Here is a 143,753-nt window from a genome sequence, read left to right as displayed (position 1 = left end):
ATGTGAGACATGGAGAATGTTTTAAACAAATTTCCAAACGCAAAAGACGTTAATTTAATTTTTCAGGGTACAATTGAAACACAAAAATGCAAAATAGGGTCAAATTGACAAATTTTCAACGTCAGGGTATGATTGAAAAGGGGCTAAAAGGTCGGGTTTTTTTAAGACATTAGACCATTATATTATGATGTATAATGATTGGAATTGGATTTGCATGATTTAAACAACGAATTGGCAAATTCTAGATTTGTATGAAATTGATTCGTTTAGCAATTTGTTAAAGTGTTGCATCTGAGTTAATTGGGATATTATGTATTTATACTACAATAGATAATCATCTAATGAGTTAGGATTTGAAAGTGAGAGTTGGATTTGATCTATATTATAAAATCTCTACGAGCGGAATTGAAACTTTTATGAAAGTTAAACGCTATGATTGCAAAAAGTTTTCAAATGATATACATGCTGATCTAATATTTTTTATATTATGTTTTATTGTTTTTAAATCAGTAGTAACATACTTTGTTTCATCGATTGTTGGTTTTGAATCGTTTAGCTAGTTTAGGGAATTTTCGGAAAAATTATCAAATTTGACTATTTGAGTGCTTTGGCTTAATTTTGGATTTGATATTAAATTGTTTTAATTGTTATATGAGATATACCTACTTATCTATTTAAGTTTTTTTTACATTATGTGATGTTTTAAGCTGTGCGTTTTAGTTAATTATCGCAACTAACTAGTTTTGCGCTTGAGTTTTTAAGCTATGAGTGCCCTTATTTCTAAAATGGTAAAATTGGTTTTTTAAAGAATTTTCGGATATAAAATGGAGTGTTTTACTTTGGTTGGATGTTTTGGGTCGGGATAGACTTGTGTCGCCCGACATGTGAGGTCGATCTTGATAATTATGGTATCTTGTTGACTCACTACTTTGAGATTGTAAACATTGGTTTACATTATATTTAAGTTATTGAAATGATTTTCTAATAACGTTTTAAAGATGGGAACGCAATTTGGTTTGTTATTTTCATGACTCTGGTTATGCTATGATTAATTGTTAGTCTAGTTTGGTTGTGGTTAATTTATTGGTTTATGATAGTTCTACATGGTGTCTAGTATCCTTATAGTTAGGGGTTGAATTGATTTTAACTTATGGAAATATTCTAATTAGAATAATTTTCTAATTTTTTCATATAATTTTTTCTAATTTATATAATTTTTTCTACTTTCGTTTATTTCTGAGACCCGTCGACTGCTCGTGCTTCAGAGTCAAATCAGGTTTAGTTATTTGCCAGGTTATCACATGGATTCACGAGCATTGAGTTTGTTGTGCTATTGATTTCCTCGGAGGTTTATTTTTGGTTTAAAATGAAGATGTCAAACTTATTTAAAACTCTTAAACCGCAGTAGTAATAGTTATGTCTTTATTATTTTAGACTGTTGTTGTCAGATCAGTTTGACTATTGTTTATGTATATGTTGGCATGTATTACTTATTTTTTAGATTATTTATATAATTGGCATGTTGTTGAAGTCTTGGGTTTGAGTCGAGCATTTGGTTATATTATTGTTTATATAAACTGCTAGACTTAGGTTGGAGTCTCGGTTGCCCCTGAGCATTGCTTATTTTGCAGATTTATATGTTTATATGATTATCCGCGAGGCTAGCTACGGGTTTTGGTACTACCACACCCATACCCTGGCGCCAGTCACAAACTCTGATTTTGGGTCGTGACATAAGAAGAGTGATTAACTATAGTGCAAGCACTAGCACTATTCATAACATGTTTGAAAGAGTCAAGTAGAGATATGTTATGATATAACATGATTGAGATATGGAATATGTTCCTCGATGGATGAGAAAACACGAGGTAAGTGCCAATGCATGATTTGGAAGTGGTAACAGAAGTTATTGTGATAGAAGTGAAAAAGCACTACTTGTATGATACAAAGAGTAAGTTACCTACGAATCAAAAGTTAAGGAAAGCTGGATTTATGATTATAGGGATCCTACAACCTAACTGTAAAATGAACAGTTAGTGTATTGTGAGATCAGAGTAGCGTAGTACAAGAGTGAAAGTTTCCAGGAATTAAATGCATATTGCACTACTGTGCTAGTGACCATTAAGTAAGATATTCATACTTGGAATAGTTAAGTGTTATATGTAAAGTCTTGAACCTTAGAAGTCTATTGGCACAATTAAGTAAGTCTAGGATGAAGTGGGAATACTCAATTTGAGTATATGATGAATATAGATCAGCAAAGGAAAAATTGCAATTTCAGTACTGAAACATGACAATACACTATGTGAATCAGACATTTACAGTCAGAGTGTCAACATAAAATGTTTTGTCTCAGTACCACAAAGAGGTACTATGGCGTCATGGAAATGTATCGATAGAATGATAAAGATAAAGATATGACAAGGAGGGTAGTAAAGTGTCCAAAGGATCAGTCAATCAAATTGGTATATCAGTGATTATACGGATTTTGGAAAATATTTCCAGATCTAGAATGGAAATGAGAAGAGATGTTAAAGGACTATAAGTCCATACCAAGAGTGGTATTAAAGTTTGAACGAGAAGTTCAACATTGAAATTAGTTTACATGTTTGTTTATAGAGTCGTCTATAAACAACTGTTGTTTAAGTCTATTGTTTATACGATAAGATTAAAGTTAGGAATTCGATGTCTGATATTGTGTTGACATTAGAATTCTAACTAGATACGATGAGTGTCGATTTAACAAGTTAGAACACCAGGGTATTTGACTAGTCAGATAGCATGAGCAAACCTTCAGGGGATATCGGTTCTATGAGTTTACTTTGTGGTTGTTACTTTTGATATTTATATTTAAAGTGTTTTAAATAACAAAATCGCACTAGTATAATTGTACCAAGAAGGATCCATTGAAACGTGCTATATATTGGGAAATTATAGGACTGTGTGATCACCGGTGTTAATAAACTAAAATCATATAAATGTTGAAGTTAGGTCGTATGGAGATGGCTTGCAAAGCGGCCTAGACCTAACGGATAGTCCTGAGGCGGTAGTAATTCAGTTTACTGTAATACCTTGTGTTTTTCCGTCATGGTTTCGTTGTGTTTCTGACTTGGTTTCGGGTTGTTAATGGTGGACTTAGCAAGCGTGAAACATTGATTGGGGTTTGAGTTGTATCTTGTATGTGTCGCATGTGTCGTGTGAGATTTTGATAGCAATTTGATTTGTATCTGGTTTATAATCGATGATGTGCACGTGTGCCTTCTGAATCTGACATGTTTTGATAAAACATCCATATCTTCCAATTGCATCGTTGGATCGGGCTCATTTTTGGATATGCTGTGCAAGAGAACACATTGACCGTTGGATCAAAATTGGAGGCGAGTTGGAGGGCGCGTTGGGCCATCGCGCCTCGCAACGGCCCCTATGGTTTTTGTGCCTTTTGAGAAGGCACGACAGCAGGTGCTTTGGGCCATCGCGTCTCGCAATGCGCCTGTCGCGTTTTTTCACTTCGGGGCCTATAAATAGACCCTTTTTTAAATCATATCATCCCCTCTTATTTTATAAACCCTAGGCACTAAAAAACTCTCTGAAATAATAATGCCCTCGCTGTCTCTCACATCTTTTGACTTCGGTAAGTGATTCTTCCACCTCTTCTCGTATGTAATCGTTAATTCTTCGTTTGTTACGACTCGTGAATATTCAATCCTTGGTTCAGCGAATTTGGGTGTTGGAGGGGCTGACCTAACCTAATTCCATTGTTTCTTTAACTGATTCATAGTTCTTATCACGGTATGTGTCGTTTCTTCCGATTAATCGTGTTTATCACATTCTAAATTCGTTGATGTATTGTTGTTGTGATTTTACCTACTTTTTTCTTCATGTTGAATCTGAATTGCACGTTAGGGTGATTTGAATACGTGTTGTAATTGAGTTATACTCTAGATTTACAATATAATTGAATGGATTGAATGCTAGGTTGTTTGGTATGCTTTTGTTAAGTGTTATTCACTATTTTGATGTGTTATTGAAGGGCTGGAAATCTTTATTTGGGGCCGATGTAGGTTGTTTGAAATATATGGGTTGTTATTGGCTTATCGAATGGATTGTATATTGTGTAATTGGCTTATAACGCGTGTATTCAACCTGTTTTGATTTGTTTGTTGTTCAAGACTTAAGTGGTTGCGCATAAACATTTTGGAGGTGTTTTGGATGTTTGTAATATGTTGGCATTGTTTAAGAATCGTTGACGGTGTTCCATGTTGTTTGTATTCAAGTTGGCAAAATTGTGCCGCGTAAATGGTTAAGTTAACTTTTCTATTTCAGATCTGAATTGAATGACTCATATGTGTATTTAGACCTCTTATGGATCATTTGATGCGCTTTGGCACATGTGTGTCTACTATGAGTGGTTTTGCCAAGCGTTGGCAAAAGGGTTAAGCATGTTGTATAAATGGTTTACTTGGTTGTTAAGCTATGATTGAATTCCATGGTTTTCACATGAACGGTGTTTTGATTTAAAGTTCAGATTATACTTCAGTTTTACTCTGGCATATCTTTGGATTGGATTAGACTTGGGTCGCCCGACATGTGAGATTAAGCTTGAAGGCTAATTCACTACTCTGGGATTTTCCCTTGATTTTAAGGTTTTCAAGTTATATAAGCTATTTGGATTATATTTTCAAAAGGGGACTCAATTATGCTTAACTTATTATTTAACTCTGGTATTACTTTGGCTATGGATTGTATACGTCTGAATGTTATGCCTTGGTGTCACGACCCAAATTACTGAGCCGCGACCGGCGCTAGGGAATGGGAGTGGTAGCTCCGAAACCCGTAGCAAGCCTAAAAATCGTTATTAATTTTTCGCAATTAAAAACATATTATTTTATATAAAACGTTTTCAGAAAGCTCGTTTAAACATTTTATTAATAAATATCAAAATCTCATATTACTTTCTGAAAACCATTAAAACATGATTCGTCATAGCTAGGGTCTTACAGTGCGATATCCCATATCCAGCCCTGCCCTGCTTCTAGTCACAGTCACTACCAATTCCACATATGGTAATTGGTTGACGAAATCAAACGGTTAAAAACATAACTGTTAGAAACAACTTCTTATATCAGAATTCACATTTCAAATACCGTTTGAAAATAAACGTAAATCTCATATAGACACCTACGGACTACTGCAGCTCTAAAGGACAACGTACTTTGTGTAAGTCAAACGACTTCCAACACAAAGGAGATGGTCTATCCGATCCGACTCCGATCACCTGAAAACAACAATAGTGAGGGGTCAGTATTTGGGGAAATACTGAGTGAGTCTGCATTTTACTAATGGTATTATCATAAGAATATATCATCGCATCTCAAGAAAATAATAATATAAAACATATAAACATGTATTTGATCCGTACGAAACTAATATCCTAACATGCGACACATTTCTCGAATAATCATTATCATTCAACCCAATCGTAAAGATCAATCGCGAGTGTAACTCGCTGGTGGCCCAGCCACTAGATACGGGAACTCCAGACTACACCGTAGCCGAGTACTCACTCGTATCAAAAACCTAATCGTAAATATCAATTGCGAGTCCAACTCGCTGGTGGCCCAGCCACGTAAATTTCATAATCATCATCAGCTCCCAGCTGTGTCAAGTCATTTCTCAAATGCAAACATACTAGACTGACTGGTGATCACACAGCCTATTGACACCCAATAGGTAGCTAGTTTCTTCGGATCGCATACTAGTCTCTCATATATAAACTTGATAAAACATATAACATCTCAATCAATCATATGTAATGCGATGCGTATAAACAATATACGTATATATATGAAAATAACTTTTATACTAATAATACGCGAAAGTAAATTTGCCACTCACAGTGACCGCTTTCCGAAATATAATAGTATAAAGATCCCATGAACTTCCATTCGTCGTTTGATCACATAGCTAATCCAGCTCGTCGGCCTGGTAGCTCGTTGATACTTCAGTTACTTAGTCAAGTTACAGGTACGTTTAATCCATAAACGTAGGCTTAGTATCAAAACCCTAAGTTATAAACTTAGGTTTACTCGATCTTATTCTAAATAAGTCTTTTAACTTTGGTCGTGTTCTAAGACTTAGGCGAGATACTTGTTATATCTCTTATTCATTGATTCCTAATCATAGGTTTCTTTTATCTCGAAACCCTAATCGAATACGTCAAGTTCCATATCTAAATTTATCGTTTTCGGGGTCCTAGCGGGGTGAAAATACCGTATAGGTGCTTCACATAAACTATGCGCCCGCATAGTCTTGCTACGCGCCCGCGCATTATAGTTGCGCGCCCGCGCAAAGTCCTTACGCGCCCGCGTAACATTCTTACGCGCCCGGGTAAGACAGTTACGCGCCCGCGTAACATTGTTACGCGCCCGCGTAACTTTGTTACGCGCCCGCGTAACTTTGTTACGCGCCCGCGTAACTTTGTTACGCGCCCGCGTAACTTTGTTACGCGCCCACGTAACACTCGCCCTCGGCCATTCCGACGTGCTTCCGGCGTGAAAACGCTCCAAACGTGTTAATAACACTTAATCTAAGTTCAAAACACTATTCAAAACCATTAAAACGATTAAATCGTTCCGTGGCCTAAAACTTTAACTCGATATAACTCCAAATATATCCAATTAAACGGTAAAACGACAAGCTTACCGTGATTCGCCTCTGGAATACGATCAATTCGAGCTAATAAACGTCGGAAACGGACGAGAAACGGAGATCGAGCGGCGGATCGTTCAAAACCAACGAGAAAGATGAAAGGAGAAGGAAATGATTTTGGTTTCTGAATCCTTCATCTGGAAGGAGATCATATATATATAATTGGCCAAATGTCACTTTTAGTCCTTGAACTCTTTAACTTAAACCAATTCTCTATTAAACTTTCTAACTCAATTACTTACGTATTATTTATATCCAAATAAATAATACTAAACCCAAAATTATTATTTTCCGTCACTTATCCTCTAATTGTTATTCTCGAGGCTTAATTGGCTAATTTGCACTTTAGTCCTTGAAACTTTTCAAAAGTTGCAATTTAGCCCAAAACACATCCGCGTCCAAATTTTAAAAGGTCTCCGATTGACCCGAAACTTTTACCACATATACTATAAAACATTTTGCGGACCTTGGCGAAATAATTTCCATTTTAAGTCGTAGTGGCTAAATTACCACTTTAGTCCCTGTACCTTATTTCGAGCTTTTCTTGACATTTTTCCTTCTAATTCTAACTTTAGAATTGAAATTTAATATTAAGTTTCTCGAAAATTATTTCCAATATCGCTACCCTGGCGAAACAGGAATGGACACGTAGTCCAATTAAATGCTTAAATATTTTGGGGTATTACACTTGGCATATACCTTGACTTGTGGTTGAGATTCTAGTCCTATGAGGTGTTTAGTATTCTTAGAGTTGAGGGATGAATTGTTTTTAACTTAAGCTTTGTTTCTACACATGTTGACTGTTCGTGCTTCGAAGTCAGAGCAGGTTTAGGTTGCTTGCTAGGTTATTACGTGGATTAGCAAGCAGTGAGTTTGTAGTGATATTTACCACTTTATTAAGTACCACAATTTATTTTAGTAGTAGAACTGTTTACTAACTGTTTTTAAATGATTATGGATCTAGATTGGAACGAGCAACTCGATAGGAATTATCGAGACTGTGTGCACCGGTAAGTACTCTGGGATCAACAGACAAATATCTTGCTTATGCGGTATATGATGAGTATTTTTTCCCGTCCACTCTGAGATTCGGTGTGATACGTCACACTTACGCTGGGATCATTTCAATACTGTAATTCCATAATCCTATGTATAGTAGTATAAACGGATTAGTTTTAAGGGTTTTAAACTTAATAAATGTAAATAGTATTATGAACTCATCTCAGTATATCTGACCCCGTTGTTTTCCCAATTTTCCAGGTTTATGATTTGAGAGCTTTGGATCGATCTCTGTTTTCTTGTTTTCTTCGAAAGTTCTTTTGTTTTAATAAAGCTAGTCAACTCTTTTATACTATTAGACCGTGGTAGAACTAGTTAGTCATTATGATTATTTTATACTTTGGTTTATCGGGGTGGTCCGACTATTTTATATTGATGTTGGCATGTACAATTTGGATTATATTATTATATATAAGGCATGTTGTTCAATCTCGAATTTTAGCCGAGTATTTATATTAGAATTGTTTATATAAATTGTTAGACTTAGATTGGAGTCTCGGTTTCCCCGAACAGTGTTTTTCTGCAGGTTTATTATATTGTTGGTTTAATTGCGAGGCTTTCTATGGGTTTTGGTACGACCATACTCATACCCTAGCGCCGGTCGCGATCCATGAAATTGGGTCGTGACATTTACGGCCTAGCAACCCTATGTAGAGTTAAGATGGTTGTGACAAATGTTGAGTTCACAGTCCATCCTGTATTAAACAAGAAGGCATGCATTGTAGTTTATATCATAGTATAAACGTTAGAAAAAGAAAGGAATGGAGTTTTATTTGGATCGATTAATTGGTAATATTTTATATATGTCGATGTTTTGTGTATATGCGATATGAATTTTCAACTATAAAATTATAAACTCACTCAAAAATATTTATATTTCTGAACCCCCCCCCCCCCAATGTATATCTAAAATGCTTGACCAGTTGTTATTAGGTACACTGGTTTTATATAAGTAGCATTTTAGCATTGTATTGGAAACAGAGCACGTGCGTCACAAGATATTAAACGCGCTTTGGTTTCTTGAGATATAATCAGGGTTTTACGACCCATTTTTCATATATTGTTGGCATTGTATCCTGACAGGATTAATATATAAAGTGTAATGACAATTGTGCCCTATTGTCTAGAGATACAATCACAGTTTACGACCGAGTTTGCAATACAGGTTTTAAAATGTTTTTGCAACGAGGTTGCGAACCTATTTATGTTTTAAAACGCAAAAATTTTGTAAAGGTTTTTAGGCTTGCTATGAGTTTTGGAGGGATATTAAACTCCCTGGGTCACTAGTGTTATCTTGAATTACATAATGATCACGAAACTTTATTTTGTTACAAAATGGTCACTGAACTATACCTTTTATTACAAAGGGGTGTCACTCATATAAAACGCATCGTTTTCATGCTTAAGTTGTTACAAAAAGAATACTAAACTTTTCATGAATTACAAAAAAGTCATTGAGTTATACTTTTTATTGCAAAAAGGTCACTGAACTATGTACCTTTTTGTAATTAAAGCTTACCATGTAAGCAAAAACGTTGCGTTTTATATGAGTGACACCCCTTTGTAACAAAAGGTATAGTTCAGTGACCATTTTGTAACAAAATCAAGTTTAATGATCATTATGTAATTCGAGGTAACTCTAGTGACCCAGGGAGTTTAATATCCAGTTTTGGAGCAACCACTCCCATTCCCTACATCGGCCCCGGCTCGAGATTTTGGGTTCGGGTCGTGACAATAACATACTACATAAATTACTTAATATACCATTATTGTCTATATCATATATATCCTAGCTGTCATGACCCAAAATTGAGGGCCGCGACTAGCGGTAGGGAATGAGAGTGATAGTTTCGAAACCCGTAACAAGCCTAAAACCACTATAAACTTTTTACTAACAAACAAACATACCATACATAAAACGTTTTTAGAATAACTTTTTAAACGATACGATTACAAGCATCAAGTCATTATATAAAAACGATGCATAGAAAACAGGGTCTTACAATGCGATGGCACATATCAAGCATGGCCCTGTTTTTCATTAAAAAACGGTTAACGCACCACTTTACAAGTCTATCAAACATCAGAGTATAAGCGATACAATAAAAACCGTTTGACCAAAACAATATATACAACTAGGACTCGACTACTGCAACCCTATCGATTGAAACCTTCTTTCTCTGTACTTACTTTAAAACATAGATTTCTGGAAAAGAGTAGAAGTCCGTCAAGTCAAAAGACTATTTACCTGAAAAGGGTTATATCAAAGGGGTCAGTAAAAACTAAGTGAGTCCACGTAGTTTATAAGTGCGTATATATAAAACAATTAAAACAATGCTATATGCCATTCATTCATATACATCCAAATAAATTTCTGATTAAAACCTTAATCCTTGATTTATTTCAAATCCCATCGGAATTGAATCCTTCTTCCGAGCAAAATAATTAACTTATTCCTGAGGGTTCGGTCCCGAGATAGTTCCACCGAGTTAACCAATACCATGGTACAGTCCCGAGATAATTTGACAGAGTTAACTAGTACCATTTCTCAAATCCAATGATTGAGATGAGTCCCGGGTATAGTTCCACCGAGTTAACACATTAGATATAAGTCCTGAGATAGTTCCAACGAGTTAACCTTGTATCTAACAAATGAGAAAGATGTCTTCAAACTTGCATAAACGAAGTAGTGTAGAGCTCTGAACTTAACTAGTGATCACGCAGTTCCTATTGCCGCCAATAAAAAAGCATGTTTCATCGGATCTATACTGGTTTCAAGATAATGATGTATGCATTTCATACAAAATACTTTTGATAAAAAACAATGCTATGTCATTCGTATAAAACATTTTGCATTTATAAAACAATGCACTTTCAATACACCAAAAGCAAACGTATAAACTCACTGATCGCTATCCAAAAACTTCGATCGAACTACACCCGTCACGCTCCCTGAGCTGGCTGCCTTGCTAGATCTAGAAAAGATTCAAAACACAACTCGTGTAAGAATCCTATCTAGAGACAACTCAAGACACAAACACAAACATAGCTCGTCGTTTTATTATCGCGTCTAACTCGATACAACTTCATCCTTTCTTATTAATATAATGATACCACCTCAGTTAGGTTTTTAGGTTTAACAAACAAACCTCATGTCTTTACATCTAACTTCACGTTCAAAATCCTATCTTAAAGCAATACGCTTCTACATCCAATTTTTGTCAAATTGAAGTCCGTAAGCACATACCGACTCGAGACACTTTGTAGCATACCTTAATACATCGAAATAGGTAAAAAAAAACAACCTACCCAGCGCGGGCCTGGCCTTGGCACGTCGTGCCTAATCTTGGCACGTTGTGCCAAGGGGTGTCGTGTCGCGCCCATGGCTGGCGCGACGTGAAGGGGGGAAAACGCCCTAGAAGCCCCTCCTCGCTCCATTCCAACATGCTCACGACATATCCGCGCATATCTAACATCAGAATTACGCATCTAAATATCTAAAACGTATAGAAAACAGTTAAAACGAATCAAATACGTGAAATCAATACGGTTTACTAAAACCCTAATCTTTAACTCCAAAAATTCACCAAATATATCAAATTGGTCATCAAATTGACATGCTCACCTGTAATAACCTGAATTTTTGGCAGAGATAAGATATGAGTTATTATGGCAAAGAAAAGCTATAAAACAAGGAAATTTTCGAAATGTGATCGGAAAATATATCAAAGGGGTCAGTAAAAACTGAGTGAGTTCACATAGTTTACAAGTGCGTATTATATAAAACAATCAAAACAATGCTATATGCCATTCATATACATCCAAATAAAAATTCTGATTGAAACCCTAATCCTCGATTTATATCAAATCCCATCCGAATTGAAAAGGTGTTAAATTTGCAAAGCACACTAAAATTTATATTTTTTTAATTAATATCATCAAAGTATAGTAAAGTTATGTATTTTATAAACACCATAAAAAAAGAGAGCAATTATTTTTATTATTGTTGAAATGTAAAAAAATATTTACATATACAAGAAGTAATATCATATTTGACTAACTTTAATAAAAATTAATTTTACTATTTTTTTCTAATTTCTATCATCATCAACAATTTACCAAAATATTATTAAAATTTAAAATAATTGTATTTTTTAAAAATTATATGTCCTTGTACATAAATTTCTTTTACATGCTTCTAAGCATTCATACTAGACAGAAAATGATTGAAAATTAATTAATTGTATTTTGAGGAGGTTAAATGGAAAAATCTAAAATTTATATGTATAATAGAAAAATATGTTTAGGAATTAAATAGAAAAAAGTAGTTTAGTTAAAGGCTTAAATTATGCGTTCTAGTTATTCTGCACGCGCTTTAAAGCGTTTGGATACTCGTTTTGTCATGTAATACCAAAAGGGTCAGATCGGCAAAAAATTAAAGTTGAGGGTTAAATAGAATAAAATTGAAAATTAAGAGGTTTAATAGGATACGAAAAATGTTTATAGGTCACGGGACCAAAATGGTAAAATATAGGGATTAAAACATATTAAGCCAATTAAAATACTAGTATATTATAAATTTGTACTATATGAAAATCAAAGTTTTGGTTGAATAATGAGATATTTTATAAGTCGGATTATGATAATTAATTTATAAAAAATTGATATGTTATATTGCTTAATTATACTAGCAATTAAATCATTATAAAAAATATTACTGTAGATGTGGATGTTATCTCTCTCTGTATTTTCTTTCTCATAAATTGATAGTAGTATTTGATCAAATTAATAATAAACTTAATTTATGCGGTAAAATGTGAAAAATGAAGGACCAATTTTGCCTAACATCATGATTGTTAAGACTTCCCTACCTAGCTAAGAAGTTTGGAACCAACTTTGATTGGTACATGATTGCTTTGTTTTCAATTTTTTTTAAAATGTTCCTTAGAATATGCCAACACCTAATTTTATTTTATTTTTTTGGATTTTTCCAACACCTAATCTTTAATGTTATCATAATTGATTACTGGTAAGGATTAACTTGTCATTTGCATGTGATATAAACTAAAATAAAGGGCTGGTCATCACACCAGCTTAATGATTTCTAAGTAATTTCCCAGGAACATAATTATTTTCGTTTGCTTGACACTTAATTATTAAAAGCCTATCTGCATCTTAAACCAAAATGAGATCATTTTCTAATAGATTCTAGTTTTTCGAAATAATTAGATGTAAGACAAACCATCCGAACTAGGGACAGTATAACCAAAACGAATGATACAAAAGAACAAAGGAACAAATCAGCTATAGCTCAAATGGTATAAGCGCTAAGCAGCAAACTGCTATGTCGTGGGTTCGATTCCTGCCACAAGCGCTCCCCCCTCTCCAAATTATCAAAAAAAACAACAAAAGATCACTTCACCCCCTCAACTTAACACCGAATATCAAAAAAATTATTATCAAAATAATCGATCAAAAAATCTCATAAGTATATCATTCCGTATTATTTTGATCACTCAGCGAAAATCAAAGTGAGACTTAAAAATTTAGTTCTCTAAATTAAGGTATTTTAATTAAATGAAACTAAAAAATTAGGAGGAACAATGATATTTTATGGTTTAGAAAGAATTTTTTTATTTTCTATTTCTTTTTTTATTTACTCTTAAATCATAAATATTTCTTTTTAATTTTTTTCCTTATTTACGTATCCTAAATTTTAAATTTTAAAACTTAAAAATTTTCATTTTAATTTTTAAATTATAAACTCTAAATTCTATATTTCTAAAATTTAAATTTTAAACCCTAAATATTAAAACCTAATTTTCAAACCTCAAATTAAACTATGAATTTTAAATGCTAAATCATAAACTTTAAATTTTTAACCCAAAATCAGTGTTTAAAAAACTGAACCGATGACCAAACCGATGCAGCTATCAGTTCATAGTCAAACTTGTTCAACATGTTTAATCGTCAGTCAAACCGGTTAATAAATACATTTATATCATATAAGTTTTAATAAAAATTAAAAAAAGGTTAGACATTATGTAAACTCTAAATTAGCGAGAGTGGGACACTCTTTTTATTTCTAGGGCTTTTAACAAAATACCTAAAAAAACAATAATATTTATAAAATTTAACCCCTAAACCAAAACTTGATGTTTATTTTTTTTTATGAATCAAAACTTGATGTTTATAGTCCAGCGTGTTATCAGTTAGCTTTTGTACTCTTGCGCTTTTGATAATTCTATGTGCTCTTCTTATGATGTGGTGAAAACTCAAACCCATCTCTTCATTCACTACGGATTTGCTAGGAGTATTTGATGTAATGTGCTTCATAAGTTATATATGTTTTGAGTCTCACCTTTGTTAAGATATAGGGTATTATAGTCTTCTCTTCTAATTTAGTATAGCCTACATAAATTCTCCTTGTGTTGTTTTAGGGTTTTAAGTATTTCATGCTATTGCTAGCCTCCATCTTCTTGCATCTCTTTTCTATACTAAATCAATGGTATCCGCAATTATCTTTTCTCTAATTAATGTTATCATGGTATCAGAGCCAATTTCTCGCTTCTGCCATTGATTTGATCTCTTTTCTCTAATTAATGTTATCATGTTATTAAGTTATCATGGTTTTAAGGCTTTCATGCTATTGCTAGCCTCCATATTCTTGGCGATTTCTTGTGATTGTGCAGCTGTTGCGACTAGTGATTATTCGTTTGTTTGGTATTGTTGGTGACTTAATTCTGGTTGTCGTCAGTTTGGTTGCTCGCCTTTTCTATTCGTCTTTTGGGTATGTTCTCTCTAATTAATTGATTTAATGTTGTTTGCTGTTGATTTTGTTGATATGGCTGAAACTAGACATGATTCGCTTCAGCGACGGAGACAAGGTAGGGCCAGGCAGTGCCTGGGCCCTACCTCAAAAAAATTATTTTAAAAAAATCAAAAAAATTATTTAGTTATATAAAATATTTAGGTAATTCAGTTAACAAAAAAATTCACAACTCTTAACCATAATATTTTTTGGACCGAACCAGATAAATTATCAAAGCCTTTAATCGAATGTAACTCATATAATTGGATTTAACTGTCCATTTGCTCATCCATAGAGGCGACATATAATAAGTTAGTTAATGTATTTATTTATTGTCTAGATAGCACGTACACTTCATTTAATTAACGTGTCTCGTTTCAAGAACATTTAGAAAATTTGATTTCAGACACGAAACTTTACTTTCTACATCAGAAACTTTAAAATAACATAGTTTTTCCGTGTCCCATTTCCCCATATTTGTTTTCGTGTTACCTATTTCATTGTTTATGATTATGAAATGATTAGTGGACAAATATAAGATCAAACCGTTAGATTTAATAAAATAAAATCAACCTGAATAATAATATCTCTTCAACCGATCAGATTATTAATTTTAACTGAAAACTGATTCAATTGAATTAACTAAATTATTGAAAATGGGAACTAATCTAGCCGAATTAGTCGGTTAATTTGGTTAATTTAGCTAAACCAATAAAAATAAAAAATAAAAATAACTAAAACAAAAATATAAATAATATTTGATCAATTTTTTAATATTATTTTAGTGTATATTTTTTATAATACTATATTTATATTTTTTATAATTAAATTGTGCCCTACCTGAAATCGTGGTCTGGCTTCGTAACTAATTCGCTTCAAGCAGTTAGTGTTCAGTTAGATGGTAAAAATTATGCTTATTGGAGTTATGTGATGAAAATTTTTCTAAAATGTAAACAAAAATGGGGTTATGTTTATGGTGCTTTTGTTAAGGCCGATGATAGTGCAGCTGCTGATTACGTGACTTTGTTAGATAAATGGGACGTGGATAATTCCAAGATCATTACTTGGATTAATAATTATGTTAAGCACTTGATAGGTACCCAGTTAACAAAATATGAGTTAACTAAAGAGGTTTGGGATCACCTAACTAGACTATACACGCAGTCTAACTTTGCAAAGCAATACCAGTTGGAGTCTGATATTCGTGCTCTACAGCAGAAAAGCATGAGTAATCGGGGATTTTATGAAGCTATGACATATTTGTGGGATCAAATGGCTCTCACAGAATCTGCTACGAGCCTTTGGGGCTTATATTGCACGAAGAGAGGGGCAGAGATTGGCACAGTTTTAATGGCTCTTCATGGTGAGTTTGAGGGACTTCGAGGGTCCATTTTGCATCGTTATCCACTGCCTTTTGTTGATTCTATTGTTAGTGAACTTTTGGCATAAGAAATTCGTCTTAAGCCTTCTGTTGTAAAGCAAGTTTCTGCAGTCTCTAATCCATCAGTCTTTGCCATGCCTCCACGACCAAATTTCAATTCTCCATTCATACCTTATGGAACTGTTGCTTGTGATGAATGTGGTTTCTTTAAGCAGAAAGGTCATTGAAAATCACAATCTCCAAAGTTGGGTAAAGGAAAGCAACAGTATGCTCAGTAACAGCCCCATCAGCAGTCTCATCAGTGGTGCTATCGACCACCGGCTCCTCTGATAGACCTCCTATTCTTCCTCGCCCTCACAATGCACTGGCAACCTCTTCTTTAGATCCATTAATGATTGAGCAATTTCAGCAGTTTCTTGCATCTCTGCCACATGTCATGTTAGCTTCATCTCAAATAGGTTTGTAAGCTAGTTCGTCAGATATATCTTCTTTCTCCTGAATTTAGATTCTGGTGCTTTGAATCATATGTCACCTAATTTCTCATCTTTTATTTCTCTAACTCGTAAGGTTCCAATTCCTGTTATGAGTGCAAGTGGTACACCTATGCCCTTGCAAGGTGTTGGTTTGATTATTACACCTTCTATGTCCTTATCCAATGTTTATCATATTTCTAGTCCGACTTTAAATCTTGCGTATGTTGGTCAAATTTGTGATAATGGTTGCTTAGTTTCCTTTTCTTCTTCTGCTTGTTATGTTCACGATCCAAAGTCTTAGAAAGTGATTAGGACCGGCCATAGGGGATGAGAACTTTTTTATCGAAAGAATTAAATAAAGAGGAGCCAAAAGGCCGCTATTGGAGTTCTAATAAGATAATTTCAATATTAGAAATCCATGAAAGAAGTGGAAACGGGATTAAAAGAAGATATAAGGAAAAATTGGAATAAAATACGTTTAAGTCCCAAAATTAGAAAATAATATTTTAATTTCCGGAAAATACAAATTAAATATATTATTGACGGAAATTAGTATTTATAAATATAATATCGATAATTTGGATATCGGTATTTAGTAAAGCCAAATACGGACAAAGAAAGTAAGAAAATAAGCGTTTCAACTCAAATTGAAAATTGAGCGTTTTTTACTAAAATTTATAAAAATAAATTATCGAAAATAAAATAATGATATATCGAGGTGGTATTATTTATTTGGATATGAATAATACAAAATTTATCGAGCAAAAAGATTAAGTGATCGGAGGACGAAATTGGACAAAATATAAGTATGAAATCAAAACGGTTTGAGTTGATTTCTTCAAGGACCAAATTGGACTATTTTCTAATAATATATAAATCAATTGCATTTGATTTAAATCAACAAACATATCATACTCAACTCTCGGTCATCTTCTTCCTTTGATTCAAGTAGCACGCAAAAATTTGAAATAAACATAACTTCTTCATTTTTGCAGCCATGGAACGAGCGGGGAATCCTCTAATGATCCATTTCATCATCTCAGGGTAATAAACTCGTCTCATAGTTTGGGTTTCTGAGCTTCAGTTGTTGTTTTTGGATAATAAATGGTGATGATGATTAAAAGCTAAGAATTGATGGTTTATAACATGTATTGGTTTGTTTATGCTGAGAATGGATTGTTTGATGTGAGATGTGAGAGTTGTGACCGATGATAGGTTTTTGTTAGGGGTATAATGGCTAGTCAGAGGTGTTCATGGACGGACCTGCTAGAACTGCTTCCAGCACACGCTACACCGTGCCAAATACGGCACGATGGAGCTGAGCTTTGGCAGCTCTAGTACGACGCACCAGAGCTGACCCAAAGCAGTCCCACCCCTTGCCAAAATAGGGGAGGGCATCGAGGAAATTAAGGGGACCGAGCCACCCCTTCCCCCGTGGTTCGAATGCATTTTGTTATTGTTTAAACGTAACTCAACGAAACCAGTATCGATTCGAACGTAAAACAGTTTTTGAAATCGATTGTTTGGATTAAGGAAATGATAATGTAAAATGGTTAAGTAAATGATGTTTGGTTTTAATAAACCATTGAAAAATGATAAGGATTTATCGAGATTGAGCTAGACCTATTTAAAATGTTAAATATGTTGTTGATTTTAAAGAATGGTTGTCAAATTGGTAAGTTTGCGATATAAGAAAAGTTATCAAGTTAAAGGAATGTATTAGGAAAACAAATACGTCGACCTAAGTTTGAAACTTAGGATTCTAATATATGGTTTACATTTATAAAACTAAACGTATTTGAATTGTATTTGTAACATATGTATCGACGAACTACAAGATTGACGGTGTTGACTTACAGGGGTTCGGACAACGTAAGATTATCGTGAATATTTGGATAACAGGTTGTGAGTATACTATACTCGCGTATTATTACGCTATATATATGTTAGTAAATATTTTGTATGAAATTCATAAAGTGCATCGCTTATACAATAATTTATCGTGATTTGAAATTGTATCAATTAAATGATTATTCTACTGTGAGATACACGACATATAATTAGTTTATAGCTAAAGGTATATATATATATATATATATATATATATATATATATATATGTATATGTATAAATTGTAATTGTACTGATTAATGCATTGGCAATTAAATATGTATCGATCGATTGTATGAATTGATAAATGAGATGTATATAGATTGATTGTTTTGTGAATAAACAAACTTGCATATTTTATGTTGTCTTGTGATTTTTTTGTATTGTTCGTGAATATGATTTGCCATCCGAGGAAACAACTATTTATTGGGTGTCAATAGGCTGTGTAATCACCAGTGTCAAGTCAGTCTTAGAAAATAAAAATAGACTAACTTGTTTGAATGAGACACGAGCCTGAACTCAGTAGAACTATCTTGGGACCTGTGTCTCGGGAGTTAAACTCGGTGGAACTATCTTGGGACTCACCTCAATTCGTTTGGATATGAGTAACAGTACGGGTTGAACTCGGTGGAACTATCTCGGGACTGTACCACTTAGTATAGGTTGAACTCGGTTGAACTATTTCGGGACCTTATCAAAAAGGACTTGAGAAAGCAGTAATCTCAATAAGAAACCAGGGATGTACCTAGTTCGGGAATTGTGTTAAGACTAAGGTTTTCTCCGGAATCAAATACTTGATGCGTAAAATTGTATTTTGGTTTATGCTTGTTTGAAATGCGATGTTATTTTTATAATACCGCTAGTAATGTATATCTCACTCAGCTTAAACTGGCCCCGTTGATTTAAATGTTTTCACGTACCTAGACTCTGAACTTGACTAGAAGTCCATCTTTTTGACCCGGAAGTTGATTTTGACATGTACATTTCCCGACTTCCATAGTTGTTGCAGTAGTGTAATGCCTGACCGAGTCGTAGCCAATACAACAATGTGACATGATGTTTATTTATACTTTCTGCCTTGTACATATGTATTTGTAGGCTACGTACGTTATGATGTTTTGTACCACGAAAGTGGATGCCCGTGATGTGATCTTAAACACTTGTATGTGTCGGGCTAGTACGTACGGGATACGGAAATGATAAGCCCGTGTATTTTGTATGGATTACTAGTGTTTGCGTAGATGTTTATATGATGGGATATTAAACACTCCAAGTCACTAAACTTACTTGTAGTTACAGAAAGGGTACTAAACTTCATTTTGTTACAAAAAGACACTAAACTATACATTTTGTTACAACGACATGTCACTCATATAAAACGCACCGTTTTGACACTAAAACACACCGTTTTTGCTTATGTGGCAAGCCGGAATTACAAATAGGAATATAACTCAATGACCTTTTTGTAATTCACGATAAGTTTAGTGACCTTTTTGTAAAAAAAAATTGACCGAATCCGCCGTAGTGACCTCCCGTTGTAATAAAAGGTATAACTCAGTGACCTTTTTGTGACAAAATGAAGTCTAGTACTCTTTCTGTAATAACAGATAAGTTCAGTGATCTAGTGTGTTTAATATCCTTATATGATGCTTCTGTTTGTAAGGTCAATGTAAATATGATAATGCGAAAAAGTCTACTTCCATTTATAGAGGAGACATATCAAGCGAAAGTCTGAATAAATTTCTAATTTCTTAATAATAATTTTTTATGTCACCTTTAAATTTTTTTAAACTAATTTTGAATATTAATTGAGTAAGGAACTCATTCACGAAACATACTCTAATATTTAAATCATATTTATATTTTGATAAAATGATCGTTAATATAATTTATTAAATTTCTAAATTATTATTACTTAGCTTTAAATAAAAAATAAAATTAATTAATTTTTTATCATGTTAAGAAATAAAAGTGAAGTAGACTTTCTACTTTTTAAAAGTAAATATTAAGTCACATAAATAAAATTAATTTTACTATTTTTTTTATTAAAATATTAAAATGATATTTTATACCAATATTTTTTTTATTTTTTTAAATAATATAACAACATTGCACTTACAGGTGTAAACAGACGTCGATCCTCATATATGTCAATTTTGAATTTGAGTGTGTTTTATGAACTTACAAGACAAAGCTGGCTACTTTATTTTCTAGAGGAGACATATAAGACAAAAGTCTAAATGGAATTCTAATATTAATTTTATCTAAGTTGCCTTCAAAAAAATTTAAAATTAATTTTGAATATATTTCGAGTAAGGATCTCATTTACGATATATACTCTAATATCTAAATTATATTTATTTTTATGAAGTGATCGTTAATATAATCTAAAAAAATAAAAAATAAAAAATTATAATATTTTTATTAATTTAATTTATATTCTTATTGTTAATTTAAACATTATAAAAAGATAATTAAATTGCATTAACATCTTATATTATTAATTAAAAAAATTATATAATTTTTAAACTATATATATTAAAATATTTTTTTTATTTTATGAAAACAATTATAGGGACTTCATTTCTATAAAATCAAAGTGCAGGGATCTTATTTGTATAAATTAAAAATGCAGGGACCTAAAATTTAAAGTGTAGGGACCTTATTTGTATATATCAAACTACAAAAATGAATTCTACTCTCATTAACGGCACACGCGCTAACAGAAGGTTAACAGAGGGACCTTAGGATGAGGGAAGTTAAAGTGTGGGGATTTAATGATGGGGTATATTAGTGCAGGGACCTTATGTGCAAAAAGAAAAAAGTGCAGGGACACGCAGATGTATTAAGCCTATCCTTTTTTCAGATTTTAATGAGTATATGTGTGTGTCCATTTTGATCATGTATTTATATATATATATATGGGTCTTACAAAATTAATTCATTCGCACAAATTTATATATTTATATATTTTTTTATTTTAATATTTTTTTTGTTTTTTAGTAAAACAAGAAAAAAATTATAAAACGCTCAAACATAAATAATAGAACAGACTATTCACATGCTCTTCATATATGTCGTAATTCACACTTTTACATCTTCTATTTGAAAATCAAATGATGTTTCTATTTTTAATTCCGTTAATGAATCATTTTTTTCATAAATTTTGGTGTAAGTCAATTGAATCAATTAACTAAAATAAATTTTAATTTTAATTTTAATTTTTAAATTTATTTTTAATATAAAAAAAATTATAAATTTATTAAACTTAACAATAGTAAATTCAATTTATTTAATTTAAAAGTGATATTTTCTAATTTTCAATTTACTACTAATTTGAAATTGAATTTCATAGTCATCTACTGATGTATAATAATTAATTATTCAATGTAAACTCAAAACTTTTATTTTTGATGAATATGTAAACTCCAACTTAAATAATAAAATAAATCTATAATAGAATTTAAGAGAAAAAAGTATTTATCATTTTAAATTTTCAATTAAATTATTTAATTATAAAGATTACGAGTCAATTAGTTAAAACTTAAAATACAAATTGTAAAATAGATGATTGTTCGAATTTTATATTGAATGAAAATTTCATATCAAGGCGATAAACAAAAAACAAACAAAAATAATTCACTAAATTAAAATTATTATTTTAAATTTATAAATTGAGTTATAATTTTTTTTTAGAGTTGTAGAATCTAATTACGTTAGTAGTTAATTGTTAAACTTCTATTTTTAAAATTGACCTTAAACCACTGATTCTACTGAGACTCCAAACCGAGATCTCAAAAATGTATTGGAGCGCGTTAGCCACTTGAGTTAGACCTCACTAGCGAATTTTAAAGAAAATTTTCACAATACCTTATTTTTAATCTTGTTTACCGCGTTACCTAAATTCTGGGCCCCTTGTTTAGTTTTTTTAATTCAAAAATATTTTTTTTTATCTTTTCACGTTATGTCTTTTATATAGATTTTTTTTATTTTTTTTGTATTTCTGGTGGTATTCTTTTATAGTGTTTTTATAGTGTTTTTTTTTTACAATGCATGTATTTATAGTGTTTTTATGATTTATTATATGGATTTTTTAGTGTAAAACCGTAAGAACATATATCAATTCGCTGTATGCGAAATTAGTAGCGAAAACACCACAAAACTATCATAAAAACTTAAATCAATTCGTTGTGTACGAAATTAGTAGCATCAAAATAAAAGAACACTTATATGAACAAGAAAACAATTATATTAACAAGAAAATAATAGATTTATAAAAATCTGTGTAAAAACAATCTAAAAAATCACAAAAAATCTAAAAGATGGTGTCGAGGAAATCAACGAAAGAAAGACAACGTCGAGAAAACAAGCGGAAAAATGACAACGTCAAAAATATCATTGAAAAAAAGAAGACGTCTAGAATATCACCGGAAGAAAAAACGACGTCGAAAAAATCAGCAAACAAAGGACGACGAGAAAACCACCGTGACGACAACAAGATAACTACCGAAAGAATGACAATTCTTTTATGCTTGTAGATCTAAAAGGCAGTTTTTTTTAAAGAGAGATTTTAAAAGAGGTAAGTAGAGATTTGAAAGAAAAAGAGAGGGAAAAAGAGATGCGGATATGAAGAAAAAATTATGTTCGAGTAAGTGAGTCCCTAGATGAAAAAAAGGTTATTTTGATATAAAATAAGATAAAATGTAGCTAGGAAAATTATCAAATCACGTTTTGCCTGACCTCTTAGACCCTTCTTTGTTTTTCAGTTCCTTCTTCATTTTCTCAAACTTTTGAATTCCTTCCTTCCAAATTCCTTCCTTGCATTTCCACTCTTTGCCTGTGGCGATTAGGAGGCGAGGTTGTGAATTGAGCTCTTTGTAAGTTTATGCTTTCTACATGTGCGTTTAGAGAGTCTCTGGCTTCTTCCGCAATTTTATATATTTCTAGCATCTTCTTCAGCATGTGGTGGTAGATTTCTGGAAAAACTATCGTCGGAGTTCGTTCATCAACTCCGTCTAGATTAGGGAAGACAATTGGATTGGTTCCCCTAATATGTTGTGTCTGGTATTGTGGTGTTGAATTAGGGGGTTCAAACTTGAACTCCCTGCTATGGTTGAGGTCCCTCCGGTGACATTAACAGCGTCAACTCCGGTGATGTTGAAAGTGGTAAAGGCGTTGGCTCCGGTATTCAGGGCCTGAGGGGGCATGATTTTCAAATCCTTTGAATCTATTGGTTGTTTGTTCTTCAGGTTTGATCCGTCAGAATTCATTCCGTCAATAAATTTGTTAAGTTCAAAAAAGCTCTGTCGATTTTTTGAAGTTATCAAGTTTTTCCCATAGACGTGGCCAATTAATGGAGTCTGCCTTCTCAACTGAGTCTTTGAACTTGAAACAGAGTAGATGTCTTATCAGGCGGTGGTTGTCCGGTTAGCGCTCTGATACTTAAATCAGTCTTTGAGTTTAAGAGAGTTGTAATGAATGTAATTTTGTGGTAGACATAACTCAAGTCCTTTATATAATGAGCATCATGAATACCTTTTAGAGTTAGAATAGGAAGAAGATACTTATTAATTAGATGTATGAATCTGAATAGGAAAAAGATTCAGTTTCAACAAAAGTCCTATTTAGGAATGTCTTCTAAATAGGATTATCTTCATAGAAAGAAATGTGTTTCTCAGTAAGAAAGTGATTCCGCAAGATCTGGTCTTCTAGAATTTTTATATCATTTCTCATGTAATCATAGTTGTTGGCAACGCGCTTTAAATGTGATTTCGAAATTTACCGAATCCTATGAAATTTGGTCTTTCTAGGGATTCGGGCGAATCCTCTTGAATAGTGTTTAGTTACAGCGAGTACTCTATGACTTGGACACAGCTAGCTTCAGACAAATTCTTGGATTCGCTCTAGAGAGCAGATCCTATACGACTCGGTTCATTATCTTATTCTTGAGTTCGATTTCCATCAGTTCATTTTTAAAACAATGAGGACTTATTTGTACCCTAAACGTTTAAGGGTCGTTTTGTATTTTCAGGAAAACTATGAGAATTTTTTTATAGTTTTTACCTTATTTTTATTATAAAAGTAGAACTATTAATGATTATCGAACGAAGGATCACTTTACCCCCTGAACTTGGCACAAAGTATCAAAAACGTCCAAATTAGCAAAACAGGGTCACTTTTACCCTGAACTTGTCAAATTTGGTACAAAAACACCCCTCCCCACTCTCACCTAAGAGAGTGAAATACACTCTCCGGATTTGATGGTGGTTTTGTATTCCAAGGTGGTTATTTAATGTTAAAAAGTTTAAAATGATCCTAATTTTTGTTTAATATTTTAAATTAATACCTAATAATTTAAAAAATACAATTTAGTCCTCTTAATTTTAAAATTTTATATATTAAATTAACCCCATATAATCCATTTTTAACAAAAAAAAAATTTAAAAAATTTTCGTTCTCAGGCCGGTCCGGCGAGGTAGAGGAGCTCCTCCTCGCCGGAAATCAAAAAAAATTTAAGTTTTTTCAAAAAAGTTCAAAAAGGTCCCTGTAGTAATTAGTGTTTAATTATGATTAAGAGTTTAATTAGAGTAAATTATGATATTTATAAACCTCACTCTCCAATTAAGGTGCCACGTCAGCATAGGGAGGTTTTTGAGCCGGTTTTGATAAGTTCGGGGTAAAAGTGATCCGGTTTTGCTAATTTGGACGTTTTTGATACTTTGTGCCAAGTTCAGGGGGTAAAGTGATCCTTTGTTCAATGATTATCTAACCAAGTAATATTACTTTTTAAATGAAAATGAAATTAGATTACTTTAAAAATTAAAATAAAAAATATTATCATGTGCCATGCTGATATACAACTGATTAAATTGAAAATTAGAGTGCAAAGTGCAAACTCTATCAGATATAATAGGTCGAATAATTTTATCATACAAACAAATAAAATCATCTAAGAAAAATAAAAGATACATAATTTTTTACTAGTTTAGACAAAATTGGCTTAATTCCTTAAAAAACCCCCACCTTGCATTTTTTTTTCGTTTATACCCTGACCTTGTAAAAACACCATTTGTACCCAATTTTGAGTTTTTATGTTTCATCTCTACCCAAAAGCATTAAATTGTACTCTTTTCATTTGAAAAAAAGTTTAAAACAATCCTTCATTTTTAACTTATATACTAATTAAATATTAATATTATTAATAATACAAAAACACCATCTTTTTCAAAAAATTTAAAAAAAAAAATTTTTTTTAATTTTTTTAAAAAATATTTCGAGTTTTTTTTTAATTTTTTTTTAAAATATTTCCGACAAAAAATTAAAAATAATAATAATTTTTTATTATTTTATCAAATTAAAAAAAATTAATTAATTATTTGGATGTATTTGATTATTTTTTAAGTTTAAGGATTTATTTGTATATTTTAAAATAGAAAAAAGTATGTTTTAAACTCTTTTCCAAATGGAAAAAGTACAATTTAATGCTCTTGGGTAGAGATAAAACATAAAAATCCAAAATTGGGTACAAATGGTGTTTTTACAAGGTCAGGGTATAAACGAAAAAAAAGTGCAAGGTGGGGGTTTTTTAAGGAATTAAGCCGACAAAATTCTATAGTCATTTAACTAAAATAATAGTATATTTTGTTATTGCTTGAGCAAGTTAGAGTATTAAATGAGCTTCACCACCTGCTAAAAAAATGAAGCCAGAGAATATACAGCCGGGAAGGGTATGGATATGAAGTGTCTAAGGCGTCGGTGAGAAATTTGTCGTCATTCATTAGCGTCGGTGGCAGAGTTTCAAAACCAACCGGGTCACAAAATCAAAATGGGCCATCACCTCGGTTCAACCACCATCCAATAGTATTACTATTTTTTTTAAAGAACTAATTTAATTGTCAAAATTTTAATCATATCGATCGAAACTTGCAAAATTCCAGTCTAATTTTTAACTTTTTTTTTCTTTCGAACCGAACCAATTGTTAAGTTCTCTGATTAATTTGGTATGGTCGATTGATTGACAGATTTTCCGAACACTGATCGATTTTTCCTTATACTCGTATTTTCTATTATACGAAAGAGGTTCGAAATAAAATTAAAAATTAAGTGCTGAAAATTAAATACTGAATTATAAGGGCTAAAATAATAATTGTTGATTTTTTAAATGTTCAATTAAATAAATCTATTTGATAATTGTAATTACTGAAAATTATTATATTGACATATTAAAATTTTGAACATTGATTATTTTAAAAATAAATGATTAGATATAGATTATATGTTATTTAATCTTTTAAAATAAATAATATATAAAAAAACATAACATATATCAGAAATAAATATCATAAAATTTATTTGCATATGTTGATAATTAGTCCTTAAAGATTATAATAATGTCATTTTTTACTTTGAAAATGAGTTTTTAAAATAAAATATTAATTTTTAAAACTTTAAAAAGTTGTTTAAATCTTATAAAAAATATTGTGTGTTACAAACAGAGGTCCAACTAATATATAAGAGCGACAATATTAAATAAATGTCATATAGATTTTTAAAAAATAAAGATAGAGAATAAAATATTTATAATAAAATAATATGATTATTTATAATTTTAAGTGTTGATTGAAGTACATATATTCATTATGATATTCAAGAAAATAAAAAACATTAATACATGTGATATAAAATATTTTTATTGGTAGACAATAATTGAAAATAATAAAAATATAAAAATTATTCTATAATAAAATTAATATTTTATAATTTCATGTGTTCAGTAAAAACAATAAGTCACATATTTTGACTTATAATTTTAAGTGATTCTTGACTTAGTTGAATAAGTTAAGTTAAACATTTTTGAATTATCAAACTAACTTAAAACAATTAAATTTTTAATATATTAATTTAAATAATAATTTGAGTTATCTAACACCTCCTAAATTTTGCTTTTAAGAATAACAGAATTTGTTTTTTTAAAATTGATGTGTTTTAGAAGAAAGAACTATATAGTATGTGTTGCTTAGATAACAAAGAGATGAGAGAAAATAGTTTTTAATAACTTAAATTGAAATGTTTTCATTCTTTTAAAGGTTAATTTCAATAAAATATCTAATATTTGCGAGTTTTGTCAGTTAAATCAAATTTTTTAAAATCGGCTAGTTTAACTTTTAGCGGATATTTGAAACATTTTTTAGCCATTTGTGAATAAAACTGAAATATTTGTCATTTGTGAATGGGCTAAATTAACTGATTTCAAATGATAAGGGATATTTGAAATCTTTTCTTGCGAAATCAATTAAAATTGGTGGATAGCTAGAAAAGGTTTCAAATATCCAAATGGACTAAACTAGCTGTTTTTGAAATATTTGCTTATAACTGATGAAACCCGCAAAAATTTAGTATTTTATTGGCATTAACCCTTTTTCTAATAATATTAAATTTTTCCAAAATGTAATCAAATTATATAAATGCTAACTTAAAGGGATTTTTATAAAAATACCCAAAAACAAAATATTCACAAAATACCCAGTAAGGTTTTGAAATTTTTTGAAGTACAAAAAGATATTTATAAAAAAATAAAATTATACTTAAAAACATTGTAACATATATAAAAAAACAGCAAATAACACTCAAAAAATTTAAACACCCAAAATACTGTTAAAAATATTAAAAATATTGAATAGAAAACAAAAAATACCAAGATAAAAAGTCAATAAAGATCAACAGTTCACTGATCAACAGGCACATAACATGTGTCTACCACGTTGTTGACTATTGTTGCCGAGCTATTGGCCACTGTTGACCGCCACCAGAAAGAAAAAATTTCGATAAAATTTCGGCTACTGGAAATAGTTTAGCAAGACTCTGATGGTGTTTTTCAGGTGTATTTATTTTAATAGTATTTTTGTAAATAAAAATTATAATAAAGTTAAAAGTATAATTTTAAAAATTTACATTACTTTTGTAAATAAATTTAAAGATATGATAAATGGGGTACTTTTGTCTAAAGTAAATATATGATATCTTAAAAATATTAATATACTTTTCATAAAATATTTTTAAAATATTGTAAAATATAAAAAACAAAAGTAATCAAAAATCAAAGGCCAGACCCTCAAAAAAATATGAAACCTTTGCGATTTTTGTCAGTTATGACTAAACCTTTCAAAAATTTGCAAATATAACCCGTTTTGATAAATTATGTTCCTTTTATAGCCATTTTGGTCTTTTTATCGTGATTAAACCTTTTACTATGCACAACATGCAAACAATATTATAAGTTTTAATTTTTTTTTCATTTGTTAATCATCATTTCTCAAGTAATCATATTGCAAAAAGATAATAAAACAATTTAAAACTTATAATATTGTTTAATAGTATGTAAAAAGATATTAAAATACTCGTGGATCGATTCAGAGTCTTCTAGAGAAAACCAATTTTTTTGAATTCCTAATTTCTGGCTAGTAGCAAAATCGAGGGCGCGACTTATATGTGTCACGGGCGTGACATTGTAGTAAAGCGCGACATTGATGATTCACGGGCGCAACTTAAGGTTGCTCAAACCAATTTTTTGAGAAGTTTTGTGATGGGTGCGACCTTAGGGAGTCACGGGCGTGATATATGTAATGGTTGGAAGTCCAATAAACTTATTTGAATACCTCAATGGATGGCGCCACATGTCAGAAGATCGTTGAAGGACTCTGACATATTTAAACATCACGCGCGCGATATGGCAGATTCCGACGCAATTTTTATCATCTTTTTAAATGACTACTCGCAATCTATTGCTTCTATTTCTTATTTATTGTGTATCGATTTACATTGATTGTTTGTTTGTGTTGTTGGTTATCGCTAATTGAATTACCATTAGTATAAGTTTTTGATTAGTTTTGGTAAATCAACATCTTGTGAGTTTGAGTTTAGTTATAGAAAAGCTCATTTGTTATGGGTATTGCTATTCGCCGCCCCTTTTTACTTAGCACCGCACAGGCGAAGGACAATTTTACCCTTTAGCAAAATTTCAAAAAAAAAAGTTCTCTCAACTCATTCGAACACACTCGAACAACTACGTAAAAAAGTCGAGTAAAATGACGGATAACGAGTATAATTCATCGGGAAACGAGTACCGACAGTCGGAAACAAGTTTTCCCGGCTTTTCCGAGGTAAAAATTAGTTATTTTAAAATTTTATTTAAAATTTGTTAGGGGGGACGATTGAATTTCACGTCCTCTCCAGAGGAGGGGACGCCAGAGTTTGCCGTCCTCTCCAGAGGAGAGGACGTGAAATTCAACGTCCTCTCCTCTAGAGGGGACGCCCAACGCCGGCGTCCTCTCCTCTGGAGAGGACGCCGGCGTCCCCTTTTCCGGCCGCGACCGAAACGTCGCGGCCGGAAATTAATTAATGCTAAAAAAAACGTTGAAATTAATTTTTTTAATAATTACAGTAATTTTTTATTCCATATTATTACGACTTTTTATTACATATTATTTCGATTTGTTAAACGTAAGTATTTATGTTTTGCAGGTTGATTTAGAAGATTATGGCGGTGATGGAATTGATTACAGCGATTGGTTTAAGCTAGATCATGGGTTTGATAGTGATGTTGAAGCAATTACTTGGGCTAAGAGTACTGCTATAAAGATTGGATTTGAATTAGTCATTTCGTCACATAAGAACGAGGGGAAAAAGAAGCTTCTACGATGTGCTCGGGGTGAGCGTTACAGAGGTTCATTCACAGATTCTGATTCCTTCGTACGGAAAAATACGAAGACAAAAGCGTGTAAGTGCAAATTTAAAATTATTGTCAAATTAGGAAAGACTGCATGGTTTATACTTACAGATCCTGGTATTTCGAGTACACACAACCATGCTCTAGCTGTGTATCCTGAAGGATACCGTCAGATGAGTGGGCTGAGTGGCGAGGCGAAAGAAATTGTGCGAGATATGAGTGCGGCACAAGCGAAGCCGTGTTCTATCATGGCAGCTTTAAAAGAAAAAATACCATCTGACAACCCTACAATAAAGCAAGTGTATAACTATAGACAGACTTTCAGAAAGTCTAGCTTTGAGGGTAGAGATGTGGTTGGGCAATTTTATCACATGGCTCAGCAAAATGATTATGTACACTGGACTCTTGCTGAGGAGGATACAGGTGTGTTGACCCATATTTTCATGGCTCATCCTGATTCAGTGAGACTAGTTCGTACGTACTACTGGATCATCGGCATGGACTCCACGTACAAGACGAACAAGTACAAGCTGCCTTTTTTTGAGATTATTGGAATGACTCCTTGCAACAAGAACTTCATAATTGCATATGCAATTATGAAGGATGAGACTGAAGGGAGCTACAGATGGGTATTGGAGAGACTGAGGTATTTAATTATAATTATGTTATTTGATATTTTAATGATATTCAAATTCAAATTACTTATTAAATCATCGGGCAATAATGCAGGTGCTTGATTGGGGAACATATTCATCCGAGCGCTATTCTTACTGATCGAGAATTGGGGCTTATGAGACCAGTGTCAGAGGTTTTCCCACGTTCTTCTCATCTACTATGTACGTGGCACATAAATAAGGACGTAGAAGATAGAGTGTACAGAATTAGTGGGAAAAACCAAGAGTTTGCTGAAATTTTCAAGAATAGTACATGGAAGAAAATTATCAGAGCGCCAAGTTTTGATCAATATAACATAGTTGTGGAGCACTTCAGAGATCGGTTTAAAGGTTTTCCAGGGTTGATACAGTACATTGAGGGGACTTGGCTGGGACACAGAGAGAAGTTCGTATCTTGCTGGACGGACTTAGTCCTACATTTTGGAAACACCACCACATGTAGAGTCGAGAGCGCACATGCTCAGCTTAAGCAGTGGCTCAACTCTAGCACCGGTGCTCTGGACACAGTCTGGACGAAGGTCGACAAAGTTATACAGTCGCAGCTGATAGATATCCGGTAACATTCTTCTCGAGTAATATTAGTACTTATACAAACTATGTTGTCATTGTTATTAACATAAATGTTTTAAAATTACTGCAGCAAAACACTTGAGGACTCCAGACGGACTATTGGCGTACATCGACGCGGTTTTCCATTTGACAAGCTCTCATGCAGAGTGTCGCATTACTGTCTGGATTTAATATCGAAAGAACTAAGGCGTATGCGAGAATTGAGTACCGATGTCTACGATCGCTGTGGTTGTGTGGTTAGATCAACACATCAGATCCCCTGTGCATGTGAGCTGCGAGCGGTGGTCGATTCAGGTATCACGCACCACTTTCATTGAATACTAATATTAAAAATATTAATATTGTTATTGAAAGCTAATATGTGTTATTTGTAGGTAACCCGATCAGCCTTGACAGTATACACCCGTTTTGGACGAAACTTGTTATTCTCGGCGATGGGTTGGACACATCTGCGCAACCCGATTTTGCTGGTTTTCAGACTGAGGAACATCAGTATTTTCACGAGGTCGCCGACGAGGTCATGACTAAGGATCCTTCAGTGTTGCGTGATATTTCTCGTATTGTTCGAGAGCGACTTCACCCCGAAGACTTAGGCTACATGGAACCAGAAGTTAAAACAAATGTCAGAGGTCGACCAAAGGGGAGCAAATCAACGAAGCGGGATCCGAGTCGTCATGAGTACAAGGACCGTGTACCTGGTCGTCCTAAATCTTCCAAAGCTCAGAAAAATCGTACATCCGCGTCAGGTAATTATCATCCACTAATATTCGTTATGTACGTCTACTGTAGTAGTATCCTTGTTATTTATAATAATATTTTTTTTATTTCCCGCAGCTGGTTTGCAAAATGCGGAGGTTATTCCAGGATTCCTTTTACCATTCGTTGACGAGCTTGTGGACGTGCGTGGAGACGGCAACTGTGGATTTCGCGTGGTGGCAGACCACATATATGGTGACGAGAAGATGTGGGGAATGACTAGAATGAACATTGCAAACGAAATCTCCGCCCACCCTTATCGATACGAGGGTATTTTCATTGATGGGTTGCAAGCGGCCATTACACGTATTAGCTGGGAAGGCGGAGAGTGTGGCCCTAGCTACTGGATGCAGGTATTTAATTGAATTATATAAATTTATCACAAAGTTATTATATTTTTTTTTAAAAATGATATTTATATTCTGACTTATTAAATGGATGCAGGTATTGGATGACTTGTTCCCTATTGCCACTATCTTCAATGCAGCTGTTATTTACATACAAGGCGGGACGCTACAACAGACGCGGTTCTCTTCGTTTACTGTTCTGCCTTTGCATTCCTCTGAGGTTCACTCACGACCATCCAAGGAGATAGTGATATTGTATATTAGTGGACGCGCACATTTTGTTAGGTTGAATTTGCAGGATAATTTTCCTGTCCCACCAATTCCCACCCTGTGGTTCCAGCACAGGGACCATACTGTTCAGTCTTGGCATACTTTATATGCTAATAGGAGAGAGCAATGGGATAGTTTGATAGGTATGGCAGATTGAGTTGATTGTAAAATGTTTATTCGGTAATTATGCTGATTGTGTGTTTTATTATTATACGTGTAATATTTTTGAACTCCACAGTACGTAATATTTAAAAATGTTCATGAAATTGCATAAAAACAAACACGTACATAATATAAAAAAATTCTCTAGAAACTAACATCTAAAGAAAACAAGTCCATAATCAGAAAAAAGTACTAATAATATAAACATACAACATATACTAACAACACTCAGTCAGCAATGCGCCAAGCGGCAATGATTCTCTCCAAATCCGTGCTGGCCTCCTCCGTCTCAGTCTCCAACTCCGGAATGCCGTCAAACTCGCAGTGCTGTCTATGTTGGCCGGTAATCGTGCTGACTTTTTGGATGAAATGCTCGTACCTCGTGGTCACCAGTGTCATCCACTGTAATACCACAAATAGACAAGTAAATTCAATATGTTAAATATATGTAATATTCACTAAATTATAAAATGAAAACTTACATAATCGTTGTTGCTGCGGGGAGGATGTCGTCGTGGAACATCTCTGCCAGGAAGGACACGGGGGTGCGAATGGCGCTCGAACCAGTCCAGGTAAGCTGGATGGCATCCTCCAGCAATAACGTGGGCTTCCTCAAATCCCATTAACGGCAGCTTGTACATGACCGGAAAAGCGTTCCACATGTCAACCGCAATCGTCACACTCATGTCCACAGAGTACTTGAGTGACTTCCAGGACCTAACAGCCCCTATTGGCCGACAAATTGGCACAGGTACAGTCTGCACATAACCCAGCTGTCGCAGCACCCTAGACGGCATGTACGGCTCGACAATGTCCCGGTACGCTATCCAGCCATAATATGCAGTGTGCTCTACGGTGGCAGCAGGCTCGCCGCCAAAAGGGAGCCATGTGATCTGTTAAAAAATTACAAAACAAAAATTAAAATATAGCGATCGTAATAAAATAAAATTTAACTAATAGATTAACAAATTTACATACCTCCTCAGCAGTCAGCGTGTCCAAACGAGCTCGCAAGGACCGAAGTCGGGTGGCTGAGCAATCAGACGCAATAGCACTCCAGCTAGAAGCTCGAGGAAGATGAGACTCGATCAACAACCGCTCTCGCTGGGGCCGGAAGCATGGAAAGTACTCATAAATCCATGTCTGCAGCAGTGTCAGACAGCCAGTCAAACCGGAGCAGTCTCCTCTCGATGAGATTCCAAGCTGCCGATAGAGATAAGCTAGTGTAGCTGATCCCCAGGAAACTGTACTCGTATCTGTGACTCCTTCCCGCACCTCCCATATGGTTGCAGGTCTAATCCGATGACCACTCTTGTCAGTGAATAGAGTGCAACCTAACGTCAACCAGATCCAGGCTATTGCCTCCACCTCTGCAGTACGGTCACGCCTACATAAGCTGATGATCGACTCAATCAGCACACCTCCCTGGGCAAAATGCTTGCTCGTCTTACTCACCAGATCCTCTGGTGAAATACCTAAAATCTGTACGCAGTAAGCCATCAGCTGAGCCTTGTTCGGCTGACCTGAAAACATAATTTCGCAATTTAAATTAATATCACGCAATAGGTACAGTAAATTTCTAGAAAAAATTGGGCAGCACTTCCCCTAAAAATGAGCATCACCCATTTTTCAGGGAAGTCCTGCAAAGAAATTACAATTGGCAAACCAAAACACAATCCACATTAAACAACTAATTTGTCTAAATATTTTATTAAATAACCTAAAACAATTAACTTATTCTAAATAACATTAAATTTACCTAACATAATAATGACACGTAATTAAAGAATTATTAAATGTAAAAAATATAACAGAATATCGCACCTGAAACCATAGCCCCAGCAACTGGAATCCGAAGAATATGCCACACGTCATGTAATGTGATGGTCATCTCCCCGAATGGCATGTGAAAAGAGTTTGTATCTGGCTGCCATCGCTCCACAAATGCAGAAAGGAGCGGGATATCCAGATGATCAAACATGATAAACGGGAGATGTGATATCTCAGTCCCGTCTATCAGCACCTTAACCTCCTCTGAGGCCGTCTCATACCACTGTCTCAGCTTCTTCAGAGCTCCATGTCTAGTCTGACACTTCAGCACGCCTCTGTCCGCCCCATCCCATAGCCGAGAAGCGACATGCCCGAGAAAACTAGGAATAACAGTGTCATCCTCGGGTCCACCAGGTACTGGACCAGTAACGGTCCACACGTCAACCTCTTCAGGTCGTCTGTTCGACCCTGAAAGTAACAGTAAACATAATTAAATTACATTTAATTTTTTAACAATATTATTAAATTAATTATAATCATTTAATTATATTTACCTGATGACGAGTCGCCAACGAACCGACCACCTGCACCCTTTTTCCGTTTAGAAATGTAAATTTTTTCACTTGGCTCGTCCTCTGGCTCGTCCTCTGGCTCGTCCTCTGGCTCGTCCTCTGAGCTCACAAAATCATCAGACTCTCTAAGATCCTCAACAGAAATGCGGACCTCATCGGGAGAAGTATGCGCTTGTTTCTTCCGTCGAGCCGAGGCAGAAACTTTACGCGTCGTAACGTGACGGGCTCCCGATCCCCCTAATTCTGGGGCCAAAAACGTCTTCCCCATACGCTTTCTGCCCTGCAATTATAATAATTTAAATTATAGAAATAATATATATTAAATTAAATAAATTTGTAAAATTATTTAATTTATTTCAAATAATTATTTATTTTATTGTTTTTTATTTTAAAAAAACAATTAATTAGATTTAAATTTATTTATTTTTTTTAAAAAAATAAATTATATTAAATTCCGGAACGGACGTCCGGCGTCCCCTCCGGAAGAGGGGACGCGGACGCCCACGTCCCCTCCGGAAGGGGGGACGCCGTTTCCGGCGTCCCCTCTTCCGGAGGGGACGCCGTTCGTCCCCTCCGGAAGGGGGGACGCCGAAAACGGCGTCCTCCCTTCCGGAGGGGACGCCAGCGTCCCCTGTCCCCTCCGGAAGGGGGGACGCCGTTTCCGGCGTCCGCCCTTCCGGAGGGGACGAACGGCGTCCCCTCCGGAAGGGGGAACGTGGGAAATCCACGTTCCCTCTTCCGGAGGGAACGTGGGATTTCACGTCCCCTCCGGAAGAGGGGACGCCGGTTTCCGGCGTCCCCTCCTCCGGAGGGGACGTGAAATCCCGTTTTCTATTTTTTTAATTGTTTTTAAAAAAAAAAACCGAAATTAATAAAAAAAAATACTTACCGGAGGTTGTCGATTTCTATCTCGTTCCAAATCCGACATTTTCGTAAAATATGAATTTGTGAAAAGTTGAATGAGTTGAGAGGATTTAGTTTTTTTTTTATGAATTAGTTTTCTATTGAAAATGTGAAAAGGGCAAATATATAATGTGCCTGTGCGGTGCTAAGTAAAAAGGGGCGGCGAATAGCAATCCAGTTTGTTATTAGCTTGTGTAAGTTTAAATATTCACATTAGTGAATTACAAAATCTCAATTTTTAATTAAGTAGCGGATGTAGGATCGGTTTGTGATCTGAATTACTCTAAATATTATGGTCATCTCTCTAGACTCAAACCTTCTTTTTAAAACATTTAACCATATTTTTAATTTATTAAACAAAAATTATTCACCCCTTCTAAGATTGCATTTGAAATTTCATTAATATTATGATAAATTTAGTCGTAGATTTGGCCTTTTTATCAATTTATTGCAGTTTTAGACCAAATTCAGCGTGTGTGTTGTTCATTTCCGATAGTAATCACTATATATTTTTTTCAATTTGTAAAAAAAAATATAAATTCATGACTAAATAGACCATAAAATTAAATGTGGTAATTAACCATCTAAAGAGGGCAAATTGACACTAGAGTCCTTCTAAAAATATGGACATCAGTAGCAAATTTGCGTAAATTAAACAGTCTGAATAGGGGTAAATGAGTAATTGAAATCCAAGGAAGTGGTTAGTGATTGATTCTTGTCTTCCTGGTTAATACTACACTACAAACTGTAGTTTCCCTCTCTCTATTTCTCTCCAACAAATAACAAACTCAACTGACACAAATTAAAAAACTTTGATTTCAGCCATTACAAACCCAGAGATCTAGAGAGACAAATTTCACAAACATAATGAGAGAAGCAATTGAAACTAACAGTGCCTCTTCACTATCACCATCACAGCCACCTCCTCAAGCTTTACTTGAAAGACTTAAGGATTACGGCCAAGAAGACGTTTTTACCCTTTGGGATGAGCTCTCTCTTGAAGAACGTGACTTCCTTGTCAGGGACATTGAGGTGAATTTCATGAACATTGATTTTTTTTATGAATTTTGAGGAAGTTCTGAATTTGTTTGTTGAATTTGCAGAATTTAGATCTCCCCAGGCTAGATCGAATAATTCGATGTTCGCTCCATTCTCAAGGTGACATTAACGTGTAGCTTGCGTGATTCAAATTTTTAATTAATTTATCTCAGGAGCGGACCTAAGAAGAGTTTATGGTGGGCAGTTGCCTGTAAAATTTAAATAGTATAGTTCTCCGCCTTAAAATTTGTAGCACTGCTCAGATTAAAATTTATATTTTGTTAATTTTGCCCATATTGCAAACTTTTAGTACAATCTTGTCCACCTTATAAAAATATTCTGGATCCGCCACTGTGTGTAATTATGATAGTAATCATGCTTATGCAATGATTGCTGCTGATATAATGGTGCTAATGATGTTTGCAGGATTGCCGGTGGCGGCTATAGAGCCGGTGCCGGAGGGAAGCGTGTCAACGCTGGAGGAAAGAACAATGGAAGATAAAGAGAGATGGTGGAAAATGGGATTGAAAGCTATCTCTAATGGAAAATTAGCTGTTTTGCTTTTATCTGGTGGCCAAGTAATTCTTTTTGCTTTTTCTCTACTTTTTTTCATTTAAAGTTAGATGTATTAGTTAATCATGTTTAATTGATTTTGCTCTAAAAAAGCCATTAATTATTTCAACAGTATTATGTACTTATGTAGTTTATTTGTTTATTTCTTTTAACACTCTCCATGGATGGAAGTGAATGAAAAGGGATAATAAAGGAATGTGTTTTTATTTAATATTGGATAATCAAAGATTGAGAATAAATCTTATTATGCTATACTTTTGGGTTTATGCTGTTTTTTTTATTTGAAATGAAAAATAAAGGATAAAAGTTTGTTTGTTTAGCTAGATAGATGTGTTTTATGTAATAATGATTAGCTAATATTAAAAGTAAAACAGGAGTTATGATACTGTTTTTGTTGTTGTATGAAATAATAATTATTGCTTAAAATAAAGATGCTTCATGAAATGTCCTTTCCTTTTGTGTTTATTCTTGTTTAAAGAAAGGTGCACATAAAACACAGCTGAGCATTTCTCTAACTACCTCTATAATCTAATTTCATTTTACTGTTGATCAGTAAATCTTTCAACTTTAATTTTTTAAGTTCAAATGTGCACTAATTTTAAGTTTCCCATCAAGGATAAAGTGGCTACAACTGATAGGATGTCATCAGGATTTGAAGTTGTAACTTTCTGATGAAATGGATGTCAGATCGGGAACAATTTAGTTTTTTACTGTAATAATTGATGGACCAAATTCAGGACCGAGTTCATGATTTCAGAGAAAGCAAAAAAGATTTAATCCTCCAATTCTTTTTTCTCCTCATATAAAAGTAAATTCTTTTATGCTACATAGAATTTCAATAGAATTCTCAAACAGCACTGTTTGTTATATTTGAACTCCTGCACATGATGTGATTTTACTTGATGCATATAAAGTTTTTGCTATTTCAGGTGAATTACAGCCTGTTGGAGTGGGCAAAAACAATAGTTTTGTCCATATGAAAATGATAGTTGTCTGTTCTATTTGCAAAAACTCTTACATAACTGTCAAAGTTGGAAGTTGTATATATCTCTATGAAAAATAAGTTAGCCAAACTGGTTTCCAAGTTTTTGTCAAACTTGATGCGGCAGATGTGTGGCCATATTGTTGAATGTATGGACTTGTTTTTTATTTCAACAAGTTACGGTGGGAGTAGTGGTATAATTAATTTATATACTTTGCTTGGAAGAATGTCAGAAACAGAATGTTGTGCTCCAATTTATATTTATTTCCTTTGTATTTGTACCTTAGAGTTGTTAATTGTGCTATATTCTAGCATAGGCCTATGCTTTGTTGACTCTTTTTGACTTTTTGTTTCTTCAATGAAATATGCAGGGAACAAGGCTGGGAAGTTCAGATCCAAAAGGATGTTTTAGTAAGTCATCTGTTGTTAATATTTGATTTGAAAAAGCATCGTCATTGATTCTTTGTTTTAACCAAATTTTCATTAGTGGAGTTGAGTACTTTGGAAATGTAACCTAAGAATTGGATATACTAATACCAGAATATAGAGTTCTATACTTCACTATGTTACATAGATAAGTGAAATGCGCTGGAGAGTAAACTGCATGTAGCTCATATCTATTGCCTATAGGTGTGAAAGCTGATGGAGAATAATGGCTGATGAGATAGTCATGATGCAAAGCACTTATGGGAAAAATAATATTTAAAACCTGATTTTAAGATGTATTGTTCTTTCCCTTATTATCTGTACCCTTTATATTTTTCTAGTTTAATTAAGTGCTTTGGATCTGAGGATTACCTTTATATGCATTTTCAGGCTATAGTTATAAAAACTTCTGCTATAGCTTATATGCACATAAAATTTGAGCTTATGGCGATAACTTTCATCTAATTTGAATAGACTTTTGTGACTTCTCATTCTCTAATTACATAAATCTGCACCTGTACATTCACCATGTTTGTTTCTTATAACAATGTTTCACATTCTCATTTCAGATATTGGACTTCCATCTGGAAAGTCCCTTTTTCAACTTCAAGCCGAGCGAATTTTATGCGTCCAAAGACTAGCTGCCCAAGCTGCCAGTGAGGGTGGGTTTTCAATTCTCAAGGTTTTTGTTTGTCTACTCATCTGACATACTTTCCTAATAGTTTTCCTCAATAGGATCTGGTGGTACAGCGTCAATACATTGGTACATTATGACCAGTCCATTTACTGATGAGGCCACGCGCAAATATTTTGAGAGCCACAAGTTTTTTGGTCTTGATTCTGATCAAGTAAGAAAGTTTGTTATTCACTCTTTTCTTTTTGAAAGGTTTTCTGTCTCTTAATCCATAAATTACATTTTCTATTGCAGGTTACCTTCTTTCAGCAAGGCACTATACCTAGTGTCTCAAAGGATGGCAGATTTATCATGGAGACTCCATATAAAGTATGGCTTTGTTTAGCGAAAGAGCAGCAACATTCCCTTTGTTTGAGATAGTACAGTGTCCAATAGTTGTTAGTTGTTCTTTTGAAATCAAAATCTTTAAAGGGTTGTCCTTGTTTCACATGTTTTTGATGTTGTATGGACGGAAGGTTTAAGCATTCATATCCTTTGTCTGTTAACAAGGCACATAGACTATAATGTTTAGGCAGCCAATTATTTTTAACTGGGAAATTCTACTTTTCGGAATAGGTCGATGTCATGCCAGATAAAAAATTCATGCATCTATATCCAGTGTTGATGCACAAATGTGTCAAGTCAGTGACAAGTCGAGATGACTTGGAGCTATTAAGATCTTCCCATATATTGGTGACCTCCCTTTTGAACGACAAAAGCATGGTTACTCAACTCAAAGCTGACAATACCTCACTCAGGATGGCCTGAGAGCCATCTAGAAGACCAAATTTGTCAATCGGTTCAAAGTATTCTTAGTTGATTAGCAAGTTATAGACTTTTCTTGGAACAAGCAAGCCTTTTTTAACTTGTTTTCTCTTCTTTTATAAACTTACATGTCATCCTTGAAATCATGATCATGATCACAAATTTGCTTTTGTATTCAGGTAGCTAAATCTCCTGATGGAAATGGAGGAGTATACACAGGTAACTTTTTCAATATCTAGTCCTGCTTCCTACTTGCTAAATTTTGTGTTGTCCCTCACTTCTTGGCTGCTTTTTGCTTTGGTTTAATCCCAATTGTTTTAGCTCTGAAGTATTCAAAATTATTAGAAGATATGGCCACAAGAGGGATTAAATACGTTGATTGCTATGGTGTCGACAACGCATTGGTGAGAGCTTGTTTCCTTCAATTTCATTTCCCCTTATGTACTTCTAGTATTCAAGCTTTAAGAAACTTTAAATTAAACTGTAGTGATTAGGGTCTTGAAAGCAGGTTCGTGTAGCTGATCCGACCTTTTTAGGCTATTTTATTGATAAAGGTGCTGCTTCTGCTGCAAAGGTTGTACGCAAGGTAATTCATTCTTTTTGTTGCTGAATTTATTGGAGAAACATAATAAAAATAGTTGCAATGTTTTTTATCAGAACCTTAAAGTGTTTTTTATTGTAGAAAAATTGAAACAGGCTACTTCTCTAAGGATTCCCATGTATTTTTCATCTATTTACAGTAAAGTTTTTATTTGTATCCTTTTGTTAAAAGGTGCCAATTTTTTTCTATTAGCTGTATAAGGCACAGTGAGAAGCCGCTGAGTTTCTTCCAGTTTTTTTTAGACTTATCTACATTTTCTAACTACTTGTTGTCCTGTGTTTGTCGCTCATTTTGAAGAGTTCTAGAGTTTGACTAACTTTTCTCCTTTGTTTTCTAGTACTCCCCTGTTGAGTGTTCAGTCATGGTTTATTCGTCAGGAGGCTAACATTTTATTGGAAGTCCATTATGGTACTGGAGATCTTATTCAGGACCGACCTATTAAACATAACTTACCTATTTGGAGAGAACGCTGAGTGATTACCTATTTGGAGAGAACGCTGAGTGATTACCTATTTGGAGAGGATGCTGAATGATTACCTTTTTGAATGGAACGCTGAATGAAAAGTTAAACTTCTTATTTTCTGGAATAGCAAAACCTTTAGTTATAAACAGATAGCAGGCTAGTACCTGTGCTTCTACAATCATGCAACCACAGCTATGCAAGTTTGATGATAAACTTGAAAATAAATTCTTATCGTCCAACTTTTCCAAAATCATCCTTAAGATCGTAGGCATCCTTTTTCCTCAATTAACCGCAACACATGCAGACACCCTTTTAAAACATATTAGATCTTAAATGTGTCTGTCCATGAAAGCTGTCTGCACCTGTGTTGTGCTATGTCCGCCAAATACATGGCTTAGAGAAGAGACTATATGCTGGAAGATTATATGTAACACTGAGAATATGCCTCTTGATTCAAATAGATAACATATGCAACTTTAATTAATTAAATTTAAGTTTCTTTTCACATAAATTGGAATAGGATCCGTCAAGCAAATACCAAATGATCATTAATACAGATTACAGACAGTTGGGTTTAATTTGAGAAACAACAATATTTTGTCATCTTTTTGAGCATATTGAATCTGAAATTACTGATTACAGTATAAGAATTCTTGTATAGCTTAACTATTTAAGCATTTGATCACAGGCGTATCCCCAAGAAAAGGTTGGCGTATTTGTGAGGCGAGGTAAAGGAGGACCTCTTACTGTTGTTGAATACAGTGAGTTGGACCAGTCACTAGCTTCAGCAATCAATCAACAAACTGGACGTCTTCGTTTTTGTTGGAGTAATGTATGTCTGTTTCTATGATGCTTAATGGAATACTGTAAATATGCTTATTGCTTTGATATTCTCTGGCTTACTTGCATACAAAAAATTCAAATTTATCTTATGCTTCTGCAGCCTAAAGTATATTGTTTGTCATTCTAGATAAATTTTTCAAAGTTGTTTTTCAGAATTTTCTTAGAAATTCCTGTTTTTGACAATTTCTTTAGATGCATATTGATAAATTTTTGTGTGCATATAAAATGATGTTTTTGCTGTTTTTGCAAATCGTATGAATTGATTTGATGTCTTAAGCAGTCTCTGCAGCTGTGGGAGATTCATATCTTGCAAGTACATTAAAAAATATAATGAATGCGTGTCTTTCTGTTTTAACTTAATATGAAGAGAAGTGAACTGAATAATTGAAAAAAATGGTTTGAAATAGAAATACACAGATAAAACTCGTGTTCTTCTGAGGCACATGTTGTCGAATGGATTTGTTTTCCTCTTCCAACTACCAATTTTATTGAGTTCCTTTCTTACTTTTATAAGTGCTATTCGATTTTGGAACCGCACAACATTTCAGCATCTATATTGCTTGTTTAGGTTTTAGATTTTCTTAAACGCTGTTATGCTGAACTTTTGCTACTGTTTTGGTTTCCAGGTGTGTTTACACATGTTCACTTTGGATTTTCTAAATCAAGTGGTAAATGCTCTTGAGAAAGACAGCATGTTAGTGGCTCTCTCTTTCTAACTGTAGTGTGATTATTGCGTTAGCAACTATCTGACCTGTTTTTCTTTTTGAAGATGTAGCTAAATATAAACATTTATAGATTATTAATTTGAAGCATAAGTTGATGAATAAGTTTTGATGGTGGGATCACATATAGTTCGTATGATCCATTTGTCTTTACTAGCTACAAAAGGCCATGAATGGATGAAAATGTCTAAAATATCAATTGAGGTGGTAATTTTTATTTTTAGATGGATGAGAATCATAGGATATATATAGTAATTTATTTTAAAGTTTACATACAGTAGGAAGTGAGCGAGCCATGCACAATGGTTTGATGTAAATGTTTTAGAGAATTTTGGCATAAATATAGTTGCGAAGGATTATTTGTGTTGCGTTTTCATTTATTGATTTTAAGAGGTATAGCGATTTAATTGTGCTTGGCTTGTTTTAAGAAGTGAAAATGATATTAGTGTGATTGCTACAAATCCTTTAATGTTAATGCATTATGAAGTCTGAGGAGAAATTAGGCTATGAATGCTTAAGCATCTAGCATTCCTACTGTGGAGAGGAATCACTTATCGCATTCATGGTTCAAACACAACCATATGACAATCTGCAAATTACATAAATTTCCTTATTTGAGGATATTCTAAAATAAAGTGTTTGGTCATGTACTTTACTCTGCTTTACATTTTGGATTCCCTCACATTTTAATTGTTGTAAAAATTTAATGTGGACGTGCTTTATGACTGCAGTTACCATCTAGCAGAGAAAAAAATTCCATCAATTCATGGATTTACATCGGGATATAAACTAGAGCAGTTCATATTTGATGCATTTCCATATGCACCTTCAACTGCTCTTTTTGAGGTAGCTTAATCTCCAGCCCCAGCTTCTCGCTTTGAATATTTACTTACCTGTACTTGAAAGTTTCTTCTTCCAATGTGCAGGTGTTACGTGAAGAAGAGTTTGCACCAGTGAAAAATGCCAATGGCTCAAACTTTGACACTCCGGACAGTGCTCGGTTGCTTGTGCTGCGGCTCCATGCTCGTTGGGTCGTTGCTGCTGGCGGTTTTTTAACACATTCAGTGCCCCTATATGCAACTGGTAATTCATGTTTCTTTCTTCTTTTTGTTCTACAATTGGTGAATGCATAGAGTAATAGAAGGATAGGTAAATCTTGAGAGAGAAGAGGTAGTGCGTTGTAACGCGTAGATTGTCAAGCCACTTAAATCATAAATAGTTTAGAGGTTAATACAGTCGCTTGGAGAAAGGCCTTGGAGCCGGACTTGGATTTTTTAAATTATTTTTTCACTTATAAGGCGTCGAGAAGTGCAGAGTGTTATCTAATATGTATAATTTGGCAACTGGTAACAGGTGTGGAAGTATCTCCGGTTTGCTCATATGTTGGAGAAAACTTAGAAGCTATATGCCGAGGTAGAACATTTCATGCACCTTGCGAGATTTCATTTTAGTTGCTTTTGATTCAAAAGATTTAATGAGCATGAGTTCAAATAAAGCCCGTCTAGTGAGTTACTAATTTACGAGTGTTGGTGTATTTTTGTGCTATGAGTTCCCTTGGTGTGCTAATGTCCACGAAATTTCCTTCTTCAAAGCTTAAACGAAGTGTTGTCTTTTCTGTAATATTTTTTTTGCCGGAGTCTTTTTTGTAATACATTGTATTATTTGTTTATTAGTGAATATAATAAACTCTCGCCATTTTGCATATATGCTTAACTTCTTTAATAGCTCCTATTTGCATTCGAGCCCTCAGAAAAAACCGCAGATTTAATACATTATTAAGGGAGAAGGGAGAACTACGATTGAAGAAAAAACCGCAGATTTAACACAAGGTTTAGCATTACAAAGGATACTCTTAGTAGAAGTGGTAATGAATAGTAAAAAGATGATCATAAGATTATTAAAGACAAGACACAAACCTTTTTTTTTTATTCTAAGACACAAACCTTAATATTAAAGACAAGGACGCATACACTGCTTCCAAATTGTAAGACAAAAACCTCAAAGTGACAGGATATACCTAGTCTCAGATCTTGCATACCATATCCTCACCCATTTCAAGATTGGAGTATGTGCAACAATATCTTCTATCCCGAATCTGCCATATGAACTCAAATCAATTCGAGTTTCCGTATAAGCAGTCATAGAGAGCTACTTAGATTACCGGCCACAGTCGATCAAAGTTAATGGTTTATAAACTCTGACCATACTAGGTATTGGAGAATTATTCTGATTGAAGAAAGATAAGTCGCATAGTATTAGACAGTAGATAGGCCATGATAATGATGGATTCCAGCAGCAGCAACAGTCCCTTATCAGGTATGGATAAGCTCGTTCAACGATATGGTAAAACCCCAACCAGAGGCTCCATGTCAGCCAGTTGATGTTGCAAGAACTTGTATACTGATTCAGTTGTCATGGCTGCTATTCTCACAATAACGCCTATTCCCTACATCACCAAAGCACCATAAGCTAGCTTATTATTGTAATATCAAACAATTAGAATTTAAAGCTTACAAGGCTGTTAAAATCTATTTGTTAAATGTTCTTAAAAATACTTATTCTTCACTGACATTAACTATATCTGAAGTCCCAAAGAAAACAGCCTTTACTCTTTAACTCTATTTTTTTATACACCCTACGAGCTTAAGTAGTCTAACAAGAAGTTTCACAGGTATCAGTTAAGATCAAGCCTTCAAGTGTAAAGGTACCAGAAATGAGATTAATTTTGCAACATTACAAGTACATATTCCCATTCAAATTGAATAAATTTAACATGAACTTCCGTGAATTTCTGGGAATTGTTTGACGTAATAATTTCGTGATCCATTATCATATTCATATGGTTGCTGAACTTTATTACCTTATGTTTGCCAGAGAAAGCAATACCAGCATTTAATATATTCAGAAAATAATGCATAAGCATAAACATTTTCTTTGCGAACCATAATACTGAGGACAAGTAACATCATTGTTTTTCTAGTTTAAATTGAAAGAAAATCAAACTACTGGTACCATAAATTCCTAAAAAAACATTATGACTGAACTGGAGGTCTGATTATGTTCGAAATATGAAAATTTTGGTGTATCAATGCTAAAGTAGTAAAAACTAGAAAAGTATACAATAGTCGATTGTTGACAAACAAAATCATATTATCAGTTAAACTCTTGGCACACATTGCAAATGCAAAACAATAAATAAATGATGGTCAAGATTTGCAAGCTATCAGTTAGCAGAAAATTCAAGCTATAATCATATTGAAATCTCAGTATACCAAATGCTGAAAAAAATTATAAATGGATTAACATTCAAGATTCACAAGCTAGTTTGAAATATCAGTTTGCAGCAGTCCTTCAATAGTAGAAGAAATGATTACCTTAGGTCCAAATACACTGCAAGATGCAACGAAAGCCGGCTTGGTGAAAAAAGTACGAGAATCTGATTTTGCATGGCCTCCTAATCCAGAAAAAGGCATGTGCAATTGTTCAGACATCATCTTTTTCACATTTTCCTGAACTTGAATTTGAATACGCTTCAGCTTTGGCCTGCAAGAGATATCATTAATTTTACATTTGCAGCTAACCAATTCTTTCATGACCTTCGCGCATGACTAAACTATGAAACTTACAGAAGAAGATTATAAAATCAGAAAGATGTAGAAATTAAAAAAAAAAGTTATACCCTAAGAGTATAACCATGGCTATAACTTGGTAGTCCCGCATACGTTCAGCAATAGTGCCAGTGTTTCCTTGCTCTAGTAATATCTGTAATAGGATAATTGAGCATTCAAGACAGACAAAGGGTAAGTATATATTGAGAGAGCTAGCAAAGTGATTGCAAGAAAGTGGACTCTTTGCAATTTTGCATTGATAAATGCTTATTTTACGCTTATAAAGTACCTTTGATAACTGTGACAAAGCTAACTATACCCGTGCATTTGTTAGAAAACACAAAACCCAAAAACAATAAGCTTAATAAGGATGCTTTGTCTAAAGAAATACAACGGAAAGGATGAGTAGAAAGAATGTAAATTTACATGATTCAGAAACATCACTCAATTAGCCTAACAAGAAAAAAGCATTATCAAAAGGGTTTTTTGGTAAGGAAAAAACTTGGAAACAAACTTGTCGCTTGCAGCTTCTGCAAAGGCTTCGAAAATTTTGAAAGGACAACTGATGTGTAGAGTTTTAAAAGTCATTAGAAAAATATTATTGACCATATGAAACAAAGACTAAATACTTGCAGAAATGCTGTAATAAAGCATACAAGACAAGGGAGCACATCACTTTAAACTTATCTGGAGTAACACAAATTCTATCCATCCACTAATGACATAACTAGTATCAGTGATAAAAAAAAAAATTATATCTATCTGCATAATACGTAAGCATTTGATTCATTTTGCAGTATGTGTTATAGATTGTTAAGAGCATTTAGCCCATCTGGTTAGAAACTTTAAAAGTTATACTTCCTAACATCATAAAATTTGGAAGGGGTCACAGGTAGAAGGAAAAGAAGTTAGTGTCACAGGACAGAAAATTCTTTCATCGAATAAGTTAAGTTTTAATGCGTTCCTTGAGGAACAATTTTTTTATTTAAGTGCTGGTACATTAACTAAATGGCTTAGGTGTTAATGACATGGGCAAATTAGGTAGACAGCAAAATGTAAATATCTTGTTCAAGGTTCTAAACTAATATTTCGATTAATAAAATAACAAATATTGAAGAAACAATAAAGAAAAAAGCTTTAGAGAGAAATATTACATTATCAAGAAACAAGGGTTGATTGTCATCCAAAAATATGTTGTTGATGCTCTTATAGCATTCAAAGTCCCATTTTTCTCCACTTTCATGGCGGCCACTAGTAATCCAATCGACAAGTACTAAACTGGAGTCTGAGCGTACTCTAAAGATTTGTTTCTGTGAGTATCTTGCAGTTGAAAAACATGTTACCGGATCTGGAATGACAGCCAAAAGAGAATCACTGCCAATTCTTGCCTACTGCACACAATGAAAGTGCCAAACTCAGAAGATCAACCAAAATGTAACTAGAAGAAACATATGTCATCAAAGCCTTGTACTTAAAAAGTAAAACATGGTTCTGAATCCAATCACAAGCAAGATACAGCACAATCTTTCGAACACCAGTTAAGGCACGCCATGGAAACATGATACTGCTGCTACAATAGGCTTTGACGATGTTAAAAGCATTAGTCAATTTTCATGACATGATTTTGCTGATAATCTAATAAAGGACAGACTGTTACCTCCTATATAACACAAGAAAGAAAATGCGGAAACAGAAAAATAGCATTGAACAAGTTTTAGAAGGTTTCTAAAAACAAACAAAAAAACGCCAACACATACAATTGAACAAGTTTTCATGCAGAGTGTTTATCTCATACAACGATCAGTTATCATATTTACAACAACCCAACGGACATTTGCGATAAGGAATCTTTAATTATTACTTATTCTTTCTATCATTATATATTCCAACATAGCAAACGCCTCATTTGTTTGTTACACGAATAACGTGACACAACCGCTGTGTTGTATAATTATCCTTTGATGCAACATAGGTTACCTCAAGAAGCTGTGCAGAACATTTAGACCCCAAAGACTTGTAGACCTAAAAACAAAACTACAAACAATCAATTCAATGAAACAAAGTAAGAATTGAAGCAATTGTCGCATATGAAAAAGAGATGATGACCTTAGTAGAAGCTTGGGTTGTAAGGACAGCAGTGCATCCATCACTGATAATAAATTCACAGGATATACAGTCTCCCTGCACATAACACCAAATCAAATTCAACATGCTTATAAAGAACATAAGAAGGAGAAACAAAGAGACAGAGAGAGAGAGAGAGAGGGCATACAGAGACAATGCCACCACCATAAGTGAGTGTGTAAATCCAAACAGCATCACATTCTGAAGGACCCACCTGAAAATATTACAAAATTAAGTCAAAATAATTGGGTTTGAGGAAAGTTTGGGGGTGCATGAAGGTGACCTTGTTAGGAATGATGAATTTGAGAGGGTACTTGGAGAAACATCTTGTCACTCTTGATTTCCCTCTCACTTTCTCAACTGTTAGCTTCCCAGTTGTTGATGTTGTCTCCATTTCTGGTTTTGCAGTTCCACTTCTCTTCCTCCGTTCTTTGCCCCGCACACTAACAAATAAGGCTAAAGGTACAAACAAACCCTTTGGAATCTTTATAAGAACATATAAGCTTTTTGAGTTATTTTTTGTTCACTTGAGCACGCAAAATTTTTAAGTTGTGGAAAAAACCTTTTGAAAAGAGTATTTAAGCCTTTTTATTTTTATTTTTAGAACAATTAGCTCCTCATTTTTTGTTTATTTCTGAGATTTTTTCAAGCATCGGAGTTTATTTGTACCATTAAAAAATAGCAAATGGAATTAAACTTAAAATATTTATGGTTTTTTTTTGAATAATTTAAAGAGTTTTTTTTTTACATCTTTCGCCAACAAATAAAATAAATATAAGTAATTAAACAATGATCAAATTTCATAAAGTATATTTTAATTACAGTTAAATATTTATATTTCATAAGCCGATAAATTATAAATATAAACGAACTAATTTAACAAGTGAAGAAAACAATAAATAGAGTTTAAATTTTACATACCAATTAATTATAGTTTAAATAGTACATGTGCTGAGAAGCTATGCCTCGCTCAATTGCCATATATTTTTCTTTTCTAATGAAAAAAATAAAATAAAGTCCAAGTTCTATGGTAATTTTATATGAAATATGAATTGGATTTTAATTATAAAAATTAGAGGGATCAATTACTGTTTTTGATTTTACTTTAAGGGGTTAAAAAGTTATTTTACCTTTGTAAATACGACACCAGTAACCACCGTTTCATATTTCCTGCTCTTTCTTTGCTTAATTTCTGTTCTTTTCCGCCTCCAAAACACTCTACTACAACTACTCTGATTCCACTTTCCTCTCCGGCGACGCCAGAATCATCGGAGCAACCGTCCTCCGCCGCCTGCTACTAAAGGTATATCCTCAAACTGCCCTAAAACCCTAATCTGGAAAAGAAAGCACTTTAAGTAGAAAAGAAGCATCATGATTTTATTAGTTAGCTCCTCTATCAATTTTTTAAATTTTCTTTTAGTTTATTATTGTATGTAATTATCGTTAAATTTAATTTCTAATGATACCCTTTTGTTTGTTTAAAATGTTTAAATCATTTTCAGGTCATATAGTTTGCTCTCAACTGATGTTACAAAATGGGTTCGCTATAGATTTATAGGTTTGATTTTATTATTTATTATAGATTAAAGGAACAGTCTTTTTGTCTGAAATGAGCTTGATTTTAAGATTGAGGCATCATTTAACAACTGGGGTTTCGAAAAACCTCGTATTTTCCCCATTAGTGTATTTGAATGGGGGGTTATCGTCTCGGGGATATGCGGAAGCTGCTAAGAAAATTGAGGAGGAGGAGGAAGAGGAGGTAGAAATTGATCAAAGGAGACTCCCGGCCGATTACGATCCCGCTACTTTTGATCCTACTGAGCATCGTAGTCCTCCAACGGAACGTGTTTTCAAGCTTGTTGATGAAATTGCAGGATTAACGTTGGCTGAAGTTGCCGAATTGAGCTCTATTATAATGAAGAAGAGAGGAATGACGGAACTGCCTACTGTTGGCGTTTTGAAAGGTGGTGCTGGCGGACTGGCGGGAATGGGAATGAAGGCACCAGCTGCAGCTGCGAAGGAAGAGAAGAAACCTGAGAAAACTGTTTTCGATTTGAAATTGGAATCGTATGAAGCAACTTCGAAGATTAAGATAATCAAGGAGGTTAGAAGTTTTACTGATTTGGGTCTTAAGGAAGCCAAGGATTTAGTTGAGAAGACACCGGCAGTCATAAAGGGTGGAGTATCAAAGGAAGAAGCTGAGCAAATTATTGAGAAGATGAAAGCCGTTGGAGCCAAAGTTGTAATGGAATGAGTAGAAGTCATTTTGACTCGCATCTGGTAAAATTTTGAAATGTTCTGAATCTCTTTATTGTTTGTAGGCTCTTCAATTTCTCCAACATTTATCCAAGTTTCAGTTAAGGATTATACCTGCCTTTATACTCTTATTGTGACTATCTCTAGGCTTATGAAGTGGATACCTTTATTATAGGCTGTTTTAATATGCTTCAAATGTTAGAAACTTAATAAGAATGGATAAGCTCTCTGCCACTTTTAACTCTTGTATTGTGGTAATGATCTTTTGATTTACGAATTTCATTTTGATTGAAGTTAAGGGAACTATCCCTCTCCTTAAATTGTTTAGGCTCATTTTATCTGGTTGACAATTCTGCAATGTATTAGGAATCAAATTTTTAGGCAGCTAATGTCGACCTCATTAAGTTGTATTATATACTAAAGGATTTTTGCATTGACATTTTAACATGAATGAGAATTTTAGATTACGTGGATTTGCAAAATGAGTTAGAGATGCGGTTGGGGTACATTTCTAGTTGGTTGATTTGTTTGACCCCCTGTCCCTTATATGTGATCTTGAGTGGAATCAGAAGTTTGGAGGAATTGTGCAAGATACCATATAAAAGTTATTCTACTTAATGAAGTTATCGAATGACTTTAAATAATGACAGGCAAGAGTCGATGTGATCTGATGTTGGAAGGCTGAACTAGAACTGTTCATATTCAGAGGTGGTTGTGTGCTTTGCAGCATAACAATGCCGTGATTTATATTGCTTTTTCATATTTTTACATATTTAAGTTGGTAATTAGTTGGCTGAGATTATATTGTATGATGTTATTAAGTTGATGCAGATTTGAGGTAGTGACTGATGATTGTGCACAATAAATGGGTGCTTAAGCATGTCCTTATGCCGAGGCATAAGGCATAGACGAGTTGACATATGGAACCAAGGTATATGGATGCAGTTGAAAACCTTGAATCTCTGCAATCATTTGTGGCAGAATGAGATTGAGTCAAAAAATAGAAGTTCCATGGTAAAATTTGGAGGAAATACAGAATGGAGTTCTGAATCCTTTTTATTATCATCCTCAATATTTTACGTGGAGATCGCGATCCTTATTATTACTGTGATTATATTTACTATTATATATTCTCATCGTCATAGTCGTGTCCTTGTTTTATCTGTCTTTTTCATAGTTGATAAGCTCAAGAAGATCGAGGGCAGCAAATTTTCTTCCTTCCGTTTGCCTAGCTCAGCAAGTTTTTCTTATTATTTGTCTACTTATTTGTCTACCTGAAAATGTTTCGACTATTGTTATGATTGACTTGTGCGTTCAGGCCGGCAATGAATTGGTAGAGCAACATTCTGTCACCTTTTTTTTGCTATTCGAAATTTTTCTGCCTCGAATTTTTGAAGGGCGGGTAAACAAGGCAATAAGTGTGGAGGTCATACTTGAATTTAAACTCGAGATCTAATTGTCCACGATGATTAGGGTTGAGAAAACGGTCAAATTGATTGATTTATCTAAAACTGAATTAATTTATCTATTTAACTGAACCGACAATAATGCCAAGAGATTGTATGAACATTCAAGCTTACAATTCATAGTTTCGTAAATAGTTATCGTTATGAGTTTCTCGAGTTGTAACCTTTCTTCAAGGGATTTTTATAAAAAGTCTAAAAAACAAATAATCTAAAAATTTAATCCCAAAACTATAACTCGAAAGTTTTATCACGTGTCTCACTTTCTACTTTTACTTTTAGGCGTTGGTTTTCTCCTCCAAATTTCGTTCCGAGAATGACAATTTTGATATTTTATATAAGTATATATGGCATAATCTATCCTCAGGTTCCTGTATTTTTTATTTTTTATTTATTTTTTATTTGATGTTTTCAAAAAAAAATTATTTACTTCGTCTTTCTACTATCAAATTTCGCTGTTATTTTGTTCTTTAAAAATAAATCAAGGACGAACTAAATTAAAAATAAAACTTCAAAAATGAGTAAATAAACAACAAATTTATAAAAACAATTAGACGAAAACAGAAATATGATGACTAACTTAAAAAAGTAAATGAGCAACGAACTAAACAAAAAATTAAAAAATACAGCCACCTAAGTATGGTTTCTTTTCATATGGAGTGTGTATCCCATACAACCATTACGCCATGTCATTTTTACAACAAGTCAATGAAAATTTGCGATAGACAATCTTTTAATTATTACTTATTTTTTCAGGTTTAGTTATCAAAAAATATCAAACCTTTACGTCTTGTGTCAGTTATAGCCAAATCTTTTAAAACCAACAGATTTGGCCAATTTTTTCATATTATGTTTTTTTTTTTCAACAATTTGTATCGAACCGGATTTGTTGTCCCCATGTCATTCATCTCACTTCCAACTCAGTAAACTAGCTAACATGGAAACATCACAAACCACTAACCCAACTTAACCAAACCAAATATTAAACCAAATAAAATTAAATCTAACTAATAATTAATTAATTACTAAAATTCACGATTTCAAAAAATTAATATTAATTTATTTAATAACTAATAAATATATAATTAATTTAAAATTTTACTAAATAAATTAAATAAATAAAAAATCATAAAATTTGAATAGACATCGTAAAATTTAATATTTTTTATATTTAAAAACAATTAATATTTTTTAATTAACTAATTAAAATTTATATAAAATCTAATTAGAATTAAATTTTAATAAATTTCTTAGAAAAATTTATTAAAATTAATTTGAAATTATATCTTATTAAAATAAACCTTAATTATCTTAAGACCCAGTGCCATCGAGAGCGACCGTCGGAGGAGGAGCTGCTCCTTCTCATGCTCTTTCTCATGCGAAAAAATATTAAATTTTATGATGTTCTTTTTAATTTTATGATGTTCATTCGAAATTTTTGATTTTTGATTTATTTAATTTATTTAGTAAAAATTTAAAATTAATTATATATCCATTAGTTATTATATGAAATAAATAAATATTAATTTTCTAAAATACATATGATTTTTAGTAATTAATTAATTAATTATTGATTTGATATAATTTAGTTGAATTTGATTTTTTTTGATTTAATATTTGGTTTGGTTAAGTGGAGTTAGTGGTTTGCGATTCTGTCATGTTAATAAATTTGCTGAGTTGGAAGTGATATGAATGATATGGGGACAATAAATCTAATTCGATTTAAAAATGGTTGAAAAAGAAACCGTATATGAAAAATTGATTAAATCTGGTGTTTTTAAAAAGTTTGATTATAATTGGCATAAAATATAAAGGTTTGATATTTTTTAGTAATTTTTTACCTCTTTGTTTTTTTATTAAAAATTTATGTAAAAATTAATATAAGTGTATTCGTATTTGAATATGAGTTAAGAAGATTATAATGTAAATTTTAAAATTAAAAAAAGATAAAAGGATATTGTGGTAAAAAAAAAGGAGGCCGTACCTGGTAATTTAGGGGCTGTATCTAATAGTCCACTTAATTTTTCATATAGCTAATGGTTATCCTCCAGTATGTATCAAACAAATTAAAGTGCAGAATTTTTAAAAAGTATTGAAGATGAACCAAACAATGCTTCTGTCTTCTCCAACACCGATGCAAAAAATATGGAACAACAGCAGAGCAAATGGAAAATCTCGGTGGAATTGCAATTCCACTTGTAATTTCCCACTTGCTAGCAGAATTATTGTTAAAAGTAAGTCAAACTTCACTCTTCTCTTTCTTAGATTTTAATTTTTTTTGCTTTTAATTTTACACTAGGTCGTGTTTTAGTTGGTTTTCTCAGATACCCATTTGGTAGAATTAATGATAGCCCAATGTTTGTTTTTATTCATCAGTTAAACTGAATTTTATCAATAATAATTATATGATTAGATGCCCGCACGGGTTTGGTCCAGTTGTCCATGATCGCGGGTGCAAATTCCGGCTACGTCCTTTCTAATAAATGGAGTGGTTGACTGGAATTAATATTATCAAGTATGTGGGCTTGCGGGCGGTCCACATTCCGGGGTTTGACAGTAACCTGGGCTTATGATTAGATGAATTAGAAATGGTGGAAAAGTGTTATGGATGATGATGTTGGTTATGCATCTACTAAATGCAGTAGCTGCCCTCTTATTAGTTGCTTATAAATGCTGGAAATCATTTGCTTTAGTGATCTATGTTAAATTGAAATTTATCTTAGTTTGTATTTTCGGAAACTCTAAAATTTTATATTACAATATTCTTGTAAACAAATGTCATTTCGCCATTCACTGATTCGTTTTCGTTTTAATGTTTCCGTTTCCGCCTATCATAGGCAGCGGCTTATGCCTTAGACAATGTTTTGAGTCATTGATCTCGGTGTTTTTACATACAAATACGAGACTAGTTATACTATGTTGTCCAACAACTAGGCTGGGAAACATGGTGTGCTCTATTCTCAATCACATTTACTATTTTGTCTTTGTTTTGAAACAAAAGCAATAGATTTTTAAGGTTTTAGGCAAGAAAGAATCATTACTAAGAGTGGAGGAAGTAGCTAAAGGGAAAAATTTCAGCTGTCGGCGGTTTTATTTTCATTGTTATAATTCATGGCATTGGCACCAAATAATAGTAGTTACTTTAGCTAGTTCAAGTGGATAAAAGATGGAGCACGTTGAAGGTCCTAAACCAGAATTTAGCTATTAGTTAAAGGAATTTGCCAGCTATAATCCCGAAGCAGCTGCAGAGAAATGTATTTCTGCCTTCTGGATTTGCACAGGCATCTGTGTTCTTAAATTCTTTTTCTTAAAGGAGATGGAGACTGATAGTACTGCCATCAAGAAAGTGAACAAGTGATTATACAAACTTTTGCACGTTGCAGCTAGCTGCAGTCATGGTAAAGTCATGTCTGCTAGATTACTCCGAGGATACATGTAATTTATATCTTTCCAGTTCTTTGGTGCATGTTTGATTGATTATGGCTAAAGTCCTTAATTGTTGCTGTTACTAAGCCATGAATAATAGGCAAGTATGGATTTCAAATGGAAGTTTATTATTTAATACCTTTGTCATGATAGCTTCCGGGGACTACAATGATAGGATGATTGAGGCTTTTTGGTCCTGAATCTTGATGTTACTATAGCTTTTGTGGCATAGTCTTGAACTAGTTTGCAAAGGGAGGCTTTCAATATCGACACTGGATTTATCAGAAACAATTTCATAATCCCTTCCATCTTGGTGGACCTTGAAACTAAAGAAATTATGCTGGTTTATTTTGGATTTTAAGCATTCTTTAGAGTTTAGTCTTCTTACCTAGAGTGAATGATATCAGAACATGAGCTTCACGAATACAGGATGTTGAATGGGTGGTCTCTAAATCACCGTGGGAAAGGTGAACTTGCAATTTTTACTGCTACTGATGATGCTGACAAGTACTAGGACGTTGGCCACATTTCTACGGGTATAGCAGAGGAGAGGCATGTGTTGCAGACTTTAGAGTTTGTGACGGATAGAAAAAAAAAAGAACAATCTTATTAGTAGATTTTTCATAGATTTATTATATTGTGCCATACATGAAAATCTGAAGTTAGAAGGTCACTGTTATGATCATTTAATTTTGCTAAATGAGTATGTTTTTATAGGAATATCTCTATTGCAGCTCTTTTTTTTCTTTGATTTTTTTTTAAGCAAAAGATCATTGGATTTTGAGCTTTTAGACATGAAATAATTAGCATGAAAGTAGCCAAATAATTTGGTTGCATCAAACATCTAAATCATTGATGATATCTGGTTATTTGTTCTATGAAAGTTTTGTATCTGTTGCCATAAGGGCAAAAGTTGGCTTGGAACTGGTCATGTTCATGTACAATACATGTGGTTTCTTAACTGACAAAAATGGTTCTGCTATTTGATTGCTCCTTGTCTTTTATATTTTATCAACTTTTGATGCTGTCTGCTATTGAAAAATTCCTCATTAAATTTTGGCCTGCAGATTTAGGATATTCGGTTGGCGAAAGTAGTTTGCAAAAGGAATTTTCTTATTTTGGTGAAATAGCTGAAGGTGAGTGTCATGTCCTGCTAACTTTCCTTTTGTTTGTTTTTCTTCTATAAAATTTCGGCTTAAATGCAAATAAAATCATGAACTATAAACGAACTTCTAATTTTCGCAGTTTGAAACATGAAATTTTATCTTTGTACAATTCAAATCACCGATTAGAAATCTGGTCAACCTGTGCTGCTGATATGGAACACCAGAACCCAAAAATGGAAGGCATGGTGAGATGGGTCTACCTTTCATATCAACATTGATTGGTCGAATTATAAAAAGTGAAAAATTGTATTTCAAATGAAGAAAATCAAAAAGCCGTGTTGAAATTGCAAACTATGATTTTATTTGTAATTTTTCATAAAACATCTACGATAATTGGAGTACATTTGAGAGTCTTTGTAACTTCTTCCTTACCATCTACAATAGTCAAGCTCGTAAAGAATGACGGCGCAAAGAAGTCCAAAGCATACGCATTTATCCAGTACACTAGTGAAGATGGTGCAATTCTAGCTCTGGAGAATATGGACCGCAAGGTTCTAGCTTTGTCAAGTTTCTTGTTTTATGAAACTCATTTTGACTTTGCAAAGTCGATTACATCCTAATATTTTATGCTCAGATATTTGATGGCAGATTGATTTATGTTGACCTTGCCAAACCTGGGAGAGGCGGTTTTGGAGGGTACCCAAAGGCCTCTGGACCTCCAAAGAAGCGGCAGCAATTGCCGGAGGAAGATGAGGTCGTAGACTGCTGGTACTGATTGAATTCCACTAGTTAGAAGTGCTATATCAAGGACTGAGGGGTCCCCAGTCTAACAGTTTCGAGATCACAGACAACTATAAGGAGCGTATTGTAATCGACCTCGGAAAAGCTGCATCGCATTGAATTGCTGTGTAATGACAATTTACCATCTTGATCTGTGTAATATGTCATTCTGTGTTCATATGCAGAAGCAATGCTGAGTTTCCTCAGACCCCCCACATGAGATGTATAGATTAATACATTATAGACCGAAATTGAAGTTCAGCTTTAATGACATTCGTATAGGGTACTTTTGGTTGGTCTTTCAGTTTTAAAAAATTAAACCATAATGCATAATTTTTATAAAATTTCAAAGATGAATGTGTCTTCATATGTTCAAATACTTCAAATTTAATATATACTATTATAATTTGGTCTAAAATTTATTTTGTTATTTTAGCATCTGTCAATGCTTTTGATTGTAAAAAATTAAAAAGGAGAAATCACTTATGTTTTGGTAAAATTGAAAACCGAACCGAAATAAATTAAATTTTATCCATGTAATTTGGTTTAATTTTTTTTTTTTTTAAATTGATCGGTCTTAATATTTCCACTATCCAACTAATTGTAATTATCGAATTGATACCTATAATTAGCATAATTCAATGTGGTCACCTGCCAATATTTTTGTTATTACAGGGCCAAAAAAATCTATTTTCTTTAGAAAAAGCACATAAATCTTTTTAGTTATTTTATTCTCACTTTGTCTCTCAACGTTTTTAACCGGTATAAAAAAAACCTTTTAAGTTCTTCAAAAAAACACATAAGCTCTTTTAATTTATATTTTTGTCACTTAGACTGTGACAATTTTAATTATTTCTGTGGGTTTTCAGTGTGGGATCCAGATGGTAAAAAGTTTAATAGGACTTATATGTTCATTTTGAAAATTTAAAGGACTTAGATGTTTATTTTGAAAATTTAAATTTGTTTATACAATCTGCCTATAAGAGAAAAAGGTCAATTTAGGACTCCAATTTTAACATTACACTACGTTTCGATTTAATGATTTTTATAAAAAAATGTGGGATTGCTGAGAAAGATATCCTTCAATTTATTCAAAAATGGGTCTCGATTAATGCAATTTATCTCTGGCCTTATCATCTGGCATTACATTACAATATCTGTCTCCTGTCAATTGGCCTTATATTGAAGTTTGAAATGCATTAAGTACTTTTTGAGGGGCTTAATTTCATAAAAAAATCACGATTTTTAGACAAAAATTTATTTTAATCACGACCTTTAAAATTTGTCATATAAAAATATAATTTTTTTTTTCAAATCTATCATTTTAGTGTATTTTTTTTAACTAAATTCTTCACGGAACCATTAATTAAAGACCTAAATTATAAATCGACACCAAATATTATTATTTTTCAGTTAGAGTATGTAGGATTAGTAATTTGTCGTTAGAAAAAATACACCGAATTTTACTTTGGTGATAGATTTGAAACAAAATGAAAGGTAATACCTTTAAATGCTAACTTTTAAAGGTTATGATTAAAATGAAATTTTGTGTAAAATCGCGATTTTTTATAAAATTAACCCTATTATAAACAATAGAATGTGGACACCTTTTCGGACAACAGAAGTGTTGGAATATGCGGAAATAATATGGAATCGTTCGATGTACTTTTTATCGATTCCATTAATTTGAATAATTAATTATTATATACTAAGTTTTAAGTATTTCACAATAAAAAATACTTATGTTTCACCGCCTAAAATACTATTAATTGTGTCTATTTCGAGAGAAATTTGGTTGTAAATCAAAATTAGTTTTATGTAATCAGTACACACATATAAATATATAACGGGTGTTATGAATAGGTGTAACTTTTAGCTTTTGTTAAAAAAAAAAAAGGGAAAAGGGTCATTTATGCCCCTAACGTTTGCCTTAAGGATCAAGCAAGCCCTCAACATTTAGAAAGATTCAAATATGCCCCAAACGTCTTAAAAAGTGAACAACCAAACCCCTATTTTGACTTATAAATGAAACGTTGGGGGTCTGATTGTTAAAATTGGAGGGTCTGATTGTTCATTTTTCAAGACGTTGGGGGCATATTTGAACCTTTCCGGACGTTGAGGGCTTGCTTGATCCTGGAAGCAAACCTTAAGGGCATAAATGACCCTTTTCCAAAAAAAAAAAGAATAGGTGTAACCTTCTATTAAGTTACCACCTTTCATGAAGTTGTGAATTTTCATTAAATGTTACAACACTTTTTCATGCAAATGCATATATATAATTGGGTTCACGTCAAACCGTCATGGACGACATAACCTATATACCAACATCTCCTACTCGCACATGACGGATTAGACTTCATTGTAAGATTTTCTATTATTTAAAAAATATAATCACAATTTCATACTAATACATATGTCGTTATTTTTTCTATTCTTAAATTTTTACATTTAAAATTTTGTTTTCGACGTTTTAATTTTTTGGGATTTTATCCGAAATTTTTATCTCTCAATTTAGAGATTGATATATAAAAAATTTAATTTATTAGATTTTCTTTGATCCCGCTCACACTCGTTCTAACGAATAATAATTTCACAATTAAATTATTATTTTGCGATAAGTAAATTAGACCCGCTTCGTTCTGTATCATTAATATCTCAACTTATATTAGACATCCTTGAATTTAATTATGGCAAATTAAAACACGTAACATAATTTTAATACCTTAAAAATACAGGGTATTACAGAAATCAGGCCTTAGAGCAAATATTTAAAAATCTGAAAAGTTGCCAATATTTGAGACAAATGGTTCGTGTTTAAATTGTAAAAAATGCTAAAGGTGGTGATATATGGCAGAAATAATCCAAAACGGCGTCACACACTGACGTCGACGAAGCAATCTGGCGAGACACGTTAGATTCCAATGACCCCAAACGCGTCTTAGCCTAAACATTAAAATTATTTAAAATATGGGGAATATTGTTCGAATAAAGTTAAAATTCTGATATATTTGTGCTGACTTTTTCATGTTGAGGTATAAAATTCTATTTTTTTTATTTTAAATAAATTCTTAAATTTCTCTAATTCTTTTCAAGTGAGGTAGGACCCAGGCCCTGCCTGCCCTACCTTACCTCCGCCTCCGCTTATGATCATTTTGAGAATTTTTTAATAATAATTGATGATTTTTAATTTATAAATGTTTGATGGATATTTTGTTTACAGTCTAAAATTTCAATTATCTAAAACTATTGGTACCCGCTATTATGGGTGAGGTGTCAGTTAATCATTGGATTCAACGAAGGTGTCCTTTGTGAACAGTAACGACGTTGAAAGACCGAGCGTAAAAATTGTTTCCATTTTAAGCAGCTTAAGGTGGAATATCCATTTGTTTTTCTCGAGCATATATTTGCCCCATCCTACAAATTCGAGGGTCTTTCTACACCTTTTGCCATAAAAAGAAAAAAAAGGAAATCGAGAAGAAAATATTCACCAGGAAGAAGAAGCAGAAGCACAACAGATTCTTTCTTAAATTAATTATTTGCTTCTCTCGAGAAAAAATGGAAGAAAAGAATGCGCAGAACGACGCCGTAGCTTTATCAGAGCCGCCGAATGATCGGCCGTTTCGTGTTTACGCCGACGGAATCTACGATCTCTTCCACTTCGGCCACGCCCGTTCGCTTGAGCAAGCCAAGAAATCGTAATACCTCTGCTTAATTTTAATAATTGGATGGGTTAGGTTAGTTTGTTTGGATTTGATTTGATTTGTTTGTTTACAGGTTTCCTAATACGTACTTGTTGGTTGGATGCTGCAATGATGAGATAACCCATAAATTCAAGGGTAAAACTGTTATGACCGATGAGGAACGTTACGAGTCTCTTCGTCATTGCAAGTTCAGTATTTTTCTTCTTTTCATTCTCTTGTTCTCTGCAATTTTTAACCAGTACACTCCATTTTTTTGCTTTAAATTAGATTTTTTTTGTCATCAGTAAGTATGATCAGGATTCAAATGTCTTTATTCATGGGTTTATTGCTAAGCTAGGTAGCGCGGACATGGACACGGGGAATCGGGACAATTGGACACAGACACGGCGAAACGGTCTTATTTTAAAATTCATACACTGAAAATAAAGTTTCGTGTCGGAAATGTGTTTCCGCAATAGGACAAATTGATTGAATGAAGTATCTGTGCTACCTAGTTGCGAAGTGTCATATTTTGTAACTATTTGTCATAGTGGGTGGGATGAGTTTGGAAAATTACTAAAAATCATGGTTACTATTTATTTTCTTTTTCTGCTAGCGTTCCATCCCCCCCCCCCCCCCCCCCCCCCCCCCCTCTCATTTGGAAGACGAAAAACTATAAAATGAGAAAGTTCTTTTAATTAGCATGTAGGGGAAAAGAACGCTCTATGGCTTGTTCATTTTATCTTATAATATTAGGACCAGCAAGTACAAATAATCTTTGTCTATTTTGTACTAGAAGTATGAGACAATGCTTGACTCTGTGAATTTTGTAGATGGGTGGATGAAGTGATCCCTGATGCTCCCTGGGTGCTCTCGAAAGAATTCATTGACAAACATAAGATTGACTATGTGGCCCACGACTCACTTCCGTAATGTTCACCTTCTTATACAAACTCCTTTAATCGTTATTCCTAGATTTGTAGACAGTTCAGCTCATTCTTTCCCCTTTGGTTGAGAAAATAAGTCTTGATAGATGACTTTCTGTCGATTTGTAGATTTTTGCTGTTTGAAATTATTGTTCAATTATCAATCCTCTATTTCTAATTTGGGCGACATTTCGGTCACAATTTAAGCTGTAGATTGATGATTTTATCAACTGAACCAACACAGAGTCATTATGATTTCCTGTAAAATTTCTTATTCTAATTGAATTCTGTTTATCCTACTTTGATTTTTGGTATTATGTTTTTAGGCAATTCTTTCATATGGTGGCTTCTAGCATGATAGTAATAATATAAATTGATTTAATTTTTCTTCTCTTGATTGTCTTCTGTTAGTTCCCGAATTATTGATTCAACTCCTTCACTTTCCTGCATTTTTTCCTTTTATTTTTAATTGTATTTTAATAGTCATTTAGGTTCCCCTTGTTGTTTAGTTTGTTATTTTTTTGGTCCTAAAATGCAGTTATGCTGATGCAAGTGGGGCTGGAAACGATGTCTATGAATATGTAAGTTCACTAGTGCATAAGTATTTTATCTCACAAACATTGATATACCTTGGCCTGTTGAAGCCATTTCACTTTCTTGTATACTTGTTTTTGGCATTAGTCACATTTGTTTATGAAAGTTTTCTGACTTATGGTGATAGAAAATAGCCTTTCTTTTTCATGTTTCTCATCCAATTGCTAGTTCATTTTGTAGCCCCTATCGTTTCATCTTTTTTAATTGATGTCATAATGTGTTTGATAGTTTGATCCACCTAATTCATTATTGATATCTTGCAGCTTCAGATGTGGAATTACTCATACTTGTTGTGCTTTTCCTCTTTTAGATTATGTTGATGCAGCAGGGTTACAGCAACTTGAATTTGTATAACAGTATGTAGAGTAGAAAGATATATGGTGAAGCCAGTAATATGGCATATATTATGTCAATAAAGCCTTCACATAACTCTTAAATAGTTTTTTTTTGGATTTCATTAGCTATTGGTTTACAACAGGATGAGGGCTTTCCCCCCCTTTTTTTGAGTTCTTTGAAAGAAAATGGCTTTTGTTGTCACATCTTGAGGACTTGTTGGCTTTGAGGCTGGTAAAATTCTCTGGTCTATGATGGAAGGAGTTCTTGGCTCTCTGATCTGGAGTTAATTTAAATTGGTAGAAGGACTTTTTTATTTGAAGGCTAGCCTTCTCTTAATGAGTATCTAGCCTCAACTTGTTCCCTCTTTGCACTTTTCATATTTGAAATTTATCTGCATTTCATGTGCTCTTCTGCAATTTTCATGACAATTTCTCGATTTTTTTTGGATTTCTGATGATAGGAGCTTTCCTCAATCGCAATCACTTTTCATATGTAGTGGATTTGTTTCTTAATTTCTCCATTAATTTCATTAAACAGTATTTTCAGTTCATTACAATCATTTAACAAGAAGTTGTACAGGTCAAGTCTATTGGAAAATTCAAAGAAACAAAAAGAACTGAAGGGATCTCAACATCAGATATTATAATGAGGATTGTCAAAGATTATAATGAGTATGTAATGCGTAATTTGGCTCGTGGATACTCTAGAAAGGAAATGGGTGTTAGCTATGTGAAGGCATGCTCCTACCTTTCTTTCTATTTTAAAATCAGTTATAATTAATTTTCTATAACATGATCAGCTCACTCCATTTTCTTTATATCCACTAGGAAAAGCGGCTGAGAGCACACATGGGACTTAAGAAGTTGCAGGAGAAAGTGAAAAAGCAGCAAGAGAAAGTAGGGGAAACGGTATGTTAATTGTCGCGATTAACTGATTTAGATTATAAGCAAAATGGTGGCTTGTTGGTTTGGATGGGATCCTTGGTAGCAGGGATATATGCATCCTTAAAATCTAAAATCATTGTGCATGCTGTATGTGCATTATGCCTTATGTTTCCTTTTCTTCATTTTAATTTCTAGGAAAACACAGCGTTATGATGAAGGGATAAATATTGAACTTTATCCAGCACTTATAAGTTAAATCAGTTGCCATTTGCACGTTGGTACATTTTAGACAGTTAAACTAGCAAAATTTGTACAGCTCCATAGCTGTCTTGATCATATCTGTCTCTTATGTTAATGGTCTTATATAGAGGCATCTAATATTGGGCTCTTTTCTGAACAGTTTCTAACATGGTATTTGTTAAAATTAAGTTACCATAATCTGATCCTGCATGAAACCTGATACTATAGGAACAAATGTCAAAACAATCTGAAAGCGATACAATTTTGGGGATAATAGATAAACGTCTTTCTTTTGTAGTCTTGATTGTGGTTTTTGATGCTTCTTGTTCATGTATTATAGGAAGAATCCTTTTTTTATTTTATTTCATATAGCATCCTGTAATTGTTGATGATTCTTGTTTCTTTTAGTTTTTGGTGGATGATTAGTCTTGATGTTGCAGTGCATAGGGATTTTTATTGTTTGATGGAATTTTGATTTGGAAGTTAGAGCCTTATGTTAGGGGGCACTTTGGACGAAGAGTTTCCTATAAAAGAGATCATCTTAAATCATGAGTGTATTTTTGGACTGGAGATTCTAGACTGTTTAGTAGGTCATTGCTACAATATGGAACATGTCTTGGATGATGTTTTACAATTGTTTGAGTTGTTTGGATGATCCTGTGCTATAGGTTTGCTAATAGGGACAACATGGTGGCATAGAAGGTTCCCTATGTGCTTATGCGGCTAACTTAGCGATGAGAATTAACTGATGCAAGTGACTTCTGGAGGAAATATACTTTTTATTAATGTAAAACACCGTAATGAAAGAGCCTCTCATCGTAGCAAGTTCTTATGAACTCTGAATTCATAGTCTTGTGATGGTCTTACTGATGGTATAAAACATTTACAGTTTAGTTCTGCTTAAAATATCTGTTTGTTTGTTTTTTTTTTTTTTTTTTCAATCTTTGGTCCTATTTCATTAGTTTTGTTTATGTTCTCTATGTCGCTAGTCTTGGGCATCTTAGTTTAACTTTCTGGTAAAGAGAGAGAAACCCTCCTTTCACTGTTATATATATGACAGACACATATACTTTTAGTATCGTTTTCAATTTAAATTATAAATTATTAAATAGTGACTACTACTTGGGTTAGTGAACGAAAAAATCTGGCTTTGGCCAAATTTGCAATCTTGCGTTAATTTATATTATTATGATCTTTACGTCATGTATAAGTTATGGTTATTTTCAAGGTTTAGAAATATAAATAGCAGTTTGTATGGAAGCTGCCATTAACTCTATTGGATAAGGAGATTGTCTGCTGTCTTTTGTCAGTTTTTTGCTGGAATATGGACCCGGCTACAGTTCTAATTGGTGAAGAAAATTTAAACCACAATAATATCTCTATAGAAGTTGCTGTAATTGTAGTTTTGGCCTATATATTTTGGTCATTAACCTTATGTTTGACGTAAAGAAACTCCTTTTCAATATAATATTATTTTTTTCTTTTCCTGAAGCTATAGTAGTTTCAAGTTTGTTTTATGTATCATATGTTGGAGTGCTCAGAATTTCACCTTATATTTTTCATATCAAAAACTGAAGTTATACAGAGCAAACTCCATGAGATTTAACAGTGTTGGTGATTGTTAGATAGGCTCTATAAGATAGAATCTTCTATGTGTGGCATTGACATGCTTGTTTTATTATTTATAGTTACTGTTAATTAAAATTAGCAATGAATAATATAAAGAAGTTTTTTGTTAATGTTGAAAGAGAGTATTAGTTAAAACTACTGCTTCAATTAATTCTTCTCTCTGAAAAAAAGTATCACTGTGTTTTCATGGAAGAGTTCCTCATGTTAAGCTGCAATGTGTTGTCTCGGTGTATCTGAATTTTATTTTGCCTTGCTTTCTGATGGTTTGGTTTAGTGGTTAAAAATCGAGTTGCATGTTTAGAAAATATGGTGAACCAATGTAGACAGTAATTCTCGTGGCTGTTTGATTTATTGTAAGCAGGTGCTTGTAGTTATATTTTGTTTTTATAATTGTTATTTTGTTTGCATATCCTGGTATGAGATTCTCATGGCATTACCGTCCTTAAAATACCAAAAAATGCCAATTTGCCTGCATGTAAAATGTTCAATCACAGTTTGATTAGATATACATTGCTCGATCAATTCCAACTTTTATTGTTCTTTTTAATCATCAGAAAATATAGTATAATATAGCTTACTTTGCTACTTTAATATTGCAGATACAAACAGTAGCTACAACAGCTCGTGTGCATCGAAATGAGTGGGTGGAGAATGCTGATCGACTTGTTGCTGGATTTCTCGAGATGTTTGAAGAACGTTGCCATAAAGTGGTTAGACATTTATGTGGTTCAGCAAATCAATATTCTGATTAGCTTTGCTGGTTAATTTGCATTTATTATGTATATATATATGCTGAAATGCTGTATGGTTGGGATTTCTATCAGGGAACAGCCATCAGAGATCGAATTCAGGAGCAACTGAAGAGACAACAATTACTCGGTTTAACTTATGATGAGGACGATGATGACGAATATTACTACGAGGATGGCACCGATGAAGATGATGACGATGAAGAATACATTGATGTAGACAAGTGATAAAGGTTTTTTCTCGTTATCTGATATATTGTTTCGAGTGCGTGTTCATGTGAAAGTAAGCATAATAGTGATTTGGGTTTGTGTGCTATAGGAGACACCTGAACATGAACTTGCAGGATAATGTATATTGATTTGTCAATCAAATTGTGGGAGGATTTTAGTATTAGGACTTGAAAGAGTAATGGTAAGTCTAGGTCTATGCATGTATGGCTTGGTTGGTGATCACTGCTTCAGTCATTCTCATAAATTTTACCCTATAAGTTGAAGTAGCATATGAATTTTGGGAAAATTAATAAAGCTAATTAAAAAAATTTAAAAAAATTTGTGATTAATTCTTTATCTCCTTATTAATTGGTATGGTGGAGAAATTATCAAGTCCTTTTGCTATGTAAATCTTCTATTCTAACAATAATAATATTTAATGGGTAACTACTGAAAAAATTGGCAAAATGCGTATATGAGTTGAACTATCACACCATATAATAGGTTGAATAGAAAAATAACATTAATAAATGTTTACATAAAAATACTATCTTCTCCAATCAAATTAAATTGATCAACAACAACAGAAACCATCCCATTTACTTCTTTATCACTCTCTACAACCACCACATTATTTGACACATTTGTCACTCTATGACCAACTTGATGGTCACCACCAATATAATAAAATGAGTACTGAAAATGATTAATCTTATTTGGAAAAACCAAAACAGATGAAAAATCAGCTACCCATTTATTACTTCCATTTTTATTATTTCCTCCAATTGTTAATCTTCCAACACTTGATTTCAAGCTCATACCATTTACATTATTATGATCAATCACCACTTGATCAATATTACTAAACAACCCTTCAATTTTTACCATAGGAATCATATTCTTAGGGTTTCCATTAAACATATTATTTATTATATTTAACCCAGAAATTTTTCCATTTATAGATTTTAATACTAAATTTCCATCCCCTAAAAATAGTCCATTAGTGACATGAACTTGAATTGGATCTTCCATTACTATACTGTTATAATCTAAGTAACAATTATCTATCCTTGTTAGTGCTGCATTTTGTTTTACTAAAATTCCAATCCCACCCCAATATGTTGCTTTATTATAGCAATGTATGCCTGTTAAAATATTAGCCTGACCTCTTAATACGACACCAATGGCGGCGGAAAATATAGCGACATCTGTAATCGCATTGTCATTTCCAGCGACATCAATGGCCGTCGCTGAAAAGTCTTTCTCATCTTTATCTCCACCAACTGTAGAATGTTGCCCTAAGAAGCAGCTCGATATGAAGGTTTCATGGCCTCTTTGGATTAGAATTCCTTCTGTATTGAAATGGAGAAAGAAGCAGTTATGGATCCGAATTCTTACTGAATCGATTATAAGAAGTCCTCCGCCTTTGAACTTTGAATCGAAAAGGATGTCGCTGAAGGTAATGTCTTCGTAGTATATGCCTACACTTTGATCCTTAATGTCGTCGCTAAAACCATCAGAATGAGTGGAGTCTTTTTTGTCAAGTAGTTTTGAATTTGGTGACCATATTTCTATCAAATGTCTATCGTCAGGAAATGTATCCGATGCTCGTAAAGTTCCTCCTTTTACCTGATCAAAATGACATTGATTTACTATATCTAAATGTAATGCACGTACGCCTACTTAATGTATTACAACTGTTACTCATCCAATAGTCAAATAAAATATGAAAACTTAGCTGTATTTTAAACTTATAATTATGCAATGTTAAATAACTTTTAAACATTAGTTTGAATTCTTTTATGATTTTATTACTTTTTTGAAAGAAAAATATAGGGGCCAATTGAATTTCTTTTTGACAATCAGGAGTGTATTTTTTTTGGATGAATATTAATGGAGTGTTTATCTCATACACCTGCTGCGTCATGTCATTTTTACAACAAGCTAATGAGCATTTTTTATAAGAAATTTTTTAATTATTACTTTTTTTAATTATTAAATATTCCACATAGCTAACATATTATTGATTTATTGTATGAATAATATGACATAATAATTGTGTTGTATATTTTTCCTTTTACTGACATAAATTTTGATCAAACACCAGAGTGGAAACAATATACATTTTAAGAGACGGGTCATTGGAATTTTAGTAATTATTCCTTTCAAAAAATATACTTACTTTTTATAATATTTCATTTTTTTATTTTTTTTATTTTAATGTGATAAATGTTATTAGAAAGTTAAGCAAGAGTTAGCGAGAGGTAGAATTCAAATATTGTTAGATTCTATAAAGTTAGTGAATATATTTTATAATGTATCATAATAAAATGATACATATTTTTTTGGCTTAATAGCAAAAAGAATCTAAATTTTTCAATTTTTGCAATAATATCTAAATTACATGTTTTTGTTGCAATAATAGCCAAATTGCACTTTTTATGTAAAAAAAATTGAGTTTTTTTGCCACTTTTTGTGACTTTTAGTATATAACTAGTATAGCACCCTCGCGATGCTTCGGGATTAATATTTAAACTAAAATAACTAATAAAGGATTTTTAGAAATAAAAATTAATATTTTAATATTTTTATTGAAAAATTAGTATCTTAACTATAGTAGTTAAAAAGAAATAGTAATATTTATAATTCTATAATTAATGCTGGAAATATTATTCCAAAATAAGCAAAAATATTGATATATTGGACGCAATTAAAGAAAATGAAAATGTTGTAAGCGAAAACAAGAATTTTTTTTAATAAGTGACAAAAGAAATTGCTTGTGGAAAGATCTAAATGCACGATTTAACATTTTACTATCCAAAATTTATACCATTTAAGTTACCTTATTGGTATATAAAAAAAAGAGTTATACAAAGGCAAGATGAAGAATTGTTTTTTAATTTTTGGCGTCTGCAATTTTTAAAAAAATGACAATATAGTGTCTCAACAAAAATTTATATCAAAATAGTGTCTAAATTTATTAAATAATTTAAAATTAGTTGTTCCAGCCGGTTTCATTTCGGTAGCAGTAAAAACGTCGGTTAGTTACATATATATTTTTGTCACCTTATACATCATGTCATCTTTTTCTGATATAAACCGGCTGGAACAACTAACTTGTAATTATTTAACAATTTCATTTATCGATTTAATATAAATTTTTGTTACGATACCATGTTGTCATTTTTTTTTAAAAAAAATGATACCGAAAATTTATTGGTCCCCCTTTTTTAATACTGAAACAGTGACTACCTAATAAAAAAATTTAGAAATAATTAAAATATTTAGCAAGATAACAAATGGCATTAAAAGAATTCAGTTAGGGTAAATTTGTCAAGAAAGATATTAATAGGCATAAGACTTTTATTAATCATCAGTTATCTCTATATAATTATTATATATTTATTTTTATATAACTTTCTCACTAAATAATTAAATAATTAATATCAAAATATTTTTTTAAAAGTCTAGGACCAATAAAATACTACGTGGGATTCGAAATAGCATGTCATGTGGGACTCACAAAATTGTGCTTAATTTTCATAGGGGTAGTCACATGTTGACAAAAGATTTCAAATCCACGTACTAAACAAATAACAAAAAGAAATGGCAAGATTGTAATAAAAGATGAAATAAAACAATATGTTGGAACCCAAAAACACTGTTCAATGTACAGTGTTTTTGGGTTCTACTTTATACTATATATATTGATTATACATTAAAAATAATAATAGCTTAATATTTTGATTGAAAACAACAAATTTGTCCACTAATTTGGCTATTATTGCAACTAAAAATGCAATTTGACTATTAATGCAAAAGTTTAAAGATTTAGTTTAAATTGCAACAAGTCGTAAGGTTTGAGTATTTTTTACCATTAAGCCTAAATTTTTTAGGTAGAGAACATTATTAAGGATAATTTCATTTAACTATCAGGTACCTTTAAATACAAAAATCATGCCATACTTTTATGTAGGTGAGCATGATGATGAATCATATGAATCTTAGAGTTTAAGCTTTTTCTACTTATAAAGAATTAATAGACAATTATTGCGCATAATGTGAATGATTTGGGACTTTGTTGAGTGCAGAGAGTATATATATATATATATAAAGTATGAAACTTAAATGCATACTGAATTGGAAATGAGTTTACATTGAAGTTTCTATCTAACCCCCAACAACTATCTGTTTAGCAGTAAATATTTAATTTCACTTATTTTTTTTCAATAGATTCTCTTATGGAGAACCTTTTATAGGGAATTAATTTGTTGGAAAGAGGTAAGTGATTAAGTAAATTCAGACTAAGATTGTGTTTTTTGATAGTTTTTGAAGGACAAAGTTTAATGATGAATTATTAGTAGTACCCTACATGTAAATGCAATACTATATGTTAAAAATCACTCTATTTGTTTTTAATAAATTGTCCATTTGATAAAAATTGCTAATATTTGAAAAGTTTTTTTTTATTCAAAAAAAAAGGTCATTAGTTAATTAATATCTTGATTGATTACATGGAATATGCGAATATAAAGATATAAATTTTTCTTTATAATTAAACTACATACTTAGCGAGTTAGTAGAAAAAGTAAATTTCAAAATATATAGAAAAGGTCAAATATTTAGAAATAAATGTGTCTAGATTATAATAAAAAACTGAAAGAGTATATTTTGTCTATAATGTAATAAATAATTAAAAATTTATTAAATAGAAATATCAGTTAAATAAAATAAAATTAAAAATTAAAAGAACAATTAATATATTTATCTATCAATGAATTATATCTTTCATGGTAGGCAGTAATTCTATTAGATCATATTCTATTTCTTCTCATGTAAGTACCTTCTATCCGATTATCCAAAATTAACTGAATTTAAAAAATAATACAGCTGCAATAACTTCTTCTAAAATTAGTACAGAGGATGTAGTACTAATTAGAGGTGTGCAAAAACCGAACTGGGCCGAAAATAGCTGGTTCGGTTTAAATTTTTAATTTTTTTTAAATATTTTGGTTCAATTTGGTTTTGAGTGTTAGAAAACCGAAAAACCAAAAAAACTAATATATTTAAATTTATTGATATTTTTAAAAAAATGATACTACTTTCTTTTATATTTAAGCGTTAAAGTGTATAAAACATTACAATTTAATTTAAATTTAATTTTTAAAATATATAGTTTTTTTATAAATAAAATTTTAAGAAAATTATTTTATTTTTCTGTTTTGATAAAACCGGACCGACTTTTTTTATCAAAGTTTTAAATTCTTAAAAAACCGATCAGTTTTAATAATCCATTTTTGTATCGAACCGAAAAACAGTATACATACACCTAGTACTAATACTTTGCGATTTGCATGCATGAAAGGTAAAGAAATACAGCATAAAAGAAGACAAAAGTGACACGAACCCACATGCCAAGAACCAAAAAGTGACCTCAAAATCTTCAATATTGTTTCTTTGAAAAATGTTGCGTACGCGTGTCTTTAATTGTGGCTATGTTTCTGGTACAAATGAAATTGGAACAAAGGATCACTACGACACATGATCATCTAATTTAATTTATACTCTTTTAAACAACTAACCCCAAAACTCTTTAATTTTAGATCAAATAACTTATAATTATATTTTTAAAATGTGTAAAATATAAATCGGAGACGAGAAATGCAAAAAAGTAATTAGATATTTCCCTAATTATTGCAATATAATTATTGTAAATCTATTTTTTAAAATAAAAACATAAATTATGGGGTTATTTGATCCAAAAATAAAGAGTTTTGGGATTAATTGTTTAAAAAAATATAAATTGAATTAGATGACTCCGTGTCATAAGTTCAAGGGGCGCATTTCAATGAAATTGTATAGTGGTAATTATGTTCAAAATTGATTACTTGCCGGGATTATGTTGAAAATTATACAATGGAAGTTTTCTAGTTTATGTTGAAAATTTAATATAGGTAGGTAGATTCAAATTCAATAGTATTTTTAGTCTGATCTGCAAATTGGAATTCTGCTTCTTTAAGCAAATTTTGATTCTTTTCCAATAGACTTTATTGCTACTTTACTTTTATTAACACCATTCATCAGGTGAGTTCCTTTTGCCCTTTAAATGCTAGTCTTTTTATGAACTCAATTACGAAAAAAGCCATCATTTTAATTGTCATAAAATGACATAATTTTATATTAAAAAAATTATATATATATACAAAATAAATAGTTAAGAGATTATTTAAATACAAAAGATTTGTGAAGAATCAAGTGGAATAAAAATAAATAATACCTAAAATTGTGGAATGAATTTAGTCTATAGATCAAATTCGATCTTGAACTATTCAAATCAACTATTAAGTCATCAAGTTCTAACAAAGTCTAAATATCTTTATTTTCGGACTAAAAACTTTTCAGATTTACGTAAAAAAAAATAAGTTAAAAAAAATAAAAATAGATGGACTTACGACAATGTTGCCACCACCCTCAGCAGGAAATCTGAGTGGCTTGCTGATCTTGTAGTTTCCACCTTGCAAATCTACGACCACACCACCCAAGTCATTCACACCCGCCACCATTTCTAACCCATTTCCCATTTTAAACGCATCATCTAATGCATTCAACATCGCGTCGCTGCTCTCTTCTCTTCCACTTGGGTCCGCACCATACCCAATCGGATACAACACCCTTCCACTCTTCTAAATTTACAAAAACAAAATAAAAATTAGATTAAATAATCAACTAAATCAATATCGAAATGTTGGTATATTATTTTATCATTAGAGACGGAGAGCGTTTGTGTAGAAAAATAAAAACTATAACCTAGTCAAATGCTGCTTAGCGTTTATATCATTTGAGTTCTAGTATATAGTTAGTTACCTGTTTAGTTTCCGGCACGTCTTGGAGTAATGCTGGCAAATGTTGCTTTTGGAAATTTTGAAGCTTTGCATCCATTTCTCTTAGCTTCATTTGTTGTCTGGTTGAATAACAAAATGTTGGTCGTAGGAGAAGTAGTAAAACAAACCACATTGCTGAAAATAATCTCATTTTTTGATTTAGTTTTTGTTTTTGTTAAAATATTTTTAGAGTTTATAGAGAGGGAGAGATAGAGAGGGAGAGATATTGGGGGAGGAATGGGTTTATGGTTCTTGGGCCACTCTCACTCAACTTATATGGAAATATATGTGTTCCACCTAAAAGCTAACACATTGCTCAACTAAATTTACTAAACAAGAAAATCACTTTTAATTTACTTTACAAATATACTCAAACGTCACGACACTCCCCCATACAAATTTAATTTTTATTTTTTTATTCAATTGCATTTGATTTTTAATTATTTTATCTACTTCAAACTCAATCTTTCTAAATAAATTTGGGGAAGTTGAGAATTCCACATGACTTTAATAATTTATGTATATCAAATTCTAACTCATTAATTTTATTGGTTTGGAAATTAGTGGATTTAACTAGTTCAATCAGACATCAACATACAATCCAACTCCAAAGAGAAAATATTGATTTGTTTTTGGCCAAACCCATTTAGAGGTCCATGTACTTTACATTTTTTTTTTCGAATGTCCTTATAGTTCATTTTTGTATTATCTGATGGCTCTATTTACCTATTTTTTGTTTTTCAGTTTCTTTTTGAGTTTTTTCCAGTATTTTTATGCGATTGAAGGAAATAAAAATTGTAAGTAGATGTACTGAAAAAGAATCTGAAAATTAAAAATAGATAAGTAGAGGATCAGATAATACAAAAATGAAGCATAAGAACCTTCAGAAAAAAGTGTAAAGTGCAGGGACCTCTAAATGGATTAATTTTTTTTTTTTAAAAAAAAACAGAAATTTTCACTAATCAATAATGAAATAGTCAGCCATGATATATCGTAGAATATCTTGAGGGACATATCTCCTTCAAGATTGACTAGTAAAACCACCTCCTACAGCTTCTTTTGTTAAAAAAATGTGCTGGCATAGTCATCTTCCTATTAGCATGAACGAAACTAAGGCGTCAATTATCTGTAAGCAAAGAAAAACAATCACAGACTATTAAACTAACATTTTTACAATAACATATTTTTGTTGTTGAAGGTTTCCACTATAATTTTTAAATCAGAAGTGACTCTAAAGAGAGTAAGATTTTTTTTTCATCGCCAAGGTAACTCCATCTCCGATAGCAACATCCTTGCCCACTGCAATGTCTGCATTCCAATTGTTGATTATTAGATTAATGCAAGAATTACAGCTTCCAAAACCTATTGATTTTAGGCTTAATTACTTAAAAACCACCCACCTTATAACTTTTTTTCATTTATACCATGACCTAGGAAAATTTTCAATTGTACCCTATTTTTTATTTTTATGTTTCATCTCTACGCTAATGAGTTGAATTGACCTATTTTTTTTTTAAAAAAGTTTAAATTAGTCTTTCATTTTAATCTATATTCTAATAAAACGTTAATGTTAATCATTTATGTGTCTTGTTTTTAATATTTTCATCTTTAAATTGATTAAATTATCAAAAAAATTACTCTTGGGGTACAAACGAAACAGAAAAATCGAAAATAGGGTACAATTGAAAATTTTCCTAGGTCGTGGTATAAATGAAAAAAAATTACAAGGTGGGTGGTTTTTAAGTAATTAGGCCTTGATTTTAATGAATATTAGAAATTAGAAATCCAGCGATTGTTGATTCACAAAGAATATTGAATACGAAAAAAACAGAATATTCTCTAACAAATTTTATTAAATCAACATCAGCCTCTACATAGTTGAATGTTTATATATTTATAAAAAAATACTAAAATTTTAACTTTGTACCGAAAAGAAAATCATAACAAAAAGACTAATAGTCTGAAAAAAGGTCCACCTTTTAACCCCTTTTTGTTTGCACCTAACATTGTAAAATCACCGATTAGACCTAAATTCGCACATTCCACTTTTAATTGCACCCTCAAACATCAAAATCCACACCTTTTGATTTCAATTACCCCCTCAAACATCAAATTGACGTCTTTTCAATATTTCATATTTTAACAAATATACTAAGTAGTTCTTTATGATGTAATTAGAAAAAAACCTCTTCCCTAATCAAAATTAAAAATATTTCTTATCTAATTAACAAAATTAGAAAATATAAAAAATTCATTTCCAGCTTAAAATAATCAAACCTTCCGACGAATCTGATCTGATTCTTTCTGTCTTTCATGGGAGGAAGACGAGATGACTGTCTTTCTCCCATGGAAGACGAGAATCAGATCTGGTTCGTCTTCCGACAAACCAAATTTGATTCTATTTTTTGAAACGACACGACGTTTTTATTATATATATATATATATATATTTAATAACTTAATCAAATTTAATTAATTAGAGGGCGGAATGGAGGCAATAGTTCAAAGAAATATGACAGTTTTTAGTTTTTTAATAAAATTTAAAATATTAATAATTTATATAGAAATTAATTAAGATTTAATATAATACGAAGGTGGAGAATTTTTTTTAATTATTTAATAAATTGATATTTTTTTATTAATTATCTATAGACGATATATTTTAATTAGTCTTGCGCAGTGTTGGTCAAAATCCGCAAGCGTATGGATGCCAACTCATAATATAAACTGTGAAGTCTTAATATCGTACCCATAGGGAAAGCTACTAGATACACCCAATAAAAATACTCAATTTGGATAGCAAATAGAATATTTAAAGAAAGTGATTAAACTAAATAAACTAAATAAACAACTAAAGCTGAAACTGAAATGAAAATAAACTATATGAGAAGCAAATCAGGGATTATTAACTATACTTATGCTATTCAACAAATCAGTTATAAATTTAGTTGTTTTAACTGCAGTTCGGGCTATTAGAAACCATCTGTATCGCTCTCTCAAGTCGCTACATGCAAAAACGCACACACATCAACTAATAGGCGAATCACTCACTCTCGTGTTATAATCCACCTATTTAACTAATTGAATGACGTTTATTAAGCAAACCCTACGAACACATATTCATTAATTCACTCTCGCGTAGTTAATTCCTACATTGCTAATTGTTATGGTTTATTTTAATTTAACTCTTTCGAGTCAAAATCAAAATACAAGACAATAGTTTAAGTGATCAAATTAAACTAAGTATTAAAAACAACAATTAACATGCAACTTAAACACTAATCCATAAACCCAATTTAATTAAATAAACATAGTTCAGTCAATAATCTCCAATTAAGGCTTTAGTTACGTATAATCGTAGAAAAATCAACATATAATAATAAGGAATTCATAGTCCTAAAGGTTACAATAATCAATGATCTCTCGAAAATCACTGTACCTTTGTCGCTTGATTCCCAATACAATAATGCAGAATAATCCAAAAATTAATAGTAAATGATGAACAAGAACTAACGCTAAGTTGATCCTAAAGTTTAGGTCTAAAAACAATTGCGTGAACCCTAATTTGATATTTAAACTGCTATATATACGTCTTCCGCCTCAACTACTGACTTTAGGTCGAGTTTTGGTGAAAACCCAAAAACGCCCTTGAATTTGGTGGAGATCGGTGACATGTCGAGACATTTTTGTCCAATTTTCTCGAGTTTATACCGACGTGTGCGCCTGCACACTGAACATACGCGCCCGCACAGGTTATCTTGGGAAGGTGTGCGCCCGCACAGCTATCTTGTGCTCCTGCACATGATGGTTTGAAGCAAGTGTGAGCCCGCACACATGACTTGTGCACCCGCGCACCTATCTTCTGCGCCTCCACATGATGGTTTTGAAGCAGGTGTGCGCCTGCACACTGCTATCCAGACTCAGAATTTCGCTTTTCGATCCTGCAACTCAGCTCTAATTCATTCTGATATCCAGCAGCTTCTGAATTTCACTAATTAAACTCGGATTTCCGTAATATACGCACATTTATCCTGAAAAGCTCATAATGATAATAAAATGACAAAACAGCTTAAAACATATAAAAACGTGCAAATATCGAATCATAAACACACCTAATTATAGGAGTATTTCTACTCCTATCACGCAGTCAAGTCGGCGAGGTCGAAGGAAGGCGGATGTGAATTTTTATAATGTAATTATATTTATTTTTATTAAATAAACATATCATTACTAAGTTTTAAGTTTTTTTGGAAGAAGAGTTTTTTATTTTCATTATAACATTACGCGCTATTTATAATATATGTTAAAATATAGAGTATTAATTTGAACGTTTTTTCAAGTGAAAAGAGATCATTTTGATACTTGAGGGTGCAATTAAAAAAGTGAAAGGTGTAAATTTGGATAAAATTGGCGATTTTATAATACTAGTTTCGCATTACGTGCTATGCACATGGCTCGTAACGTATCTCGTCAATGTACATAGTAAATTTATTATAATTATATCAATTTTTTTTATATATAATTAATATTAAATTAGTTAAGAATTTTTATAAAAGTAAATATAATATATTCGGTTATTAATTTTTTTTCCATACTGGATTTTTTTTTTTGGTTTTATAATAACCATAATTAAAAATTAACTTAATTTTATTAATAATATCTTTAAAAATAATAAGATGGAAATTTAAATAATAATATATTGACCAAATACAGTATTTTGATTTTGTAGTTAAATCAAACTAAAAGATAGGTATTCCTACTAATTTGGAGACAATTTAGTTATTTTTACATATTAAAAACTAAATTGGAGATAATTTAGCTATCAATTCTAATTAGAACTTTAATTATAATATTGATTAATTAAAAAACTAATTAGTTAATGACTATAAAATCTTTATTAATAATAAACTGAAATTCAGAGCTTAGTCCTACCTCGGTGTTGCTCTGTTTGTTATGTGATTGTTATAGCTTATTGAAAACCTTACAAGATGTAAAGGTTATTTTTATATACCGTTCTGCAAATCGTGTTGCTCATATTCTTGCTAGGGCCACGCATTCTATGCCAGGGCGTAGGATTTGGATGGCTGAACCTCCGCATTTTTTGCGTGATATTTTATTACCCGATTTTCATTAATATAATTTCTTCTGATTGTCAAAAAAAAAAACTGAAAATGATTATTCAGTAAATTTGTCTGTCCTCCCCCTCTCTCCAATCCGTGCTTTTATATATAATATAGATTAAGGTGTAAATACAAAGGAGCTGAAAGGTGAAGTTTTTTTCGAAGATTAGCTAACGAAAACTAATAACATTAAATAATACTATTTAAATATATTAAAATGCAATGCAATCCCTAAGGCTTAAACGAACGAATCTGGCCCAAAGTTATTGGGCTCATTAGCAATGCTGATGGGGAATGAGTCTTACTTATGGACATTGTTTCTACTCAAATTACAGATTCTTACACTTTTTATATCCTTGCAGATTTTGAAAAATATTATAATTCAGAATTCTCAATCTAATTTTCTATAAATTACATATCCACGTCATTCGAATGATCCATTTTTTGCAAAAAAATTAAAGCACCACAAGCTACAAAAGGACTAGCAATAGCTCGATCGATGCGGAATATCAACGACAACAAAACACGGGCTTTTAGTTGTTTTTTCAGTCAGGGGTGTGGTAAAAGACAAAAATAAATTCCTTTTATTTATATTTATACACAATTATATTAAAAAAATTAATGACAGTGTATATATGTATCTATATCTATCTATCTATAACTATCTTATATGTGGGAAGGGGAGGGGGGGGGGGACAGGCAAATTTACGATATTAGTCTTTAATAATTAAAAGATTTACGATATTAAGTTCCAATCTAATTCTAATATAATAATATAAATTAATATAATACTGACTATATTAAAAAAATAGTATTAATGATTATTGGATAGAGGCGAAAGACTTTCCCTGAATTGACAATTGATGAGTCCTTTTGAGTGTCAAATTCTTTGTTCATCATTTTCACAATAAAATAGGAACATCCCAATTATCTCTACCGGAGTTAATAAATTAGATTTATTTATAAAAAGATATAATAATATTTAAATAGGTAAAAAGTTAAGTAAATTTTTTTCTTTCTAAAAAGCTAAAATATTTATTAGTAATTTAGTAAAAAGTTAACCATAAAAAAAAAGTAAAAGTTCAATTCTAATTAAAGTGAAAATCTAGAATAACGGCATAATTACGTCAATAATTATAGATAATCATCAATAATTATAGATAATCATCAATAATTATAGATAATCAATTCAACAATTGTAAGTTTAAGTGTCATAATAAAACGAAAGTATAATGTTCAAATTAAAATGAATATGAAGTTGACCAGGACTCTTAGTTTTATTTAGAAATACAAATTACACACTGAATATAAAATATAGTAATATTTACTATAGACAGAGAGTAAAAACAATTATACTTATTTTACTTCTTGATTTACAATTGCAAATAACTCCATTTTATCCGGATAGGCAAGTTTAATTGCAATATTTTTCTAAAATTTACATTTTAATAGTTATTTACAAAATATAATAAATGTATACATTGGGTCAAGTAATTTGGTGTTATAAAAATATATTTAAATATTACGAATTAATTATTTAAATTTATTCAATTTAACTCTTTATAATACATTATAAATTTATTAAAAATTAATAATAAAAGAATTTGTCGGGTCAATTATTCGCCAATATAATTTATTAACTAACAATTTTTATTTTTTTATTATTATTAAATATAGAGCTAATGTCAAAAAAAATCACGAACTTTACATATTTTTTCATTTTAATCACGCATTTTAAATTTTCTCATTTTTATGCACGAACTACCACTTTTCTCCAATTCATGCACGGTACTGAGGTGACACCCATTCATTGTGTAAAATGAATTACATCCCAGCGAATTGTACAAATGAAGCCGTAACACCTTAGCACCATGCATAAATTTGAGAAAAAATGGTAGTTCGTGCATGAAAATGAGAAAATTTAAACTGCATTATTAAAATGACAAAACGTGTAAAGTTGGTAATTTTTTATGATATTAATCTTTAAATATATAACGGGTCATATGGATATCGCTCACGTGCGTAGCACGTGGCGAAAAACTAGTACTATATATAAAAGCACGGATGGGGGGGGGGGGGGACATGCAAATTTACTGAATAATCCTTTTCAGTTTAGTATTAAATAAAGGTTTTATAGTCATTATCTAATTATTAATTATTTAATTAATCACTATTGTAATTAAAGTCCTAATTAGAATAGGTAGCTAACTTATCTCCAATTTAGTTTTAATATGTAAAAAATAACTAAATTGTCTCCAAATTAGTAGGAATACCTATCTTTTAGTTTGATTGAACTACAAAATTAAAATACTGTATTTGGTCAATATATTAATATTTAAATTTCTATCTTATTATTATTTTTAAAGATATTATTAATAAAATAAAATTAATTATTTAATTATGGTTATTATAAAATCAAAAGAAGAATAAATTCAGTATGGAACAAATTTAATAACCGAATATATTATATTTACTTTTACAAAAATTCTTAATTAATTTAATATTAATTATAAATAAAAAATTGATATAATTATAATAAATTTATTAATATATTCATTGACGTGTTACGTTACGAGCCACGTGCATAGCACGTAATGCGAAATTAGAATATATAAAAGTATATCAAATGAGTATTTTGACCATTTAATTTTTTGATTTCTGGACTACTAACAAAGCCAAAAAATAATAATTAATAAATATAGTGATATAATTTGACATTAAAAAGATAAATCGAAAGACAGATATCCCCATAATGAATTTGCTACTACGTGTATATTTAAATAATTGCAATCTATATGTTGCTTTCTATAATTAAATATACTTCTCATCAATGTATTTAAAGGGAAAAAAAGAGAGGCATCAACTCCCTCTAGTATACACAACTGTTCACTCATATGTTTATAATCCAAACTCCATAAATCATCTTTAATTTGTTGATCCTTGATTCACCGTAACGAAAACCCTCGCAAGCACCGGGGAATCCGACTGGATCATAACCCGGTTTTTATCAACACTTCGTAGAGCATGGTTAGAAAAATAGCTAGTATTTTCATTTAGCAATGTATACTGAACATGGTTAATAAGGTTAGGGAATAGTAAGATTGGATTAAAATCAAATGTCCAAGATATCCCATTTCCTTGAACAGACTGCCTGGCAATCGTTGCCTTTAATTCCATCCCTCGAACGATATTCCGATCCACCACAATTTGATCGATATCATTGAAACGACCACTCGATTCATCCAATTGAACAATGTCAATCCCCTTATTGCTCCCCGAAAACATGTTATCGACAATATTAATCCCTTTAGCGATCCCATTTATCGATTTCAATAGAATGAATCCATCGCCAAGAAAAAAACTATTAGTAATGGTAAGTTGATTAGGGTCTTCAGCAATAATTCCATTGTAATCTAAATAACAATTCACAATCCTTGTTTGTGTCAGATTAGGCAATTTTAAATAAATTCCCGTACCACCGAAACCCGTAGCCTTATTGTAACAATGTACCCCGGAAAGTGTGTTACCCTGACCCGAGATCATCACTCCGATGGAAGCTGAAAATATCACCACATCGGTAAGAGCATTATCATTTCCCATTAGGTTAACTCCCGTGCCCGAAAAGTTTCTTTCACCCGGATCGCCTCCGGCTGTAATGTGTTGACCGATAAATGTGTTACGGATGTAGGTCTCGTGACCTCGTTGGACTAATATTCCGTCCGTGTTGAAATGTGAAATGTAACAATTGTCAATATTAGTTCTAAGTGAATTTATAACTGAAATGCCTCCACCTCTGAAATTGCAATCAATCATCAAGTCTTTAAGGGTAAAAAATTCATAGTTATAGGAAGTTGATGATGCTGATAATTCAATTAGATATCCATCTGTTGGAAAATTATCTGATGCTTGTAATGTCCCACCGCTAATCTGCTCAATCACATACCAAAAAATAAGTAACAAACTACACTTTTTAGTAAAAACTATTAAATTAAATTCATTTAGGTTCTCACTTGGACCGATCCAATGCAAGTTTTTGGAAAATAAGGAAACAAATTGATAGTTAGGAAAAGGATAAGAAATTATCCAATTAAGAGCTGCCACATAAGATTAATTAGGTTTTGATCTCCAACAAATTGCTACTAGTATTTTCTAAGTCCATATCAGAATTAGAAAATCTCATTGATTAGTACTACTATAGGAAATTTCAAAGTAGCATATGACACACGAGTTGGTGAATTTCTTACACCATTTCATATTTATGTCCTGCCACGTGCACTAAATTTTATAATAATATTATCTATTACTTTATATTTGTATATGCATATATAATTAATAGTTCCATTTCAACAATGCCGGTGACCTATATAATTTATTCAATTATTTTAAATAAAACATACACTAAAATTTCCAAATCTAATGTCTTAAATTTCGGCCACATATTTAATTAAGTTTAATTTACTTAATTATTTTAAATAAAACGAACATGAAAACCGCGAAATTTTATGTACATTTTAAACTTTTCTATTTTGGAAAATAATGGCTAAGTGATGAAAGATAAAAGCTATTCTATGATTAAATAAAAAAACTAATTTCCAAATAATGAATCTGAAATTAAGTAGAGAACTATTGAACTAAAAAAGGAAAAATTAGTTAAGAAGTAAGAATAGAGAGTACCATAAGGTTGCCTGCCCTGAGAAGAGGCATACGAAGAGGTCTAGAAATCAAGAAAATGCCACCTTCAAGAGAAATGTGAGTTCCTCCAAGATTATTTATTCCTTCCATTAAAGACCCTTCTCTGCCTGAACCCTCAAATGCCGATCCTATTGCTCTCAAAAGTGCCTCTGTGCTATCATTTTTGCCCGTTGGATCTGCTCCAAATGTTGTCACTTGTATCACTCTTGAACGTGATGGGTAATTTCCCTGTCAAATGGTAATTACGAGAGTTTAAAAAGCTACGTAAAAAAACTTACGTACTAATATGTCTCCGGCAGAAGCGTAGTTCGAGAATAAAAATGTAAAAGCGAAAAACGTTAAAATGAAAATTGACCAAATGATATTATTTGTATAATAAGAATATGTTATATATATAGTTTTTGAAAATGAAAATGAAATATCAAACCAACGAGCTGTATCTGAAATGGTAATGGAAACCACAAAAATTATAGGTCATAAATATACAGTCTAGAGAATTTCATGAGCGATTTTATAAACAAAATCTAGACGTTGAAATGTAAAACTCGATAAATTTATGTGCTAACATGTTCAAACAAGAAAGTTTTGTATTTGAAGTGATCTCATTCTTTCATGTAATCTACAAAAGATAGTAAGAAAGAAAATCATAAAGAGAATCAAGAAACTGAAGTAGTACCTCTGGTGAAGGAGGTGGAGCAAAAATGGTAGGAGAAGGAGCCGGAGAAGGCGCCGGAGATGAAGCCAATTCGCGGCGGATTAAAGAAGACTTAAGAGCTTGCATCTTTTTCATTTGTTCATAGTAACTACCACTAGAGAAATGATGATCAAATGATGGATTACTAAGTCCATTAACATGAATAAAACAAGAAAATCCCACAAAAATCATCAACAAAACAAGAGATTTAATTCTTTGCATTTTTGCTTCCCTAGCTCTCATATTTTCCTCTAATTTGCTCTTCAATGTTGATGAAAGAGTTAGAGAGAAGTTGTTAAGGTAATAAACCAAACCATTTTTATTTATATATATACATAATAATAGCTAAAGAAAAAAGATGAAAGAAAAAGAAACTAGGACATGGAAAGAAAAGGAGCTAACTAAGAATTCATAAGAAAAAGGAATAATAATGTTTTAAAACTGACTCATACAAGAAGCACCTTTGGTTTATTCTTGCCTTTTTTTGTTGGCTTTTCTTTCTTTGATGGATTGTTGATTTAGTTTTTCTTGTTTGTGAAACAAAAGTAAGCATGTTATATGCAATATATATTACCAACTTCTTACTTTGGGGGCCTTTTCAAGTTTGACATTATGTAAAAGTTCTTTTTTTCTTTGGTAAAAAGTATTCTATGGCAGTTGAGCCTTGAAGGCAATTTCTTCTAAACAATTATTTTTACTTCATTTTCACACTTCTAGATTTCAAAAGAAAAGTGATAAATTCATTTAATTATTACCTTTTAAAACAAACCTATTAAATTTTTTGATATCAGAAAAGATTTTGCGAAATAAAAAATTTAGCATAAAAATTAATTATATTAGCAAAATCAATTGAAAGATTTAATTGATATAAATAAAATAAAGTCTAGTTTGTTTAATTATTTTTTGTCTAAATTATTCGAAATATGAATAAAATTTGATAAAAGATAAATCAGTATATTTTTAAGGATTATTATAATAAAAACTCACAAACTTTACACGTTTTCTCATTTTAATCACGCCGTTTAAAAATCGTCATTTTCATACACGAACTACCAATTTTTCTCAAATCCATACACCGTTCAAACATCCGGTGAAAATTGCTGAGTTGGCAACCGGATAGTGACACGTCATAACGAATCAAATAGTGATACGTCAAGAATTTTTGCCGGATTTTTGAACGGTATATGGATTTGAGAAAAATTGATAGTTGATGTATGAAAATGACAAACTTTTAAACAGCGTGATTAAAATAAAAAATGTATAATTGGTGATTTTTTTTGACATTACCTTTATTTTTAATAATTTAATGAAAATAAATAAAATTTCAAATAAATATAAAAAGTATGTTCATTTTTTTATATTTGAGTTAATTTAGATAGACATAAATTGAGTTATTAAATTGGACTTTACCAATATCAATTAAGTCACTTAATTATTTTTTAGCTAGACATTTGCTCTCTCCTTGCTATAAAATTTGACAAAGTTCCTATTTGGACGTCCCAAATAGACAAATTTGCTATATTAATTAATTTGAATAATACTCAAACTATTAATATTAGTGGTAATTACTCAAAATACATGTTTTAACATTTTATTTACAATTTTATATTGTAAGTTTTAACTTTTTTTCTGACTTTTGTTATTTACGAAAAATACCTTTTTTTTAATTTCATAAATACCTTTTTCGGTTTTCAATTTCGGTTTTCGGTTTTTTCGGTTTGGTCGACCGAACCGACCGGCTGTTTTTTTATATAGTGTAAGATTAGTATATATATAGTGTTAATTTTTATTTTTTATTGATTGTTTTCCTGGAATTTTTTATTTTATTTTTTATAGTGTGACAGTAGTGTATATATAGTGTTTTTATGGTGTTTATATAGTGTATAAGTAGTGGATAAGTAGTGTATTTATGGCATTTTGTAGTGTTTTTGTGGATTAACCATGAAACACTGCAAATACACCATAAACACTGCAAATACACCATAAATACTGTAAATGCACCATAAATATACTAAAAAATGGCAGAAATACACTATTAATACACCAAAAATACACTAAAACGTAAAGATATTATAAAATTATTACAAATGCACCATAAATCAATATTTTCTTTACAAAATCATTAGCAATAAACAAATCTATGAATAAGAGAAGACAAAATAAATAATTATATGAATAATAGAACAATTTTATAAACAAAAAATTATAGATTTACAATAATTTAAATCATTAAAAAAAACCTAAAAAATTACACAAATCTAAAAATGAGTCGAGAAATCCATAGCGCGAACGGAAGATGCGGACGGACTAGCGCGAACGGAAAAGACGAACGGAAAAACGACCGGAAACGACGAGAAATCCATCGGAAGTAGACCAACGGAAGCGCGGACGGAAAGACGAACGGAAAAGTAATCGGAGGAGATAAACTGAAAATTAAATGAAAAAGAAGAAAAAAAGAAGAAGAAAAGAAGAGAGAAGAAGAGAAAGAAAAGAGAGAGGAAAAAAAAATGGCTATGTAAAAGTTTAACCTAAAATGAGATAAAGTTTCTTTATATAGTGGGTATTTTTGGTAAATAAGTTAGCTTATTAGGTAATGTAGGATAAGAGGAAAAGATGGGCCAAAATAGTGTAAATATTTGACCTAAAATAGATATTTAGGAAAAAATCCCTTAATATTACTCTTCATTAATTTCACTCACTTTTAATTTTTTAAAATAGTGAAAAATTTATATATTATAATAAGTATTAAAATATCAAAATAATTATTTTATTAAAAGATAAAATTCAAATTCTTTTTTTGAGGCACTCATGAACCAATTGGGACAGAATTTGAGGTCAACGAGATTGAAATCGTATATTAATTAAATGGAATTATCTATAGTTAAAAAAACTAGAACTTTGGTTTTATGTAGTATATTTTTTGTTTTTAAATTTATTCTTTCCTTCCTCCACAGTTTATTGGCAGAGAAACATAATTCAAGTTTTAAAGTCTCAAATTCAATTTTATCTTTAATATTATGATTTTAAAACTATTTTTTTCTTTAGGAACCCCCAATATTCTAAATTCAATTTAGGTTCCAACTAATCTAATATTGAGTTGGATGGATAAAAAGAAACAATAAAACTCTTTTAAAACTATATAGTATTTGTTTTCATTTAAAAAATTTAGTTCAAAATTTAATTTAAGAAAACTAATTTCTTTATTATTATTTGTTATAAAAAGGTCAGACAAAATCAAAATTGAAACTCTCTTGTCAAAATGCAATATCCATGTGTACCGATTCTCTTACTGACATGTTTTAATTTTTTTTTTCAAACTATTAATAACCTTTGTTTGAATTTATACTCTCTAGGTTTTGTTCACTTTCACACTTTTGAAGATGTCCAAAATAAAACATGAAAATAGCAAAAATTGTACTCCTTCCGTACCAAAACAATACTACACTTTCTTCTTTTCATACAATTTAAAAAATACTACAATTTATACTCTAACTTTTCACAAATTTATTTTTATTTTTCCTATCATACATTTATTAAATATTTGAGCAAATTACGCTAAAATTTCTGATGTATGCCATAATTAACAGTTTGATATCCCTTGTTTCAAAAGTTTATTTGATGGTCCGTCAGATTTAATTCTCTTAACTATTAGGTCCCTCCGTTAATTTCGACACTTATATTCAAACGATTTTATACCCCACCTTTAGTTTTGTGAACGATTTGGTCCCTCACTTTTAATTTTATTAAACGATTTGGTCCCTCACTTTTAAACGATTTAGTACCCGAGTTTCAATTCTTTAAACGATTTAATCCCTCAAATTAACAGAAGGATCTCTCAGTTAACAAAATTAAAACTGAGGGACCATTAAGTAGACTTTTAAAACAAGGGGTACCAAATTGTTAATTATGGTATACCTCAGGGGCCTCTAAGTAATTTGCTCTAAATGTTTTGACTATAAGCTATAATAGCAATAAATAATACACTTTAAATAAGGATAATATGGAAAATAAACACTCTAAATTGTGATTTACAAAGAAAGTGGACTATTATTTTGGGACAAAAAAAAAGGAAAGTGGATTATTGTTTTTGGACGGAGGGAGTAATAATTTTTAGACAAAATGATTTTAAAAAACACCCATTCTTAAATATCTTTGCAATTAAACCATGAATTTATAAAATTATCAATTTTACATAAATGGGCACGTCTCATTTTCGATTGTATTCATAACTTTTAATTTAAGACGATTTCCAATTGTATCTATAATTTTCAATTTGAACAAATTTCTTTATTCAAGGGATAAAACCATCAAAAATAACTAAATCTCAGGAAAAAATATATTTTATTCAACTATTTAAATAAGTCTTTCATCTTTAAAATCTTAATTTCAAACTAATTTAAAATATATTTAAAATTTTAATTAACTTAACTAAATATAAATAAATTTATTAGATATATAATTTAATTTTAATTTATATTAAAAAAAACTGTCATTTTTTTTTGTCGAAAGATGTAATTTTCATTAAAGAAAAAAGACGACTACAAAAGTCTCGATTCTAGCCACATCAATTGTGCTAAATTGTTACAACGGAATGAATTATCTCTGAGGGATTTTTTGGCTAACGAATGAGCAACCCAATTACCGGAACGTCTAATAAAACTAAAGGAAATTAAGGCAAAGTATTGGCATAAAGTGCGGCAATCATGTAAAATAACGTCAAATGCCGTATTTGTTCTTGCACCGCTTCTCATAGCCTCAATGATGCATTTAGCGTCCCCTTCAAAAATAACCTCTCTAGCTCTCAAACTTCTTGCTATTTGAATGGCTTCTCGAAAGGCCAGAGCCTCAACTTAGGTTGGGGAGTGAACATTTTGGTGCCTTCGAGCTGATGAAGCAATAGGCTTCCCTTCATGATTCTTCGCAACACACGCTCCGAGACCAACACCTGATGCTCTATTAAAAGCCCCATCAAAGTTGAACTTTATAGTGTTTACTGGAGGATATTGCCACTGTATCGGAGCTGTTACATCTCTCGACCTTGGCATTGCAGGTTGCATTGCTTGCACGCATTCATTAAACAACTTGTCTGCTACTGCAAGAGTACGCTGAGGGTCGATATCTTCCTCCCTAAAAATTAAGGCGTTTCTGCTTATCCATAGAGCCCAGAGGATCCAAGCAGCTTTGTCTAGGGACTGACCATTTGATTGTGTATTGCTTTCCAAGGTATGAATTTGCCTCCACAATTCCTTGACCGATTGACTGTTGTTATCAGTCACAACATGGTTCATGGGCGAACCTAGCGACACCGCTGCCGCGAAAGGACAGCGAAGAAGGACATGGTCGACTGATTCATCCTCATAACACCTAGGACATGTACCTACAAATGAGTTAACCCGCCTGTGAATACTGCCATTTACTGCGAGACCGTTGTTGAAGATTTTCCACAGGAAACACCTCAAATTTGGGGGAAGTCTCATTTTCCACATAGCCTTCCAGTTAAACACATTATGCGTTAGATGTTGAGCATTTGGTAGACGATGATCCGTGGCATCCGAGAAGGCACGGTGATAGGCAGTTTTGACAGAGAAAGTCCCTGAACATGTGAAGTTCCATATTAACTGATCTCTGCCGCCTGTAATACTAATTGGGAAGGCTAAAATTGCATTTGCATCCTCACTCATAAAAACATCCTTAACCAAATCTTCGTTCCATGTTTTAGAATGTCTCTCCATAAGATCTGTGACCCGAGTAATATTGCCAGGAATCACAGTGGTTAGGTCGATGGTGTAGGGATAATTGGATGGTAGCCGAGGGTCATTCCGAATTGAAATCTGATCTCCCGATCTCAACTGCCATCGGAGACCCTTCATCAAAACCGATCTGCCCCTAATGATGCTCCTCCATGCCCAAGAACTATTGGAACGGTAATCAGCTTCTAAGAACGACTTGTTAGGGTAGTATTTTCCTTTCAACACCCGAGAAATCAGCGAGTTGGGTTGGTTAATGAGCCGCCAACCTTGTTTCGCTAAGAGAGCTAGATTAAAGCTTTCTAGCGAACAACCATAAAGATGTGTGAGTTATACGTTTGAGTTATACGTTGCATGTCCCTCTAACGAACAACCATAAAGATGTTTATCCTGAGGAAGACGGACACGTCTTTCTCGAGATGAATTCGATCTGCATTCGTCTTGGTAGGTCTTCCTCATGAGGAAGACGAACATGATTGTCTTCTTTAAGACAAACCCGGCCTGCATGCATCTTAAGGAAGACGAACGGGGTTGTCTTTCTCATGAGGAAACTGAATTGTGGTCGTCTTAAAGAAGATGAGCTAGTCTTCCTCTTGTTTGTCTTTCTCAAAACAAATTGGGATAGAGTTTGTGTCACGATCCGAAATCTCGAGTCGCGACCGGCGCTAGGAAATTGGAATGGTAGTTCTAAAATCCGTAGCAAGCCTTAAAAACATGTAAATTTTTTGCAAACTTTCACAGATACACTCTTTCATACACAAAACGTTTTTGTAAAAGCCCTATCAGGCTAGACGTATACTAACGTCTGTGAAAGCCTGAAAACGTCACGTTAGGAACATGGGTCTTACCATGCGATGTCCCACATCCTAACCCAGCCCGTTTTGCACCATACCAATCAAAACAAACGGTTTTAAAGCGGAAGTGAAAACATTAAACATATATCCGAGTTTTATCATTCATGAAAACCGTTTGACAAACAAACATACACAGACTATGACTCGACCCTACTGCAACACTACTGGTTGACTCCTTCTTTCTGTACATAAGGACTTCTGGAACTAAGGTAGAAATCCATCATGGCATAGACCATACACCTGCAACATACACTGTTTTTTTTTGGGGGGGGGGGGGGTCAGTCGAGACTGTGTGAGTTATACGTTACATACCCTATTATCAAAATAGCATCGCATTTTTAAAACCTTTTGTGCAAACACAAATATTTCATATACATATGCTTTCAAACATATCACACAAGGCAGATACTTGATTCAATCAAGTCTTAATCTTAGACTTACATCGCTCTAGGTATTTACCTAGTCTTAACGAAGGTATTGCCTTCTCGATCCATCACAAATTCTGGGCTAATCATCAGACACAAAGTCTGGGATCGATCAACCAGACATAAATTTTCAGGATAATTCCACCGAGTTCACACCACACAACTTTACAAAACTTCCACATCAAATCTCGGGATAATTCTACCGAGTTCACACCAAACAACCTCACAAAACTTTCATACCAATCTCGGGATAATTCCACCGAGTTCACACCAAACAACCTCACAAAACTTCCACACCAATATTCTATCCATGAGTCCCGAGGAAATTCAACTGGGTTATCTCATGCTAGGTCACACCACACAACGTCAAACTCAAATCACATTCACACCTTCGAGAGGCCCCATTGTCAGTTAGTTGAGTTCGTTCTATATTTTTCGTCTATACTTGACTCGACTCTGTGATCACATTTCTAATACGAACCCCGCACACATTCACAAGTCGCATATACAAAGCAATATAAACAATACAATACAAGGCAAACCATTCAAGCCAATACAAAGAAGTCGTATACAAACGACACAAACCAATCCAATCAATTCAACTCAAACAATTCATGTCAATACAAACCATTCATTCCAATACATATAAGCGATGCATTTAAATACTGTACATAAAGTATATTAAATAACATTTAATAGGATAATGCGAGTAAGTAAAATATACTCACTGCTTGCTTATCCAAAATCCTCGTTATTTATAGCATAAGCTCCCTGATCTCCTTGTCCGCTATTAGGTTGCCTTGTCGAACCTAGGACAAATCATATAGATCTCGAGTGAGATTCTAACTCAATAGATACTTAGACTCGAGAATAAACAAGTTCATAACTTGTCACATTATCGACCTCGTAGTCGACTATGTTTGCTAACCGTAAAGTAGTCTGACCTCTAAACAAAACCGACATTCTTAAATATCAGAATGCCATCTTCAACTTTTGTTTAGGTCTCGGACTAATACTAGCACCCGAAGGTGTCAGAAACTAGCCCTTAAGTTAATAACTTGGGGCTGTCCTAATATTAGAACTGTTACGCACAATTTAATATTCTGCTCTGTTTGGGCCACATAGAGGCCGAACTAGCAGAAACTTAAACTTAAGCATTTTTAGACGATATTTTTAAGTTTCCGTAACAATAAACGAAACTTAATTCGGAGTTATAAAGCTCAAGATATCTCTCTTTCAATATCGTTGTTCTGCAGCGTAACATTATGCCGACAAACACTTCATTACTCTATATCAATCTAAACACTTTTCATTTCAATTCTAAACACTCTTAAATGATCATGAAATCATCAACTCAATCGCATATCCATGTTCTTGCTTAGGTCCGAATGCCCTTCTCCAATTTCATATCAAAAATTACTTATCTAATTAACACAATTTAATTTATTAATAATCATCAAACATTGCAACCACTAATGATTGTCGAATACAATACTCCAATCACCATCCAAATTCATCAATCCAAGACTTAATAAAATTAGAATATTTCCTTAGCTTGAAGATATTCTTTAGCCGAGCCCTTAATCCTCCATTTCATCATCAAAGTTCTTATTCCAAGCTCATAAAAACCTTTAGATATTAAGATCACAAAATTTTCAATTTAGAGCTCATGAACCCTAGAGATTCCTACCTCTAAATCATCAGCATAAACCAAAGAAACTTCTAATTGATGCTCTTACCTTAATTAGTCATGAGTTTCTTGTTGATTAGCATCAAGTTTCATGGATTTTGATGAAAAATGGAGAGTGCTAGGGGAAGAGGAAGGATCGGCGTGCACAAAGGAGAAGATGAGAGCTTTTCTCTCAATTTTTTCCTTTCTTTCGTTTTCTTTTGATAATGATAAGAAGTATCTAGTCAAATCCTTAAGGGCTAAGTTTGATTAAAAGCCCAAATAAGCTACAACTTCCTTGGAAATTTGTGGCTTAAAGTTCACTTTAATTCAAACGTCAAACCGAAGTGCTTAACTCTTAAAACGACTTCCTGTTGTGCTCAATTCTCGATTCTATTTATAATAAGTGAAATGAATAAAAATTCATTTCCTTGCTTAATAAATTATTGGCTAAAGGTCCATTTTAGCTCAAAATGGCTAATTTACACTTTAGCTCAAAATTATAATTAATCGTCGTACTTAACTTTCGAAATTCCTTTTCTGTTTAATTCTTATTCATTAAAATAATAATAATCTTTTCTTTAGACCATTATTATTTTAAAGTCCATATTTAAAATTCTTATACCGGTGTCCATTTTCCGACCTACTTGGTCCAAATTATGAAAAATTAGGACTCGTCGCATCATTTTCTTATTTCAAAATTTTGGGGTTATTACAGTTTGTCTTGAAAAAGACGAATGACGGGTCGTAGGGAGGCGGCGGGGTTGCAGGCGTTCAAATGTCAGAATGAATATAAAATATATCAGTACCATTAATATATATTAAATTAAAATATTTATTATTTATTATTATTTTTTGAATAAGAGTTTCGATAAGAGTTTGCTTGCTAAGCAAGGTTGGAAGATTATTACTCGACAAGATAGTGTGCTAGCCCGGATTCTCAAACATACCTATTTTAAGAAAGGGAGATTTTCAAGGCAAAGGAAACTAGAATGAGCTCTTATACTTGGAAGGATCCTTTGGACTAGGGATGTTCTTGAGTCAGGTTTGAGATGAAGGATAGGCAATAGGGAGGAGGTAAAGGTATACGCTGACAAGTGGATTCTTAAGGAGTCTATTTTTAACGTCATTAGTAAACTAGTCCTAGGAATGGATATTAAGGTGAAGGATGGGAAAGGGGAGATGATATAAGGATCTTCCGGTTTCTGCTTTTTAACCAGAAAATGTAAAATGTATCTTAAGTATCCCTCTAACAAGGTATAATCAGCAAGATAGGGTGAGATGGCATTATAATCAAAAAAGGGTTTATAATGTTAGCACTTGGTATCAAGTAGTTATTGAGATGAAGGGTAATCCTTCTACTTTCGATACATATATCAATTTAAAATGGTAAAAGTGTTAGTGAAAGATAAAGATACAAATGAGAGAGAGAGAAATATGGAGGTGTTATCATGAGTGATTACCGGTTAAGACATGTCTAATTAAAAGATGGATGAAGATTGACCCAGTTTGTCCACGTTATGTTTTGAAACCAAACACTATTATACACTTTTTGTGGTTTTTTCAGAATGCAAAGTATGTTTGGAAAGATTGGGAGTGTGTAGACAAGATGAAGATTGAGAAATGCTAAAGTAGCAAAGATTTTTTGTTTTATTGTTTTACAATTTAACTAAGGCTGAATTTCTTGTGTTTTGTGTTATTTTATGGTTCATTTAGTCTAAAGGTTCAAATTGTTATTCAGTCAGAGGTCATATTCCAAAAATAATATTGTGGAATGAGAAATTAATTATGTGGAGGACTTCAGAATAGCAAAGAAAACTATTGGTTTGAATATTGATATAAGTAGAAGTATATCAGAGACGGAAGTTGCAAGATAGATTCCTCCAAAATGTGACTCATTCTCCGTTCAAGTTGATGCAGATTTTGATTAGAAAAACAGTAATTTTGTAATAGGAGCTTTTACAAAAGACTGAAAGGGTAATATTATGACAACAAGGTATTGTAAATACAACTGGTATGCTAAGAGAGAGGTGGGAGAAACTATTACGGTTAGAGATGGCATTACAATGGTAATGAAAGATTATTTAACTCTGATTCAAAAATTATAGTATATTCTTTCAATAATAAAAATAAGCTATGTAATGATGTTAATTTGATAGCTTTAGATTGTATTTTTTTTATTGAACAATGACAACTGTTTAGGTTCTTTTATGTTGATAGAGAATCTAATCAAGTTGTTCATTTTGTAGCTAGCAAGAGCTTCGTGTTTATTTATTGTGTAATTCCATAATCCGCTGTTCCCCTCAATAGTTAATTCAAATCGCGAAGAAATTAAATAACTTTAAAATTTCACTTAACAGCTCATAGTGAATTAATATAGATGGTGTCAATTCCAAATGAACAAGCCATCCTTTTTTCCTTCTATTTCTTGACAGGAGATTATCTAACCATCAAATGATATTTATTCCAAGTTATTTCCAACAAAGATTAATCAAACTAAATAGTGTCAAAATCAAATAAGTTTTATTCTTAAAATAAATATTATTAGTTATAAAATTGTTTTTAACTGAACCTTTATCATCAAGTCAGGATGGCCGAGTGGTCTAAGGCGCCAGACTTAAGATCTGGTCCTCGTAAGAGGGCGTGGGTTCAAACCCCACTTCTGACAATTTGTTTTCCTTTTTAATTGCTTTATAGACATAGAGGCCAAATCACACATGTTTCTTTTAGAGAAAATTAGGATAAATACTCTATTTTTAAAAATAATTTGATTTCCTACCTCAATAAGAAAAAGATAGAGAAAATACCTCACCATTTTAATGTTTTTATTTTTTTACTCTAACACCTATTTATATTATAATTATACCTATCTTTTATTATTATTTTACTCTAACCATATTGTTTCCACTCTTAAGTGACAACTGTCACTTATTTTCTTTTTTTCACTCTCCTTTTCTCTTTCTTCTCCATTCCTTTTCTTCTCATTCTCTGTTCTTTTTTTCCCGCCATTCTTTTTCTTCATTTTCTTCTTCTGCTTCTTCTTTATACCTTCTTCATTTTTGTTCTACTTCTTCATCGTTAATTCATCATTCCGCCGTCGCTCCGCCATCATTCCGCCGCTGCTCAGCCGTTTTTCGTATTCAATTTTAGCGTTTTTTCCTCGACTCGTGATGATTAATACGATTGTTTAACTTCCAGATCTAAATAAATTATTCTTGAATTTTCTCAATTTTAGATCTAAAAATCTGCATTAGAAACGTTTTTATACACAAAAATGATTTTTTGACAAAAAAAACTGCTTCTGATTATCATATGAGTATCATCACTGCATTATCATGCAAGTATCATAACACTGCAGAAAAAATCAATTTTTTTATTAAAAGACAACGCCTGATTATCATGTTGTTATCACTATATTATCATAACATTATATGATTATGATAAGGTTATGATAATACAATGTACGATAATGATAACTAGATGATAATGAATTATAATGAGATTATGATAACTTGATGATAACGTAAGTGAAAATATAATTATAAAAAGATTCATGACACCAGTATGATAACGAGATGATAATAAAATAATAAAGTTATGATAATAGTATGATAATATGATACATATATGTAAACAATTTACAGAAAAAATATGATAATGAGATGATAATGTAAAGATAATAGTATGATAATATGATACCTGTATGAAAAAATAATTATAAAATTATGATAACGAGATGATAATGTGAAGATAATAGTATGATAATATGATACATGTATGAAAAAAATAATTACAAAAAAATATGATAACAAGATGATAAGGTGCAGATAATAGTATGATAATATGACCTTATTATATTTCATTATCATACTATTTTCTCCACATTATCATCTCGTTATCATAGTTTTTATGTAACTTTTTTTTCATATAGGTATCATATTATCATACTGTTATCATAACTTTATTATCATGTCATTGTCATAACATTATCATTTAGGTACACCAATACATTATCATCTCGGTATCATATGATTATATTATGATAACGAGATGATAATACAGTGATAACAACATGATAATCAAATTTTTTGTAGAAAATCTTTCTTTATGCAGTGTTATGATAATAACATGATAATACAGTGATACTCATATGATAATCAGATACTGTTTTTTTTTTTATATAAAAAAATCATTTTTTTCTGCAGTGTTATGATAATCATATGATAATCAGATGCTGTTTTTTGTGCAGAAAATCGTTTTTTGTACAGAAAATCGTTTTTTATCATAATAACATTTTTTCATGCAGATTTTTAGATCTAAAATTGAAAACAAATTCAAGAGTAATTTATTTATATCTGAATGTTAAAAAACCGCAATAATCACCATGAATTAAAGAAAAAATAAAATATGAATGAATAATGCAGCGACGGTGGAGCAACAAAAAAACGGCGGCGAAGCGATGAAGAAACGGCGGCGAAGCGATGAAGGAACGGTGAAGAAAGAATAATGGAGAAGAAATAAAGAAGAAGAAAAAATTGACGAAGAAAAAAGAAACAGAGGAGGAGGAGAAGAAGAAGAAGAAGAAGAAGAAGGAGAGAGAGTAAAAAGAGAGAAAGAGAGAGAAATATTAAAAATATGACAGTTGTCATATGATAAGTAAAAATACATACTTAGAGTAAAAAGTTAATAAAAAGTAGGTATAATTATAATATAAACATGCTTTAGAGTAAAAAAATAAAAGCATTAAAATGATGAGGTATTTTCTTTATCTTTTCCTTATTGAGGTAGGAAATCAAATTATTTTAAAAACTAGAGTATTATCCTAATCTTCTCTTTCTTTTATAATAATTCTATGCAATTCAAACATCAACTAATAGTCTAATATTATTTAATCATTTTTATTAGTAATTATAAAACAGAATGCAAAAAATAATATGTTATTTTATTTTATCATACAGTTCTTATAAAATAGGAGGAAATAATATTAAAAGCATATTCAGCATACTCTAAATAATTTTTCATTTTCAAATGTATTTTTGTATTTGATGCAATAAAAAAAGTATATAATTATTTCTTTTTTTGTCAAATATATAATTTATTTCAAAATACGAGAATATTAAATATTGTATGTAAAATAATTGTACTTTTAAAAAAAAAATTCTTTTATGTATTTATATTTATACGCTCATTTAAAAATTAAAAAATAATCCATTTTGAAAAAGAAATCTATTAAAAAATTATTAGTCTCTAGAATTTAATCAACAATTTTACTAGAATCTCGGATTTTATATATTTATATTTATACGCTCATTTAAAAATTAAAAAATAATTCATTTTGAAAACGAAATCTATTAAAAAATTATTATTCTCTAGAATTTAATCAACAATTTTACTAGAATCTCGGACTTCTTCCCTTTAGGGTATAAATCCATACTTTTATCGAGTAGTCTTCAATGAAACATAAAAAATTTATCCTCCCATTGACGGAACTTTGGCTTTGGAAGGATACGCCGGGACGCAGGCTCCCGAAGAGGGAAGCCCAACGAATGTCAGATGCAAAGCCCCGCACCTCATCAGAAACAAATGTCATTACTTAAATATTTTAAATAATTATATAAATTTAGTATAAATATTATTTCTTTTAGGAAAGGAAAACGTAGAATAAATAAAAAAATGTTTCAATGTAGTAATATAGTATATATTATGGAGGAATACCACTAAGTCAGGATGGCCGAGTGGTCTAAGGCGCCAGACTCAAGTTCTGGTCTTCGAAAGAGGGCGTGGGTTCAAATCCCACTTCTGACATTTTTATACTTCTCCATTTTTCTTTTACTTTGCATTTAATCACACAGACCAGAAACGAAATTATATGTGTTTCTTGTTTCATGCTCACATAAGTTAAGAGAGTAGGCTGTTCGAACCTCTACATAATTTTAAAATTTGACACTACCTATGGCCATCTTATTTGCATGACCTTTCTTGCTCAACACTCCATTAACATAAAACAACAATTGAAAAACAAAAAACGTTATGTCGAAACAAAAAGGCACAAATGAAAAACAAAAACATTAAAACAGACACGCTGCAAGTGAAAAATGAAACGCTGAAACATATAACTCGACAAATTTTCATGTAATAAATACACCATATTGGCCCTCAACTGAGAATTTCTGTTACAGTAAATACAGGTCCGGCATTTAGAGGAAGGAGGCTCCAATAAGAACCTTGATTATCTATTAAACAGCTGTGCCACTTTATTCTATAACAACCTACAGGAAAATTGGAGACATCAAGCAGGCAATTTGAAAACCCTTGCCCTCTATCATTCAACTCAAAACTCACGAATCCGTACACATTCCTATCCCCGCCATCATTATCATAATCCTTACTGCATTTACCATTATCAGTCTTCTCTGCACGCTTTGTTACATAATGGAACAGCTTTTTGTTCAACGCAATCATACCGGATATTTCCTGATTCTCATAATTCAATTGCACTTCTCCTCTGGTTTCCTCAACGAATTTAGATGCATTAGAGCAGCAGAGAATGCAATATAATTTTGTCGTCCGAATTGTGAGATGTGATGGCATATTCCTCAACTGAAGACAAAGATCTAACGACAAGTGGGAGCCCCGAGACAAAGTTATCTTATCTGTGTTTTTTGTGTCTTCACTAAATGCTAAGAGCTCTGATCCAATACAATCCCTGAACATCAATACACATTAAGTATTAGAAAACTGTAATAGCAACAGAAGTATCAATAGACAACAGCATGGGAAGAAAAATTCAGGAACTGTACATTTCTGTTTTTGTTTTATTTTTTTTCTTTGAGTCAGGCCACCAGTAACCGATCATACAGAGAACTTAAGATAAATCCTTAGCATAGATCAACAGATTAAGACTTTAATATTTCAAAAAAACTAAGGAAATTACGGGACGGATCATATTCTGGTTTTATAAGATCTTATTTAGTGGGATTGGCCAAAAACAATTGACAAGTTATCAAAAAGATGAGAAAATTAAAACTCGATATTTGTTCACAGCGTGTAATTTCAAAAACCATAATTTTGTATTTATTTTAACCGGATAGCAGTAACAGTCACCCTCATGCAATTACTTCATCATTATTTTTCACAAGTTTCTGATATTAAGTTCTGTTAAAAATCCATTAGGATAAAAACAAATGTTTCTTTCTACCATCTTCATAATATATCAATATTAACTTCTTTTATCATGTAATTTTTGTAAAATAGCAAAAGAGGCAATTTTTGCTATAAACATAAACTATCAACTCTAATTGTAAACTAGAGTGCACAATGAAGACATCACATTGCAGGTTTTTTTAAACTATTTAATATCTAGTTCTAATTAAAAATCATGGAGGGAAATTATAGGTATACCTCAACTTAAAAAAATATTTTGGGATTCGAAAAGGAACATTCATCCACTTTGTGATGGTCTTCAACACAAGCTCCGAACCATGCTGGGTGATGTGCGATAGAATCTCTTCATCAGGTACTCCCTTAGTCTCATTTTGCAAGTCAAGAATTCCAGAAACAGCATATTTACAGACATTCAGAATATCTATTTTTTCACCACCAGAATTTAGAACTGGATTTCTAGGATGTAGAAAACAGTCATTGGCCTGTCCTCTGAGCTTTGAAAGCAGAAACAGCTGTGAACAGGTCTCTTGATCTATAAACCACAACCGCTCAACTAAACTCTGTATTAACATTCCTTCTAAATAATTCCTCGAGCATTCCAGATCACATGTTAAAATTCCATTATCAGGCAAGTTAGAAACTAAAAGAGCAAAACCAGTAGAGAAAGCCAGTAGTGAGCAAGTTAATGCAAGAGCTGTAAGCATTTTTGAACTTCTTCTGTCCATGCCAATGAAAGACAAGGCCATTAGATCATATTCTTGCGCCAGACTATTAAATTGAAATGATATTTGCGTAATTTGTCTCAAAGAGTTAACACGCTTAACAGTAACACCTTTCTCAACCTGTCCATTGTTGCTAATATTGCCATTGATATGTGAAATGGTCCCCAAAACTTCAAGTGTATCGATTACTGTTCTAAGAACCTTTGCTCTAAGAGCCAAGAACCATCTTTGAAAACAGCATGATTGGCTCAACACGGGAATGGATTTCAATATGTCTCTTGACAAACAAAGACCGTGGTAAGCCTTGACAAGCACTTTAGCATAATCAGTTTCATTAATATTCCCCGCAGCACCTTCAGCAATTTCATCAAGATTGGCCCCAAAAGAAGTTGTGCATAATTCTTTCATCTGTAGCCAATCCACTAGGCTGGACCTGAGATTTGGTAAGAGAAAGAGCTGAACTTTAACCTCAGATAATGCAAATTGAGATAGTCCTTTTAGCCAACCAGAACAGGAATCAGATTGAGCCTTACCTATTAGTTGTTTAAAGACAAATGAGGCTGTGATCCATGCTCCCTGAAATGAAGCAAACATCCCAGCTTTGTAAGCAGGCCAGTTATTCGTCTGTTGCATCATTTTCTCTGCATGCTCTAGGGAGAAAATTTCATGACCAACCAAACCGTTACCAAGTGATTTACCCGAATTTCTAGCAAGACTGCAAGATTCCCCATTTTTGTTGAGCACACAACTCCAAATAATGTGAGAGTGCAGCAGTGTAGGGCACATCAGATGTATATTGTGATCAAATAATTTGCAATGTTGCATACACTCAACCAAAGATTGAATTTCATCAAGTATTTCAGTAGTGATGGTGCTAACTTCATTAAGAATCTCAATGCAATTTGCAGAAAATTTATGAACACCACATGCTAGAATCAAACCAATGCCATTGCAATTTTGTCCCTGAAAATCAACATGCTCATCACCTGCTTGCCTTGTTGCCACTAGGCTGTCAGTCTTATCCATAACATTTTCAATAAATGATCTTACTTTGTTTAAAACCAAGACTCCCGCATCTGGACGTTCTCGAACCAGACAAAGAAGAAGATTGAGCAGGCTTTGGAATTCTTGCATTGCTTCGGAATTAGTTTGACCAGTACTTAATAATGGCTTCACCCGCAAGATAATCTGATCCATTAATATTGGTACAATCCGTTTTAGCAAAGAAAGAAAATGATCCTCAGCAGATCCTATTGTTTGGAGTTTTCCTCTCAGCTTTGTTGATACATCAACCAGAACACGAATTGCTAGGAGTCGCGTTGGCATTAAAGGTGAGTTTGCTGCTTTCTCAATAACATTGAATAGTTGGGTAAATTCAAGCATGTTATCACAGAGAAGCTCATGTAGTCGATACACCAGTGTCTGCAAAGTGAATGAACAAACCAACCAAATAAATATTTAGCAGCAGATTGTAACTTATTAATTTGATATATCAGAAATGACCTTTTGTAATAAATGTAAAGCTTCGCATTGCATTGCTGATGGAAGTTCAACTTCATCTATAGTTCTCAGTAAAGCTTGCATAACGTGTAAACTAGCAGGCAAATGACGAACTCCTTTCCCAAATATAAAGTTGAGGCACTTTAATGCTATTGCTTGCAGGCGCAAAGTTCTCCCTGAACCGAGAAAGGACAAAAGTAAATCTACCTGCAACAGAAGGAAACATCTGCAACATCATATAACAGAACAAGCTCCAGCTAAAAATAAGAAAACATACGACCACCATGGAAGATTGAAGCAGATACCTGTTCAGAAAGAAGTACGGTTGATTTGATAGCAAGTTTTGAGAGAGAAACCAGCATTGCAACCAAGAAATCCTCCTCTGACGAGTCTAATACCAGCTTCAGACCTATCTACAATAAAATGGGTTACCACTAAATAATAATCCCATAGAAAAAGACACATGTACCAAGCACAATATGTGTTCAAAATGACTTATTTTTGCAATTACCTAAATTTTGATTTTGATTATATTTATTATGATGTTGCTTTAAATATAGGATGTATAAATTCTTCCAAATCATGGTACAACAACGTCCATCCACAACCAAATAACTCATTCAACACTGCTTCGAATAATTCTTTAAAAAACATTATCTAAAATGGAAATCAAATGTAAAATTTCCTCTGGTAAATGATATATTGATATGTGACAGGCACAGATGTAAAACCTTGTAAGCTTTATTCGCAATAGAATATGAAGACCCCATCTTTGCAAAAACCTTCACTCCAGCTAATCTTATGGTCAATGATGCTTCCGGTAAAAGTATGATATTTAGCAGCATCTCCAACACAACAGATGCAAAGTCAGCTGCCAATTCACAAAAGCAACTTGCTGCAAATAAAGATGACTTCACCTACAAAAAAAAAAAACAATTTCACTTTGTGTTTTCCAGCCGGAAACCACATTTCAGTAACAAAGGGGACTACAAAAGCCCAGATCAGCATTCACTTTTATGCACTCTGTATTATAAAGCTGCTAGTTGCAATGAAAACCTGAACTGAATTAGAATGACTCATTGATGCATTTAAGGTGTCCTCACCAAAGCAAACCATAGTACTTGCCAACAGACTTTTCTTATTTTAATATGACATAAAATGCTTACATGCTTCAAACTGTCTCAAGGACTTAAATACGACTAAAGTGAGAAGAAGGAGATGATCTCCTCGAACAAACATAATGATCACCAATACCGTGACATTTGGGATGACAATGGCAGCAAGTAAAATAATATCGACACAAATCAAAACTACAAAGAAGATTAAACAACAAACTCACCTCGGATTCTTCAGAGGAGACTAGACTAGAAAGTATGAGATAACGTATATGAGCACTATCTTTTGCAAAATCAGCAAAACAACCAAACAAAACCATAGCAAGAGCTCTCGACTCAACATCTCCGGTATCAAAAACAAATTTAACTCTTTTCAAAAGTTCCACCTGGTTGTGTACTCTATCCTTCGATAAAATCCCTTTATACAACGGTCTACCTTTCTTTCCTTGTCTAAACTCGGACAAGAAAACCATTGCAATAGAACGCCGTGCATCTCTATCCCCTAATCTAAAAACATCGGCAAGGCGTAAGAGGATTGTATTAGCAAAAAGCCTATCCTCACCCAAAACTAAACCAAATATATTGTATGCAGCCATTGTGGGTTTGGGTTCTGTGCTCCATTGCTGTATTCTTGCCCCGATTTGTTGTATGGCCTTGACAGCTTGACCTGAAGAAGAGCAAATAATATATGATAATGTGAAGAATCCTTGAAGAAAGTAATGAGAGAGTGTAATGCAGTACTTACCAGGTCGTTTGGAGCGAAGGGCCTTGTCAAGCTCAATGCTCCATTCCATAGCACAAGCAGCAGATATTTTCTCCATGGCCGCCGCGGCTGCTGCTGCTGGTTCTTTCAAGATATCTATGTAGCCATAATTACCTGAATAAGGTTTGATTGGGAGAAGTACATAAAATTATCAGCAAAAAGAACATAAAAAAATACAATCTCTACACAATAATAAAAATTACTACTACATCTTTTTCCTTTGCTAAACTAAGCTTCCATAGTTTAATGAGGACTAGAAAAAAAATCTTAAGCAAAATTTAGAAAGAAACAAAATCTCAAAATTACATAATGGGGAATGGGCAAGCAAGAAAATCAAGGTGAGGAATAGCATTAGATAAAATTACCAGAAATTAAGGGATACAATTGAAATTGGGTTCAATGATTTGCAGAAGAAGGGCAGAGCAAGCAAAGTGGATACCAATGAATGAAGGAGAGAGAAGGTGGAATTTCTTCACAGAGGGATACTAAGAAGTAGCAGTAGAGAAATAGTGAGACTAATACGCGGCGGCGGCGGCGGCGGCGGCGGCGGCGGCGGCGGCGGAAAAACTATGATCCTGGCGTTGAACAGTGACATGAAAAGAGCATATTGAATAGTGACATGAAGAAAACAAAATTACCCCATGAATCCAAAGCTTTGGGCCTATTTTTCGGTTTTAGCCTAAACTTTTATAAAAAGGGCTTTTTATATAAAATACAGGAATTCAGCCACTATTTTCTTTTATACGGCCCAACCCAATTCTTTACTTTACCTACCTCATTTTCTTACTTTGATAACTTATACTTCAAATTCTTTTCTTTTATACGATTTTTCTTATTTCTCTCAATCATTCTTCTTCTCCATGATTTCTTTTGAGCTGTAAAAGAAAATTTTCACGATTTTTGCTCCTTCGCTTCCGTCGTTCCGCCTCCTCCGTTCCGCCGTTCTGCCTTCGTCGTTCCGCCTTCATCGTTCCGCCTTCGCCGTTCCGCCTTCGCCGTTTCGCCTCCATCGTTCCGCCTTTGTCTCGCCGCGCCATCTTTCTTTTATCTTTTTAGTTTTAGATCTGAAATTTTTTGTTCTTTTTTTTATTTTCAGATCTGTAATTTATTTATCTTTTACTGTTGATTAACCATTAAACATGTATAAAGAGAGTCTTTAAAGAATCCAATACTTATTTCATGTTCTATAGAATAATTTTGTGATTTTATATAATAAAATTCTGTTATTTCTGCATTTTTTGTGTTTTGTTGTATTTCTGCGTTTTTTTTATTCTGCAGAACGATTTGTTGATGATGATTGATTGCTGAATTATTGTAATGTTACAGTGTTGTTGATTTTATGTTGACTTTATGTTGATATTATGTTGATATCTACTGATTCTTTTTATTTTAACATTGAGAAATAAGATAATATTGTTTGTGAAATAAAATTTCGTTTGATGAAATGAAACTGTATCATAACCGTCTTTGTCGAAATTTAGTTAGGTATGACAGGTGGAACGCAAAACAATTATACAAGTGATTTTTAAGAAACTGTGCAGCTGCAAAGAGAATTGAGGAAAAAATATATTTTAAAATAGATTTTTTTAATTTGTGAACTGTTGTGTTGGTGTATATTTAATATATTTTTATTTTTATATGTAAGAATAATTTTATTTTTTCATTTGAATTATTGTTGTTGTTTTTCCATATTGTTTTGATTACTTACTCTGCTAATATCTTTATCTGATTCATTTATTTTAAACATTTTGTACCTTTTTTGTTCTTTAGTAGAATTACTACTATCATATTAACAAGTTATCAACATAATGTCAACATGATATCAACAATTAATGCTAATTTAGTCAAGATGTTTGTAAAATAAGAACATCGATTGATTTAAGCCAAAAACAATCAATATATTATCAAAAACATGTCAATAGCTCATCAATACAGCAATTTAAGACTAACTTTATTTTTTTTTTAATGAGTGAAAAATCAACATGTTATCAACAGTATATCAACAACATGTCAACATAAAATTGAAAATCAAAAAAAAGTTGAAATACTTATCAACATAATGTCAACAATAAATCAACAACGAATCAACAATTAATGCTAATTTAGTCAAGATGTTTGTAAAATGAGAACATTGATTGATTTAAGTCAAAAACAATCAACATATTATCAAAAACATATCAATAGCTCATTAATACATCAATTTAAGACTAAGTTTGTTTTTCTTTCAATGATTGAAAAGTCAACATGTTATCAACAGTATATCAACAACATGTCAACATAAAATTGAAAATACAAAAAAGTTGAAATACATATGAATATAATGTCAACAATAAATCAACAACGAATCAACATATGGAATAAAATAAAACATAATTTTTTGAAAAATTATGACAATCGATAAAATATCAACAAGAAATCAACAACATGTCAACATGATAATGCTAACATATCCTTATCTAATCTCATTTAAATTTTGTTTTTTTTAGTTAGTTCACGCACAAAATTATCTAATTTGCTAATATTTTTTTTAGAATAAATTTTTTGAATGTTAAAATTAAGGAAATACCAACTGATTATCAACACAAAATCAACATAAAATCAACAACACTGTAATATTATAATATTTCAGCAATCAACAATCATCAATAAATCGAACTGCAGAATAAAAAACACAGAGATACAACCAAACACAAAAAAATGCAGAAATAACAAAAATTTATTCCATATAACCATAAATTTATATTACATAACATGAAATTAGCATTATATTCTTAAAATATAATCTCTATACATGTTTAATGGTGAAAAAACAGTAAAAAAATTGTAGATCTGAAAATAAAAAAGAAGAAGAAGAAGAACAATTAATAAATTATAGATCTGAAATCAAATAGATGACGACGATGAGCCGAGAAGATGATGGCGTTGACGAAGATGACAACGGAGATGATGATGAGAACGATGACGGAGGAGCGGAGGAACAGAGGACGGCTCAGCGAAAGACAGCAAACGGTAAAAAAAGAGAGGAATAACTGAGAGGAAGAGAGAATTGAATGATGAGGAGAGAGAAAATAAATGAAATTGTGATTTGTATGCTGTTAGGGTTTAATATATAGAGTCCGTATAAAAGTTATAATTCAGTCCGCACATGGTAGTTTAGAAAATCCAAACCTGCACCCGTATAAAAGTTATAAAGTGGGCAAAGTAGGTTGTTTGTGTAAAAAGCCCTTATAAAAAAACATCTAAAATTAAAGGGCTTTTTACACAAACAACCTACATTGCCAAATTATTTACTTTTATACAGGTGTAAGTTTGAGTTTCCTAAACTACCATGTGCGGAGTGAATTATTACTTTTATACGGATTATTTATATTCAACCCTAATAACACAAAAATCATAATTTCATTTATTTTCTCTCTCCTCATCAATTAATTCTCTCTTCCTCTCAACTCAATTTTATCTCTCTTCGCTCATGTTTCTTTCTTTTATTCTCAGGCAACCTCTTCTTTATCGTTCTCCATTTTTCTGGTCCGCCGTCTTTCGCTGCGCCGTTCTCTGTTCCTCCGCTCCTCCGTCATCGTTCTTATTATTGTCTCCGTCGTCATTTTTGTCAACGCCATCATCTCCTGTACTCATCGTCGTCATCTACTTGATTTCAGATCTACAATTTATTTATTGTTCTTCTTCTTCTTCTTTTTTATTTTCAGATCTACAATTTTTTACTGTTTTTTCACGATTAAACATGTATACAGATTATATTTAAAGAATATAATGTTAATTTCATGTTATGTAAAATAAATTTATGGTTATATGGAATAATTTTTGTTATTTCTGCATTTTGTTTTTGTTTTTGGTTGTATTTCTGTGTTTATTCATTATGCAGCTCGTATTTTTGATGATGGTTGATTGCTGAATTATTATAATGTTACAGTGTTGTTGATTTGTTGTTGATTTTGTGTTGATAATCAGTTGGTATTTTCTTGATTTTAATCATTGTAAAATTTTATTTTTAATTTTTTTTGGCAAATTAGATAACTTTGTCCGCGAAATAAACTAAATAAAATAAAATTTAACCGAGACTAGATAATTATATGTTAGAATTATCATGTTGACATATTGTTGATTGTCACAGTTTTTCAAAAAATTATGTTTTATTTTATTCCTTATGTTGATTCGTTGTTGATTTATTGTTGACATTATGTTGATATGTATTTCATCTTTTTTTGATTTTTAATTTTATGTTGACATGTTGTTGATATACTGTTGATAACATGTTGATTTTTAAATCATTAAAGGAAAAATAAAGTTAATCTTAAATTCTTGTATTAATGAGCTATTGATATGTTTTTGAAAATATGTTGATTGTTTTTGACTTAAATCAATCAATGTTCTTATTTTACAAACATCTTGACTAAATTAGTATTAATTGTTGATATCATGTTGACATTATGTTGATAACTTGTTAATTTAATAATAGTAATTTTATTAAAGAAGAAAAAAAGTATAAAAAGTTCAAACTAAATGAACCAAAATTATCAGAGTAATTACTCAAAACAATATAAAAAAACAACAACAATAATCAAAATAAAAAATTAAAATCATCCTTATACATAAAAATAAAATAATAGTATACATACAACCAACACAATAGTTTGTAAATTAAAAAAATCTATTTCAAAATATTTTACTTTCTCAATTCTTTTCACAGCCGAACAGTTCCTTCAACTTCACTTGTGTAATTATTTTTCGTCTTCCATCTCTCATACTTAACCAAACTTTGACAAATTCGGATACGATACAATTCCATTTCACAAAATAAAAAAGATGAAATACCTTAATAAATACATCATCCAAATCCTTTTCAGGTTTACTATAAGGTTTCTTTTTCGAATAACTAGAAGTTGACCTAGCCTTAAGTAACTGTTACAGTCAACATAATATCAACAACATGTCAACAAGTGAAAAGATAAAGATTAATAAAATAAGTCTTTTAAAATCAGTAACCTGCATATAAAATCAAACCATTTCAAAATAAAAAATATACAAATTTAAAAACTAATTTAAAACATAAATTACTATAAATAAAACATACAAAAAAGAAGAAGATAAACACAAGCTTGAAAATGCAATATACAACATCAACATCATCAACAACGAAAAGTTTATTTCACAGACAATATTATCTTATTTGTCAATGTTGAAATAAAAAGAATCAGTTGATATCAACATAATATCAACACAAAATCAACAACACTGTAACATTACAATAATTCAGCAATCAATAATCATCAACAAATCGTTCTTCAGAATAAAAAAACGCAGAAATACAACAAAACACAAAAAAATGCAGAAATAACAGAATTTTATTACATAAAATCACAAAATTATTCCACATAACATGAAATAAGTATTAGATCCTTTAAATATACTCTTTATACATGTTTAATGGTGAATAAACAATAAAAGATAAACAAATTACAGATCTGAAAATAAAAAAAAGAATAAAAAATTTCAGATCTAAAATTAAAAAGATAAAAGAAAGATGGTGCGGCGAGACAAAGGCGGAACGATGGAGGCAAAACAGCGGAGGCGGAACGTCGAAGGCGGAGGCGGAACGTCGAAGGCGGAGGCGGAACGTCGAAGGCGGAACGTCGAAGGCGGAACGTCGAAGGCGGAACGTCGAAGGCGGAGGCGGAACGTCGAAGGCGGAGGCGGAAGGGCGGAGGCGGAGGCGAAAGGGCGAAGGCGGAGGCGGAGCGGCGAAGACGGAGGCAGAGATGCGAAGGCGGAGGCGGAGCGACGAAGGCAGAGGTGGCGGAACGGTGGAAGCGAAGGAGCAGAAATCGTGTAAATTTTCTTACACAACTCAAAAGAAATTGTGGAGTAGAAGAATGATTGAGAGAAATAAGAAAAATCGTATAAAAGAAAGGAATTTAAAGTAGAAGTTATCAAAGTAAGAAAATGAGGTAGGTAAAGTAAAGATTTAGGTTGGGCCGTATAAAAGAAAATAGTGGCTGATTTCCTGTATTTTATATAAAAAGCCCAAAATTAAAAGGAGAAAATTACAAAAAATATATAAAAAAAAGGTCGAAGATACAAAAAAACCCCTGAACTTTCTTAAAAGGTACAAGACAGCCCTTATTCTTTTTTGGGGCACAAATCGACCCCTCATTTTTTTTTGAACAATAAAACCCTTCCGTCCACATTTATCCGTTAGGGTGCTGACCTGGACGTTACTCCCGTTACCCATTCAGCTGAACATTTAATTTTTGCTGACATGGCATTAATTACCTTGCCCAGTCAGCAAAATATTACCGTTTGGTAATAAATGGGAAAAACGGTTTTCCCCTTAACCATTAGTCAGAACCCTAACTTTTCTGATTTCACATTCTTCTTCTCAAAAAAAGGGAAATCTGCAATGATTGATTTCCTTAACATTTAACTCTCTTTTTACCCTAAAAGTGGATTCCCTTTAGTTGTCATTTTGTGAAGAAGAATAGTTGAAGAATCTTGGTGACCCTACATGAAAGGTATGTTATTTTGAAAATGGGGGGATGCTTAAAATAATGCTTGGTGACCCTACATGAAAGACATTAATGGTTAAAGTAATGGGTTGGTGGTGAGGCTTAAAATAATGCTTAGATATTTCGACAAATGCACAAATAATTTGACAAAATTGTTTTAAATTCATGGGTATTTGGGATTATGTACTGCTGATTAGTGTTTTTTTACTGAGTCTGTGCATTTGATTTAGGGTTTGTTATACTATTTATGAAATTGATTTAGGGTTTGCTATACTAATAATGAAATTGATTTAGGGCTTTTAGGAGTTATTATGGCTGTTGTGATTTGTGATTTAGGGCCTGTACTCATTATTAATGCTTGGTTTATTTTCAGAATGGTGAAAATAGTAGATGTCTGCTTCCATTATGGAGGCACTTGGAGTAGCACCCCTGAATTCAGTTATGTGGATGATCAAACTGAATTTCTATCCAATTTTGATACTGACTACCTAGCTCTTGATCACATTAGGGAAAAGTATAATAAGTACCTTGGATTCCCTAATGTGAGCAAGATTTTCTTTTGTATCAATGGAAAGCCCCTGTCAACCCACATGTTCCTGGCACAAACAGATGCAGACATTAGGAGGGTAGTGAATCAGAAGGGTGACAAAACCAAGCTTGATATCTACTCAAACCATGATGTGGACAGCCCTATATTTCTTGCTGACATTCCTCAACTGCCTTGGCATGATTCTCAAGGAGACAGTGAGGATATTGGTGGTGATGAGGATTCTGTTCAGAAGGCAGAGGCAGTGGAAGTTATTGATGTTGATGATGGGAGTCCAATACATGAGGTTGAGGGTGAAGTTGAGGCAAGGGAAGAGCCTGGTTTGGAAGGTGATGAGCAGTATGAAAATCCTGTCCATGGTGATGAGACAGTGGAGGTTAATGATGTTGATGCTGGAGGTCCAATACCTGAGGTTGAAGTTGTAGTTGAGGCAAGGGAGGAGCCTGGTTTGGAGGGTGATGACCAGGATGAAAATCTTGTCCATGGTGAGGCTGCAGAGGGTCTTGATGACCAAGATTTTGGGGCTGATTGGGGTAATTATGGAGATGATGAAGAGCAGGATGAGGTTGAGGGGTCAGACAATGAGGTTGAGGGCTCAGACAATGAGGTTGAGGGCTTAGGCAATGAGGTTGAGGGCTCAGAGTCTGAGGATGAGACTGGTTCTAAGGGAGATGATGAAGAGCATGATGAGGTTGAGGGATCAGAGTCTGAGGTTGAGGGGTCAGAGTCTGAGGTTGAGGGGTCAGAATCTGAGGGGTCAGAGTTTGAGGGGGAAAAATCAGATGGAAATGCTTCAACCTATTTCTCTGAATCTGATTTAGGTTCATATGAGGTAGGAGGCAGTGGTAGTGATGAAAGGTGCTCAATAAGGAAGAAAAGTGGGAATAGGAAATATAGTAACAAACACACTGCTGATCTAACTTTGGGGATGACTTTTGCTAATGCAGTGGAGTTTAGGAAGGCCATAACTTATCTGGCAGTGGTTAATGGCAAACCACACAAGTTTTTGAAAAATGAGCCTGACAGAATAAGGGTAGCCTGTTTTGAAGAGAACTGTCCATACCTGCTTTTTGCTAGTAGAACTTCAAAGCATGAAAGGCTGGTGGTGAGGACCTTAATTATGACTCATAGATGTGGTAGGAAGTTTGAAAATAGGAGTGCAAGTTGCAGGTTTGTGGCTGAGCAGTTTGCAAAGAAACTGAAACAAAATCCTGGCTTGAAAAGTAGAGAAATGAAACAACAACTGAAAGAAGATTTTAGGGTCAATGTTTCAATTTCTATATGCAAGAGGGCAAAGAAGGAGGCGATGAAAAAATTACACTTCAATTACAAATTGGAATTTTCAAGACCGGATGCCTATGTAGCAGAGCTCAAAAGAACAAATCCTGGCAGTATTGTTGAAGTTGACATGTGTCCAATTAGGCTGAGAGAAGGTATAAGAATGTTTAGGAGGATGTTTATATGCTTCGAGGCTTGCAAGAGAGGATGGTTGAATGGCTGCAGACCCATCATAGGCATGGATGGCTACTTTTGAAGGGAGTCACCATGGATCAGCTACTGTGTGCTGTTGGCAAGGATGGGAACAATCATATGTACCCAATAGCTTGGGCTATTGTGGATGTGGAGGACAAAGATAACTGGAGATGGTTCTTGGACTGTCTCATTTTTGCCTTGGACTTGAAGAATGGTTTTGGCCTGACAATAATCTCAGATATGCAAAAGGTTAGTGTTTATTTTTGCTGTTATTTGGTTAGGGGTTTATGTAAACCCAAATATAAAGTTCAGGGGTTTTTTTAAACTCAAATATCCCTAATTGACTGACCAATTTTACCACATTGCAGGGTCTGGTGCCAGCTGCAAGTGAAGCACTCCCAGAGGCTGAGCACAGATTTTGTGCAAGGCATGTGTATGCCAACTGGAGTAAGGACTGGAGAGGTAGTGAATTAAAGGTAAAGTTTTGGGCTTGTGCTTGGAGCATATATGAGGAAGAATTGGCTGAGAACTTGATCAAGATGGCAACTGACCATGGTGAGAAGGCAGCTGCTGACTTGCTGAAATACATTCCTAACAAGTGGTGCAAAGCTTACATAAGTGCCAGATGTAAGTGTGACATGGTTGACAATAATGTGTCAGAGACATTCAACTCTTGGGTGAATGAGTTCAGAGACAGACCAATAATAACACTTTTGTAAGAGATCAGGAAGAAGGTGATGACCATGATTGCTCACTACAAGAATTTCACTTCCACATGGCAAGGTGACTTCTCACCTGATTGCTTGGCTACCTTTGAGGTCAACTTCTTACAGAGTGCTGAATGTGAGATAATCTTAAATGGTGATGATGCCTATGAGGTTAGCCTAGGTGAAGACCAACATACTGTACTTTTCAAACAAAAGAGTTGCACATGCAGGCTGTGGGATATTAGTGGGATTCCTTGTGCTCATGCAATTGCAGCCATCTACCATGCCAAGGGGAATCCTTTGGAGTACATTTGCAACTGCTTCAACAAGACAATGTTTGAGAATGCATATCACTTTGCACTGCAACCTGTTAGGGTAGTCAAGTTTTGGCACTGTGACCAATACCAGCCAATTCAGCCCCCACCATTCAAGCAACCACCTGGCAGGCCAAAAAAGAATAGGATCAGGGACAAAAATGAGCCTAAGAAAAGACTAGCTCTCAGAAATTGGGAAGAGCAGGTGGTCATATAACATGTGGTCTATGTAAAGGGATAGGCCACAACAAAAAAACTTGCAAAAACAAAAATACAGTCCCTGCTGAGGAGAATGAGGGACCAGCAGTGAGTGAGAGACCAGCAGTGGGAGAGGCACCACCAGCAGTGAGTGAGGGACCACCAGCACACCCAACTGCCACTGTTGGTCATGGAGGACCACCAGCAAGTGAGGGACCACCAGCACACCCAACTGCCAATGTTGGTCATGAAGGACCACCTTTAACTCAGGAATCACAGGTATGCCATTTGCCTTTTGTGTCTTTTGGTTCTTCTTCCAATTTTAACAAATTGTTTTCTCCCTGTTGTAGAGCTTTCCAAGAACTTTCATAGGGAATGCAAGGCAAAAGCTGAAAGTACGAAGAGCGGTTGCCAGAAACTATGCAAAGAATGTGGGCAAAGAGCAGACTAATAGTGGTGTTGGGGTCACTTATGATGCCCCCACTGGAAGGACTTCTTTTGTGGTAAGAACATTCAGCCTATATATTACATCAGCACCTGAAAAATTTGAAATTTTATATTTAATACGCTTTGAATAAGGATGCGTCACATGACACACTAAAAAAAAAACAAAAAGGTCAAACGCATATTTGGATCCCTGTACTTGTCATCTTTTTTAATTTGAGTCTCTGCACTCAAAAACATTCATAGTAAATCCGTGCACTATCAAAAATGACCATAGTAAGTCCCTCCGTCTTATTTTGTTAGAGAGTGAGTCACAAACGCTTTTCTTTAAGACTCGTGATATTTACACTATACAATTTTGCCAATTGAATTCTTACACTATAATTATTTGCTAATTGGGTCCCTACACTATAAGTTTTAATTAAAAAAATTAATTATTCAAAATATATCAAATTATAATCTTATTAATTAAATTAAATTAAAATATAACAGTGGCCGCACAACGGGGGCAACAGTGGCAGAGTGTAGGGATGGGTTAATTTTAGGAAAATAAGGGTTATTGTTTTTTTATTTTAGCCATAAAATTATTTTATATGTAAATAATAGATTTGAGTTCTTTTTTTATATTTAATAAAAGTAAGTTTGTCTTCTCGAAACTAATAAAAAGTGGGTTTTGAGGAATATTTTTTTAATACATTTAATATTTTTTAAAAAATTAAAAATTAATTGTATATTTGAAAATATTTATTTTAATTTAATTAATTAAAAAAATTAAAATAATTAAAATTTTAAATTAGATTTTAAAAGAATTGTTAATAGTCGGAGACAATTTTAATATTAAAAATGCTAAATATTAAAAATTAAATTAAATAAAAAATTATTAATATTATTTGATGACAGAAGGACACAATTTGAATATTTTTTAGTATAGGGACTCAATTTCCAAAACAATTATAGTGCGAGGATGCAATTTGGATATCTTTTAGTGTAGGGACTCAATTTAAAAAATAATGACAGTGCGGGGATGCAATTTGGATATTTTTTAGTGTAGGGACTCAATTTAAAAAATAATGACAGTGCGGGGACTCAATTACACATTTTGCATCTGTTAGTTTGTAATGTCATCTACGTTCCGTTTACTCGCTTACCGATAGGGACTTGAAATAGATATTTTTGATAGTGCGGGGATTTACTATGGATGTTTTTGAGTGCAGGGACCCAAATTAAAAAAGACGACAAGTGCAGGGACCTAAATATGTGTTTGGCCAAACAAAAAGGTAAAAAAAACATGTCAAAATTGGTCAAAAAAATAAAAACGCGTCTGACATGCATCTGACATGCGCGTCATAAAAGTGTGTCAGTCACGCATCAATATGTCAAAAATATTCAAACATTTATTATTTATATATCTGATATGTATCACAAATGTATCAAGAATATATTTAATTATTATTTTTTCATATGTATATGAATTGTTTCCAATATAGATTCGACATATGTATTTAAAAAATGAGTCTTATTATATGTTTGATGCTTACCTTGTTTTTTTAATAATTACTAATTTAATTTTAAAATAAATTATTCTTTTAATTTAAATTCTTTTAGTTTAAAATACTAAATGAAGAAAAATTAACAAAAAAATAAATAAATATCATATAAATTGAATTGATAAAGTAATTGAATTTTATAAAATAATATTTTTTATCAATATTTGTGTAAAAATAAATTTAAAGACTATGACTAAATTAAAATGGTTTTTTGGTTGCATTTTTTGACTCAGTTAACGTTGTTGACGAATCAAAAATAAAAGATATATTTTATATGTCAGACACGTCAGTCAACGCGCATAAACGTGTCAATTAATGCGCCAATATATCAGCGCGACAATGAATCAGTTTTAATACCTCAAATACGTAAGTGATACATCTCAGCTACTTATCTAATACATATATGACACATTTTAAACTTATTTATCAAAAGTATTAAATAAAAATTATATATGTCTTTTATGTATATAAAAGGTATTTCTAACATATTTTAAGCATTATTTTTTTATATATTATTAAAATATATGACGTGTATCTGAAATGTATTTATACCATATATCATATCAAAAAAATATGTGTTAATTGTTATAAAAATATATAAATTATACGTTAAAAAAATATGTAAAAAAAATATGTATGATGATTATATATAAAATGTGATTCGCATCTCCTTCTTCAAAGATGTAACTTCATATTGCAAATTCAATTGACGTGACACGATTATATCCAATCGACCCTTCAACTGATTAAAAGTCTTCCTTTGTCGCGACGATTCAACTTTCTTACATTTTAAAATATCAGCAAGAAGTTCATCATCAGTTGAATCATCCAAATCTTCAACAATTTTCTTCTTTCCAGATTGAAACAATCCAGAAATATTAAGGGAGTTTCTTTCTTCTGATGTCTGGACAATATTCTTCAACTTTAACTAACCAAAAAGAACAGATACACATTAGATGCATACTTGATACATATCTAAAAGCTGTAATATTAAAACAGAAACTAATTCTTTTAAAAAACTTATATCTCCTCACGTGTCAGATCATAAAAAGTCTTATTCAGATATCAATTGCAGAGAATCATATCATTAGTTTGCCATTGCATCCGAGGAATTGATGGTCCTTCATCTTTGCTCAGGTGTAATACCCAAATATTTTTAAAATAACTAAGTCGTGCCACGTGTCATGATTTCCGATAAATTAAGTTAATGTGGATTTAATTTAAGTATATCGAGAATTTAGAATAATTTTTATAAAGTGAATAAGCGGGATTTAAGGAAATAACTTAGAAAATTAATATAAAATAAAATATAAATCCCGTAATGAAAATTATTTCGCCAAAGTCCGCAAAATATTTTACAGTATTTATGGTAAAAGTTTTGAGTCAATCGGAGACTGTTTAAAATTTGGACGCGGATAAATTTTGGACTAAGTTGCAACTTTTGAGAGTTTCAAGGACCAAATTGCAAATTAGCCAATTATATATAAGAATTAGGATTATGAATGAAACATTCGGAAGCTATCAAACCCATTTCTTTATTCTCACCATCGTTAGTTCATCGTTTCCGCGTACGATCTCCGTTTCTCGTCTGTTTTCAACGTTCTATAGCTCGAATCGATCGTATTTCAGTGGCGGATCACGGTAAGCATAACGTTTTATTGTTTGGATGGATGAAATTGATTATATATCAAGTCAAAGTTTTAGCCTACAGAACGGTTTTATCGTTTTAACGATTTTAGGATCGATTTTGGCGTTTTGAGTTTAGATTTTGTGATTTTGATGTTTATAAGTGTTGCGGGATTGAATTAGAGCGTTTGATAAGTTGGAAGCACGTCAGAATCAAACCCGGGGTGAAAACCCACGGCTGTGCGCCGCACGGCCTAGCTCTGCAAACGCACAACATATTGTGTGATCGCACAGTGCTGTGCGAACGAATAATTTGAAGGACTGTGCAGGACTGTGCGATTGCATAGTCTCGTGTGCGAACGCACAATGAGACGTGCGCACGCACAGTGTTTCGCCGATCGTTTTATTTTCGAATCTCATTTCGTAATCGCATATTGTTATCGGGACTGATTAGTTATCGACTAGTTCGAGTAAATTGACCTAAAGTGGTTAATTGAGATTTGATTCGGAAAAGTGATACTAACCGAAACGAGTTAGAAATCGTTTATCGGGATTAAACACATGAGAAGCACGATAGTCAATAAGTTTTATATGTCGTGTCTCAAGTCTAGAGTCAATCCTATAATAGGATTCTGATGTAAGTCAAATGTTTTGAAATCTTTTTAAATCCGGCGAGGCAGGAAGCAGCTTGACCAGGAACTCGGGAAGCTTGACATTTCCGAGCACCGAAATATTTTTGGATAGCGTTTTATGTGAGTTTATATTTATTTACTTTTAAAGTATTTAAATGAGCACTGTTTATAAGCAAACGTTTTATATTGCTTTATTTTGATTTGAATGTTTTCAATGCGAATTCTTTATATGAATTGCATACAAGTTGGTTTAAAACCAGTATTGATCCGATGGAACGTGCTACCTATTGGGCGTCAATAGGAATGAGTGATCCCCAGTTCCGATTTATTACAGCTGTGAGCTTGATTATGAATACGAATATGGAAGTTGGATATATGAATAATAGATACGAGGTTGAACTCAGTTGAGTTATCCCGAGACCCGTATTTAGTGGGTTGAACTAGGTTGAGTTATCCCGGGGCCCACAACTTGGGATTAAGAGGTTGGTCGCGGCTGACGCGGTTGAGTTATCCCGGGGCCGGACCATTTGGATCAGTTTGATTTGATTATATACGTTTGGCATGTTCGAGGATTAGGGTATCAATCAGATCTTGTACTTGGCTACATGTGACTTAAACGTTATTGCATTGTTTTATGTTTTATATGAATACTTATTAGTAAATATATGAACTCACTCAGTATATTCTCATATACTGAACTCTCACAGTTTTCACTCTCAGGTGAAAAAGAACTGTTGAAGTGAAGGACTTCTATCCTTGTTTAGAAGTCTGATATTTTTGAAAGTATGTAAAGAAATGGTACTTTACTTCTAGAGCTGCAGTAGATAGGAGTTTGTGCCTTTGTTGTATCAAAGGGTTTTCTGTAAATATAACTCTCATATTTTAAACTTATGTATGTAGTGTGCTTGCTGCGTTATTACCGTTGGTGATTGCCAGATGATATGTATGGCCTGACATGTTTTTAGCATGACACATGTTTATGTCTGTCATGCATGACGTATGTTATTTGCAAAAAGTTTATTTACGTTTTTAGGCTTGCTACGGGTTTCGGAGCTACCACTCCCATTCCCTAGCGCCGGTCTTGGCCCATGAGATTGGATTGTGACATCAGGCAGATCTTCAACTTTGCAGCAGGATAAACTTCGTAAAATCATAGTTGCAAAGCCAACGGAAAACTAAACAGTCTGTAAAACTTAAGCTTTTTACTCGAAACAAACCTATTATTCAAATCAGCGATGGTAGATCGGAAAATCATAATGCCCCAAGGATATGAATTATAGTCCACACTATCAACCATATCCATAAAGAAACGACTAACATTCTGAAATTTACTTTCACTTGAGCACAAAAGGAACTCAAATAAGTAAATTACAGCCAACTTAACTGCATCGTCATCCGACTTAAAAGACTTATTAAAGAAAATAACGCCCAATCCATCACGTGTAACATCTGAGTTAGGAAAATAGGTTTCTACCATCCGATTGCGCGTCGGAGCAAAAAAGAGATTGTCCAGTTCGCCAACACAGTTTAAACCCATAATCAAAGCAAATTCCTCGATGCTGAAACGTAGTTTATATCCAACTACTTTAAACCACAATTCCCTATTATTTGGATGTTTCACTTCACGCAGCAACACAGAATGTAGAAGTTGAGGCTGAACGGACATTGGCTTCAGATCTAAAAACTTCCCAAGAAACGTATTCCTAAACAATTCCAGCTGAGTATTAGAGAGAATCTTCTTGTTGTCCTCGATAAACTTAAACTTTAACAGCACATTCATTTTACACGTATAACGATATCCATGTGCTATCAAGTAGTCCTAGTTCTACAAGGATACAAAAACGATACACAAGACACGTAAAATTAGTAAAATAAATTTGATACATCTAATATACAAAAAAAACAATAAACGGGTTAAATACATATAATATACATACAAGAACAGATTTAATTAAATATAAACTACTAATGTAAACTAAAAATGTATAACAACTTAAGTAGACATCAATTATTCATAATTGATACACTTTAACCCTAAACATTAAAATTGATTAAAACCTGAAAGTAATCTAACAATGAAATATACATCTATTATACATCTAAAATACATAAATTACAGATCACAGTAATCAAAACACAAAACAAAAAACACAAAAAAACATAAAAACAAAAATGAAAAGTACCATAACATAACGAACAAGTTCTTCAATAGTCAAGGCCTTCTGAATTTTCTTATTCACAGCTGCAACATCAAATGCCAAACGCCTTCTTTTCACATCACTGCCTTCCCTCATTTTTTCCTTTAGTTTTACATTTTCAGAAACAGAGACAACACCACTTCCTTCAGCATTTTTATCCATTTTTTAAATTAATTTCTGTTTCATTTTTCCAGGAATAGCAATTTCAGATTTTTCTTTTGTGGGAGTTGATCTTATGGAAACAACCATGATGTTATTTATGAAGTAAATGAAAATGATGATAAGAATCTAATAATGCACGAACGAAAAGAAAATGGCTAGAATTTAGGGATTAACTGAAACTCCAAGTGAGAAATTCTAAAGTGAAGGAGTAACGTTGGAGAAGAAAAGAAAAGGCAGGAGACTGATCGTGTGAGAAAAGAGAATAAATTGAAAAACTGTTGCAAAATAGAAAACTGAAATAGAGCTGAAAGGCCACGTGTTGGGCAGGTGTCACCTTGAAGAAGATGGCAGTAACTGAAAACTAAATGGGTTTTGTGCTATTAATTGAAATAATAACGGTAACAAAAAATAACTCTAACTAAGATGGCAATTGGTGAAAAACAATTGTGATTTATGACTTTTTTTGTTACTTGCTCAAAATCTTTAGTGATAATTTTTTTTATGTCTTATATTATATCAGTTTAAATATTTGAATTATTTTTTTTTAATTTTTTATATTTGAATATTTTTTTTTTTAATCATTATTAAAATAATTTATTTTTTGTATCTTTTATTTTTGTTAATTAATATAAATGTTTTAAACTTTATAATATGTGAAGTAATTATTTTAAAAATAAATAAATAAAATTTATTATAATAATCAAGTAATTTTTAATAAAGTGATATAAAATAGAAAAATTAATAAATTTTTTTGAGTATATTTATTTTTTAAAAATTATTGTTTTATTTTCCTTTTATTTATTTAAATAAAAGTTTACTTTTTTCAATTTTTTTAATTATATTATATATTTTTCAACATAGTATTAAACTTTCCTTTTCGTCCATTCTCTTTATATTACCATGCAAATTGGTGAAAAATTCACGCTATTTTTACTAGAACAAAGGATCAATTCAACCCCTCAATTTGGCTCGAAATATAAAAAAGTCATTTTACAGATTTTTGGGTCAAATTAAATCGCAACTTGCGTTTTCATATTGAAAACACCCAAAGAGAGTGGGGATATCACCCCCTCCTAAATTATGTAAACCGGATCAATCTACCCCTCCGACCCATCGGAAACCACTCCAATTTGACCGCCGCCGGAAAAAAATTATGGCAGCCATCATTCCCTGGCAGAATTTTTTCCCCGGTACATCTGTTCTTTTGAAGAACAAATCTGCATCTATTCTCGCGAAGAACAAATCTCAGACGAGAGCTGTTCTTCTCGCGAGGAACAGATCATCTGTTCTTCCCGAAGTACAGATATGTTCTTCAAAAGAACATATCTGCATGGGGGAAATTCGGTGGCCTGAATGTTTTTCGGCGACAGTTGTTGGTAGCGGCAGGTCGGTGGTATCTAGTGGGTGGAGGGATATTAAAATATAATAAAAAAAATTAAAATTTTAAAGTTATAAAATTATTTGTTTTTCAAAAATCTTTAAGTATTAATTTAGAAAACTGAAAAATTATTAAGGATTATTTTAACTTTTTTTATCAATTCTCTTATGGGAGTGTATTTCAAATGCGTTTTGAGATTGGACGAGGATGAGAGAAAGGCTGATTTGATGTATTTTAACATAATTGTGGGCCTGTTTAATCTAAGAGCTTTCAAAATATTTTTTTTGATATTTTGTGTCAAGTTGAGGGGTGAAATGATCCTCTATTCATTTTCACTAGTACTACACTATGTATATCACGTGCACTATGGGTTACTGAACCCCCGAGAAATTATAAAATATAGAATGAACAAAGGATCAATTCACTCCCTCAACTTGGCATAAAATATCAAATAAGTCATTTTCGCCGCTTTTGGTACAAGCAGACTCAAAAACTGCGTTTTTAGCTCAAATCAGCCCCTCTCGCCCAAAAAAAACCTTAAAAGGAGAGTGAGATTGCTAATTGTACTAATTAATTCTAATTAACCATAATTAAAATCTTAATTAAATACAATTAAAATAAATTACTCTGATTAAACACCTAAACTAATCAGCTGGAAATCGCCGCCCCATGAACTCCCGCCGCACCTTCGCCAAAATTTCCGCCGGAAACCGCTCCTCACCTGAGGAGCGAGGAGCAGCATCTGCTCCTCCACGTTGGAGGAGCAACATCTGCTCCTGTTGGAGGAGCAGTATCTGCTCCCAAAGAGCAGAATCTGCTCCTCCAACGTGGAGGAGCAGCAGCTCCTTGTTGGTGGAGCTGCTGCTCCTCCACGTTGGAGGAGCAGCGAGGAGCAGCAGCTCCTCGCCCGAAACGGTTCAGGCGCCTGAAATTTGGCAGATCTGCTCTAGGAGCAGTTCTGTTGACTGAAATACGGCAGACCTGCTCCTAGAGCAGATATGCTGCTCCTCGGCTCCTCGCCTGAGGAGATGGAAGGTAAGGGTGGAGGGTGGTGGTGCTCCTCGCCTGAGGAGATGGAAGGTAAGGGTGGAGGGTGGCGGCGGCGGATGGTGATCGGAAAAAATTGAAGAAAGGGGATGAAAGAAGAAGATGGAAGGAAAAGGAAGAGGAAGAAAAAAGAAAAAAAAGGTTCTTCTTTTTTTATTAAAAAACAAATTAATTTTTAAATTTTTAAAATTAAAAAATATAATTGAAATCTAATATTATTAAGAATCAATCTAGGAGATAAATAAAATATTAAGGATGTTTTTAATTTTTTTACGGAAAGTGTATCCCACTTGTTTGGATGCGAGTGGAGGATGGACTTTTTAATATAAAAACGCAATTTATATGACTGGGGCGATCTGATCCTTTGTTCAATATAGAATTGAATATTCAACTGTCAGTCTTTTGAAGGCAACCACAAATTTCGAGGTTCACGAATTATGATTATTTTGATTAGACAGATCACCAAATCAAATAGAGCCAAGCATCTACCAGTTGCATGCAATTGCATGCCACGTCACTCTTCTGGGCCCACTTCCACTTGTCACCTGCTTTCTTTTTCTCCCCCACCAATTTGTCTTTGCTCCATTTTTTGAGTGTTCTGCTGAATATTTTAGAAGTAGAAAACTATTGATTTTAAGAGTTTTATTGTGTCATAAAATATTTCCATATTTTTGTGTTCTTTTAATTTAAACACAATCTACTAAATATTTTATTTCACATTTCAATCTTTTCATCTTTTTATCCAATGTTATTTTATACATTATTTTTCATAAAAATAATACCGTTTTGAATTATCAAAACAACATCGTATAAGACATTCAAATTAAAATACCATAAAATAAAAAACTAGAAATTTTATGCTAAAAATAAAAGGTCGGATTATGTGGTGCACATCTAGTTAAATAGGCTTAAATAGAAAAATGCAAAAAATAAAAATATTTTATGACAACTTTTTTTAAAAAGCGTTAATGTCATAAAAATTCGCCAACTTTACACGTTTCCTCATTTTAATCACGCAGTTTAATTTTTGCATTTTCATGCACGAACTACCACTTTTTCTCAAATTTATGTACGGTGCTGAGGTGTCACGGCTACATTGGTGTAATTCGCTGAGGTGGAGGTCATTTTACACCAATGAATAAGTGCCAACTCAGCACCGTACATGAATTTGAGAAAAAATGGTAGTTCATGCATGAAAATAAGATAATTTAAATTTGATTATTAATATGAGAAAGGATTGGGATTCCCTCAAATTCATTTTGAACTTGAGAGAGTAATGTTCACGATCTACACCGTTCATTACAAAATGAACGGTGTACATAAAAAAAGTACAATTTTAATCAAATTAATCTACACCGTTCATTTTATAATGAACGGTTTAGATCGTGAACATGACTCCCTCAAGTTCAAATGAACTTGAGGGAATCTCAATCCTATGAGAAAATGTGTAAACTTTGTGATTTTTTTTTAACATTAACCCTTTAAAAAATGCATAGCTATAATGTATGTTTACTTTCACACCATAAAAGTTCATTATATCTAATAAATATAATCCATTTTGTTCGAGTCTAGATCGTAATTCAAACTAATTAAGATTACGTACTCATTATATTTCAACTTAAAATTTATGAATAAATTTTTATAAAAACTAAGTTTGATCGAATATTCTTTTTTTTTCTAATACTAGAGAAGTTAAACAGGTTGGATTTAGCAAGTATGATTTGATTCGATTGAATAAAATCTACAAATCAAATTATAGTTTAAGAGATAAAATAAAATCAAACTACACTATACATTTATATATAATCTTGATTTAATTAAGAAAAATATAGTATTATTTCAATTGGGGTTGGTTCAGTTTGATTGATATTAATTTTTGAAAAAGGTAAAAAAATTATTTTGACAAAGGTAAAGATATATTAGATTAATTAAAATTGAAGTACATTGAAATTAATCAACTATAAAAGATATAAAAATAAATTAATCTAAAGTAAAATTATATATATATATATTTATTTTTATATATATATGTGTGTGTGTGTGGTCGGAGTGAAAAACTTAAAAGAGGAGATAAAATTAAATATTTAATTTGTAAAAAAAAGATAACTTATTTTTCATTACGTTATGTATGAAATTTTTTAATGGGAAAATAATTTAATGAGAAAATTTATTTAATTATATGAACAATTTACATAGTATTTTTATAATTTAATTACTAATATATTTTTGTATAATATAGTAAAAAAAATTAATGTTGTGTAAAGAATTATTTTTATACTTGGTAAATTAAAAAGAAAAAAATCACTTTTAATTATTACCGATAATTTTTTTTTTAAAGGAATGAGAAAAAGGAGAGATTTGAATTTGAAGATCTTCCTTTATTTCGGGCATGGTTTAATGAGAATGTTTGTATAGTTATAAAAATAATTTAATGAGAAAATACATAGACTAAATATTAAGTTAAATATGTATCTCAGAATTTTAGAAATATTTTTATATTTAATTATTAATATTTTCAAGTAGTATAAAGTATTAAGGGCAACTAATCAAAAAAGGCCAAACGTTTTATAAAAGTTTTACAAAATTCCAAATCTTTCAATGTTATCTAATTTGTCCCGAAACACATGATTCGTTTCAATTTTGTTCAACTATACAATTTTTCTTATGTGTCACTGATGTGTGGCATTGCCACATCAGCGCCACATAGGCACTATATGAGTAAAATTACATAATTGGACAAAATTGAAACAAAATCATACATTTCATGACAAATTAAATAAAATTAAAAAAAAATTATGAAATTTTTATAAAAAATTTGGCCCTTTTTAATCATTTGGTCAAAATTCAACAATAATTAGTAAAAACTAAAAGGAAGACATAATCAAAAGAGAAGAAAGAAGCATAGCGGAAGGAAGAGTGATCGGAGAGGTATGAATTTTTTTATGTAAACATAATTTATCACATAAAATTATGAACTACCCATTTTAAAACAACTAATCATTAACACAAAGATAATCGATAGTTTTAACTAAAATTTAATATTATTTAATAATTAATCAATTTTATAAATTACAATATATTTTTAATGAATATTTTATAATCCTAAATAATGAGGTAATTAGATCCATACAAAAATGTCTCGTTAGGATATTAATGATGTGGTGGGATAAGAGACAACACAGACACAAAAAAAAAACACACACACACACACACAAATACACACCCACATATATATGTATATGTATATAATATTTTAATAAACCTAAAATTCCATCTAATTTGAGTAGAAGTGATTGACTAATAGCATTTTAAAGGATTCTTTAAAATTGTCACTCTTTAAATTAAAAAATTTGACAATAAATTAAAAAATTTAATAGTATCTCTATTTTTTAAATTTAGAGTAAAAAGTAAAATTGACTATCCACATATAGAGAGCTATTTTCACTCTTTATTTTATTTTTAAAAGTATATAGTATTATCAAATTTCAAAAAATAAGTTGGTTATTGTTATTTTAAAATATAATATTTATATTTATATTATTACAATAATGCATTTTTAAAACTGAAGAAATGAAATTACTTGACATTGCTTATTAGAACTCATTAAAATCTGGTTTGGATCATTATGAATAGAAGGAAGCTTCAATAGAAAATAAAAATAAAAATAAAAATAAAATTATATTATTAGTACCATCTAATATTTTTACTATTATTTGTAAAAATAAAAATAAATAAAAAGTTAATATTAGATAATTTATTAAATTAATAATACTAATATTTAGTATTCTTATTATTATTTATAGAAAATATAAAAATTTAATATTAGAAAATTTATTGAAGAAAAAGTAAAAATACCACTTTTTGTCTTTAAAATATTATGTATTTTATAAAAATGTTCTTTAAAATAAAGAGCATAATTTGATATGTTCTAATGACATCAATTAAGAATCTATAAAAAAAAATTAAAATTTTTGAAAAATAACTAAAATAAAGTTTAATAAGAGTTCTTTTTTCGGTGGAGAAACTTACCTCTCCACCTTCCTTTAGAAAATTCTCTCTAAATTTGATATAAATTTTGAGATTTTTGTGGTGAAGATATTGTTATTTCTGGTTTCAAACCAAAAATTTACAGATTATTCACCTCTCCACCTTCTTTTAGAAAATTCTCTCTAAATGATCTAAATCTTGAGATTTTTGTGGTGAAGATAGTGTTATTTCTAGTTTCAAACCAAAAATTACAGTTTATTCACTTTGTGTTAGTATTTATTATATTTTTTTGGTTTTCTCGAATAAAACTGCTATGATCCTAGAGTTTTGTATCGTTTTAGAGTGTTTTTATTAGATTTGAAGTTTGTTTGTTTAAATTCTTGAATTTTTTTAGGACTTTTCAGTTTAATTGCTCGATCTTTTTATTTAAGTTTTTAATCACATCGTTTGAAGTATGGGTAAGCAAAAAAACTGACAGGTCGAATTAACCGACCGAGTTGATGACTTTTATTAGGTTTAATTCAGTTAAACTTTAGGTTCGGCCGGTTCGATTTTAATAAAAAAAACTTCATTTTATAGTTATCAGTTCGATTTAAAATTTAAATTATCCGAATTAACCGAACTAATTGAATTAACCAAAAATGTAATTTTTTTTATTTTTTTTTCATATTTTTGTCGACTTTAACTGAACCGACCGAATTAACCGGCCTATTTTGTCGGTTCGGTTCTAATTTTTCTTTTATTCGATCGATTCGGTTTTGGCTATTCAGTCAAACGTTAAATTGATTAACCTGTTGTTAGGTCGATTTTGATCAAACCGACCAAATGCTCAACTCTAATTTGAAGTATGTTATTAGCAAACAATGGAAAAATGATGTAAGTGGGTGTCAAATATTTTTCAACATTTGAATTTAATATGATTGTACTCACTTCTAATGTTTAGAAAATTCTCTCTAAATTTTACCTAAATTTTGAGATTTTTGTGGTGAAGATACTGTTACTTCTGGTTTTAAACCAAAATTTACAGTTTATTCACTTTTGTGTTAATTGTTATTTTTATTTTTTTGGTTTTTCCGAATAAAACTGCTATGATCCTAGACTTTTGTTTCGTTTTAGAGTGTTTTTATTAGATTTGAAGTTTGTTTGTTTAAATTCTTGAATTGTTTAGGACTTTCAATTTAATTGCTCGATCTTCATATTTAAGTTTTTGATCACATCGTTTGAAATAGGGGTAAGCAAAAAAACCGACCGGTCGAATTAACCGACCGAGTCGATGACTTTCATTAGGTTTAATTCACTTAAACTTTAGTTTCGGCCGGTTCAATTTTAATAAAAAAAACTTTGTTTTTCAGTTCAGTCCGGTTTAATTTTAAATTATCCAAATTAACCAAACTTCGAATTAACCAAAAATGTAATTTTTATTTTTTCTCATATTTTTGTCGATTTTAACCGAACCAACCGAATTAACCGACCTATTCTATCGGTTCAGTTACAATTTTTTTAATCAATCAATTCGATTTTAGCTATTCAATCAAACGATTAATTTGATTAACGTGTTGTTAGTTCGATTTCAATCGAACCAACCAAATGCTCAACTCTAATTTGAAGTATATTATTAGCAGCAAATGGAAAAATGATATAAGTGCGTGTCAATTGGGTATCCACCTCTAAGAGCATCTCCAATGGGATGCTACTTTTTATGCTAAATTTAGCATGAAAAAATGGTAAAATACTATAGATAACATAGCATTTCAAATTTTACTCCAATGTATAAAGTTAAAAAGAAATGTTATAATTATTTATTAAGATAATTATCTCTTAATTTTATCAATTGCTAATTATTTAATATATTTTTTAATTTAATATTTTAAACTAAAATTTATGTAGTATTTTTTTAATTTAATAATGAGCTTTCCAAAAGATATAATTAAAATAATCGATAAATTATATAAAAATAAATTATTTAATTTATTTATTATATTGATGTATGGTCTACTATTAAAAAATCAAATCGATGTTGTAAAATTAAATAGAAGCACAAAATTTAAAATGAAAAAAGTAAAATAAAAAATAAAAAAAGTAGGTTAAAATAATAAATGCAAAAAATGACCGTGGTAAAATTGTAATTAATAGTGAATTGCTATTGGTTGTTGAATTTTAGCATATGCTATAGTCTGTGATAAATTTAGCACGTGATATAGCATATGTTAAATTTAGCACAAATTATAGCACTGCATTGGAGATGCATTTTAAGATTAAATTCTAAATTATGGCATTAGCACTTCATTTTAGCATTGCATTGGAGATGCTCTAATGATTACATCTTTTAATTTATGTTGTTTGGTATTTTCTAACAGATCAATTATTTGATTTAATAATATTTTATATTAATTGATTTACGATGTAATTGGACGTTCCTATATGAATAATCTTCTTATAAAAGAAAAGTAAGATTTGACAGATTTTAAAGATTGCAATCAAAATTTGAGGTGAATATCCATTTTATAACTAAATTAAAAAATAGAATAATAATCAAACCGTTTGTTTCAACTCCTGAATTACGAACTATATTTATAACCAAGCCATTTGATTCAACCACGGAATTGTAAACCACCGATTTGATTGTGAAAACGTAGGCAGCGGTAAAAACAATTTTCTCTATTTATAGACTGGCCTGAGAGTGACGGATAATTGTCAACACAATTGTTGCGCCATGTCATTTGTGAAATAAATTAATAATGTGTGAGCCATATGTAAAATTAAATGATAGTAAAAAAGTTAATAATTAAAAGATTTTCTATATGGCGAGTGACACAACTGAAAATAGAAGTGTTTTTTTTTATTATAAAAAATGACAGTGGGAATCCAGCAATGAGGTCCACATGTAAAATAGTAAGCCACCACCACCTGTAGACATAATAGTAATAGTAGTGTGTTACATTCAGAAACAAATTTTGATTTTGTTTTTTATTTGTCCTCTGCAGACGCCAAAATACAAAGCCTAAGCGGAGGACAGAAGTGGCATTGGTCAGCCGCCGTGGCCGCTCAATATCATTATTATTGCGGTTGTCCATTGCTATTTTCATGGCTTATCTCTCTATCTTCCTCTTCAACTTTTTCGTGGCTTTTCTCTTATCAACTTCTCTTTCTGCTGCACGTAACTTTTCTCAATTTTTCTTCTGTTTATTCAATCATTGCACACCTTTATTCTCATACTAATACTCTTATTTGATCTTCTTTTCATGTAAGATATTGGAAATGAAGATTTTGGTGATAAAAGGAATCATTTGTACCAAGAAATCTTGAGAGATGAAGCTGTTGCAAGGCTCAATGAGCTTGCGAAGGTATTCAAATCTCTAACTTTTCGTTTAGTTTTGATGGGTATCAGATTAGTATTAGAAAAGTTTATTTTCTTTATGCTTTAATTATTTTTCAGAATTTGTTTCAGGGCCAAGATTGTAACTTTTTGAAGGAATTGTTTAAACTGTCACTTGTATTGCTTATCCTTAGCATATCCTATCCTTACACTTCTTCTTGAATATTCTATTTTAACAATACAATTTACAATCCTGGTTTTAGTTCAATTTACAAATTGGCTGATGATTAATAGTATTATTGCTTGTATTAATAGGTGAGTGATGCTGATGGCTATCTTGAGAGAACGTTCATGAGTGCAGCCGCTATTAAGGCATCCAATCTTATTCGCAGTTGGATGGAAGATGCTGGTTTGACAACGTTAGCTTCTTTCTTTTCAATTCTGCAAATGCTGTCTCTGAATTTTTTGGCTGATGAGGATGTTATTTTCAGGTGGGTAGACCATATGGGTAATGTACATGGTCGAATTGCAGGACGGAATGCAAGTGCGGAGGTTCTATTGATCGGTTCTCATATGGTAACAATTCTATTATGGTTTTCTTATGTCATTGTTGGCTAGTGCGATATGGTGTATTGGACTAACAGTTGAGCAATATGTTGTTACAGGATACTGTTGTTGATGCTGGGAAGTTTGATGGGTCATTAGGCATAATTGCGGCGGTATCTGCTTTAAAGGCCTTGAAAAGCAATGGAATGCTTGGCAAACTAAAACGGCCAGTTGAGGTCTGTGGAGTGCCTGTGTATCTTTGTTGAAATTTACTCGAGTTACAATCACAACAGTTTTACTCATTTACACAATTATCAAAAATTTTGAGTTATTTTTTAAAGGCTTGTTAGATTGTGTATTACTGTCATCTGGACAAGCTAATTTGCGTTGAGAAAATCTTCGAAGTTAGTATTGGTTACCATGTTTTATTTGGCTTACCCATATCGATCTAATGTTGATAAAGTATATAACAACCGATATTTTCTTTATATGAACCTTTTTTTTCACCGACCTGAGTAAACGAATATGAAAATGCTGTTGTCCAGTAGAATGGAAGAAATTGATGGTGTATCTACTTCTGTTTCACTTCTCTGCATATGAGCATGTCAGAGCCTTTTTCTCGAATACAAAAGAAGTTGCATAAAACGGTTTCTCTAACATGTATGGGTAGTTCACTGTAATTTTTTATGACGTCAACAGAAATCGTTGCTAGAATCATTTTTCATGGACTTTGATGTTTTAATTTCTAAAGGTAACCAACGTGCATGATGAAAAAATTCTTCTAAAAAAGATTTAGAGATTGTATCTTTGTTGGTTTATATGCTACTAATATGAACAATAATATCATGATGCTATTCCCTCGCATGTTTAATTTTGCAGGTCATTGCATTTAGTGATGAAGAGGGAGTGAGGTTTCAATCGACTTTCTTAGGCAGTGCTGCTATAGCTGGTATTCTACCAGTTTCAGCATTACAAGTATCCGATAAGAGGTTTCCTTGTGTAACCTATTTGGTCATTTTTAAACTTAAGATTGTACTTTGGTAGGTATGCTTATGTGTAATCTTTGTCCAGTGGTGTAACAGTGCAAGAAAGTCTACAGGCAAATTCCATAGGAATTACCGAGGAAAATCTGTTGCAACTGAAGTATGATCCACAGTCCGTTTGGGGTTACATTGAGGTATATCGCTAAATAGTACTATCTTGGCAAAGATTTAACTATGATAAGTGAATTCAATATGGTTACACTGCTCAATCTCTTGAATCTTCCAATGCTACAGGTTCATATTGAGCAAGGACCCGTGCTGGAATGGGTTGGTTATCCCCTTGGTGTGGTTAAAGGCATAGCAGGACAGACACGGCTAAAGGTATGCAATCATATTTCAGTAGACACATCAAAAGTCTACTGAATTTTGCTCATATTGACAAGGAGGGATAAATTTACTGTAAATTCTTATTAGATAGCCGTAGCAGCAGCATGTGAAAAACTTCTGAACAATGAAAATATAGCATATACAAATGTCCATGCATAAAGATGGTCTTTATGCCCATATTCCGAAGCTTAGGTCCATTTAATTTCTGATGACTTGCCCGCCATTTAACTGAAACTTTATTTAGGTGGTCTCTTGGATTCTATATATCACTGAACTATGCATAGCTGTTTGTTTGGCTATAGTTCAGTCATGGTCTTAAGCCTTGACAAATTTCTCTAGCCAAAAGGTATGACGTAGAAGAGAAAACAGGAGTGAACTTTCTCTCCGATTTCCTTTCCCTGCTCTAGTCATGAACTTGGAGGAGACTGAGAATGATGTTTCTGGCCAACTACAACTAGATATTGGTAGCTGAAAAATCGAGATGTTTCTGAAAGCCAAGGTGCAATGTACAGATGAATGTTGAACTTTACAACTTAAATTGAGAGATCATAAATGACTGATATGCATATTTTGTAACAAAGAATGAATTACATGCATCGGAAAAATGAAACAATGAATCATATTCTTTAGAGTATACTGTAGATAATCTAGCATAAATTTTATAAGCTAGCAAGTTAGCTTAACTATGTAATGCTTTTTTCTGTATTTTAACATTCATTGTTTATCTCTTATCCTCACTTAGGAGAAGCTAACATTTGTTTCCGGTTCTTGGTATAATAAAAAGAGGGGAAAAGAGGATTCATATGTAGATCTAATCATTGTTGAGACATGATCATCTAATTTAGCTTGGAGTCACACAAGAATGTCTTCTGGGATTTTATAAGCACACAAGATTGATGAATTGCAAATGTGTAATAGATTATTTGATGCTTAAATCTTACAGCTTCAGTCTGATATACTAGTTTTCATTATTCAAAGTTCTTCTTTTACTTGGCACGTCATTGTTCTTGCCTGTTCTTCTACTGCCAAGAAGAAAAAATCGATTCTCAATTCGATTAGAGTTTCCTGAGAGCCAAATAGAATGATGACATTGGCATTCTCTTTCCTTTCTTCTCTTTTTCATTTTTATGTTCAGGTAGTATTGGTCAATAAGTCGCTATAATTGATGCCGTCTAAATATGTAGACAGTACTTGAATAAACATTCTAGATGGACCTTTACGAACTCTTTTCAGATATTGATAACTTTCCTTCAATTTTGCAAATGAATATTTTCTAAGTTCCTATAAAAAAATTGCAGGTGACAGTCAAAGGCTCACAAGGGCATGCTGGCACAGTTCCGATGTCTTTACGGCAAGACCCAATGGCTGCTGCTGCTGAATTAATTGTATTATTAGAAAGTCTATGTAAACATCCTAAAGATTATCTATCTTACGATAGTCACTGCAATGATTCTGCAATGGAATCACTTTCGAGTTCCCTTGTCTGCACCGTTGGTGAGATATCTACCTGGCCAAGTGCTAGTAATGTCATTCCAGGCCAGGCAAGAAACTCTATTTCTGATGGTGTTAGTCAATTAACTAACAAGTGCACGGAAATGAATAAATTTTCTGTTGGTTTAGCAGTTGAATGTTAAAGTGAAATTTCTTCTTGCAGGTAACTTTCACTGTGGATATTCGCGCAATGGATGATATGGGACGTGAAGCTGTCCTTTACGAATTATCTAACCGCGTCTACGGAATATGTGATAGGCGTTCTGTTTCTTGCAACATTGAACATAAGGTGAAGACTAGCGATAACTCTGATTCTTTGATTTTCTTTTACGAGTTTTACCAATTTAAAATGGCATCCGTTTCGAGTATTTCTTTCTCTATATAATCCAGTCAGTGATAACACTCTCTTTTATCTTGTTTTAGCACAATGCCAATGCGGTCAATTGTAATACAGAATTAGGTTCACAGCTGAAGTTAGCAGCAAATGCTGCTCTTAAGATAATGACTGGTGAGATTCAAGACGATGTTCCCACACTGATGAGCGGTGCTGGACATGATGCAATGGCCATGTCGCATTTGACAAAGGTTAGTTCTTTATAGCTATACCACCAACCTATGTAGCACGGAAAAGGAAATGAAGAACAAAAAATGCCGAAATTGGAAACAACAAAACAATATTTTCTTACAGTAATAGATTATAAATATAAAAGTTCGGAAACGTTTCTACTTTCTAGAAACAAAACGAAATGCAAAAATTTGATTTGAAAAGTTTTCGTCCAACTTCTAGGCAGTAAACTTTGCTTCGACATAAAATTTTAAGGTCCTATATGAACGTTACTGCTGTCTTTCTAATAGGTCGGCATGCTGTTTGTCCGCTGCCGCGGAGGCATTAGTCACTCTCCTGCAGAACATGTGTTGGACGATGATGTGTGGGCTGCTGGCCTGGCAATCATGACATTTCTTGAGTCTCACATGTAAATAGAAATATTCAGTGACATTCTTGTACAGAAAATTAGTGTCTGATTTTTAATAAAATGTGTACATCTCCATCATTAGTTCAATAGCTTAGTTCATCTGCAGCACATGGTGCACTAGGTAAGTGATGTTGAACTTCATTGATGATTCTTGGCAGTCAATAAGCTATAATGTATTGTAAATAAGTTGTATCTCTATGTTGATGAATAAATATGTAATCCAAATTAGAGCAATGAAAATCAAGTGTTGGTCTCCTTTAATGTCCCAACCAAATGCATCTTATTTAGCGGCAGTGCTAAAAATGTTAATTTTTTTTTTTGAGTTAGTATAATAGAAATATGGAAAATTCAATTATATTTTATATTTTTACAATTTTGTTTTTTGAAGTTCATGTAAGTATTTAAACTATAATAAATTCAAAGTAAAATGAAGTCTAGCATATTGAATTGGAGAACTATTATATGAAATTTTAATTTTATCACGATCATTAAAAGTTGTTAAATTTAATTTCATTCATCATAAAAACCTCCTGATCTTGGCACGAAGTATCAAATAAGTTCAAGTCCACAAAAAGTGGATCAATTCAACCTATAAATTGGCAAAATCGGATCAAATCCGCCCTCCCACATTCTCACTTATGAGAATGAACACTCTCCGGTTTTTAATAAAAAAAAGTTTATATTAATTCTCCATTTTTATTCTATTTATAAATTGGCATTTAAACATTTTAAATAGGGTTGATGTAAAAAAAAATCACAAACTTTACACGATTTCTCATTTTAATCACGCAGTTTAAATTTTCTCATTTTCATGCACGAACTACCACTTTTTCTCAAATTCATGCATGGCGCAGAGGTGGCACCCATTTATTGGTGTAAAATGACCTCTACCTCAGCAAATTACACCAATGGAGTCGTGACACCTCAGCACCGTGTATGAGTTTGAGAAAAAGTGGTAGTTCGTGTATGAAAATGAGAAAATTTAAACTACGTGATTAAAATGAAAAAACGTGTAAAGTTGGTGAATTTTTATGACATTAACCCTTTTAAATATCAATTTTTTTATGATTTTAAAAGTTTAGGTATGTTATTAAATTTTTATAAACATTTAAGGACTTTTCTCAGTGATATGTCCTCACCCCAGAACCCTATCTTAATTATATCGAATTATATTAACATTGACGAATTTTATATCGGCCTCTTTCTTACTAGAAGAGAGAGGCTTCCAAACTTGTAATTTATTTATGAATGACAATTTTGAACACAATATTATGAACAAAGGATTGGACACTCAAATTTATGACAACCTAGTGGTGTTAACTGAAAATAGAGTCGCCACCTAGCTAAGTTATGAATACCTTTTTTACCAACGAAATGTCTAATTCGCTCATGGATAAATAAGACGTCGTGCATCAGATCGAAAGATAAAGGATCATGGACACAATTAACTCTTATATTTGGTATATTAATTTTATCGATTTAATTAGCAGATGTACCCTGGTAGATTAATTCAGATTATATATGCAATAACAATCTCATCATATAGAACGATTGGAGATAAGTGTTTTTAGGTAAATGATTGGATATAAGGTGTAGAAATTATTATAAACATGCGTTACATTCATGACTGACATATGATTCTATCTGAACTGAAATAGGAGTAAAAAACAAGTAGTCTTAAAAACATCTAACCTTTGAGGTTTCTAACACATAACAAACAAAAGTGAATTTTATTTTAATTGCATGCACAAAACTTTAACCGCATATGAAAGTGAGATTAATTTTATTATTTACCGTCTTAAATACCTATACAACCACTAATTATAGATTTCATGACAGTGTTATAATTTCCATGTGTCTAATTAGTTTTGAACCAAATTAACGTGATTATCTGATTAATCCTGCTACTATTAGATCTAGACATACATTCAAAGTAATAAATATTTCACATGCTCAACACAATAATTGATATATATATATATATATATAAAAAAAAAATTAGAAATATTTTTAAATTTTATTCTAGAGCATTTAACGGTTATTTGTCATTTTTATATCAGTACTGTCATATGATCATCAATTAAAGCAAAGTGATATAATGAAAGATTCATTCTTCTATAAATATATATGATTGTCATTTCCATATTCTTGGATATCAGCGCATGAATATCGATTTATATATTTGAATGGCGGGCAAACACAACTAAAAATATATATATAGTTATAAAACTCATAAGAAAATGTTTCGGGCCGTTTCAGTAAATAAAAAAATTATTTAGTTATAGAAAAAACCTAAAAAGTTTTCAATTAATAATTTTTTTAAATTAATTACCCGCAATTTTTATTGTTTACTTTATTTACAATAAAACTTATCTTCTTATTTTTATTAGATTTAATTTATAATTGATTTATTTTATTGACATAAATGTATAAATAAAATTTAATATATATATATATATATATATATATATATATATATATATATATATTTTATAATTTCTAATAGTCTTAATGGCGAAAAAAATCATAAATTTTAGCGTGTTTTGCAAATTTAACATAAACTTTCAATTTTGGCAAATTAATAGACAAACTTTTGATTTTTTGCAATTTTAGCACCGATCAATTTTCTTTCAAAAAAATAGAGAAAAATGCTGATGTGGACGCCGGAATAATGGTTATTCCGGTGTACACATCTGTATTTTTTTCATGAAAAATTGATCGGTGCTAAAATTGCCAAAAATCAAAAGTTTGTGTATTAATTTGCCAAAATTGAAAGTTTATGTTAAATTTGCAAAACACGTTAAAGTTTGTGATTTTTTATGCAATTAAGCCTTTCTAATATTGTAAATATATCTCTATATTTTTTATTATTTACACATTTTGTGTTTTTCATTTTAATAAATTTTCCGTTTTCCCGTGTCTGTTTCATGTCATTTTCGATTTCCGTTTCTGTTTCCGTTAATCGGTGAAAAACACCATGGAGTTCTGCTTGAAAAATTAGGCCTACTCAAATTGTCATCCAGAAATTTTTTATACCTAGTTTTCATCCTTTTCTCTAGTTTTATCTACCTTATAACTAATAATATTATTGATTGACCCAATTGAGATATAATTCGGAGGTATGGATGATTCAAAATTATTTGTATCAAATTAAATTGGTATTTTGTTTATATTTAGATTGAATCGAACCGAATTTTAATTAAAGAGTTCAAATCAAATCAAACTAATAAATTCAGTCGATTTTTTTTGTTCGATTTGTATTAAAATTTAATTGTAATTTTATGATTCTAAAATTAAATCTAATTAAAATATTATTTTTTTCAAAATAGAGAGCTGAACTAAATTCATTGGTGGGATTATCAGTTGAGTTTGGGTTTTCACACTCCCCTAGATATATGTATGATTTTGGATTTTATGTCCCTTGTTTTCAACTAGGCGATAAAATGGGCCGAACATGTGCGCGGAGAATCCTATCCCTCGGCCACTGCGTGCATGGTCCTCATTGCTCTCCACCCTCTTTCTGGCGTTGCCCAATCATTTTCTCCTTATCAAAATCAATCTTAGACACTTTTTTAGATCGGGATTCCTGAAGTTTATTTTGAATTTTAGAGGATTATATCGGTACAATGAACGGTATAAATTAAATAAATATAAATTAAATTAAATTAATCTACCATGTTTATTTTATCCAATAAACGGTGTAAATCGTGAGTTGACCTTCTCAAATTCGTTTGAACTTGAGGAAATCTCAATCCGACTGATAATCTTAATTTTTTTTTCTATCATGTATTATAACAGAAGATGAAAATTTTAGCGTTTTCTTTAAAAGCTGAATCTATAATTTTAAAAGTCTCTCCGGACGCATATATCACTTTGAACTGAAATTCAACATCATTAGGGATATTTATTAGTTATATTATTGATAGTTGATTTCTAAGTGACAAATTAGAAATAAAATCTAGACAGATTTATACTTGTGAACATGTTAATTGATTATTGGTGCCCCAAATAAGATACATAATCTCATACATTTTATTTAAATTAAGAAAAAATATGATCTATATTGAGTAATATTACATCTAAAGGTTAAAATTTTGTCGCTATATAGAACAGTTATATTAAATAGACATATTCATTTAATTAATTCTTGCTATTTTTGTTCTAGGTGTGAGACTATTTATGCATGATATTAAGTACCTTCCTAATAATTTATACATTGACATCGCAAAATAAAATAAAAAAAATGCTATATTAAATTTACACATATAACTTAATTTTTCTAGTAGAAGATCCATCTAACTTCTCAAGGAAAATATATATTTTTAAAATATAATTGGCTCTCATGCATGTACATTTTTAAAAATGATATTTTTTCTTCTATATCAAATTTTCATGAACCATATTCACATAGTATCAACTGCTTTTAATTTATAGAATGAATTCATATGAGTAGGGGTGTGCATCGGTCGGTTCGGTCACCGAACCGAACCAAAACCGAATTAAACGAATCCGAAATGTTAGAAATTTCAAAATCGAAACCGAACCGAATTATATTGAAACCGAACCGAAACCAAACCGAAATAATATTTCGGTTCGGTCGGTTATTTCGGTTAACCGAAATAACCAAATTTTATTAAAATTAATTATTAAAAAATAAAAAATAAAATAAAAAACAATAATTTTAATACTAATTTATAATTTAAGTACATTTTGAGGTGTTTTAGTAACTAAATTCTAAAAAAATTACAAAATTACCTTAACTTTTTTTAAAAAATTACAAAAATAACACAATTAATATATATAATTCGGTTATTTCGGTCGGTTCGGTTAATTCGGAAATTCCATCACAAAAACCGAACCGAATTAACCAAACTTTTTAAAAATGAAAACCGAAACCGAACCGAATTAACCAAAAACCGAACCAAATTAAAATTTCGGTTTGGTTCGGTCGGTTAATTCGGTTTTAACCGAATACTGCACACCCCTACATATGAGTATATAGATTCATAAAAACAGAAACTTAAGCTTGAGTAGTGTGTGCATTTAATTTGAGACCGAACCAAACCAATCATATCAACCAAATTTTAAATATTTTAAACCGAATCAAAAAGAACTAGTTGTTTTGGTTGATTTGTTCAGTTTGATTTGGTTGTTTTTCATACGGAACCGAACAGAAAATTGAAATTTATTTATAATATAAAATCAAACCGAATCAAATTTATCAGTTTGATTCGTTTGTCGAATTTGGTTGGTTTTTGCACACTCTACCTCGTAGTGGATAGAAATGACTAGTATATATATAATAAACATATATAATTTCTCATATCCTATAATTTCTTCTATCCTTGTTGTAGCAATGATCAAACATGAACCATTTTTCAAAACTATCTTACTCATTCTTCTTCTTGTTTCCCCAATATTAGTCTCCTCCTCAAAGTGCACATGTGAAGAAGAAACACAAGAACAAAACACATCTCAAAACTCATTAATAACATACAAACTCATTGCAATATTTTCAATTTTAGTAGCTTCTACATTAGGGGTTTCTCTTCCTTTCTTGGTCAGCAACATCTCTTCTCTAAACCCACAAGGAGAAACTTTTGCCCTAATAAAAGCCTTTGCAGCTGGTGTCATATTAGCAACCGGCTTCATGCACATACTCCCCGACGCCATTGAAAGTCTTACGAGCCCTTGTCTTAATGAAAATCCATGGAGGAAGTTTCCGTTTACGGGCTTTTTCGCTATGTTATCGGCTATTGGAACGCTTATGATGGAGACTTTTGCCTCTGGTTATCATAAAAGGTCTGAGCTGAGGAAAGCTAAACCTTTGAGTACTACTGCGAGTGGTGGTGAAGAGATAATCATGAACGTTGATCATCACCATCATCATCAAGATCATGATGGTCATGGAAATGTCTCAGATTTTGCATTGGAGAGAACGAATTCTTGGGAGGTTATGCGGCATCGTATTGTTTCTCAGGTAAAATTTAAACACATATTTGAATGGTCCAATATTATGCGTTGGTTCATTGTAGAAATATGCTCTTAGTCTTTGGTGGCGGTGATGATTGTGACAGCAATTAAGCATCTTTTGGTGACATTTTTTTTGCTAACTTATGATTAAGGAGGAGTTAATCAAAGTTTAATTTTTTTTTATACCCGAATCAAATTACATCCAGATGATATATTTGATATTGGTCATTCCATTAACTTTTATTTTTTCGTTCATAAAAAAAAAATATTATTTTTTCCGTTTTATTTTAGAAGTCTTATTTCATTCTATATAAAAATTAGATAAATATTATTATTAAAACAAAATTTTAATCTTAAAATTTCTATGAAAAAATATGAAATAAAGTAAACGATTTTTTTTTTATAAAGACTCTATACTATTAACCACCATTTTGTACATGCATTATCCATTTGTACAAAATTAATTGACTTGTAATAATAAGGCCTAATCCTCAAAATTCCTCTATTTTTAAACTTTTTTTTAATTGCACCCTGATGCTGAAAAACTCTATCAAAACCCCTTCCAACTTAAAATTTCATTCCAATTGCACCCTGACGTAGAAAAATCCTTTCAAAATTCCTCCACTTTAGAGTTTTTTTCAATTGTACCCTAAATTAAAATTTTTTATAGTTTTGATTTTAAAAGTTATTGGATATAATTTTAGAAAGAATAATTTTTTACATTATTAATAATATTGGTGTTTAATTAGAATATAAATGAAAAATAAAAAATTATTTTAAATTTTTTTTCATGTCAAAAGAGGTCGATTTAATACTTTGGGATACAATTAAAAAAGAATCTAAAGATGGAGGGGTTTTGAGAGTATTTTTCTACGTCAGGGTGCAATTGAAAAAAAATTTAAAAGTGGGGGGCTTTTGAGTGTTTAACTCTAATAATAAATACTATTAACCACCATTTATAAATCATTCAACATCTTTTTTATTATTTGATGCGGAATTCTCCAACAAATTGCAATTTAAGACATTTTTGATGTGATTAAGTTATATGGAAATGGAATTTACTTTTGCTTGTAATCCATAGGTGTTGGAGCTGGGAATTGTGGTTCATTCTGTAATCATTGGATTATCACTGGGTGTTTCACAAAGTTCAAAAACAATCAGACCACTAATTGCAGCACTGAGTTTTCATCAATTTTTTGAAGGAATGGCTCTTGGCGGATGCATTTCTCTGGTACAAATATTCTTTTTGTCTTTTTAACTGTGTTTTGAAATTATAGATGACTGGCGGTTCCAAAGAAATTGAAATCGGCCCTGTGTTCAACGACTAGTTCTAGGCCAGTTCGGGACTGGTCGGTTTCAGTTCCCTGACGATTCGGAAAACAACTAACTTAAAATTAAAATTATATATAATTTAATCGAAACTAATGGTTCACGGTTCAATAAATTTAAAACCAGCGCAGAACCAACCTTTATACAGTCTCGGGCTGGTTTTATTCCAGTTTTGTATTTGACCGAGCCGGTTTCGGACTGACCCAGCCCATGACCAGCTCTATTTGAAATTACATATATCATTAGTCTTCTTTTTAAATTTGGTTAATCATTAAGACAAAAGAAAAGATAGAAAGAATAATTTATGTTAAAAAGTACAACAAGATTTTTTAAATGAAAAAAGAAAATGACAAAATTATAAATAGGACGAAGAAATTATATATGTAAATCCATAACATATCAATGGCTTAATAAATTCAAAAATATATCAAGGGTTAATAAATTCATAATATATCGATGACTTAATAAATTTCAATTTCAATTTGGTCTTTGAAACTATTTTTAACACAAATATAAATATGAATTATATATTTATGAAATTTAATTTATTTAATTTAATTCTGTATATTTAAGTATTTTTAATTTTTAATCTTTTAATTTCATTTAGTTTTCAAAACTAAAAAAATCTAATACTAAAAGAATTATTATTTTTTAAAAGAATTAAATATTAATAAATATTAAAAATTAAATTGAAGCATAACTCACTAAATTTTACAATAAATTAATATTATTTAGACATTAAATATATATGTTTAAATATTAAATTGATTTTTTTAATTTAATTTTTTGATTCAGTTGACTAAAACTAAAAATTGTTGATGGAAACAAAACTGAAAAATCCTTTCATTTGATTTTCAAATAAGAAGGACGAAAGTGTCAATTATAATATACGTATGAGACTTCAAAATAATTTCTTTTGAAAAAAATGGTTTTTTTTTGTTTTATGGTCAAGTCAAAAGCATTCTAGCTATGAATAATTTTACAATTCTTGACAAAATGAAGTTCTTTTTTACATATTTATTATTCTTAACTTATGAAATGAAGTCTTGTGAATACAGACTCATGAAGATCCACACCAAATTAAAAAAAAATTGATTGTTCATTCAGTACAAGGAATATTAGAATTTGCAGCAAATATTTTTACTGCTAATAATGCTAAAATTATTACTATTAACATATAGCAATAACAACAAATTATGATATGTTACTGCTAATAAAACGTTGTTTTAAGTAATTGACAATGAAATTTGCTATAAAATGCTGCTTATAACTAACTAATGGCAGTAAATTTTAAAATTATTGCTGCAAAATAAATTTTGGCAGAAAAAAAAATTAGTTGCAAATTGTTATTGCCAAATAGAGTATTTCTTGTAGTGATTTTCTGAAAAAAAAAAAAAACAAATGCATTCGAACTTGATTATGCTTAATAATTTGCTATATAATTATTGATATTTGTGATT

At 31.9% G+C, this 143,753-nt stretch overlaps 14 protein-coding genes and 2 non-coding genes across 20 annotated transcripts in view; 10 read left to right on the top strand and 6 right to left on the bottom strand.

Annotated features, from left to right (window-relative positions):
- Positions 1–29,406: 29,406 nt before the first annotated feature.
- On the top strand, positions 29,407–30,518 carry LOC126681581 (uncharacterized). The gene is made up of 3 exons (XM_050377128.2): positions 29,407–29,481; positions 29,843–30,470; positions 30,514–30,518. The coding sequence occupies exons 1-3, from the start codon at positions 29,407–29,409 to the stop codon at positions 30,516–30,518; spliced, it is 708 nt and encodes a 235-aa protein (XP_050233085.1).
- Positions 30,519–30,527: 9 nt separating this feature from the next.
- On the top strand, positions 30,528–32,887 carry LOC126679738 (uncharacterized). The gene is made up of 6 exons (XM_050374708.2): positions 30,528–30,693; positions 30,777–31,277; positions 31,362–31,585; positions 31,666–32,037; positions 32,126–32,400; positions 32,492–32,887. The coding sequence occupies exons 1-6, from the start codon at positions 30,545–30,547 to the stop codon at positions 32,819–32,821; spliced, it is 1,851 nt and encodes a 616-aa protein (XP_050230665.1). The 5' UTR covers positions 30,528–30,544; the 3' UTR covers positions 32,822–32,887.
- A 19-nt stretch (positions 32,888–32,906) lies between these two features.
- LOC126679737 (protein MAINTENANCE OF MERISTEMS-like) lies at positions 32,907–36,157 on the bottom strand. 2 transcript variants are annotated; one of them, XM_050374706.1, is made up of 6 exons: positions 36,058–36,157; positions 35,151–35,448; positions 34,651–35,064; positions 33,805–34,349; positions 33,309–33,719; positions 32,907–33,228 (listed from the first exon to the last, which is right to left on the bottom strand). In XM_050374706.1, the coding sequence occupies exons 1-6, from the start codon at positions 36,094–36,096 to the stop codon at positions 33,055–33,057; spliced, it is 1,881 nt and encodes a 626-aa protein (XP_050230663.1). In that variant the 5' UTR covers positions 36,097–36,157; the 3' UTR covers positions 32,907–33,054. The 2 variants fall into 2 exon arrangements, with proteins under 2 accessions (XP_050230663.1, XP_050230664.1); XM_050374707.2 differs by having other exon boundaries at positions 35,151–35,443; positions 36,058–36,144.
- Positions 36,158–36,808: 651 nt separating this feature from the next.
- Positions 36,809–44,861, top strand: LOC126680878 (UDP-N-acetylglucosamine diphosphorylase 1-like). The gene is made up of 15 exons (XM_050376137.2): positions 36,809–37,103; positions 37,175–37,229; positions 37,536–37,687; positions 39,036–39,075; positions 39,660–39,752; positions 39,826–39,938; positions 40,019–40,093; positions 40,708–40,747; positions 40,850–40,932; positions 41,037–41,114; positions 42,281–42,424; positions 43,062–43,129; positions 43,889–44,003; positions 44,084–44,240; positions 44,511–44,861. The coding sequence occupies exons 1-15, from the start codon at positions 36,939–36,941 to the stop codon at positions 44,606–44,608; spliced, it is 1,476 nt and encodes a 491-aa protein (XP_050232094.1). The 5' UTR covers positions 36,809–36,938; the 3' UTR covers positions 44,609–44,861.
- Positions 44,862–44,956: 95 nt separating this feature from the next.
- LOC126680879 (urease accessory protein D) lies at positions 44,957–49,317 on the bottom strand. Of its 2 annotated transcripts, none has more exons than XM_050376138.2 (8): positions 49,173–49,317; positions 49,038–49,103; positions 48,872–48,946; positions 48,743–48,787; positions 47,920–48,153; positions 46,837–46,919; positions 46,532–46,700; positions 44,957–45,603 (listed from the first exon to the last, which is right to left on the bottom strand). In XM_050376138.2, exons 1-8 carry the CDS (start codon positions 49,281–49,283, stop codon positions 45,490–45,492), a joined length of 897 nt encoding a protein of 298 aa, XP_050232095.1. In that variant the 5' UTR covers positions 49,284–49,317; the 3' UTR covers positions 44,957–45,489. The 2 variants fall into 2 exon arrangements, with proteins under 2 accessions (XP_050232095.1, XP_050232096.1); XM_050376139.2 differs by having other exon boundaries at positions 49,204–49,292.
- A 744-nt stretch (positions 49,318–50,061) lies between these two features.
- Positions 50,062–51,386, top strand: LOC126683427 (uncharacterized). The gene is made up of 2 exons (XM_050379309.2): positions 50,062–50,192; positions 50,392–51,386. The coding sequence occupies exon 2, from the start codon at positions 50,499–50,501 to the stop codon at positions 51,141–51,143; it is 645 nt and encodes a 214-aa protein (XP_050235266.1). The 5' UTR covers positions 50,062–50,192; positions 50,392–50,498; the 3' UTR covers positions 51,144–51,386.
- A 3,237-nt stretch (positions 51,387–54,623) lies between these two features.
- On the top strand, positions 54,624–58,193 carry LOC126680914 (small RNA-binding protein 11, chloroplastic). Its single transcript, XM_050376207.2, has 4 exons — positions 54,624–54,842; positions 57,102–57,170; positions 57,585–57,691; positions 57,775–58,193. Exons 1-4 carry the CDS (start codon positions 54,707–54,709, stop codon positions 57,913–57,915), a joined length of 453 nt encoding a protein of 150 aa, XP_050232164.1. The 5' UTR covers positions 54,624–54,706; the 3' UTR covers positions 57,916–58,193.
- A 3,177-nt stretch (positions 58,194–61,370) lies between these two features.
- Positions 61,371–67,352, top strand: LOC126680913 (choline-phosphate cytidylyltransferase 1). The gene is made up of 8 exons (XM_050376206.2): positions 61,371–61,615; positions 61,695–61,808; positions 62,434–62,529; positions 63,065–63,107; positions 64,036–64,191; positions 64,284–64,364; positions 66,809–66,919; positions 67,034–67,352. The coding sequence occupies exons 1-8, from the start codon at positions 61,476–61,478 to the stop codon at positions 67,184–67,186; spliced, it is 894 nt and encodes a 297-aa protein (XP_050232163.1). The 5' UTR covers positions 61,371–61,475; the 3' UTR covers positions 67,187–67,352.
- A 317-nt stretch (positions 67,353–67,669) lies between these two features.
- On the bottom strand, positions 67,670–74,297 carry LOC126680247 (polygalacturonase QRT3). Of its 2 annotated transcripts, none has more exons than XM_050375328.2 (3): positions 74,033–74,297; positions 73,621–73,851; positions 67,670–68,797 (listed from the first exon to the last, which is right to left on the bottom strand). In XM_050375328.2, exons 1-3 carry the CDS (start codon positions 74,198–74,200, stop codon positions 67,703–67,705), a joined length of 1,494 nt encoding a protein of 497 aa, XP_050231285.1. In that variant the 5' UTR covers positions 74,201–74,297; the 3' UTR covers positions 67,670–67,702. The 2 variants fall into 2 exon arrangements, with proteins under 2 accessions (XP_050231285.1, XP_050231287.1); XM_050375330.2 differs by having other exon boundaries at positions 73,621–73,848.
- Positions 74,298–81,918: 7,621 nt separating this feature from the next.
- On the bottom strand, positions 81,919–84,848 carry LOC126683283 (polygalacturonase QRT3). The gene is made up of 3 exons (XM_050379131.2): positions 84,537–84,848; positions 83,843–84,088; positions 81,919–83,095 (listed from the first exon to the last, which is right to left on the bottom strand). The coding sequence occupies exons 1-3, from the start codon at positions 84,795–84,797 to the stop codon at positions 82,094–82,096; spliced, it is 1,509 nt and encodes a 502-aa protein (XP_050235088.1). The 5' UTR covers positions 84,798–84,848; the 3' UTR covers positions 81,919–82,093.
- Positions 84,849–95,833: 10,985 nt separating this feature from the next.
- TRNAL-UAA (transfer RNA leucine (anticodon UAA)) lies at positions 95,834–95,917 on the top strand. The gene has a single exon. It is a non-coding gene; the product is annotated as a tRNA-Leu (tRNA).
- A 3,053-nt stretch (positions 95,918–98,970) lies between these two features.
- On the top strand, positions 98,971–99,054 carry TRNAL-CAA (transfer RNA leucine (anticodon CAA)). The gene has a single exon. It is a non-coding gene; the product is annotated as a tRNA-Leu (tRNA).
- A 308-nt stretch (positions 99,055–99,362) lies between these two features.
- On the bottom strand, positions 99,363–105,177 carry LOC126681259 (uncharacterized). The gene is made up of 8 exons (XM_050376760.2): positions 104,879–105,177; positions 104,496–104,627; positions 103,975–104,417; positions 103,367–103,552; positions 102,941–103,048; positions 102,639–102,842; positions 100,651–102,557; positions 99,363–99,955 (listed from the first exon to the last, which is right to left on the bottom strand). The coding sequence occupies exons 2-8, from the start codon at positions 104,569–104,571 to the stop codon at positions 99,406–99,408; spliced, it is 3,474 nt and encodes a 1,157-aa protein (XP_050232717.1). The 5' UTR covers positions 104,572–104,627; positions 104,879–105,177; the 3' UTR covers positions 99,363–99,405.
- Positions 105,178–119,672: 14,495 nt separating this feature from the next.
- On the bottom strand, positions 119,673–120,882 carry LOC126681580 (uncharacterized). Its single transcript, XM_050377127.1, has 2 exons — positions 120,706–120,882; positions 119,673–120,284 (listed from the first exon to the last, which is right to left on the bottom strand). The coding sequence occupies exons 1-2, from the start codon at positions 120,880–120,882 to the stop codon at positions 119,673–119,675; spliced, it is 789 nt and encodes a 262-aa protein (XP_050233084.1).
- Positions 120,883–130,223: 9,341 nt separating this feature from the next.
- Positions 130,224–135,246, top strand: LOC126682674 (allantoate deiminase 2). Of its 2 annotated transcripts, XM_050378421.2 has the most exons (12): positions 130,224–130,451; positions 130,544–130,638; positions 130,926–131,029; positions 131,102–131,186; positions 131,276–131,392; positions 132,036–132,145; positions 132,228–132,333; positions 132,434–132,520; positions 133,825–134,067; positions 134,181–134,306; positions 134,441–134,602; positions 134,873–135,246. In XM_050378421.2, exons 1-12 carry the CDS (start codon positions 130,379–130,381, stop codon positions 134,993–134,995), a joined length of 1,431 nt encoding a protein of 476 aa, XP_050234378.1. In that variant the 5' UTR covers positions 130,224–130,378; the 3' UTR covers positions 134,996–135,246. The 2 variants fall into 2 exon arrangements, with proteins under 2 accessions (XP_050234378.1, XP_050234379.1); XM_050378422.2 differs by lacking the exons at positions 130,224–130,451; positions 130,544–130,638 and having other exon boundaries at positions 130,929–131,019.
- Positions 135,247–140,311: 5,065 nt separating this feature from the next.
- The window catches only part of LOC126682811 (zinc transporter 5-like), a 3,869-nt gene continuing 427 nt past the window's right edge, over positions 140,312–143,753 (top strand). The window contains exons 1-2 of the mRNA XM_050378577.2: positions 140,312–140,971; positions 142,046–142,195. Of these exons, the coding sequence (XP_050234534.1) occupies positions 140,348–140,971; positions 142,046–142,195 (774 nt within the window). The 5' untranslated portion in view covers positions 140,312–140,347. The remainder of the gene's footprint in view (positions 140,972–142,045; positions 142,196–143,753) is intronic.

Source organism: Mercurialis annua, linkage group LG5, assembly GCF_937616625.2.
Source record: "Mercurialis annua linkage group LG5, ddMerAnnu1.2, whole genome shotgun sequence".
In the NCBI taxonomy this organism is placed as follows: Eukaryota; Viridiplantae; Streptophyta; class Magnoliopsida; order Malpighiales; family Euphorbiaceae; genus Mercurialis; species Mercurialis annua.
This window is presented reverse-complemented; position numbering and strand designations above follow the sequence as displayed.

Coding starts and splice junctions, on each gene's coding strand:
- LOC126681581 (XM_050377128.2), top strand. CDS start 29,407: ATGACGGATAACGAGTATAATTCATCGGGAAACGAGTACCGACAGTCG. Junction 29,482..29,842: donor GTTTTCCCGGCTTTTCCGAG/GTAAAAATTAGT, acceptor TATGTTTTGCAG/GTTGATTTAGAAGATTATGG.
- LOC126679738 (XM_050374708.2), top strand. CDS start 30,545: ATGGACTCCACGTACAAGACGAACAAGTACAAGCTGCCTTTTTTTGAG. Junction 32,038..32,125: donor AAATCGTACATCCGCGTCAG/GTAATTATCATC, acceptor TATTTCCCGCAG/CTGGTTTGCAAAATGCGGAG. Junction 32,401..32,491: donor GCCCTAGCTACTGGATGCAG/GTATTTAATTGA, acceptor AAATGGATGCAG/GTATTGGATGACTTGTTCCC.
- LOC126679737 (XM_050374706.1), bottom strand. CDS start 36,096: ATGTCGGATTTGGAACGAGATAGAAATCGACAACCTCCG. Junction 33,720..33,804: donor ACACGCTGACTGCTGAGGAG/GTATGTAAATTT, acceptor ATTTTTTAACAG/ATCACATGGCTCCCTTTTGG. Junction 33,229..33,308: donor CCCGCAGCAACAACGATTAT/GTAAGTTTTCAT, acceptor GTGGTATTACAG/TGGATGACACTGGTGACCAC.
- LOC126680878 (XM_050376137.2), top strand. CDS start 36,939: ATGAGAGAAGCAATTGAAACTAACAGTGCCTCTTCACTATCACCATCA. Junction 37,688..39,035: donor TGCTTTTATCTGGTGGCCAA/GTAATTCTTTTT, acceptor TGAAATATGCAG/GGAACAAGGCTGGGAAGTTC. Junction 40,933..41,036: donor ATGGTGTCGACAACGCATTG/GTGAGAGCTTGT, acceptor TCTTGAAAGCAG/GTTCGTGTAGCTGATCCGAC.
- LOC126680879 (XM_050376138.2), bottom strand. CDS start 49,283: ATGGAGACAACATCAACAACTGGGAAGCTAACAGTTGAGAAAGTGAGA. Junction 46,920..47,919: donor AACCCTTGTTTCTTGATAAT/GTAATATTTCTC, acceptor ATCCTATTACAG/ATATTACTAGAGCAAGGAAA. Junction 46,701..46,836: donor GCCATGGTTATACTCTTAGG/GTATAACTTTTT, acceptor TATCTCTTGCAG/GCCAAAGCTGAAGCGTATTC.
- LOC126683427 (XM_050379309.2), top strand. CDS start 50,499: ATGAGCTTGATTTTAAGATTGAGGCATCATTTAACAACTGGGGTTTCG.
- LOC126680914 (XM_050376207.2), top strand. CDS start 54,707: ATGAACCAAACAATGCTTCTGTCTTCTCCAACACCGATGCAAAAAATA. Junction 54,843..57,101: donor TAGCAGAATTATTGTTAAAA/GTAAGTCAAACT, acceptor TTTGGCCTGCAG/ATTTAGGATATTCGGTTGGC. Junction 57,692..57,774: donor TGGAGAATATGGACCGCAAG/GTTCTAGCTTTG, acceptor TTTTATGCTCAG/ATATTTGATGGCAGATTGAT.
- LOC126680913 (XM_050376206.2), top strand. CDS start 61,476: ATGGAAGAAAAGAATGCGCAGAACGACGCCGTAGCTTTATCAGAGCCG. Junction 61,809..62,433: donor GAGTCTCTTCGTCATTGCAA/GTTCAGTATTTT, acceptor TGAATTTTGTAG/ATGGGTGGATGAAGTGATCC. Junction 62,530..63,064: donor GTGGCCCACGACTCACTTCC/GTAATGTTCACC, acceptor CCTAAAATGCAG/TTATGCTGATGCAAGTGGGG.
- LOC126680247 (XM_050375328.2), bottom strand. CDS start 74,200: ATGAGATTATTTTCAGCAATGTGGTTTGTTTTACTACTTCTCCTACGA. Junction 73,852..74,032: donor ACGTGCCGGAAACTAAACAG/GTAACTAACTAT, acceptor TTGTAAATTTAG/AAGAGTGGAAGGGTGTTGTA. Junction 68,798..73,620: donor AGGGTGGTGGCAACATTGTC/GTAAGTCCATCT, acceptor CATTTTGATCAG/GTAAAAGGAGGAACTTTACG.
- LOC126683283 (XM_050379131.2), bottom strand. CDS start 84,797: ATGAGAGCTAGGGAAGCAAAAATGCAAAGAATTAAATCTCTTGTTTTG. Junction 84,089..84,536: donor CTCCACCTCCTTCACCAGAG/GTACTACTTCAG, acceptor ACCATTTGACAG/GGAAATTACCCATCACGTTC. Junction 83,096..83,842: donor TCAGGGCAGGCAACCTTATG/GTACTCTCTATT, acceptor GTGATTGAGCAG/ATTAGCGGTGGGACATTACA.
- LOC126681259 (XM_050376760.2), bottom strand. CDS start 104,571: ATGGAGAAAATATCTGCTGCTTGTGCTATGGAATGGAGCATTGAGCTT. Junction 102,843..102,940: donor CCGTACTTCTTTCTGAACAG/GTATCTGCTTCA, acceptor CTTCTGTTGCAG/GTAGATTTACTTTTGTCCTT. Junction 102,558..102,638: donor CTTTACATTTATTACAAAAG/GTCATTTCTGAT, acceptor TTCACTTTGCAG/ACACTGGTGTATCGACTACA.
- LOC126681580 (XM_050377127.1), bottom strand. CDS start 120,882: ATGGATAAAAATGCTGAAGGAAGTGGTGTTGTCTCTGTTTCTGAAAAT. Junction 120,285..120,705: donor AACTTGTTCGTTATGTTATG/GTACTTTTCATT, acceptor GTGCTGTTAAAG/TTTAAGTTTATCGAGGACAA.
- LOC126682674 (XM_050378421.2), top strand. CDS start 130,379: ATGGCTTATCTCTCTATCTTCCTCTTCAACTTTTTCGTGGCTTTTCTC. Junction 130,452..130,543: donor AACTTCTCTTTCTGCTGCAC/GTAACTTTTCTC, acceptor TTTTCATGTAAG/ATATTGGAAATGAAGATTTT. Junction 131,030..131,101: donor GAAGATGCTGGTTTGACAAC/GTTAGCTTCTTT, acceptor TGTTATTTTCAG/GTGGGTAGACCATATGGGTA.